This window comes from Eleutherodactylus coqui, chromosome 10, assembly GCF_035609145.1.
Source record: "Eleutherodactylus coqui strain aEleCoq1 chromosome 10, aEleCoq1.hap1, whole genome shotgun sequence".
Taxonomy (NCBI): Eukaryota; Metazoa; Chordata; class Amphibia; order Anura; family Eleutherodactylidae; genus Eleutherodactylus; species Eleutherodactylus coqui.
Window position 1 is genome coordinate 115,293,999 of NC_089846.1, and position 144,179 is coordinate 115,438,177.

At 43.9% G+C, this 144,179-nt stretch overlaps 1 protein-coding gene and 1 long non-coding RNA gene across 4 annotated transcripts; both read left to right on the forward strand.

Annotated features, from left to right (window-relative positions):
* Positions 1-1,775: 1,775 nt before the first annotated feature.
* KIAA1210 (KIAA1210 ortholog) lies at positions 1,776-116,960 on the forward strand. 3 transcript variants are annotated; one of them, XM_066581764.1, is made up of 13 exons: positions 1,776-1,815; positions 56,063-56,139; positions 65,905-66,073; positions 70,219-70,342; positions 70,686-70,844; positions 74,177-74,242; positions 89,144-89,353; positions 90,668-90,727; positions 92,370-92,460; positions 108,191-109,669; positions 110,000-110,100; positions 113,052-113,142; positions 115,338-116,960. In XM_066581764.1, exons 2-13 carry the CDS (start codon positions 56,073-56,075, stop codon positions 115,478-115,480), a joined length of 2,760 nt encoding a protein of 919 aa, XP_066437861.1. In that variant the 5' UTR covers positions 1,776-1,815; positions 56,063-56,072; the 3' UTR covers positions 115,481-116,960. The 3 variants fall into 3 exon arrangements, with proteins under 3 accessions (XP_066437861.1, XP_066437860.1, XP_066437862.1); XM_066581763.1 differs by lacking the exon at positions 1,776-1,815 and adding an exon at positions 29,458-29,656; XM_066581765.1 differs by lacking the exon at positions 1,776-1,815 and adding an exon at positions 29,458-29,649.
* A 12,373-nt stretch (positions 116,961-129,333) lies between these two features.
* On the forward strand, positions 129,334-132,548 carry LOC136579823 (uncharacterized). The gene is made up of 2 exons (XR_010786928.1): positions 129,334-129,547; positions 132,031-132,548. It is a non-coding gene; the product is annotated as an uncharacterized lncRNA (long non-coding RNA).
* Positions 132,549-144,179: the final 11,631 nt, after the last annotated feature.

Here is a 144,179-nt window from a genome sequence, read left to right on the forward strand (position 1 = left end):
GCGGACAAGTTGTGCACCATTGAAATGGCTAATTAGTCTAATGAGTTAAAGATGTGTTTTTTTCCCTCCTTAATTACGCAATGTATCACGTATCTCCTAGCATATTGCGTGCACATTTGCGCAACCCTGTTGACTTATATAGAGATTTTTGGTACGCAATCGCGCAGGAAAATAGATCATATTGTGTTTTGGGTTTTTTTGTGTAACCAAAATGCACAGAAAAAATCCCCGCACGCAAACAAACCCATTGAAATCAATGGGCTGCATTCACTGAGTATTGCCCGTGCAAATTTTGCATGCGTAAATACACCTGTGTGAAGCCAGCCTTAGGGTGCATTCCCACGAACGTATATCGGCTCGGTTTTCACGCCAAGCCGATATACGTTGTCCTTGTGTGCAGGGGGGGAGGATGGAAGAGCCAGGAGCAGGAACTGAGCTCCCGCCCCCGCTCTGCCTCCTCTCCGCCCCTCTGCACTATTTGCAATGGGGAGAGGCGGGGCGGGGCTAATTCGTGGAATTTAGCCCCGCCCCACCTCCTATCATTGCAAATAGTGCAGAGGGGTGGACAGGAGGCAGAGAGGGGGCAGGAGCTCAGTTCCTGCTCCTGGCTCTTCCATCCTCTCCCCCCTGCAGAGAGAGACAACGTATATCGGCTTGGAGTGAAAACCGAGCCGATATACGTTCCTGTTATTCCAGCCTTAGGCTTCATTCACACAAGCGTACATCACAGATGAGCGCGATATGGGGCCACAAATCCCATCCCCATATTGCGCTCCCCATCATGTGAATTCCCCAAGAATGCAAGGCGTATATCTTCCCGGCTGGAATATGGCGGCAGCTCACATAGACTCCTATGGGAGCCTATGACAATTGCTGGAGAAGGGAGGTTGGAGGAAGTTTAGCAGCGTGTCTACTAAACTCCCACCCCCCTTCCCGGCTGTTTGCAATAAAAGGGATGAGACGGGGCGGGAGCTAGTTGCTAAGCTCACTAGCTCCAGCACCGTCCTGCTCCTTTGCCGGTTCAGAAAGGGGGAGGCGGTTTGGCAGAGTTAAACCAGCCCTCCTGCAGCTAGAGTTCGGCATATATGCGCCGGACCCAGGCTGTCTGAATGGGCGCACAACAGCATATTTGTGCGCCCGTTCACACAATTTTCGGTCGTGCGGTGGCCGTGACACGGCTGACCGAAAATCACTACGCACGTGTTAAAGAGCGCCTATGGTGCTATTAGGGTACGTGACAGCCGATTGATGTATTTTTTTATACTCACCCGCTCCTGCGCTGTCACTGGGTGAAGTAGGTGCGTGATACGAAAATCTGACTCTTTTAGGAATCCTGCCCTCTCCCATAGACTTATAAAGAGTCAGCTTTTCATGCCGCGTAGTTTATGGTGTTGTGGGGACATGGCGGGTTCCCTTTAGCAAAAATGCTAAAAGAGTAAAATCAAGACAAAAAACCTTGTTTGTGTACAAAAAGAAAATACAATGTAAACATAAAACTAAAATGTATCAAAACACAGAAGTAACCACTAAAAGTAAACAAACACATAGGAAGTTAGTCAGGGAAGGGGTTAATGCTTATAAAATGTGGAATATGTACATTACAAAGAAGTGGATGTGAGTGCAGAGCAGAACTTCCACCCCCATCAGGCAGCACTTTATTGGATGATGCTAGTACTCTACTCCCTGGGCGGTGACACTGGATGGAGTTGACTGCAGGGTTTATTGGGCTGGAGAGGAAACTCTGTGGATGGAGTTACAGCACGTCAGCCGGAGGAGACAGGAAGAAAGAAAGTCAGGAGACCTGGGCTGCAGCCTGTAAGTAACCTCAGCCATCTTCCACTGTCTGGGGGTCAGTGCTGGAGGAAGGAAAGCACTCATTGATTTCTATTACAAGTCTTTGTGGGACTTTATGGTACACAGGGGGATCTGCTTCAGCTTGTTGTTACAATGGAATCATCATCAGCTTATGTGCAATCAAGTCATTAACTTTGTTCCAAGTTGTGAAGTTTGGTTAGAACTCGGCAAAATGGAATATATTAGTATGCTAGCCGGGCAGTTACACCCACTTGTGTCATTAGTAATGCTGTTTACTTTGCTCAGTTCACACTAGCGCTTTTTAAAAAATTTGATACAGTTTTATTAAAAATGGAAATCGGAAAACTTTTGTAAGCTTTCTACTTCCATTCATTATTTCTGCATTTAAAACGTGGTGGTGATGCCTGTTCGATGAATGTGGCTCAGGCCCAATGTCCACGGCCGGATTTGATTTGCAGAATCTGCGCACAGGGAAGCTTGGGCGTCTGCAAATTAATTAAAGCATGCAAATTTGTTTTGCGGACCTTTTGGTCTAGAAAACAAATCGCAGCATGCTGCATTTCTGTGTGGTCCCCGCACAGATGGCTTCCATTAAAGTCAAGGGAAGCTGGCCGATTCGCGGCCCCTCTGCAGTTGACATTGCGGACGGGCCGCAGATTCCACGGGAAAGCAGGAGATTTAAAAAAAAAATCTGTACTGCGCATGTCCGACGGCGAGCCTTGTGGACCATCTGCAGTACAGAAATCCCAGAAGTACAGAGGTTCGCGCGGATGCTGCTGCCTGCAGGGTCCTCAGCCGCGGGCAGGAAGAGATGCTGCTGCGGGTTCCCGCACATGGAATCCGTCCCACCGGTGGACATGAAGCCTCAGTTGTTAGCACTTTTGCCTTGTATTGCTGATGTTGGGAGCCTTGTAATGTGAGTGCCATGTGATGTCTTTTAAGGCCCCATTGAAAACAATCGGTGGCTCAGTTGTTCGTGCTGCTGCCTTGTAGTGCTAGAGTTGTAGGTTCAAATCTGACCAAAGGAGGTGATTGTATGAAGTTCTCCAAAGTTGATGTTGCTCTTTGAAGAGATTTGAAGCTAGCACCCCATAACTGCAAGGTAACAGTGCTAACCACTGAGCCACATTCATTGAATAGCCACAACCAACTGACCAATTTTACTGCGATCTTTCTGCGTGTACAATACAATTTTGCATTAAAAATGTGCAATTTACAGCAGATTACGGGTGGATTCAGACGAACGTATATCGGCTGGGTTTTCACGCCGAGCCGATATACGGTGTCCTCATCTGCAGGGGGGGGGGGGGGAGGATGGAAGAGCCAGGAGCAGGAACTGAGCTCCCGCCTCCTCTCCACCCCCTCTGCACTATTTGCAATTCAAGGAGGTGGGGCAGGGGCGGGGCTAAGTTCTGAGAACTAGCCCCAACCCCTGTACCACCTCTCCTCATTGCAAATAGTGCAGAGGGGCGGAGAGGAGGCAGAGAGGGGGCGGGAGCTCAGAGCACTACTCCTGGCTCTTCCAGCCTCCCCCCCTGCAGAGAGAGATGACGTATATCGGCTGGGTGTGAAAACCGAGCCAATATACGTTCGTCTGAATCCAGCCTACAGCTGGTTTTCACGTGTGTGAAAAAAAAACAGATTTCCATTGGTAAAATGCTTTAAAAACAAATAGCACTTGCGTGCAAATCACGTGGTATGTGAGCGCAGTTGTTTTTTTTTTTGTTTTAACGCTCCAGTAGAAAATGATAAGTGATTCTTGAATAGGAGTTACCTGAAAATAGGACGTGCAGCAATGGTTTTAAAGGTTTTTTTTTTAAAATTCTAATCTTGGACTATCGGTCCAAGTGAAGACTCACTCATTGGACAGAACTAAAAAAAAAAAAAAAAAAAAAAAGGGCTGAGCCCTTAAGGGGTTAAAACTGGCATAAGTTAATAAAGGGATGGTTAGCGCTTTGCACATAATGGTGTAACGTATTCATTATTATGGCGCTCACTATGGGTTATGGCCAGTCACACCTGTGTTAGGGCTTTCCGTCTCTGTTCTGATTTTGGAATGGAGAAATATTAAAAGGGAAACTTTCAGTTTTACAAGTATGAATGAGCCCTGACTGCCAGCATGCTACATGGTGCGACACATTGTTACATTCACCTCAATTCTTAAGGCTCCCTGTCCACGGCAGTGATTTCGCCGGGGAATCACGCCCCTGTCCACGAGCGGAGATTCATTGTGATTTTCCGCTCGCAGCGGGCAATTGGCAGCCTGCTATGAATTGCCCTTGATTCTCCGCGGCCAGCCTATCAGACAGGGCTGACCAGCAGAGATTCAGCGGCGGCGATCTGCCGCTGGACTTCGCAACGCCCGTGGACAGCCGGCCTTAGCAAAGTTTTTTTTTCTTCCCTCCATTTGCATATTTATCTATTTTTTTTTTTTGTTCAGAGACCGAAAGGGTAAATCTGTAATAGTATAAGTGGACGTCTTGGGTCTCGCTTCCCTTCTGACTGATTACAACAGCTTGGTCTTTTTCCTATTAGAATGTTTGTGTCATCAATTACCGGAGAAGTCAGTAAGGATACGTTTTCCTTATTCCTGCTGTGTCCACTAGGTGTCCCCTATGCTCATACATTGTAGGGACTTTAATGGAAATCTGTGATCTGGATTTACTTAGAGTAGCAGTCACATGGAATATGTTTTAGTGGAGCCCACACACATTTCGATGACTACCGCAGAGCTTTCCTAGGCTAATTGCACTTAATTGCATTAGTGGGTTGCTTGTAGTAAGTATAGCAGTTTTGCTAATTGCCAGAACCAGATTGTTTGCACTCAAAAAGGTATGAGATTGCAATAGCTGCATCCTTTTTTGAGCTGCTTTATGGCTTAGGCCTCTTTCACACGTCTGTAGGCGTTTTTACGTGCACCCGCTGGCGCAGTAAAAATGCGTGAACTGGTGCACAAATCTAACATTTGTGCACCCGTTCAGACGGCATGGAGACCGCTATGCCGTTGCCCCTTCCCTTCGCCGGCTCACTATCTCTCTCCTCCCCTCCGGCTGTTTGCAATAGGAGGGGGTGGGACGGGGACGGAGCTAAGCTGGAAACAACCATTGCAAACAGCTGGAGGAGAGAAGAGGGAGGGAGTTGAGCAGTCACGCTGCTGAACTCCCTCCCACCTCCCTTCTCTGGCCGCTATCATTGGCTATCATTGGCTCCTATAGGATGCGATCCCAGTTCAGGACTATCTTTTCGGCCCGACGTAAAAGCGCCCGGTGCTATATTGGCCCGGCCGGGCACTTTTACGCCGTGCAAATATGGCGATGTGATCTGATGCATTGGAATCCAATTAATCAGATTGTAGCGTATATTGGCTGGCCGTGAAAACGGCGGATGATATACGCTTGTGTGAAAGAGCCCTTATTCAGACAACCGCATTTATGCAGGTATTTTGGCACGTTAAAAAAAAATCAAAAAAAATCAAAAAAAAAAAATCACACGTTAAATTAGACCACGCAAAGCATTGGATTTCAATTGCTTCATTCAGAACGATTTTTATGTTGCATAAAATAATCACAAGAAAAAAAATAGAACATACGTGACCGTTTTCTATTTTTATATGGCACGTGAAAAAAAAAGGTCTTGCCTATCTTTTGCTATGATATGCAGCAAGCTCCCATAGACTTCTATGGAAGCTGGAAAAAAAGGGAGGGGGAGGGAGTTGGCCTGCGTCCAACGCTGGGAAAAGAAGACAGCTGGCTAATTAGGCATTATTGGTCATTCCAAACATTTTAGAGCGATTGTTGGTTTCCATCGCTTCTCTGTGTTTTTTAACATTCACGAAGAAGCCCTTAGGCACCAGCCTATACGTTGTGCTTTAAGGACTAAGCCATTTTCATAGTCGCATTGCAAGAGCCATGTTTTCACGGCATTCAACATTCCTTGAAAATGATCTGATGATTTTTATCTGGATCGGCACGATTTCTGTGATACCAAGTTTCTATAGATTTTTTTTCATTTTTTACTATTTTAGCGCCGAACACCCAAGTTTTTAAAGAAGAACTACTGAATCTGCATCGCATACTTATCTCACAAGGTGAGAACTATGAAAAGGATTTTAAAAAGTTATGCCAGAGTTGCTTTTTTCTTTTATTCGCCTTCCAAAAAATAAAGGCGATGCAAAGGTCACATGTCGCTGAAACTGGTCCGAATAAAAACAAGCCCTCACGTAGCTTCGTTGTTGGAAAAATGAAAATGTTATGGGTCTTTGAATATGGCGCATTTTCTGCCGCACCACGGAGTTGTTTCTTGTTTACAGGAAAATGGTGACACCACAGAAGAAATCATTTTGTGTGCTTGAGGGCTCTTTTTTTTACATGGCCATAGGCATTTTTAGGGAATGTATGCAAATAAGGAAGATGGAACAATACCTGTACAGCGCCACCTATTGGATGGAAGGGTATAATCTCTACTTAAAAACACCTCACTCACCTCCTAGGTGCTCTCCATAAGAGGAAACGATGCCCCTCCCCACCCACATCATAGGCCTCTCATTAACCAGAAACCCATGAAACAGCTGTCTGTGTATGGTTTTATGGCTTGTGCTCAATTCCCAATCTGTGTTATAAAGAATTATCTAAAGTGTCTGACATTGATTTGCAGGAATGCTGCCATCCAATAGGTGGCGCTGCAGAAGTATTGTTCCATCTTCCTTATTTGCATATATATCCCAGATGAGCATGGATGGCCTTATAAGTCTTCTCACACCTTCTAGGTGCTCTCCTTAAGGAGAGATGATACCCTTCCCAACCCACATAGGGACTGTGAACACTGAACGAGAAGTGAATGATCCTCAACCATGAATCTGCCTGTCTAAACAAGCTGCACGTACGTGAACGAGTTGGTGATGACGTCATCACTCGTGCTAACGAGAATCGTGCAGTGTAACATTACCCAAACTTATCACCCAGTTCTGTAAAAAATCTGGGTATTTTCCAAGCTTCATTTCTCTTATTGTATAGGAAACCTTACAAGCCTCGTATTTCTTCATTTGTGTGGCTCAGTATTAAATCTTGCATTTCCAGCCTTTTGCTTTGGGTGTTCTTGTTACATATCACTACAAAATACTTTGCTCATTCTCATGAAATTAATATTTTCTGCACCACTTGATCCTCCCAGAGGAGAAGGAATGCATTTAAATTGTAACCAATTGGGTTACAAAATCAGAACCTGTGAAATTACACAAAAAGGTCAGTTTTGGAAACTTCTGATAAGTAGAAAAGTTTGGGGGAAATGTGATCTAAATTTGCAGGCACAGTTACTATAGCATTGTGATTAATATTTCTTCTTCTGTATTGCCTGCAGTGTTGTGGTTTTGTGCATCCAGTTAGTTGAACAGCTCTTGTAGGGCGGACACATGTTTGCAACATAGTTTTCACTTGTCTTTTTCTTCTTCTCTCACACAAAAAAAGAAAAAAAAATGAAAACCACATGTGCTCGCATTGTATGGAGACTTTTACAGGACTGGATTTACACATGGTGGTTGTTTTTGTACGAGCCGAGGAATAATGATGGGTCAGAGCAAACATTTCTGTGGTTACATCAATACAAAATCTAATGGAAATCTGTTGTGTCTGAATTGCCTGCAATGTTTCATTACTTTACAGTTGTGGTGATCTTGGCATGTGCTTGTAGGACTGTAAATCCAGAACCCTGACAAACATTCCAGTGATGATGAAGAAGACCTCATTCTCAGGACAGATTCTCGCATGGATTCCACACCAGATCCGCTTATGATCCATCTTCCATTGGTTTCAAAATGAGAATCTGTACATATGCTACAGAATTGTTGTGGATTTGCAAAGTACATGCAGATTTGTCCGTTCTGTGAAATTGTCATGTATGACTCTATCCTCACGGAGACATTGGAGTGTGAGCATTGATTTGTAGAAGTCTCATTTAGGTTGGTGGTTCAGATATTTCTTTCTTTGTGTAATTGCTACATTTATTGTAGCGTATTTCTTTAAAAGGAATATGGCTCTTCTACTGTTAAGTCTTAGGTAATGTTTAAGGCTGACTGTGCTATATGTGGGCATAAGGACTGGAAGGTGCTAAGTGGAAATCGCCAACTGGACCCCGGGAGGTGGGCAGAGGGGGTTGTAGACTGAGAAGGAGGACGTGTTGTGAAGTGTTCCTTATGAGCTTTGGTATTGCTGTAACCTTTGTGCCTATGGGTGTGAGCACTCGGTCTTGGAAATTCTTCTACACCAGTTCTTGGGGGGATTGCCGTTCCCTCTTGCCGTCATGCAAGAGAGACAGACTGATAAGACCTGGTACCTGGGTAATAATGATAACATGCCCGACATCTGGGTTTGGAAACTAAAAACGTACTTGGTATACCCAATTAGGAGAAAAGAGACTAATTGCGAACTGGTACAGACTAGAGATAAGCGAGCACGCTCGGATAGGGCAGTTACTCGAGCGAGTATCGCTCTTCTCGAGTAGCTGCATTCTCCTCCGAGCAGACTCGGGGGCGCGACGGGGTGGGGGGGCTGAGTGGGTAGGAGCGACGAGGAGGGGAGCCCCCCCCCCACCCCGAGCCTGCTCAGACAAGAATGCAGTTACTCGAAAAAAGCGATGCTTGCTCGAGTAACTGCCTTATCCGAGCGTGCTCGCTCATCTCTAGTACAGACCTATTGCCCGGTCATTGGCCTACATAAGTTTTCTCTTGTTTGATGTTAAAGTTCTTTTTGTCAATATTGCAATGGCAACTCCTGATGCTTATGTGGCATACACGTGGACTATCTTAGTTACCACCAACATTCGGGCTTATTTCCATACTTGGCCTTCACCCAACCTGGTCAGGCTGGAACCTTGACATGAATCCCTACTGCTGCCCTTACCCGAGCATGCCAACTGGGCCATTATGCTGACTCCACAGGAGCTTTGTCTAGTTCCCCCGCCTATCCATCATAGAAGTTAAGTAGGCTTTTGTATCGGATGTAATCACATGGACTCCGATGTCACAAGGGGAAGACCCCGAGCTCGCTTTTGCAGCCCTCTCACATTCCTGAAACAAACTTCTCCCTTATTTAACATCATGCCATGTACATGTCATTGTGTCCCCTTGTGTCTGTATGTGTGTTTAACATCACAAAAGAATACCTTCAGTCACTCCAACTATGAAGTCATGGTGCCTCAAAGTACTGCATTTGCCCTCACAAACAATGGTTCTAAAGAAGAACACTTGGGTACCACAGCATGTGAGAGTTCATACCACAAATGTTCTATTGTATGAAGTCCTGAGAAAAGGGTCCATATCAATGTTAATGAAGAAGTCATGAAGAGTGCTTTCACATCGGCGGAAAATTTCCACAGGACGCTGCGGAATTTGCAGTCCCGCGGAAAATCGAGTGCTGAAATCCACATGGTTACTCTGCGGATATTGATGTGAAATTGCAGCAGAATTTTGGCATCTTCTATTCCACATCAAAATCTGCATTGAGTCTTGCGGGTGTCCGCATGCAAAATCCATTGTGTCCTGTGGAAGATTATGGGCTATGAGGAACATACCTCAGATCCTGTAGCGCAGATGCACAATACAGCCATAGGGCTTGTTCACATGAGCGTATATCGGCTGCCATTTTCATGGCCGGCTGATACATGCTACGATCTGATGCATTGGACTCCAATGCACCAGATCAGGCGGGCGTATTTCCGCGGCCTAAAAGCGCCTGCCAATATAGTGCCAGGCGTTTTTATGCTGGACGGAAAGATAGTCCTGGAACTATCTTTCCCGTCCGGAATACAGCCGCTGCCATAGACTTTTATGGGAGGCATTGAAAGCTGCCGGAAAGGGAGGTGGGAGGGAGTTTAGTAGCGTGACTGCAAAATTCCCTCCCCCTTCTCTCCTCCTCTCTGCCCCTTGCCGGCTGTTTGCAATAGGAGGGGGCGGAGCAAAGCTTTGTTCCCTCTCGCTGCTGACAAGGGGCAGAGAGGGGGTGGGAGTTTAGCACACTAGCTCCTGCCACGTTCCTCCCCTTGCAGAGAACCAGGTAGGGAAGGAGGAGAACAGCTTAGCAGAGCTAAACTGTCTCCCCCGCCCAACGACATTGCGAGCTCGGCATATATGCACCGGGCCATCTGAATGTGTGCACAAAATGTTAGATTTGTTTGCCCGTTTACGCGTTTTTACGGCGCCGGTTGGCCCACGTAAAAATGCCAATGGCTGTGTGAAAGAGCCTGTAACAAGATTCTGAGTGTCCTTATCAATAACTAGATGAAACACTGCTTTGGCTATTGATGTACTGTATGGACAACTGCTATATTTCTGGGGAATTTGTCAGCTACTTTGAGTCCTATAAATTCTGTATTTGCCTTCCCCTCTTTCCCTAGTACATTGAGCAGTCTGCATGGCTTGCGCTAAGTAGTCCTCCCATTCTAAGATTAGAATGGAAGGACTACTCAGCGAGGCATGAATACATTACAGTGGCAGGACGCTGACATTGGGGAAACGATGAGGGGAGGTAAGTATAGAACTTACATCCCTGGGCACAGCAGATCAGCTACTTACATGCCGTAACCTTGGCTTATAGGACTCAAAGTAGCTGAAAGTCTCTTTAAAATGGGATAAATTAGTATGTACTGTGTATTAGAACAACAGCATTGTGTGCAAAGGCAACAAAGCTGCAAATAACATGGCAGCAAAAAGCAGAAGCTTCCACTATTTCAGAAACAATTCTATTATTTTTTCTCACGGTGCAAAAGGAAAACCTCTGAGTTTGGGGTAAATGTTTCCCCTTAATGCTAGTCTATATAGAAACAAGCCTGATATTGAAAGCTGCTCGGTCCTACTAAGTGACCCTCAGGGTGGCCAATTATCTCATCATGTGAATGGAGTTTGTTCTTAGAGTAAAGTTTATTATATGGTTTTCAGTATGAACCTTTCCGCAAGGCTTTCCACTGGTTAAAAGGGCATAGATCTAGCTCTTGGCCCCATAAGTCACACCGCAAGACCATAACATCCATTTCCTGATTTCTGCAAAACTTTAACCTAGTGTAGAATACGAGAAAAAAGAAACTCTTGAGATCATATTGCAGTGTCAATAGGGGTGGCTAAATAAATGTCTGTAAATGGTTTATAGCAAGAGGTTGCACATTATGTCGCTCTCCATAACATTAATTATAGGACTTAAACTGTTTAACAGGGTTTTTCCTGGACTCTTAACCCTTTGCAATCCAACTTTGGATTCAGGGTTTCCTAGAGGGCTTTCTCTTTCTGCCATTATACAATGGTGCCATCTGCTGGCTAGAGCTAGTACTGCGGTATATGACATGCAGCCACATAGTGTCCTTCCATCCCTAACCTGTTTATCATAAATATGGCACTGGAACCAGTTTCATAACATAAATCTGGAACCAAGGTCTTAACATAAATCTGGGACCAAGCTCATAACATAAATACAAGACTAGAACCAAGAACATATTTTTTGTCTGTACGGACAGTTTCAGATAAGCGTATTATGGGGGCATTTTACAGACAAGTGTCTGAGCCCGACTGCAGGTTCAGTGACTTGAACTCACAGCATGATATTGATCTATGAAGTTAGTAGGCTGAAAGTAGAAGCAAGAGCATACGAAGAACCCATAGTGCCCCATATTAAAACTCAGAATTTGCCCCTCCCCTGCAACCCCTACAAAACTGGAGTATATATGTATACTGTATTTTATAAGGTGGCATGCTTAGATATTGTACAGCAGCTCAGCTTTAAAATTTCTCTAAATAATACAGTTGCTATATAATAGCTACCAGTTCTGTGGTGATAGTGATTACAGTGCAGTTACCTCCTGTGATTGCAGTCTGTCATCTCTATTGCAGTCATTTGTATTCAGTTTTCTTCTCTCTGGGTCACCCACTGAATTTTCTACCAGCCTCTGCACACACTCACTTTCCTGTTCCTGAATTCCCTAATTAAAAGGGGTATTTCAGGACTTTATTAACTTTTTCTATTGGTAACCAACAGGTCATCAATAGACGATCGGTGGGGACCCGTCTCTCAGATCCCCGTTGATCAGCTTATTCCTTCTATCGCTATGGTCATTGGAGGAAATAAAAAGCACTGATTGTAGCGCAGCGGCCTGGGTTGATATTGTGTAATTTAATGCAATACTAACCCGGGGCGCGGCGCTGTGGTCAGTGCTTTCTGCTTGCTTCACTGACTGTAGTCACAATGGCACTGGGAATCGACTGATAAGCAGGAATCTGATCAGCAGAGCCCTGCTGATCGTCTATTGATGATTTGTGAGCCATCGATAGAAAAAGTGTGCACATTATGTATGTACTTGCTGTGGTTTTAGAAGTGGCCGGTCCTAAACTATTACTACGACAGGTCAATATTTCACTGACCAAAACTGTGGCTGTTGGTCACTTTTTTTTTTTACATGTCTGGCTATTTGGGAAGTTTGTGACTTGCAAGGCCACCTGACACCAGGGGCGTAACTATAGGGGATGCAGGGGATGCGGTTGCACCCGGGCCCAGGAGCCTTAGGGGGCCCATAAGGCCTCTCTTCTACATATTGGGAGTCCAGTACTATGAAAAAAGCATTATAGTTGGGGGGCCCGTTACAGATTTTGCACCAGGGCCCAGAAGCTTCAAGTTACGCCCCTGCCTGAGACCTTATTTGCCATAGAGAACCAATAAGTTTACTTAAACTCTGCAACAACCAATTGTAACCATATAGCCCTTGCCTTCTCCCTACCAGGATTAAACATATGAAACCCAGTAATTAAAATGTGAAGGAGTTTAAACAGAGCAGTAAATGTTCTACTGCTGCTGTCTTTTTTTTCACACACCTTTAAAACTAATTTTCTAGCTGTGGTTTCTCTGGCATGTTGAATCACATCCCTCAAATTAAACGAAATTTGCAGTGCAGCTTTTGGATCTCTTCTTCGAACAGGTTACAGAGCCATATTCGCCACAAGAAGCTTATATCCATGATCTGCTACTCTGCTTCAATGGGAAACCGCAACGCTACTGTAAAGTAACAAATACATTGTGTGGTTGGGCTAAGATAAATAAATAATTATAAAAAGTGCATTAATAAAATTCTAGAATTCTATTTATCTACCCGCGGGTGGTCAATGCATCCCTATGGGATGCGGATCCGCGTGCGGGTGATCCGCTGCGAATTTTAATTATTATTTTGCCCGTGGACATGAGGCCTTAGTGTAATGTAAATACTGTAAAAACTAATCCCCCACCCTACACCAAATGGCATTTTTTTAAAACACTCCATACCTAAAAAATGTTTTCAGTGCTTTTTTTTTTCTTCCACACATTACATTGGTGGCATAAAAAAAAATGCAACTAGTCCCGCAAAAAAACAAGCTTTCATAGACCATATCAATGTAAAAATAAAAACGTTAAGCCTCTTGGAAGGCAGGTAACAGATAAAAAAAAAAAAGTAATCATCTCTCAGCTCTGAAGGGGTTAATATTCAAGGATATGCTCATACTGCTGGTCATATCTCTCTCAATTGGAGGCATAAAACAAGACAGCGTATTGTACAACATTCTTCTCTGTTGCTGTATTTGGCCATAAGCCTCCATTGAGAGAAAACTTTATTACCCTGTTTCCCTGAAAATAAGACATAGCATGATTTTCCAGAATTTTTGAGGATGCAAAATGATTTTTCAGGCTTTTTGAGGATGCTTGAAATATAAGCCCTACTCCAAAATTAAGCCCTGCTAACAGTTAATTAAAAAAGTCAATTTAAATAGTGTCCAGGCAGCTATACATGTAAAAAAGTTCAACCTTTTTGAATAAAAGTTAATATAAGACACTGTCTTATTTTTGGGGAAACACGGTAGTTTCTAGTCCTTTTTGTTGTTAAGGACATAAAATACAGAATATCTGAAAACCTTTATCCGACACACTGCGGAGCAGCGGGGATGGCGCTCATTTTATGTCCTTCCTTTATGTATTTATAACTCTGATTCCCATGTTACATGGGGTAAATGTGCGCTCCAGCATCCTACAGAAGACTTCCTTGGTTTTTCCCCATTAACCCATAATGTATTGCCGACTCCCGTAATGTTTACTAAGATTGCAAAAGCCAAAAATGCTGCTTTGCAGTAGAGAATATTCAGAACAAATAAAGTCTAGATTCCTTTTTCTGCATGGGGCCGTTCAGCTGGGTGACAGCTCCGTACTGCCGCTAGAATATCGTATGGTAGGAAACAACATGCTTATATTTAGAGATTCTTCGCTTAAATGTAAAAAAAATGAACAAATTGACTTCGTACCGCCGTCGCGGTGACCCTAGCCTCTCTGCTGCGGAGCCAGATTAGAAAAAGGCGGCGCAGCGCGAGCACAGCGAACAGCAGTGCATTGTTTTCCTTATTCTGTGAAGTCGGGGGCGGCACTAAAACAAACCCATCACTGATTAGCTGAGGCTTAGCCAACCATCTTAAGTTTAATTTCAGTGTAATTAAAGGCTTTGTTCCCATTTATTTCAGTGGGAGTGATGCCTTCTATTGCACTTCCGTTTTTAACTGCAATGAGGAGTCGGAAGCAGGGGCATAGCTAAAGGCTCATGGGCCCGGGTGCAAAAGTTTATCTTGGGACCCTCAACTTCTCTTAACCCTTACAGAGGCATAACTTGAAGCTTCTGGGCCCCAGTGCAAAACCTGCAACAGGATCCCCAACTATAATGCTGTATTCATAGTACTGGGTGCCCTATATGGAGAAGAGGGGTCTTATGGGCCCCTTAGGGCTCCTGGGCCCGGGTGCAACCGCACCCCCTATAGTTACGCCACTGGTCGGAAGTGTAATGGAAGGCATCACTTCTATTGATTTCTATGGAAGTAACCTAGCATGAAAGTACAACTGTTTGTGTATGGATTCTGGCTTGGTTTTCAATTCCCAATTATTGCTCTATTTGCCTGTATAAAGGGTCAGGCATTGATTTGATGGAATGCTGCCATCCAATAGGTGGCGCTGCAGAGGTATTGTTCCATCTTCTTATTTGTATACTATGAAAATAGACATATGTCCAGCCAGTTCAGCTCACTACTCCCCCAATGTTGATCCAGAGGAAGACAAAAAAAACAATGGGCTAATATTGCCCATTTAAGGAAAAAAATTCCTTCCTGACTCTAATCTGGCGATCAGAATAATCCCGGGATCACCGACCCTTCTGAAATTATTAATGGTTAGAACATGTAATATTATATCCCTCAAGAAAGGCGACCAGGTCCCTCTTGTACTCTAATCGAATTCACGATCACCACATCCTCGGGCAGAGAGTTCCATAGTCTCACTTCTTACAGCCGGCACTTGGCGGCACCAGTTCCGACGAGCCGCGCCGCTCGTCGGAACTGTTAACACTTTAAATGCCGCTGTCAGAATAGATTTAAAGCCATGTGTAAGTGGAAAAAACTTGTTGAAAATGTTTAGATGCCACAGTCAGCAATGAAAGGAAAGCGGAGCCCCTGAGGTTGGTGTGAAATCATCCTAACTCCAAATATCTCCTTCCTTTGGACCGGCGTAAGATATACCCTTAGTAAATATAGGCCACTGTCTGCTACCGTGTTTCCTCAAAAATAAGACAGTGTCTTATATTAATTTTTGTTCAAAAAGGTTTAACTTTTTTACATGTATAGCTGCCTGGACACTATTTAAATTGACTTCTTAAATTAACTGTTAGCAGGGCTTAATTTTGGAGTAGGGCTTATATTTCAAGCATCCTCAAAAAGCCTGAAAAATCATTTTGCATCCTCAAAAATTTAGGAAAATCATGCTATGTCTTATTTTCAGGGTATGTCTTATTTTCAGGGAAACAGGATAATACTCATCACTGCTGAGTGGCGTTCCCTTACAAGACTTGTAATAAGTCCTCCATAGCTTCTTGCTGCACCCCTATGATCGACAAACCTTTGTTTCCTATTTTCATAGACCACCCTCTGTTGTGTCTTCTGTATTCGGCTCTTCTTGTCCCAGATTTCAGTCTTTCAGGCAATAGGTAGTGTAGAAGTGAAGACCGAAACCAGGTTAGTTCCCCACGATGGAGACTGAACCCCATAACACTAGCTAAACATTCTGCTGGCGTTTAAAGTGGTTTTCCATGGAAATACTATTGATGACCAAATCTCTGGATAGGTCATCAATAGTTGATTGGCCGGGGTCCGTCGCTTGAGACCCCAACCGATGAGCGGTGTGTCAGCACCGCAATAACAGAGGTCGGAGCGCCAACCTCCTATGTAGTGGACGGTGCTTGAAAGTGCAGGCACGGCTCTCATTGAAATCAACACAAGCCATGCCTGCGGTTACAAGCGCCAGCCAGTACATGGGAGGTCGGCGCAGAAGCTTTCACTCCGACCTCTGTTATTGCGGCGCTGAGAGCATGCACCCACACTGCTGGTCGGTCAGGGTCCCCAGGGACGGACCTCGGCCAATCAACTATTGATAACCTATCTTGAGGATAGGTCATCAATAGGTACTTCCATGGAAAACCCCTATAAGTACGCCATATGTAGTAAGAGACCTCTTAATACATTTGAAGGGGGGGGGGGGGGGGGGGAGTGGGGGTGTTCTTGCATCTGCTCAGCCATGTTTATATATTCTGTGAGGAGCCCTTTGTAGTACTTTTATATGTTGATTACTGGTTATATACACACTCTTATCTCCTTTTACAGCCTGGTATATTGAGCATCACCCAGCATGGGTTGTATTGTACTTCAGGTTAATAGTTTGTCTTCAAGCCCTTAGTAAATCCTTTGATTTATTTTATGACCTTAAGAAGGATGTGGCTAACAGTCGAAAGCAGGGGCACTTTATTTTTATTTAACCATTTCCATTCTGCTTCCCGATTTCTAAAACTTTGGCGAAGACCTCTTAAAGTATATCGACAATGTATTTAGAATTTAAGAGAGTGTTGTAGCCCCCATAAAACCAGAACTTGTACAAGGTGATCCCAAAAGGTACAAAAGCAATGCGGATTTCTTCATACATGAACTGATCCATAACAGCCAGAATGACATGAAGGTAGAAGAACCCTTCAAGATTTAAGAACACCTTCCAGAGGTACAACGAGGACACCATTGGTGGCAGGATAGAGGTCAAGTTGGTAGTCCAGTTCTACTCAGACGCCCCCCCAGCATATCCTCTATTATCAATGCTTTCATCAGGTCATTCAAAGCTAATGGTGCCCACAGAGAACCTCTGTAAGGCGTATTAAAAACTTGAAGAGTTGTTCTATCTTTTCAAGTCATTTTGGTTGGTTTATGTCAATTCATGTATGAAGAAATAAGCTGTACTTCTGCAGCATTCTTTTTGACTCGCCCTATATTAACCCCTTCATACTCTAGGGTTTATGGTTACATCCTGCGTGCATGGGGGTTTGTATGAAGTGGCATTGGGGGGAGATCCCTATCCATACACGGTGGGTTCAGCATGAATACTGATCGGGGCTGTTAACCTTTTGAATGCCACTGTCAGACTTTTGACAGTGGCATTTAAATGTCCCGCTTGGTGTTTGAGTATACGGAACGGCCTCACTGCGATGAGATCACAAGGTGCTGTTTGGTTGCCATGGCAACATTGGGGTCTTCTGAAGGCCCCCAGCACTGATTTGCCTATCAAGACATGCCTGTCAACACACGGTATAGTGCAGTACTATGGTATTGCATTATACTGTATAAGCACTCAAAAAAAAAATTGCATTAATTATTTGAAAAATTAAAAAGGTATTACAAGTTAACCCCCCCTCCCCCGCTTTCCCCATATTTTATAATTAAGAAAATCAAAAGCACAACACATATTTGGTATTGCTGCATCTGTAAACGTCTGATCTATCAAAGTAACTCCTTATTTATCCCGCAAGTTGAATGTCGTCAGAAAAAAAAAGCACAGCACCAGAATTGCACGTTTTGGGTCAGTCCCTCTCCTAGAAAAAAAAAAAGGGGTTAATAAGTCATGTAAACTCCAAAATGGCGCCAATAGAAACTGCAAGTCGTCCTGCAGAAGAGAGCCCTCGCACAACTACATTAACAGAAAAATTAGGTTATGACAAGAGAAATTTTTTTTCTTTTTTTTAAAGATTTTATTTTCAAAATATATTAAAAAAAAAAACACAACTATATACATTTGGTATTGTCGTCATTGTACTGACCCATAGCATAAAGTTATGATGTCATTTTTGCTGCAGTATGTATGCTTTAAAAACAAGACCCCCAAAGATGGTGGAATTTCGTTTTTTTTTTTGTTCCTTTTCACTCTACTAAGGCCGCCTGCAGATGGGCGGGAATTCCGCGGCGGGATTTCCCGTGGAATTTCCAGTTCTGGAAGCTGCCATAGGATTGCGTCAACAAACGCAATCCTATGCAGACGGCCGCGGTTTGGCCGTGCGAAATCTCGCACGGCAAACAAGTCACGGCATGCGAGCCCCGCACAGAATTGTCACTCACCGTCCACCAGCTCCGCTCTGCGCATGCGCCGGCTGGCTGGCAGCCGGCACATGAAAGAGCCGGGGCCGCAGGAGCAGGTGAGTGTCACGCTGCTCTCTGGAGACGCTCGGGTCGGGTCCCGCTGCGAGAATTCTCGCAGCCGGATCCGACCCAGCCGTCTGCAGGTGGCCTAAGAAGTTTTAAAAGTTTTTTAGTATATTATATGGCACATTAAAAATTGTACCAATGAAAAATACAACTCCAACCGCAAAAAAACAAGCCCTCAGACAGCTACATTGATGGATAAATAAAAGTTATTTCTTTGAAAGATTGGGGGGGGGGGGGACAAAAAAAAATAAGGAGGGAGAAAAAGGATGCATCACTAACAGGTGGTCAGAAACACTATCTTTTCTCCTTAGGGAGAGCAACTATAAACTAAGTGAGGAGACTCAAATGGCCATGCACGCTCCTCCTGGGTAATATGCAAATAGGGGAGATAGAATAAATCCTCCACAGTGCCACCTATTGGAAGGCAGCATTCCTTCAAGCCAAAGTCAGACTTTTTATACAAGCCTTGCTACAATGACCAGGAAAGCCAGACTCCTACTGTACACTGATGAAGGGCAAAAACCCTGAAACAGCTGTCTGTACATGGAGTCTGGCTTTGCTTTTAATTCCCATTCATTGTAACAAGGCTTGTATAAAAAGTCTGACTTTGGCTTGAAGGAATGCTGCCTTCCAATAGGTGGCACTGTGGAGGATTTATTCCATCTCCCCTATTCACTACCAGGTTAATCACCTAGCAAAAAATCTTAAAGGGAGGATGCCTACTTCCCAAACAGTCTGCTTTAACCCCTTCCCGCCACAGGGCATAAGCTTACGTCCTGGGAGCAGGGTACTTCTCGCAACAGGGCGTAAAATTACGTCCTGGGGATAGCGCGAGATCACATATGATGCTGCACTATCCCGCAGTGGGAGCCAGCTGTCAGTCACAGCCGGTGTCCTGCTGCAATAGCGCGGGGGGGGGGGGGGGGCATCGGAGATGCGCCCCCCGCTGTTAACCCCTTCCCTGCCGCGATCTAACTAGATCGTGGCAGGGAAAGAGTTCACAGAGGGAGCGTGCTCCCTCTGTGTCTTCGTCCGGCTGTCACGATGTTATCATGAGAGCCCAGCCTATTGCCATGGCAACAGGACGGCAGACACTGGCGTCCTGTATTGCCAATGCCTATTATCGCTGTATAAGCGATAAGGCATGGCAGGGCAGTAGCCCTGCCATGCCTTATCACAGCGATGGGCAGTACTGTGGTCAAAGTCCCCCAGAGGGACACAAATGTTGTAAAAAAAAAAAAATTAACAAAACGAATTTAAAAAAAGTGTAAAAAAAAGTTGAAAAACCCCTTTTTTATGCTTTTTCTCAGATTAGCATAAAAAAAGGTAAAAAAATTAAAACCCCACATATTTGGTATTGTCGCGTCTGTAACGACGTGTACAATAAGCTGCACAAGCTTTTTACTGTGCACAGAGAAAAGCGTTAAAAAAATGCTAAAAAACTGAGGCAAAATGCAAATTTTTAGCATTTTGCCTCACTAAAAATGCAATAAAATTGATCAAAAAAGCTGTATGTACCCCAAAATGGTACCAATAAAAACTACAGCTCGTCTTGCAAAAAATAAGCCCACATAGAGCTCCGTATATCAAAAAATAAAAAAGTTACAGGACTTTGAATGCAGCGATTTAGAAAGAAAAAAGATTTCCAAGAAAAGGGTTTTTATTGCAGAAAAGTGGAAAAACCTAAAAAAAAGTAAGAATTTTGGTATCGTTGTAACCGTACCGACCCGCAGAAAAAAATGGATTGTCTTATTCATGCTGTATGATTAACGCTGTAAAAAAAAAATCTATGGCAGAATTGATGCGTTTTCTCTCCCTGCTATCATAAAAAAAAAAAAAAAGTTTTTTTTTACAATATAGTCAATGTACCCAAAAATGACGCCGTTAAAAACTACAGTTTGCCTCGCAAAAAAACAAGCCCTTATTTGGCCGCGTCGACGGAAAAATAAAAATATTATGACTTTTGATAAATGATGAAGAAAATCCGCCAAAAATCGTTGCGTCCTTAAGCCCAAAATAGGCCGTGTCATTAAGGGGTTAAAAAGAAAAGTCCTAATAATTTCATGCTCTATCATCAGGCAGCAGTTTTTTTTTTCTTTCCCATCTCCCATCCTGAACTCTTGGGACTAATAGCCTTCCTGCTTATTAATGGTGTTTTATTTGGTCTGCATGCCTAGGAGAGGAACATCTTGACAACCTATAGGATTACATGAGGAGAGGGCCATTTAAATATGTAGTGCCAAACGGGCAGAATTTATTCTCTAAATCCGAGGGGGAACTGTTTCTTCTCCAGTGATAAGTCTTCACACAAATAATAACTTTGTAGTACAGAATTTACTTGAAAGTTCTGAAAGTTAGTAAACTTCAGACGTCACATGTCATAACACTGAAGATTTCCTAGCCGGCATGAATGCTATCTTTATCTGAGTTCTAACAAGGGAGCCATAGTTTAATGATACATTTAATGTTTGGCCGCTGCTGCTGCTCCACAGGAAATACCAAACCTTACACTGTCCGATATTCATTTACATCCTACTTCAGCCCACAAAAATGTCCAGCGGCTCAGCATTAGGTTTGTACATTGAAGTATCCCTGACACCAACCATTGCAGTCTGTGCTTTCTCACTTGCCACATATTGTTACTATCTGCTGTTCTTTCTCCCTTTATCTGTAACACCAATGAGACAATATTGGCTTTACTCAACTATGGAACTAAATGGAATCTATATGACCCTTAAGGCCCTTCTACACTGAACGATTAGCGTTGGATTGCGGGAATCTGAGTGGAAAAGGCCCTTAGGCAATATTCACGCAGGGTAGATGGGCTGTAAATAATCTACAGCCATTATCCAGAGTATACTATTTAAAATTGGGATGCATTTTTCATTGTGGATCAGTTTTTGTAATGCAAAGGGCTTAGTCACACAGCCTCATTTTTTTTTTTTTTAGTCCATGTTGGGAACGGGCAGCACATGGGCAATGCATGGACCACTTGACTTTAATGGGCTTATTCACACATGCAATTTTTTTCATGGACCCGTGGTTCATTGCAACATGTCTTTATTTTCTATCTGTATGACGGACAAGAATGACAATTTTCCCACTCTTGGACAATACATAGGCATGTTTCCATGTGCGGTCTGATGCGAGTTACACGCCGGAATCTGGAGCGCAACTTTCATACAGAAGTGTGAATAAACCCTTAGAGCCCATTTAGACTGAAAGATGATCGCTCAAAATTCACTCAAACGACAATTTGAGTGACCGTTTTGAGCGATCATCTTTGCATAACTCTAAAGTAGCTAATTAGCTACTAAAGAGTTAATGCAGGCGGAGCAGGATACCTCTGCGATCCGTATGAGAGCAATGCAGCTGTTTTGTATATGCAAACAGCAGCATTGTTCTCCGTGCTTTCAGCTGGTGTTCCGCTGAGAGCTGCCAGTGGGATACCAGCTGAGAGTATCTTATGAGCGCTGCCGGCTGAGATATCAGCCTGCGCCGCTCATGAGAGTCATCGCTCATTTCTAGAAAACTAGAAGTGAGTGATGAACGAACAGTACACGATGGGCAGGCATTTAGACACAACGGTTATCGCTCAAAAGACGACTTTTGAGCAAATTTTGAGCGATAATCGTTGTCTATATGGGCCTTTATTCTTAAAGCTCAGTTTTCTATAAAAGAGAGAATGCTTTGAGTTTGCAAAGTTTTTAATCAAGGATGAAAATCTGAGTGTAATGTGGGTTGGCAGACTTGTAGACGGTCACTTAGAGTTAAACTCTGCCATTTTCCAAGCCAGAGACTCTTGGCAAATATTATTGGGACTGAGTTGAACTATCGTTATGCTGTAAGGGTGGTTTTACATCTGCGTCGGGGGTTCCGCTTTCCTGCTATGTTCTGGGAGCAGGAAAGGGAAATCCCCTGGCCGAATGGCTCCGTATTATTACAGAATTGAACAGCGCCGAATGGACCCCATTTAGGGGCGTAACTATAGAAGGTGCAGGGGATGCGATTGCACCCGGGCCCAGGAGCCTTAGGGGGCCCATAAGGCCTCTCTTCTCCATATAGGGAGCCCAGTACTATGAATAAAGCATTATAGTTGGGGGCCCTGTTACAGGTTTTGCATTGGGGCCCAGAAGCTTCATACTGCATGAAACCTCACTGGAGACCATCTTTACATCGGTGGCCACCTTCTCTTGCCAGATTTTATTATAACCAACGAATTTGGTTAGAAGCCATTTTTTCTACATTTTTTTGCTCTGTATATGAAGTTCTGGGTTTTCTTTCATTTTAGCATTCAGACTCTAAAAATTGGAAACCTAATTCAACTTACATCCGTGAACCCTTTTTTTTCCTCTACTGCATCATGATTAATATCTTGGCTTTTTACATGACAGAAATTAAATCTCTTCGGGCTTGGAAACTCCTCCAGCGTTCACTCATGGAAAGATGAAATCCAGGTCACTACGGCCATATGGATGTTGTCGTCCTAAAGACACTGCCTGCAGAATTTTATAATAGTTTAGAAGAGGAATCGCCTCCCAGCACATTTTATAATAAACACTCTGTTCTATGCGGCAGATTGAGTGTTCTTCTGAGACTCCACTTACTCCGCAGTGTTTTCGCCTCATCTTCTGAGAGCTGATGCTTCTCAAAAACAGTCAGTCTTCTGGAAACATGACATTTGTTCCTTTTATAACAATATATACTTAATATGAAACTGTGCTTAAGGCATCGGTCCACGATGGGCACAGCCTTCCCTGTTAGGGCGGTTGGCAGGGTGAGCTGGTGGTGGACCTCCATCATACATCTACGCCTTCACCAGAGACCATGAACTTCCCCTGCCATGGCATTTGCCACTTCTAGTTCAACGAGAGGGATAAAGCCATGTTTTTTAGTTTTTTTTTTATTTTCCAACAGAAATTGGAACAATTAGAACAATTTGTGAAGACCCGGGTGCGAGGCTTAATAACTCAGAAGTTTCCTTAAGGCACAACAGATGCAACAACCAATGCAGCAAGTTTGATGTAGAAGAGTTCAACTTCTGTCTTTTAGCACAGGCGGTTCATCAGTCTTTAACGTTCTTTGTTGCGAAGCGCCCAACTGCAGTCCACAGTTCATTTTACCAACCTCGGAAGGATAGAAGGCTGAGTCGACCTTGAGCCGGCTACCTGAACCAAGTGGGGATTGAACTTGCAACCTTCAGGTCTGCACCACACGAGTAAATCTAGTATGTCTAGGAAATGTTCTTCCAGCTTGATCTTCCAATTCTGATTTATCTCTAGCAATGTTTACATGCATATATTGGTGTCATATGTAAGTCTTTTATACAGTAACTTTTCTTGAAGTCTGTTTACACCAAACTATTTATTGTTTGAACAAGCGAATGACGTCGGAGTTCACTTATTTGTAGTGGCCCAGCACACCATCATTGCTATGGAAAGCGCAGCCCCCCTGTCCACGAGCGGAGAATCATAGCGATTCTCCGCTCGCGGCTGGCAAATTCCAGCATGCTGCGAATTGCCGTGATTCTCCACAGTGAGCTTATCTGTCAGATAGGCTCATGGCAGAGATTCGTCAGCTGGCTCCTGCTCCCCGGTGGCGGCGCGGGATATCGCAACGCCCGTGTACAGGCAACCTAAATAGGAGTGACTGAGAGATCCATCTTGCCTGCTACAGAGTGCTAACACAGAGCCACATGGAAGCACCTTCAGCTTCCATGTAGGTGAAAATGGAGGAAGAGGAGTGACATCCCGTAGCATTTGGAGTGTGGATGTGAGAGGAGTGCGTCCCACCATCATTAGAGAGAGAGCCCCCTACAAAAAGTTCTAAACAGGTACTAGTTCACACTACAGGCTTTTCCTGTGCGGCTGTCCATAGTTAGGATCACCGTGCGGGGTGTTGATTGGCTAAGCTGCCTTGAGTAATTGTCTGCGGAGTGATCCCTACCCCCTTTCCTCCTCTGGAGTGCTCCCAATCCAGGACCGGTGACATACAGATAACGTGGACTGTAGGACCGTATTCATCCTGTGTATCCTCCCTACCTCTGAGCTGTAGCCTGTTAACATTCTAGAGTGAATTGTACCTGCATCACCTGTTGTAAAAGTTTATTATTATTAAGTAAAAGTTATACTGGGGCCTAACCGTTCCTGGGGACCCGAGGTACCATACCCAAGTCTCTGTGTTCATTTCTCCATTGCGTAGCAAACTGGTGTGTGGGAACGGTGGCATCACGAGTGATAAGTACTACTACTCCCCCATCCCGTTTATTCGCATTCCCTATCCTAGGGGTGTCGAAGCTGGCCTGCGATCTTGCTCTGGCCTTGGCTGCGTGTCATCCCTCCGGGACCAGAGCCTGGTAAGTGCCACTGTGACAAGATAGCACTTGTCCCTCCCAGCTCTTTATGTTAGCCAGGTGCCCATGGTCACCCCTCTGGGGTGTTGCACATTTGGGGCAGCTTGTTTATATAGACAGATACATCGTTGGCTCATTCAAATGAGAAATTATTCAGTCATTCACATTTGCTGTATGAGAGGTAAATGAGAACAACTGAACAATTAGTGAACGAGCCAACGATGATTTTTATGTCAGCATAAAATGAACGACGAACCAAAAGTGAATGATTTATCGTCCGTCGTTTACTCATTGGCTGCATTTACACTGAACGATTATTGCTCATTTTCACTCATTTGAACGATAATCCTTCTGTGTAAAAGGATCTTTGGGCTCTCCTGCCGGATCTGTAGAGTTTCGTTAGTAATTTCTCTTCATATACCTCATCAGTTTTTCTGCCACCGAGAGCAGATCTCTAGGACTACAACTGCTACGACAGCACTGTTTTCTGTAAGTCTACCTAATCCATGTGCAAATAAGGAAGATGGAACAATACCTCTACAGCGCCACCTACTGGAAGGCAGCATTCCTGCAAATCAATGTCAGACTCATTATACAAGTCTTTATAACAATGATTGGGAATTGAAAACCAAATTCAATTTCCAATTATTGTTATAAAGGGTCTGGCATTGATTTGCAGGAATGTTGACATCCAATAGATGGCGCAGTAGAGGGACTGTTCCATCTTTCTTATTTGCATATTACCCAGAGGAGTATGAACGGCCTTATAAGTCTCCTCACTCACCTCCTTGGTGCTCTCTGAGAGATAATACCCTTACCTAGGCCATAGACATGGTATATGTACATAGAGCTCCGTACTTTCCTACCATGTACTAGATGCTTTACTTTCCTACTCAATCTGCCATTTACGCAGTAGACTGTCTAGAGATGAAGGTTGGTTGGAATGAAAGCTATTTCCTCAGAATCTCACGTCCTTATTATAGTGGTGGTATCTTGACAGCATTTCTAAAGTAAGCATTGGCGGGGTACGCCATCATCTGCCCATCAGTGAACACTCAGAGTTTGTGGAAAAAATGTCGAGGTGCTAGAATAAAGTATATACTGCCTTTCTCTCCGCTGGTCTCTACTCCAAGCTCATAAATGAATATTTTGGGAGGGCTGACATTTCTAGTGTCTTGCTTCATGTTGCTGGTTTGTTTAATATGAACATTGTAGTAAAATGGAAATTACACTTAAAGGGGTTGTCCAGTTACTAGACAACACACTTTTCAATAAGACCATCTGGTTCCCATGAGGTTTTTCTTCAAATTAGAAAATGTCTGAGGGTGCCAGATCAGGCGAACAAGGAGGATAATCCAGCACCTTAAAGCTCAGGACAGGCCAGTTTGTTCTGAGCAATGACCACTGTGTGGGACAAGGCATTGTCGTGTAGTAGTGGTGACACGAGCGGCGGTCCGCCGAGTGACGGGGACACGAGCGGCGGTCCGCCGAGTGACGGGGACACGAGCGGCGGTCCGCCGAGTGACGGGGACCTCCATAGTGCCACCAGTACCAACATTGGCCCTTGAAGTGGACTTCCAGGCAGCATCTCCACAAGCATTGCATTCACTCTCTGAAGCTCTGGTCAGATGGTCACCACGCCGTAATCCGTTTGTGACTCCTGACCTCTTTCCCCAGCATCTGTGCTGCATACAGGCCTGCTTCTACGTGCAGCAACACAAATGCAGGGAAGAGGTCAAGGGGCAGAGACTGATGGCAGAGCAATGGCCACCCAACTGGAGCTGTAGATAGAGTGAGCACAATGCTCGTGGGGTTGTTGTTGTTACCCTGGATGTTTCGCAGTTGGCAATTATTTTTTTCACTGGCCATTAATATAACTGGTAAAAAATGAATACCAGACGGGTAGCGTTGCCCTTCGAGGCCCTGCAGACTGCTGCCTAATGCGGGAGGCTCAGATCGTCTCATGGTAGGCGCACCCGTTTGCATTAGTTTTTTTTTTCATAAATATCAAAATGGATGCAATCTCTAGTGTCAACATATAAGAGCTACATCGAGCACTGAGTGCTCGATGTAGCGCTGAAGTGTAACGTCTTGGCCAAGCATGTATGTGTGCGGAATAGGGTTGGGGGAGTATGCCACTGCCAGACACATCTGGGTCTATCTTCCCGAGAGCAAGAACGGCAGGCAAGTTGAAGTCTAACCACCTGATCCTTATCTCTTGCCATTGGTAAAGAGTCAGATGGCCCTCATTCACATTAGAGGTCATTCAATCCTGCTGAGGTTGGCGGCTTTTCCTGATGTACATCTTATGTGTGGCCAGTTTGAGGTGGTTATACATCTAGATGACTATCGCTATTCTTCCTCCCCACCCCACTCCTCCCATGCATTTGGCTTAGCCGAGCATACTTTTGTTTTCAATGAAGAGAGGGGAATAATCTGCTACCGGACACCTCTGGGGATGCCTTATCTTCCATGAGAACAAACACAATCCAGGATGCAAGATCTGTCTTCCCCCTGACATCTGCCAACGAGAAAGTTGGTTTACACCCATACACATTAGATGGTTAGCCCATTCGGCAAAATTGGATTGTTTGTCTGACCTTCATATGGGCACCTTTAGACTGGCCATTACCAGAGCGTACAATATTGCACCATTTATAGTATGCTCTACATGATGGAAACCTACTAGATGTGAATTTACTGCAGTCCATTAAATCGGAACCCTATACTATTGAGTAGGGTTCAATTAGAAAGTGTTCTAAAAACAAGCTACTGTTAAATTTGTAGGGAACCATCATAGCCAAATGCCTCAATCTACATTGGTTGGTATACTTATTACCGTAACAAGATGGGGAAAACCAAAAATCTATAATGAGCTTTAGCTGTTCCATAGTATAACATAACATTCTCCACTGGGGTCCTGTGGTTGGATCTGAACAAGGGCAACATCTGGATGGAGTTTGTATGTTTTTCCCCATGCACACATGGATTTCCTCCTGGTACTCCAATTTCCACTCTGCAAACAAATACTGGTAGGTCAATTTCATAGCTAACCTTAGTGTGTGTTGGAGACGGGGAAGTTAAATTGTGAGCCCAACTGGGGACAGAAACTGATGTGAAAGCTGAAAATCATTGCAGAATATGGAAGCGCTATGTAAGCAATGGGAAAGACAGAAATGATCATTAAAGAGAATCTGTTATATTTATATCTGGTATGTCCTAGTTAGGGGCAGAACCAGAGACCCTCCTGGGTGCGACCCCAAAGAGGGGCTAATTTCACACAGATGAGTACAATATTGGGCTGTGAAACCAGGCCCGATATTGCGCTCATGGATGCGCGATGTCCCCATGGATGCGAGGCGGTTGTGTCAAAAACGCCTCCCATCTCTTCACGGAAGTAGCGAAAGCCACGCCAGAGGATCAGCAAGTGTCTCAGATTGTTTTCAATGGGTAACCTCGCATCGCACTCGTGTGCACCTAAGGAATGCCCAGAGATGGGACAGGCCGCAATTTTTTCCCGCCCCGTGATGCAATGCAGGGAGGGAAAAAATAAATAAAAATCGCTCCTATATATGACCCCATTCAATTTGTGCAAGATTTGTGTGTCTCGCAATGCACGAATCCCGCGAGACTTTCTCGGTCGTTTGAGAGCGGCGTAAATGACCTAGAATAAATGCGATTTCCGTTAATTGAGGTGGTTTGATGTTGCACTCACCCATAGCATTTTTTTGGGCTGTTTGAGAGCGGCGTAAGGCTGGATTCACACGAACGTATATTGGCTCGGTTTTCACGCCGAGCCGATGTACGTCGTCCTCATCTGCAGGGGTGGGTGGGTGGGGGGGAGGATGGAAGAGCCAGGAGCAGGAACTGAGCTCCCTCCCCCTCTCTGCCTCCTCTCCACCCCCTCTCCGCCCCTCTGCACTATTTGCAATGAAAGGAGGCGGGAGGGGCCGGGGCTAAGTTCTGATTATTAGCCTGCCCCCGTCTCCTCATTGCAAATAGTGCAGAGGGGTGGAAAGGAGGCAGAGAGGGGGCGGGAGCTCAGTTCCTGTTCCTGGCTCTTCCATCCTCCCCCCCCCCCCCGCAGATGAGGACAACGTATATCAGCTCGGCATGAAAACCCAGCCGATATACATTGGTGGGAATCCAGCCTTAATTACCTAAAATAAACGCGATTTCCGTTAATTGAGGTGGTTTGACATTGCACTCCCGCATAGCATTTTTTTTTGCGCTTTTAAATCGCGGTTCTTCCGAAATAAAAAAAAACGCAACACACAAAAAAAATGCATGCGGTTTAAAAAAAATAAAAATATTATTTTTTTTAATATGGCTTTTAATAGCAGAAGAACTGCAATTAAAAGCCGTAACAAAAACTCCATGTGTGAACGCAGCCCTAAACAAACTGCTTTTCCCATATCTCACATGCAGCTATAGAGTATTGCAGAATATTACAACAAAAGGTGCTTTTCCACAATCGCCCGTCGGTATTGCTGTGTAGATGTGGAATTAAATATCCTGTTCTTGCAATCCAGAAAAATCTTTATTAAAATCCATTCTGTCCCCAAACGCATTGTAGCAGAATTACCTTTCCTCCAGATCGCCTCCAGGATACTTGCCTTGAGGCGAAGCTGTCAAGCTGTTCCTGGTGTTGTGCACTTGGGATACTGTTTTCCCAGCAGAATGAGAATGGAAAAGGGGAGGCCACTCGGATTATCCATTTATGGCATAGGCACAACCTCCTCACTCCCAGCTGGATGGATCATGGTCTGCCTGCTAGCTAGGACTGGTGTCTGTGCACATACTAGGTGTTGTATGTGTGGGTATTTACAGATCCATTGGGTCGGGAGGACTTCTTTTCCAGCCGGCACTCAGGACACCGCCATGCAATAAGTGGATTGTAGCAGTCAGACAATGTCTGCATTGTATAGTTGTCTGAAAGGTAAAAAGTAAGTCATCCCTGCATTCTTTGTTCCTTTGTTGCTTCTGTCTTTAGATGCTGCCTTCCACAAAACTGAAGCTAGAAGAAGAAAAGCTGGTTTTGCTTCAGCTTGTCTCCCTTTAAACAATAAGCTCAAGTGGTATAAATTATAATCGCTCGCCTTTTTATATGAGACGTGTATGTATGTTGTGCAATGTATAGCTAAAAAGTGACGGCTCCACGTTCCGGTGGCTTTTTGTTAGTTACTTTGCATTTACCTGTATGCACCTCTATAGGATAATTAGTCATTTACGGTTTGTCCAGCAGCTCTTGCTCCGTGTCAAGTGTTGTGATTGATTGCATCGGAAAGACTTGCTCTACCAACATGCGCTAACTCATTTATTACCTCCCAAGTCTTTGAGAGAGAGGGTGAACTATTGGAACAATGTTAAACTCCGACTGCTAAATCTGTCTTGCTGTAAATGGGTGATAATGGGTTAACGGAACTTGATTTTTTTTCATTTACTTTAAAACATCCGTGTAAGGGTCTGTTCACACGTCGCAGGATTTGTAGAAATCTGCTGCAGATCATCACCAAAATCCACAGCCAATCGGCAACGTGTGAGTGCGATCGAAGTGCGTGTTCACACATAGCTGACAGATTTTGGACCAGATCAGCCACAGATTTCACCCCAACAATTTTAAATTCGATTTGATATCGTGAAATCTGCTGCAGATCCTCAACAAAATCCGCAGCAAATTGGCTACGTGAGAATGCAGCCTGAAGCCGTCTTTCACGGCCGATAGCGAGTTGGCGCCTGAGATTCTTGGGTGCGACTCGTATCGCACAGAACGTAGACACCGCGTCCGTGTTCCATGCGGGTCACCGCACATGTGGATGCACTAGTCCTGTGCGAGACTTGCAAACAATGGGGCCTATTGTGCGGATCGCAACGCACAAAACTCATGCGAGAATATCAGCCATATAAATGCAACCTACGGCTGGATTCACATGAACGTATAACGGCTGGGTTTTCACGCCGAGCCGATATATGGTGTCCTCATCTGCAGGAGGGGGGAGGATGGAAGAGCCAGGAGCAGGAACTGAGCTCCCGCCCCCTCTCTGCCTCCTCTCCGCCCCTCTGCACTATTTGCAATGAAAGGAGGCGAGAAGGGGGCAGGGCTAAATTCCAAGAATTAGCCCCGCCCCATCCCGCCTCTCCCCATTGCAAATAGTGCAGAGGGGCGGAGAGGAGGCAGAGACAGGGTGGGAGCTCATAGCACTGCTCCTGGCTCTTCCAGGCTCCCCCCCTGCAGAGAGAGACTATGTATATCGGCTGGGCGTGAAAACCCAGCAGATATACGTTCGTCTGAATCCAGCCTACAAGTGTGTTCATCATATATATTATTAACCCTTTGCAATCCAATTTTGGATTCAGGGTTTCCTAGGGGGCTTTCTCTTCCTGCCATTGTACAGTGGCCACATCTGCTGGCTAGAGCCAGTACTGCAGTATGGGACATGCTGGAGAGGCACCCCGACAACAGAGCGGCCAGTAATATACAGTAAGAATACCCTGCCGGATGTCTTCTGACATCGGAGCCGTACAGCCTTCAATCAGAATGTCTTGAGGCGTGAGACCCTGAAATGCTAATCGATATAGTTTATGGATGGAGCCATAAAGTTGGTGTTTTCCTGGCATATTCATATCAGCCCTTGATAGGAAAGTAATGGTTTCCATATAACTCTATGACCCAGGTCATGGGTTCTAAGTCTTTGTCTATTCACACTCCCTAGGTTAGTATCAGCTTAGGCATAATAGTAGTTTACAAAAGCATTTAGACTTCAGATGCTGAGAAGTACTCGCTCCAATAAAAGGTAATGTGTGTGGAAGGGTGGCTTCACACGCAGCATTTTTTTGGAAAGCGCACTTACAGTTTTTGATGCACTTTTTTTGGCTCAAAGCCAGAAGTGGGTTACAAAGGAATGAGAACTATACAGAAGGCTTTCTATTTCTTCTTCTTGCTGGATCGACTTCTGGCTTTGGCTTAAAAAAACTGCATCAAAAAAAGTGCGTTTTCCCAAAAAAATGCTGCGTGTGAAGTTGCCCCAAGAGGGTATATTCGAATGTGGTTCTGTCGAAGATTGATGGTTTCATGTTTGCAGCCTTTATTGTTGTGCAACTGATGTTCTACGGGTTCTGAGAATCTGTGACTTTGTAAGTTTGCAGTCTCCTCACTTGTGGAATTCTTGGCATGAATATAGAGTTGCAGATTGAAACAAGATAGAAAAAAGTTTTTCTGCACACCTTACCCTTATAGGCTGAATCTTAGTAACCAAAAAATGTTGGCAGGAAACATCTGCGGCCTGATAATTTGGAACAGATCCACTCCTGCTCTTCTGGGATTGGTTGGGGAGATTCATTTCTGCCCAAGTGAAAGTATGTAAACTTTGCTTCCAGAAGGGGAGGGCTCCTGTAGGTGTCTTTGTGAAATGTACCAACATGAAGGAAGTAGATGGTTAAAGGTAGATTTTCTAAAGTGGATACTGTGCTAATCACCGAGGTCTGCTGAGGTCTTCAGTATAGGACCATTTGTAGATAGTTGTGACTTGTCCTATGTACATGTGTTAGTGATGGGGTGGAAAGATACTTGAGTTTTTTGAGCCAAACTCCGAAGTGAATCCAGCAGGAGACGTAGAAGTCTTTACTTTATATTTCCTATATCTATCTACGTACTTCTGGCTTCGGCTCAAACATTTGCACCAAAAAGTATCATAAAAATTGCACAAGGTATTCCAGCCTTAAAGGGGGTATTCTCATCTCTGCAATCTTAATTCAATGTTTTGGAAATCGCAAAGCGATGCACTCATCTGTAAGATGTTGATTTCCAAAATGCTCCGTTCTTCTGATATTGCAGATATTGATTCCTCTGTTTCTTTGGTTGTTTACTGCTTGTTACCAGGGAAATGAACCACCTCTTCAATGGAAAGAGAACACTTGTCTTGCACACTTCGTTCATCTAAGGGCTCATGTCCTCGGCCGTATGCGTAAAATGCTATGAGACTCCCGGCAGCATTTTACACATTTAGGCTGCCTGTCCACGGGCGGGTTTGAATTGTGTTCCCCGCAGCAGCGCATCCCCCCCCCCCCCCGTCCACAAGCAGAGAATCACAGCGATTCTCCGCTCGCGGGCGGCAATTTGACGCATGCTGCGAATTACCACGATTTTCCGTGGTCAGCCTATCTGTCAGATCCGTCTGCCAGCTCCTGCGGCGGGGATCTGCCGTGGGATTCCGCAATGCCTGTGGACAGGCAGTCTTACCAGCCATATATACTGCTGTCAGAGTCCATGTATGGCTATTTATGGCAGCGAATTACACGCTAACGAACATGTGCAGTGTGACTTTTTTTTTCTTTACTTCTCCACCCTGTTCAGAGTGAGGGTTTATTCACACGTCTGTATATCGGCCGGGTTTTCACGCCCGGCCGATATACGGTGTCCCTTTTTGCAGGGGAAGCAGGCGGCCCAGGCTGGGAGCAGTGCACAGAGCTCCCGCCCTCTCTCTGCACCCACCACTATTTGCAATGGAAGGGGGCGGGACATGGCAGAACTTAGCTCCACCCCCACCCCTCCCATTGCAAACAGTTGCAAGAGCCAGAGAGGGCGGGAGCTCAGTGCACTGCTCCCGGCCCACCTCCTCCCCCTGCAGAAAGGGACACCGTATATCGGTCGGGCATGAAAACCCGGCCGATATACGGACGTGTGAATAAGCCCTTTGGCTGGGGATGAAAAGCTGCCCATTCTCAATGTATTATGTATGGACAGTGTATCATACGCCATTCATACAAGTGTTTAGGGCTCACACTGATTAATAGAGCATGCTGCAATTTACTTCTCTTGCGTAATGGATATGCAGTGTCCACACACTGGTGTGAATGGATCAGTGAAACTCCATTGACTCCATTCACCGCGTTTCACACTTCTGTGCAACGCATGCCTGGTAAGCGATGAAGACACGGTCATGGACATGAGCCCTAAATCTGATGGCAGGGATCTTAGGGCAACATGCTACCATTGTGCTCTGCTATTTCTTTCCGTAGAGGAAGCGTTTCGTTTTCCTGGCAATGAGCAGTAAACGACCAGAGGGTCAAGGAATCAATATCTGGAGAACGGAGCAGTTTGGAAATAAACCTCTTATGAGTTGAGTGCATTGTTTGTGATTTCCAACACCTTGAAATGAAATTCCCGAGATGGGGATACCTCTTAAAAACCTCTTTCCATGTTTTCACCCATCCACTAGATGGGTTGGAATGACAACTGGAATCTCCACTTCTCCCAAGAGTGGGGTTTTGGTTGGCCCCCAACCCAATGGAGCAGAGGCCGCACACCCTTGCTATTACTCCATTCATTTCAAAGAGAGAGATAGAAATTGCAGAGTTCAAGTGGGGAATACCCCTTTAAGTCTATGCTCACATCAATGTCTGAGTCCCTGGCAGAAATTCCATCTGCACACAGACTGTTTCCATCAAGAAAACAGACCCCTTGACAGAACCCGATGGACGACATTGTAAGTCAATGGGGTCCGTTGTGCAACAGATCTGGGACTGCGCATTGGGGTTTCTATTAAAAACAGAAATCCAGACACAGATGTGAACGGAGCCTAACCCATTGTTTTGTTATCACGATTCTTAGTATTAATTGAACTTCATGGCCGCATATCTTGCATCCATAAGTCTTAAGCTCCATTTACACGCAACGATTATCATTCAAAATTCATTCAAACAATGGCTTTTGAGCATAATCATTGTGTGTAAACGGTTCCATCTTTCACTCTTCAGCTGAATGATGATTTTTAGGTGAGCATAAAATCCATCATTCAGACAGAGAGAGATAGCAGGGACTGTACGTTGTGTTCTCCACAGGAGCAGCTGATTACATTGTGTTAAGCTGACAGCTCATGGCACCACATGCTGGGATTTGCAAACTGCTGCTAGAGGCTGATTTACATGCAAATGAAGTTGATAAAGTGCTAATGGGCATTAGTGCCCATTAGTACTTTATGCAAAATGATCACTAGAACTGTAAGCCTTTCAGTAGTTTGAAAGATTTCTCTCTAATCTTTGAATTACAATTCACCTTTGGTTATAGTTCTTCACATATGGAGCACCATCTCTATTCGCAACAGCAGTCAGCTTATAGGATATAAGCATTTGAATTATGGTTCCATTAGGCTGGTTTCGCACGGCTGAGGAAGCTGTTCAAGATTTGCGCTTTGCGAGATGCACAAATCTCGCGTGAATATAAACCCCATTTAATGTGCACGCAAGCCCGATGCAAAGTTTCCCATTGAAAACTATAGGAAATTTGCCGGAGGATTGCTACTTCACATTAGCGATGGGAGGTGCTTTTGGCAGAAATACGCCTTGCATCGGCATGAAAACGCACGCTGGTGAGCACAATATTTGGACTAGTTTCTTGGGCCGATATCGCGCTCGCCCATGTCTAGGTAGCCTTAGTACAGTTCTTATGAGATACGGAATTGTATTGGATCAGGCCAAGTGGCACATCATTTGGTAAGGGTCTAATTCAAGAACCACCAGTTATGTGACCATCACGAGAAGTTTCCATGATAAGAGATACTTATATGTGCACATACTCTGAACTGCCCTCCCAGCCTCTTTTGTCCATGTCCTGCATCCCCATCAGGCTGGAACCTAAATTAGTTTATGACCCCTATTTAGTTTTATGACACTTACTATTCTAATCTGTGTACCAACGGAATACAGATAACGAGGCAAATGGAGGGGATTGTAATTCTACAGCTGCTAATCAAAGGATATTTCTCCATCTATGCCTCATGCCCGCGGCTGGACCGGCAAACAATGTATGGACGGTGTTTGCATACGCTGCCTATACAAATGTATAGAGCTCGCGCTGCATGGTATGTCGAGAAATGGAGCATACCGCTATCTACTTCTCGTTCGTATTGACATGCAGTGTCTACACACACGTCCATTGACTTTCATTGACTCCATTCATCGCGTACCACGCACGCATAATATGCGGTAAAAATCCGCCCATAATATAATCTGTGTACCAACTGAATACAGACGATAAGGCAAATGGAGGGGATTTTGCAAGAAACTTTGCAATTCTACAGCGGCTAACCAAGGGATACTGCTCTATGTAAGAAAAAACACCTAAAGTTCATAAACTGTTTTTGACTTGTGACGGCAAGTTCTGCTTAGCTTTAAGTTTTTAGAAAACACAAGGTACAGTGATGTTTCTATTTTTTATTTATCATTGCTTTTTGGCCACTAGTGGGCAGTGTTATAGATTGACAAACAAAACCTAGCAAAGCAACGAAAGTTTTTTTTGTTTTTTTTTTAATTTGTTTTTTTTTAAAGGGACATTTTTGCAGAACATGTAACAGGTTTGACTTTTCATCTCATTATTTTAGTTTATCGTTGTACACACGGGAGATCTCAGTGATTTATGTGAATCAACCTGTAAGAAGAAGATTCTAATAGCAAATAATAAGCTCCAAATGGGGGTTGCCTTCTACTTAAAAAGAGAATGGGGGACCCGTGTCCCTGCAGGGTCGCTCCCCCCTGCCCATCCACAGTGATGTCAGGATAAATGGAGCGCTGACTAAGCATGTGCAGCCGCTGCTCTATTCATTTCAATGGGGTGACAGAAATGGCCAAATGCTTCTATGTCTGGCAGTCCCATTGAAAATTAATGGAGCTGCAGTGCACTTCCATGACTGGCACTCATTTCAGTCTCCTCACTACAGGGGGTGCAGCAAGCACTGAAGTGAGGGAAACACAGGACCCCTGTTCTGAGGATCGGTGGGGGTCTCAGCGGTCAGACCACCACTGGTCAGCAAGTTATCCCCTATCCTGTGAATAGAGGATAACTTATGATTCTGATATAACTCCTTTAACTTTTGAGGGCTGGTTATATTATCAGCCCATCACTAAGCTGGGCCCACTAGAAGATCCTCTAGTACTCTGGGAAGCCAATCAGAGCTTGAGTCTGAGGAACTGTGGTGCAGCTCATTTTTTCATGTGGGTAATGCTAACGCCCGATTCTAGGGAGATGCCCTCTTAGGTCACGCAAGTGTATGGCCACATGAGGTGGCATTGGCGCAGCTGGAAGTCACGATGGCCTGCGGCTGCTGTGGTTTTTGAGTTGATTGTTAAATGGTTCCATCATTTTGCAAGTATAGCTGCTGTTTACCGTGCAGCCATTTAACAGTCGGTTTAAGAAACGCAGTGTCCACATTTCTCTGTGGTTTGCATTTATATATTGGTCACATCAGTGCTGCCCTATGTGGCCTTACCCCAAGGCTGCCTTCCACAGGCGTTTTTGCATTGCGTTCCCCGCGTCGATAATCCCGCCGCGGGGAACGCAGTGCATGCTTTCCATAGCGTGCTGTGGAAAACGCAGCCCCCCCCCCCTGTCCACAAGCGGAGTATCATAGCGATTCTCCGCTCGCTGCCAGCAAATTGCAGCATGCTGTGAATTGCTGCGATTCTCCACGGTGAGCCTATCTGTCAGACAGGCCTACTGCAGAGATCCGTCAGCTGGCTCCTGCTCCCCGCCCGTGGACAGGCAGTCAGATGAGATAATGTTAGGTGCGCACCTAACAAAGATAGGACATGCGAGTGCAGGTAGCTCCTATCTTTGGTGCGAGCTGCGTGGGAGTTTCCATTGACTCCTATGGGAGCTGGAGTCTATGGAAACTCCTGTGCAGGAAAAGAAGATATCTACCAACTGGGGGTATACCCCGCTGCTTATAGCAGGACATTTAAAACATGCTGCCTAGAAGCACATTTTTAATGTCTCACTGTAAACTCCAGTTAGTCCCCTCAAGTTCCCTTAATCCCTTTTGGGACTAACAGGAATTTACTACGGGATATTTAAAATGTGCTTCCAGGCAGCATGTTTTAAATGCCCTGCTGTAAGCAGTGGAGAATTTATCCTGGCATTTCCCCAGCAGCGGGGGTCAGTAGAAGATTCCCTCAACCTCTCTACCCAAGGGATTTCCCTAGAGCGGGGAGAGAGAGGAGAACAGGATTACAGGGCTTTCACCCCAAGGGCTTCACCAAGAGCGTGGGAGGAGGGGCAGGGCCAGAGGGATCCACCCTCTAGCAATGCCCCTCTAGCCCCCACCCCCGCTATATTTGCAATGGGAAATCTCTAAGAAGCTCTTTAGCCCTGCCTACTCTTTGCGCTATGGGAATATCCCTTAGGGATCCCCAAAGCAGGGAGAGAAATAACGTGGCTATGGATTAATACCCCATAGCAGGGAGAGAGAGTGCGGCTATGGGAGATTAACCCACAGCTTCGCTCTCCCTCCCTGCTATGGGTTAATTTCCCAGTCCCCCGCTCTGTATCCCTGCTATGGGTTAATCCCCCATAGCTCCGCTCTCTCCCTGCTATGGGGAAATCCAGAAGCCCGTTGGGGCTTCTTCTCTCTCTCTTCTATGAGTGGGTGATTTTTCATGCGCATGAAGCTCGGGTCTTCTGCGCATGAAATATTGCTGCTCACGTGTGAACAGGCAATCTTTAGATCTTTCATTGTAAATGAATGAATGTACTGTGACTATCTTGGTCCATTATTCATTTTCTCCATTTTTTTATTGTACTAACCTTTATAGTGTTACTTACATACTAATTTGCAAACTTTAAGGCAGACCCCTTCCTTTATACAAAGTATTGGCTTATGGTGTTTTGGGTTCTGAATATTGCATAGGGATTCCTTCATCTTGGACTTCCCCCATCATTAAATGGGATGTGTTTGTCTGTGTACCTATATGTTTAAGTATATGTCTTGCAGTCTACGGCCCTACACGTTCTAAACCCTGTTTTTAGGTATCATGTAGCTTCTGTGTGTGTGTTTCCAGCCTAAATTTTTAATAGTTTGAATAAAAAATAGTTTTAATTACATCTTTTCTTTGAAGGGCTTATAATTTAACTACCGTGTTTCCCCAAAAATAAGCCAGTGTCTTATATTAATTTTTGTTCAAAAAAGTTAAACTTTTTTACATGTATAGCTGCCGGGACACTATTTAAATTGACTTTTTTAATTAACTGTTAGCAGGGCTTAATTTTGGAGTAGGGCTTATATTTCAAGCATCCTCAAAAAGCCTGAAAAATCATTTTGCATCCTCAAAAATTCTGGAAAATCATGCTATGTCTTATTTTCAGGGAAACGGGGTAATAGACTTCTCCCTCAGTGAAAGTTTGCTATCCATGGGACAACATCTGTGTGTGGATTTGCCAATATGTTTCCATGTCAATTCATATGAAGAAGTGACATGTAGGAAATTCCACACATGGATAGCCATAGATTTCCGCCGTGGTTTTAGGGGCAGAAAATAGGTTCCATCACCCGAACCTACCCTAATAACCGTATATACTCGAGTATTAGTCGACCCAAATACAAGCCGAGTCAATATATTTTACCACAAAAAATTGGTAAAACTTATTGACTCGAGTATAAGCCTACTATACTCGAGTATATAGTAGGTAAAAAGAAAAAAAGCAATATTCGCCTATCAGTGTATCTCAGCGCGATGCTCTCCCCAGTGGTGCGGCCAGCTGCTGCAGTCTTCTCCCTCGCTTGCTTTTGAAATCCCCGCCGTCAGTGCTGTGACTGTATCGAGCGCCGGTCAATCACAGCTGGTGCTCGATAAACCAATCACAGCTCTTCAGAATGACAGAATGACTGTGATTGGTTTATCGAGCGCCGGCTGTGATTGGTCAGCGCTCGATCCAATCACAGCCCTGGCGGCGGGGATTTCAAAAGCAAGCCTGGGAGAAAACGGCAGCAGCTGGCTGCGCCCCTGGAGACAGCATCGCATCGGGGACACAGATGCCGGCTCATAGGTGAGTATTGAGGGCTTTTTCAGCACTTTTTTTTTTTTTGCGCTGAAAAACTCGGCTTATACTCGAGTATATACGGTAATTAATTTTGTAACCTATTTCATAATACCGATTTAAATAAGTCTTTTTTTATAGATAATATACGGCTAATATATGTACGTGGATAGAGCACACCATAGATGCGGACCTTGGGTGCAGTGCACATTTTTAATTTCCTCTGCAAATAGTGCAATGGATTGGTTAACGCTGTTCTTTGTTACTGTGTTGTTGAGTGGTATGCTTCATTCCAGAAAAGGGAGCTTGATCCAGGAAATCTGGCCAGCTTTACTTGTCCTGGAAATGACTGCTTGTTTATAAAGCTACCAGGGGGCACATTTAACACTGACAAGAAGTCTAGCCGGGGGCCACTCTGGATATGTGAGCTTTTATCACTTGTATCCTCATTACTAATGTTTGTGTACTGGTTGTTTGCATGAACAATGGTCTAGAACAGCACATTTTAGGAAATTTATAGTCCTCTGTACATTTGATTTTCCACTCCATTTATTTTTTTCTCTACTTTCTCTATTTCAGTAGTTTTACACAGATGTCCAATCTTATATGTAAATCGATAATTAGAAGGCGTATCTAAAGTGTATCAGCACAGTTCAGTTCGTGTTTTCATAAACTGCCCTGGTTTCCACCATAGTCTGACTTTTTAAAACTTTTCTTGTAAGCCAATTCATGGTAAAGGGGTGGTCTGAGTTGTAGCATTTCTGTAACCGCAGCCCCCCCCCATGCAGTAATATAACAAATCGGCGCATGCTCGCCTCTCTCCGCTCGTGCTGTGTCCCCTGCTGGCTGCAGTCTCACCCAGTTTTCTGGATGTCATAGTTGTTGCTGTTGTTGATGGAGCTCAGCGATCGATCGCTGAGCACGATCATTGGTTGCAGAGCTTGTGATGTTCCATCAACAGGCTGGGGAAGCCTGTAAACATGACGTCAAAGATGAGACTCAGAACATAGTCAAAAAGACCGATCCAGCGCTATATTACAATACTGTGACCTCTATTGAAATAACAATAGCATACTTGGATGGATGCGCTACACAATGGTATGGTGTACAGGTTCGGGAGATGAGTTTTAATTTTGTGTTGTGGTCCTAGTAAGAGAGAGTAAAACCCAATGGCAAAGTTGAACAGTAGCATGTGAAAAGCAGAAATCTGCTTTCCTTAAAAAAAACAAAAACATCTCCTTATCACAGAGGCCTTATCTATGCTCAACCTCGCATAATCCAGAGACTCCACCTTCATCAGGTCTTCTAAGATGTTTCTATTTACCTCATCCATGGGGAGGATTTTCTGCTTCGTCCACACTAAACATCATGCGTTCCAAACGTGAAACCTGTCCACTAAGCTGACTAGGAATAAAGTACATCGGTCCCTACTACCAAAGTCCCTGAATGCCCCAGAGGCGCATTCCACATAGGAAAGGCCTGCCAGCCTAGGCCAACCAATGAACGCTAGTTCTGAATACGGCTTGAATCTCTACCCTTTGACAGAATGATAAAGGCTGACCTCCTCATGGACTTCGGCAGAGTGCCCAAGGAAAGACACTCATTGAATACCTCCAGTCAAGAGAGGACAAAAATGTCCTTGAAGGTCTCATAATACTGGGATGTTACGCTATCCAGACCTGGTAACTTTTTGAGCCGCAGCCCATCAATCACCAGTTTTAACTTCCTCTTTCTTTATCTCTTTCATCAAAACATTGAGGGACATCCTTCACTGTCTCAAGGACCGTTTCAGCCAGGAAAACTGACATCTCATCCCGATCAAGATCCTCCTTTCTCCAAAGGTGCAAGTAAAAGGACCTGATGACCTCCAGAATCCCTGATCTGGACCCATTCAGGGATCCCATACTGTCAATCAGTCCTACAACTTACTGACATCTTACAGTTCCTGTAGGAGTCATACAAGTAGTACTTCCCGAAATCCCTCTAAAAAACCAAAGATGTGTGCCTATTATACGTGCACCTTTAATGCAAAGATTTCACCCTGGAGATAACCTTGCCGCTACCTCCAGTTGAGACAAGATGTGTAAGTTTCCTCCTCAGGCCCTGATACAGACGGTACCTGCTCAGGCTTCTAAGGCTAGAGAGCTGGCAGAACGTTGCCGTCCTGATCTTGAACATTCCCACCACTCTTGACTTCCTGTTTTAAAGGTCCGGTAATGACACCTGGCTCTGCAGAAAAACCTCAAAGGACAGTCTTATCTCCTCTTCCTCCCGGAGTGACAAATTCAGCCTCCGTAAGCCTCTGCCCATCGAGGAAGTGGTTTCTCTGCAACATTCAGATATTGGTCAGAGTATTCCACCACAACAACAGGCACTGGTGAAGAGATGGCTTCCTCCTACAAAAAAACATGGTCTATCCTAGACCTACATCTACCTTTTTATAATGGGTTAAACTTGCTTGGCCTGGGGTGTGCCAGACGTGGACATCCACCAGTCAAGCTTCACTAGCTATGCTATCAAGCGCAATGCTATCGTAAGCCAGCTTATATAGGGAGTCTCCCCAAACACAGGTCCTCGTGACTGTGTTAATGTCACCCCCAAAGATCACCTAACTGCTGCTAAAGTATTACTTGATCCTCATAAAGAGAACTCTGTGATCCTACTTGGTTTGGGGACTGGAGATGTTAACTACTCAAAGCTTTTTTCCCTGCATGGGGACACCCATGTTCAGGCTCCTCCCTATTTGTAACTTAATAATCTGTCGGCATTCAACGACTGTGGTAAAAGGACCACCAATCCACTATATGGCTGGGCTGGAAGTAGAATGGACTGAACCTTCACTCCCTCTTTGATTTGTATACAGCTGCCAAATTTGTCAGTCTGGGCTTCAATGCAGCCAATAAAATGCTGGCAACATTAATTAATGCCAGAGTCAACCATTATTGGTGATTGAGTTAGATGGCTTTCTTCTTACCACCCGTCTCAGGGTCTGATGATGACCCCCTTGACAAGGAGCTTCTCAATGTTGTCCTCTAGGCTTGGAGGTCACCAAACCCTCCAAGGGGAAGGCTGAGTTCATTGTGGGCAGTATGCAGCTCCCTGCAGTATTTATCCAGCTGCCTTCTCATTTTACCGACCTCGTAAGGAAGGCTGAGTCCACTACCTGAACAATGCAGTGATTGAACTCGCAACCTTCAGGTTGTGAGCGGGATCAATGCCCGCATAGTTCATGTAGCGAGATAGGACTGCATTTCTGCTGCCTTAGCACTCTGCGCCACACGGGACAGGAGGGTCAGGGTGGCATTTCTGTCAACCCCAACCATATTTTTGATTGAAGCTATGATAAAAAAAAAATAACACTATTGTCATTACACTATTTACTCGCTGGTTTAGTATGTCCTCACAGTGCTATCAATGATGTAGTCAACTGCGACTTGCATGTGTAACCTGTATATTGACCATGCGCATTGGGTTCCCTGTATTAAAGACTGGGTTAGAGTTTTTGTTTTATTTTTCCATATTTTTGTGGTATTACTACTTAAGCAATACTGTAATGTAATCTGAAAATCTCAACCTAGATTCCTGGTTTTGAACCTTTTGTGACTTGGTAGGTGTAATGTCTGGATGGGATGGCTCACTCCGGCCAACAGACAAAAGCAAAATCTTGCAGGAAGTTTTTATAGGCCCGGGAAAGGAAGTGTTGAAGTTCTGCATTCCTTTCAGTCTTTTGATGTTGGATCCACAAGGTTGAATGCTGCCTGCTGAGTTAGAAACGTACTCGCTGTTTCGTCTATTTGGCAGCTTTTCTTTTGTTGTTGTTTTGTTCTCTCTGATATTTAACATCTTTATTGCAATGTATTTTCATGTTTCTTTTCCTGTTCTTCAAAGGCCATAACATCGACTGGCTTGCTTGAATTTTAAGCATTTACATATCAAGTGTGATACTGCCGGTCGCTGGGATTCTTCACACATGAAATTTCTCTAATTGTGTGTTACAATGCTGGAAGGGTGCAGAGTTGAGGCTCGTTCACATCAGTGTCGGACATAGTATGAGATGCTGTGTGAACTGCCCATTGGAAGGTACTACCGTGTTTCCCTGGAAATAAGACACTGTCTTATATAAATTGTTGCCCCAAAAGAGGCGCTAGGTCTTATTTTTGGGGAATGTATTATTTTACTTATCTAGTAGGCTCGATCCAGGTTCCTCCCGCTGCTCTCCAGAGCCCCAGAGTGGTTGCTGCAGTCCTCGGCCGCCCACACAAGATCACTTCCTGGTTACGGGATTCCTAAATCTCACCTCCACGAAGTGATGGGGCATCTAGTGGAAGAAATGCGTGGCCTGTTATTTTTCTGAGGAATCCAAAAGGTAGAAGATTACGGTATTGGTGTATCTTGACGCCACCTGAACAACAGGTGGAGCCAAGATAGAAGGTGTTTGACAGGGGGTTGATGCCCCCTGTTCATGATTGGCTGGACGTCATTGTCCCCTTTTCTGGCCCTCACAGGTCCTGCTTCTGCCACCGGCCTGACTGTAGGCAGCGTCCCAGCAGACCCGCTGTCACTCTCCCTGGTGCACCTTTCTATGCTTCACAGCTCTTGCTGGTTGGGCCCGCTGTCACCTCCGCTGCCTTGTAGTATGGCGCTGTGACTCTTCCTGGCAAACCCTTCCTCCCCGTCAGACGTCGTGCTCTTGGCCACGCTGCTGAGACCTCCTGTCAAAGTCATTATCCTGGAGCCACCACCCCGCCACTCTGCAGTGCTCAGCGATGCATGGATGTGACGCGGCGACCGGCGGCACTCTGCACTCAGTGCCACAACACCGCAGCCGAGTGCCGACCGGCAACGCTGACCACTGTGGGCCACAGCAGCGCCGACCGTGGTGGCTCAGCGCTAGGGACCAAATGAGCGCTGTTAAGTTCGGCCGAGTGACGGTCACAGGCGACGTTTACCGCTCCTTGCCCCAGCCGCCCTGTGAAATGCAGACTGGCAGCTCTCATCTTCCTGCACAGCGTTTTCCGCTGGGCAGTACCGCTCATAACTGCCGAGCGCCGCCTCTCATCCTTCCTCTGCCGTGGCCGGCGAGTGCCTACAGTACAGGACCTGTGAGGGGAGACAGCTGGACAGCCAATCAGCAACAAGGGCCGGCAAACCCCTGTCAAACACCTTCTATCTTGGCTCCACCACTACTTCCGGTTGCATCAAGATACACTAATACCAAAGATTACTTCCATTCCATACTGGATCTTTCAACACCTTGATGAAGCCCTTGGTTGTGGTTGTTTATACTTTATCTGTAGGGCGTGGACAAAAATATAGAAACGCTGTACGAAATGCATGCTTTAAAATCGGTCTCTACATGTTTTATTGAAAAATGATTTCTAATCTCATGTAATTTAAATGGAGGTAATATGACACAGATGCTGCAAGGCAAAAGTGAACATCTGCCTGAGCAACAAGGTCCCGTTGGTAAGAGGTTTGAGCTGCTCAGCTGCTGTTACCAGCTGCCTCCCAAAACCCCCGGAGCATGGCAAGAGGTGAAGTAAACACAAATTTGGCGGGTAAACGCTCAGACAAGCAGGAATCAAAAGGGCAGATTAGTGCTAACTGTTAAAATCCCATGCATTTCTTAGAGTGTTTTCCATATTTTTGTCCACCCCCTGTATATCTGTCCATCAGGTTCCCAAGCGCCGGTCCAGTTTCCCTACATGTCATAATGGGGCATAATAATTATTAGTCGTGACAAGGGCTGCACCATTTTCTGCTTTTTCCTTTTGGCAATATTGATACGCCCGTTTTATAACTGGGGTGTACTCTGGACTGGCAGCACCTTAGAACACCTTTAAATTACCACTTTACATCATGTATAATCACACCAATTTGGACTCTTAAGCTCGGTGGAGTAGCTCCACTTTTTTCTGAACTTTCTTTAGGTTTCCTTTTAAACTTTTTTGTCTTGGACTGGGGTAGAAATAGTTGTCTTGTAAGTATGTTTTTTCTTCTCCTTTCTGTGTAATTACGGACTAAACGTGACCCTTTGCACCAAAGGCATTTCCTCTTGTTACATTTTCGAAAAACAATTCCTCCAAGCCAGCTGCTCTACATTACAACCAGACAGAGGAGCTTGAGAAACTCTTGTAGCTTTTTAATACTTTCTGGCAAACGTAACTTACAGAACTGAAACTTCTGAATTTAGTGAGAAGTGAAGATCTGTCCCTGGGATGTCCGTGCTTTTAGGAAGATATTTCTATAAAAAAAGGAAGGCTTATTATAAGTTGATCTTGAAAAGGAAGCTTTGATTAAAAAAATGTCTGCACTATAATTCTGTAATTCATCAGGAAGTGTTCAATAAATGGTATGGCAGTGCCAGATCTCCCTGATCGTGTTGAAATCCAACCTTATCGGTCACATTTAGTACAAGGGCTTGTGGTGATGCCATCACTTCTGGCAAGGGCATAGCAGATAAAAACCCGAGGTGGTTGGGGATTTCCTGTAGTAGTAGATGTTTGTAAAGCTGGGCTCACATGACCGTAGGCTCGCTGCGTGTTACTTGTGCACGTAATACGCAGTATCAAAATCCAATAGACTTTAATTATGTTTTTCACACAAGCAGCGTGAAATACGCTGACAGAAATCATTCAGTGTAAATGAATAGTATGCAGATATACATTTTACTATCTTTCTTACAATGGAAACCAATGGCAACAGAATACAGCTATACAGAGCCTCGTGTGTCGCAGAGTGTAAGCTCTCGCTCGTGACCTGAAGGTTGCAAGTTCGATCCCCGCATGGTTCAGGTAACTGGCTGCGGAATAAGTCGGTGCTATACAAATAACAAGATTTATACGGGCATCTACTAATATTATTGGCCCTTCTTTTCATTCTGTTTCTTTGCAGTATACTTCTGCTGTATGGAAAGACATGATGTGAGCTTTAGAAACACATTTAAGCAAATAAGTCTGTGATTTTTATGTTTGGCATATATTAGGAAACTCTAGCACATGGTGAAAACCCGTGTATTTATTCAAGCAAAGTCGGAGATCTTACAAATTCCATGAACATCCTCTTCCTACAATCTCAAGAATCAAGGTGTTCCCATGCAAATTGTAAAGCTGGCATATATGCATTGTCCTCTATATCCTTCGGTTAGCTACATAATGAATGGAAAACAAAGTCACCCTTAGTATATATGTTACTTAGTGTTAGGGCGCCTTCAGACGACGGTATATCAGCCGCGTTTTCACGTCCGGACGATATACGGTGTCCCTCTTTGCAGGGGGAGGAAGCTGGAAGAGCCGGGAGCAGTGCACTGAGCTCCCACCCCCTCTCTGCCCCTTGCCACTATTTGCAATGGGAGGGGCGTGGAGTGAAGTTCCGGAACTTGGCTCCGCCCCCTCCATTACAAATATTGGATAGGGGCGGGAGCTCAGTGCACTGCTCCCGACTCTTCCAGCCTCCTCCCCCTGCAGAGAGGGACACCATATATCGGCCGGACGTGAAAACCTGACCCATATATGGTCGTTTGAATAAGCCCTTAACTTGTTTAGTTGTTCCTTTCCATCTGAAACTCCTGGAGTCCTTCTCTTTAGGCGGGTCATATGTTCTAATTTGCTGAGATTTACTTGGCTTTATGTGCTTTCAAAAAGTCAGTTTTTTAGCCAGCATAATTCCTGTGTGATGGACCCTACCACACAAGCTCTTTAGAGGGGACACAAACTCATGTCACAGTTGCTGCTGATGATTAGGGGGCTCCTGTGAAATAGTTTTAATGAAGGAGATGACCATTCAGTATAATTATGGCCTGTGGCTTATTTAACAGAATATAGAATACAGATGGTAATGGCAGTGTCCTTCCAGCAGGCAGAGATGGTACTCGCTGTAGTTACCCAGGTGATGTGCTGATTCATCATGGGATTGATAGCACAGACAAGTGAAGGAGGAAATCTGGGAGAAATCTCAGAGTTGCGGTAGGGGCAGACGACACAGGAACCAGAATATGGTGTGGAGACCAGGTAAACAAAAAATGATATATTCTAACAAACTTGGCGAATACGTTGACAATAGAAGCTTCTGTTAATAGATAAGCGGTATGAAGTCATTACAGAAACATTGGATAACCCTAACTATAACCCTCATGCACACGGCAGGTCCAGATTCCGGCTGCGGAATCCTGCATGGAATCTGTCCCTGACCGCGGCGGGTGACCCTGCGTACCTGTCTTCTTCGCTGTCGTCCGTGTGGACCTGTCTTCTTCCAGCTTCTCTGTACTGCAGATGGTCTGCATTGCTCGCCTTCGGACATGTGCGGTTTTTTTTTTTTTTTTTTTTTTTACACACCTGCTTTTCCCATGAAACTTATGGCCCGTTCACAATGTCAATTGCGGACGAGCCGCGAGTCAGACCGCTTCCATGGACTTCAAAAGAATCCGTGTGGGAACCGCAGGAAAATGGATCACGCTGTGATTTTTCATTCGCAAGCGGAAAATGGAATTGCTTTCCGCTCGGGTGCATGAAGAATCCTTTTTCAATAGCATGCTATGGAGGGTTATTGCTGTGGAACCCGGAGGCGGACGCCAGCCCCAGAGCAAAAAATACGCCTGCGTTCATGAAGCCTAAGGCCTCATGTCCACGGGGAAAATCAGGCCCGCCGCGGATTCTCCATGGAGAATCCATTGCGGGTCCCTCCTGCCCCGCAGACATGAGGCTAAAAATTAAGAATAAACTCACCTGTTGCGGCCCGTGCATGTCTTCCCTTCTTCGCGGCCGGATCTTCTTGCTTCGGTCCTGCGGATGTGCTCAGCACGCCGGCCGCGCACATGTGCCGAGCACATCCGCCGGGTCGAAGAAAGAAGATCAGGCTGCGAAGAAGGGAAGACCTGTACTGTCCGGAGCAGGTGAGTTTAATTCAGGCGCAGGTCTCCTGTGGATCTGGACGGCTTCAATAGAAGTCTGCGGGAGCCGTCCCCGCGGGAGACCCGCACTAAAATGGAGCATGTCCGGATTTTTTCCTGCACGCGGGACCCGCGCCTGCAGGGAAAAATGACATCCGCAGGTATTTAACGACATGCGGGTCTAATGCGTCCCTATGGGGTGCGAATCCGCGTGCGGGAAAAACGTTGAAGATTTTAATTCTTAATTTCCCCGTGGGAATGAGCCCTTAGGATATAAATGTTTGATATCCTGTCCACAACTGACGGATGAATATGTATTCTCTGGCATTGGCTCAAGCTCGCCTATCTTTACCTGGCAAGCCTGCGCTTAAGTCACCAGCTGTTTGCACTTGTTGTTTTTTCTGGGGACCTACCTTGTGTGATAAAGTATGCTACAGTTTCTGGATCTGCTTGCATTTTCCACTTGTACAAAAGCAGGTCCATTGATTTCATGCATATCTACACAGGCCCATTGACTTCAATGGCGTATTTTGGTCCAAAATGGGACATGCTGCAATTTTAATTTTTTTAATGCAAATATAAATATTATATCTCCTGTTTCCCTAAAAATAAGACCTACCCTGAAAATAAGACCTGTACTGTCCAGAGCAGGTGAGTTTAATTCAGGCGCAGGTCTCCTGCGGATCCGGACGGCTTCCATAGAAGCCTGCGGGAGCCATCCCCGCGGGATACCCGCATTAAAATGGAGCATGTCCGAATTTTTTCCTGCACGCGGGACCCGCGCCTGCAGGGAAAAATGACATCCGCAGGTATTTAACTACATGCGGGTCTAATGCGTCCCTATGGGCGCGCGGATCCGCGTGCGGGAAAAACGTTGCAGATTTTAATTCTTAATTTCCCCGTGGGAATGAGCCCTTAGGATATAAATGTTGTCTGATATCCTGTCCACAACTGACGGATGAATATGTATTTCTCTGGCATTGGCTCAAGCTTGCCTATCTTTACCTGGCAAGCCTGCGCTTAAGTCACCAGCTGTTTGTAGCCGTTGTTTTTTCTGGGGACCTACCTTGTGTGATAAAGTATGCTACATTTTTTTTTTCACAATTGCAAGGGTGTTTTTTTGTTAAATTACATGGCAATACAGTGGCGCCCCCTAGTAGGCGAATATCCCTTTGGCAGTGCTGAGGTATCCTATTTTCTTGTGGATTTTTTTCAGGCTGGTTTCCTAAGGTTCTCCATAGCTGAGTTGATGACACCGCCCCGGTGGTCTCTCTGTTTGGGGACAACAGAAATGAGTTGATATTTTATTGGACATACTTGACTTTATTGTCTGAATATTCGAACCGCCTAAAATGACCCACATGAAGCGATGCAGAAGTTCAGTGTTGGATAAATAGTGTTATTATTTCAATTAGGGAAATTAGCATGTCCCTGCCAGTCTTCAAACCATAAAATAATTGAGGCCTCATTCACACGGGTGGATGTATGCAACATATTAGCCGAGTAATACGGAATACTGACACCTCTCTTGTATTTGGGTATTCAGACCTGCAGTTTTCACCCTGGTATTTACCCATGTAAAAAAAAAAAAAAGTTGAAATCAATGGGAATGTGTAAATACGCAGTGAATATGCATGATACATGTGTTGAATATACGCATGAAATCAATGGACCTGCTTGCATTTTCCACTTGTACAAAAGCAGGTCCATTGATTTCATGCATATCTACACAGGCCCATTGACTTCAATGGCGTATTTTGGTCCAAAATGGGACATGCTGCAATTTAAATTTTTTTAATGCAAATATAAATATTATATCTCCTGTTTCCCTAAAAATAAGACCTACCCTGAAAATAAGACCTAGCATGATTTTTCAGAATTTTTAAGGGTGCAGAATGCTTTTTCAGGATTTTTGAGGACTCAAACGATTAGTCCTACTGCAAAATTAGGCCCTAGCTACCTTTTTAATTTAAAAAAATCAATGTAAATAGTGTCCAGGCAGCTATACGTGTAAAAAAAGTGAAGTCTTTTGGAGCAAAAATGAATATAAGACCCTGTCTTATTTTCGGGGAAACAGGGTGTGTGTGTATGTATATATATATATATATATATATATATATATATAAATAATTTGTGTGAATATCCCAATGCAAATCAATGGGGTATTTAGTACTCTATATTATGAGCTTGAAAAATACTTGCGTAATATCGAAGGTGTGTATATACGTCCGTGTGAATGAGCCCTTTCATACACATGCAAGACTACTCAGCAGATCCCGCAATATTTTTGGAACGTGCCATCCGCGTAGATTATCTCCAAAACTGGCCTATAGCTGCAGATTTTCTACTTTTTTAAGCACAGAACAGATGTGACAAATCAGCTGCGGTGACAGTTCCATAACTGCCCACATGCCATCAGGACTGCTGACTTTAAAGATGTGCTGGTGCAGCATTCCCTGATGTAACAGCTGGTGGTCATATACTGGATGTAGGGTGGGGAGTGGGACAGAGGGCTACTTACATCAACTTATGTTCCTGGCTACTCCAAGTGATTCTGTCCCCTTCCCATACAATAAACAGAAAAATGTTTAGTTCAGTAGTTTCTCATAATTAGCGAATTACATGAATGCTTTCCCGCTATATACACACGTACGCCACTGTAAATAGTTTAATAACCAGCACCTATAGCAGTCCCCCTTAATCATGCACTCTCGTACGCCCTGGGATGCTGCAGCCAATGTAAAGTTCTCTCCTGCACTTGCAGATCTGCCAGAAGACGCACTGATTTACTGCAGTTTGTGTCCATTGATGGCTGTAAATTGCAGTCTATAATCTGTTGATGCGGAGTAGGAGAGTGGAATCAAATATCTCCTTAGCTGTTTTATATGCTGCTGCTGAAATTATTTTGCAACTAGAGGGAATTCCAGAATTCTATTGTGGTTACCTTTTTATTAGAGAATTGAAACTTGAAGCCTGTGATTGGCTGAGTGATCCCATGCATAGTGAGCAATACGTGACCGGCCACCACTACTTCTGGGTTCTGCGCAGTGGCATCGGGGCTTCAGCTCTGGACGGGGAGCCATCGGGATAGGTGAGTATCCAATTGTTATTGATTTTAGGCCTTTAAACTTTTTATTTTTAGGCCCCGGAAAACTTTTATAACTTTTCCCGCAATGTATGCTCATCTGATAGCTTTTGTGTATAGCATCCGTTTTTTGTAATATACTTGCACTAAAACTTTTTGTTTTACCACGGAAAATCAAGTTTGAAGTGCCTGCCACTAGGGGTCCCTCCCAGCATCTTTACAATACACTGCCTGTTGTTAGTCATTTGGTTTCTCTTGAAACAGGGACATGGGGACACTGCTAGTTACTACATGAAAAAGAGGGGTGGGCATTTAGATGCTGCCTTGCAGAGATTTGGCGCAGGGCTATACAAGTAGTGGTGTAGTTAAGGTTTCATGGGCCTGGTTGCAAAAATTCAGCTTGGACCCCCTTGGCGTAGCGCCATTCCACAACTAAATAATATCACTGTACTCAGACTGGATAATAATAACAAACAACAATTCCAAAATTATAAGCATACTGTAAGGAATATTACCAATATACTGAGACTATAACACCCCCCCCCGTACCAATAATATATATGACCCCCCCCCCATATGACCCTCTTATATACTATAATCTTTTTCTGTCCTATCCTATATACTATGCACTCCTAATTTTATTCCTATAGGCTAAGAAGCCCCTGTGTCACGTCTTTATATACTATGACCCCCTGTACCCACGCTCCTATATCCTATGGCCCTACCTGTGGTCCCACTCTTAATACGAAGAGCTCTCAATGTCGCACTTCTATGTATTATGGTTTGACCCCACTTTGCCCTCCTTTCTATATACTATGACACTTCTGTATATCTCCATGTGTCCCATAGTCTATATACTATGACTCTTAGTATATAGAAGTGGGATGCACAGCAGGTCATAGTTTATAGGATTGGATGCATAGGGGGCCAGGAGGTGGTCATACTGTGATATATAGGAGTAGGACACAGGGAGGGGCCACAGAGTCATAATATGTCTATATAGTTTAGAGCAGTGTCTTTGGTGCTCACCTGTAGATATCCCCAATCGGTCTCCTCCACCTCTCCTGGTCCCTACGATCAGTTCTGGGTGGTCCTCCTGGTGTCAGGCAGGTGGGCTCTGCTGGTTGCACTTGGGGTGGTCATGAAGCTGCAGCTAGGTCCTGATAATCGGCAGCTTTACTCTGCTGCACAAGAGGCAGTGAAGGGGGAAGTTGGGCGACGTCTGCTCGGTAAATAGAGCTCAGCCTCTCCCCGACTGCCATCCTGCTTCTGTACAGGAAGTATGGGAGCTGGGTGGGGGGGCTGAACTATCTATCTATCTATCTATCTATCTATCTATCTATCTATCTATCTATCTATCTATCTATCTATCTATCTATCTATCTATCTATCTATCTATCTATCTATCTATCTATCTATCTATCTATCTATCTATCTATCTATCTATCTATCTATCTATCTATCTATCTATCTATCTATCTATCTATCTATCTATCTATCTATCTATCTATCTATCTATCTATCTATCTATCTATCTATCTATCTATCTATCTATCTATCTATCTATCTATCTATCTATCTATCTATCTATCTATCTATCTATCTATCTATCTATCTATCTATCTATCTATCTATCTATCTATCTATCTATCTATCATTTTATAGTAAGTGCGGGGGTCCCGTACAACTGCCTATGTGTGTAGAAATAAAAGTAACTTCTGCGTTAGAGATTGGGAACTGGAGCTGTGGGAAAAGTTGTGATAACTGTCATTGTGGTGCGGAGGAACCTATAGCTACATCACTGTATACTAGGTAGCATGGAAAGTGTGAGAGAAGCCATCCTGGCCAGTACAGGACTGGCAGAACGTCCCCCACCTCTTCTTTTTTTTTTGTGGCCTATAGGTCTACTTTTTAATACTTTTTTTTTGTTTTTTTTGTTAAGAGAAATATTTTGTATTCAAATATACAAATTCACAATTACGGTATCACTACTATTTTAACAAAAAAAAAGTGTATATGAATAAATTCGTGTGTAGATGTAATATATATATATAATTTAAGAACTGCAATTTCAGTGACCAGAAGACCCTGTCTTGATATTAGTCACTGATAGGGCTGCTCAGGGTCTGCTAAGACCCACCAGCTATGTCCTATCTGGGAGGTTGGCATCTAGTGACAGACCAATGATTCAATGAATGGCTGTGATTGGCTGAGCCGCACACTTGGGGACCAATCTGAAAATCCCTGCTTCCAGGAAGCTCTGCCTCTACGTCCGACCAGGAAGCTCTGCAGAAGAACTTCAAGCAACTGCCCGGGAGCTTTAGGGGACAGCGCCGGAGAGGTGATGTATTCTTTACTTTTATTTTTTTATGCAGCTATAGCTTATTTTAGGGTTTTAACAGTAGGATGTCCTTCTGTAAAAGTTGCATCACACGAAATTGCATTTTCATGCGATGCAACACATAGGAAGGCTCCATAGGGAAACGTGGGCTACAAAAAAAAAATCACAAATCGTGGCTGTATAGAGCATGCTGCGATCTTGTATTCTTGCAATGTAGCAGCCTACAAATATCACTCGTGTGGAAGAATCCATTGGAAAGCATTAGCTCTACATACATGCGATTTGCAGCACTGTCACATTGTAACAAAATCGCCCGTGTGGAAACAGCCTAATGCATAGCACTGGTCTCATATGAAACAGATGAACCCTAGGGTCACATGTGGCTACCAACTGCCTGTCCCCTATAGTTGTGTTTCTGTATCACCACACCCACTGTTTTAGGAATTATTTTTTTTTTCCAGGGTTCAGTGCCTTTATGTCTCTAGGGAAATGTTTCCTTGTGGGGGTCCCACAAACAGGTAGTGTAGAGATGATGCACTCAATGATGTAAATTAATAAGTCTTTACTTAGCAGCAGGATCAGCGACACAGTCTTTCTTAGGACCCCTGTCAATGGCCAAATATTGCGCCACGAAGGAGGTGGGGGAGCACTGACGGGTCTCTGTGATGAGATGATCTACTAAATAGCCTCACTACGGAGAACCGTGGCATGCTGCGATTTGAATCTAGCGAGTGGAGAATCGCTATGATTCTCCGCTCGTGGATGTCGGGCTGCGCTTCCCATAGTTTAGCGTATGGAAAGCTTGTCATGCGAGGTCTGTGGGCGATTTATCGCCGCGGATCTCGCAATGACCACTTTCTCGTGGACAGCCAGCCTAACTTGGCACTCAGTTACAAAATGTTGCAGCGTAGATTCAGAACTTGGCTACACTGTCTCAGGATCTTGGTTCTTGCAGAATCTGCTTATTGCCTCCTTAAATATAGACCTGGCTTGACTTCGGTGAAACACTTGCGAGTCACAAGGGATTGAACTCGGTGTCTGTGGTGAAAGGCTTCCAAACTCTTAGTAATACAGCTGGTCAACCACCAGAGTAGCTTCAACTTTATGGTTTGCAGACTCTAGCGCTTTCACACAGCTCACATCTTCAGGTTGCACCCAACCTCCGAGGCTCCAGGGTTGTCTCACAGCTCACACTTCTTCAGGCTGCACCCAATCTCTCATCAGGCTCCAAGGCTTACTCGTAGCTTACGGCTTGAGGTTGCACCCAGTCTGCTTCAGACCTTTCACACTTGCTTTAGCACTCCACCACAGCTGCAACATCATCATCTTGTGTGCCACACTCTTCCATTTGTACCCCATACTGGCACTACCCTGCGGGAAAAGATATGTCCTAGCACTTGTCAGACTCACAAGGCCTGCCCAGCATGGTGATTGGTTATGCAAACCTTAGAATGGTCACTAGATTTAAAACTAGACCAAACACCCATTGTCCTCGGGGGCTATGACAGTGTCTATACAGCAATCATTAAATGGTTGCATGATAAACTTTAATGGCTATAGCATTTACCTGACTACGTAAAGCTATCTTTTTTATGCCCTTTGCATATTACTCTTGTCTTAAGTTATAACTAAGCAAACAGTAAAGACCCATTTACTACTAGTATCACTGGGGACTAGTATCGCTGGCTCACAGCAGGGCAGCAGGAGGAAAGTTCTCTCCTTGCACTCCTCCACCCGTCTCCATTTAATTAACATAGCAGCTGTTCAGTACTGAATGGCTGCTATTTACACTTAACTATGAGCGATCAGCTCCTCGTCCATCATTTATGCTGCATAAACGATGGACGATGAGCTGATTGCTGATTGTTCAGTGTACATAGCAGCCGTTCAGTACTGAATGGCCACTATGTTAAGTCAATGGAGAGGGGCGGAGGAGCGAGAGAAGAGAAATCTCCTGCAGCGTTCCCGCCCCCCTCTGTGAGTGAGCCAACGCTTCTAGCTCCCATGCAACAGCACGGGAGTGAGGACACACAGGGATGAGTGATGGGCATAGTCTGCCCGAAGTTCGTCCCGTGTAAATTGCCCTTAGGAGTTTTCAGGACTGCAGGTTGTAAAGTAATGATACAGGATATAGTGTTTTAAAGCTATAAACGCTGCTCTGAGCTTCTGAGGAAGAATATTCCAAAAAATGTTCAAAAATGCTAACTTCACGGCCTTTTCTTTTTCTCAATAGTGATGCAATTATGGCTGCAAATACTTCCGAATCAACACGGACTGTAGAACCCGAAGAGACCCATGAAGAATGTCCTGGTAAGTTTTTAAGAAACTTCTATTCTTGTGACAAGTATGGCTGTGTTTTCAGTGCCTCTGTTTGAGGCAGGGGTTACCATCTGTAGGTTTGGCCCAATGGGAAGACGCAAAAAACGCCAGTCCTGCTAGTGGCAGCAATGCAGAACAAGGTGTACTTTTAGGTCTGGCATCGGGTCGTGGTATCTCGGCCTGAAGCAACTGCATTTTTCCTCCCTGTTCATCCATTACTCTGGTCTGGGGAGGACTGATACACAGTCACACCTCATCTTTTGCTGCACAAATGTAATTTTACTTGAACTTGCACGGAGGAACAATTCAACACCGTTCAAGGGATTTTGCAAACAGATGGCTTCTTTAATAGGTATCACACCCGTGAGCTAGATAGACCAGCGGTTGAGAAGGCTTTCTCTATTTTTTTAGTGTGACCCAAATGGAGTATCCACAGGCTTGCAGACTTTGATGTACACTTGAAAACCAATCAGGGCAGGCCCATTCTTTCTGCCCGTAGGGCTATTTTTTGTACCACTCACTAGGAGAGAGCTGTAGACCAGCGCACAAGACCCTCTCTCCTTCTCACAAGCATCACATTTCCTTGTGCATCAAACACACGTCTCGGCTCTTATCACTACAACATCTGACCCTCAAAGGGGCATTCACCTATACATGTACCTAACAAGAACAGAGGGACAACCTAAGAATAAAGCGGCAGGAGGACGCTCCCCCTTACACTCCCAACCAAATCACATTTTATTTTTCAGTTGAACATCAGACAAGGTATATCCTCCCACCCTCTCCAAAAACACCTATGGGTATTGTATAACGGTAACACTAGTTTAACCAGGGATTTTATATTTGCCTTTAATTTCAGCGGAGGGTGGACAGTGTAGACAAGACCAGCTGGTGGACCAAAATTACATTGAGTTTTGAAACCTCCGAGACATAGAAAACTTTTGAGACACTTGTCGACGTTATCTGTACATTGAAAACTGGAACAAATTATATGAAAGTTTAGGAAGGGTTTTGGTCTTTTTTTCTAACTTGCCATTTTCATTTTATGGCTTTACCACATGTAGAGTGTCGGTATTAAAAAGGCGTACTAATTAATGAGCAGCAGAACCTCAGTTCCATTATTTGACAATAACAATAGAGAAGAAACAGATACAGCCTGTTACAACTGTTATAGAATTACTGCCCCTCGGTGCTTCAAAAACTGGTCCATCCTTGTGTATAAACGTACCGGGTCATCTCTGCACCATTACAGGTGCTTTTCCACAACTTCATCACTGTCTTCCAGAGCACTAGAGCATCTGTAGAGTGCATACCATTGCCTCCAACTATGTGTGTATGTCGGGTGATTTTGTTTTTCAAGAGAATGTATACCCCAAATCGTCTTTTGCCAGTGTAGTGGCCCTGAACACCATCCTGGTCCTCTCCATAAATGTCATACATGTTTGTCCTATGTAGATGCACTGTCCAAAGCTTTTCCTTTCATACGCAGTGTGTGGGTTGCACAGCTGCGGCGCTTGAGAGGTTAACTTTAATAAAATCATTGCCTGCATGTAGATGTATCAGTTTGTCTTGTCATGTGGTGTGTCAGAAGGTATAAATATGAGTGCCTGAGAGTGGGAAGAGGTCTGTCTTCCATCTTGTCTACTGAGAAAGTGCTAACACAGAGCCACAAAGAAAGCACCTTCAGCTTCCATGTAGGTGAAGATGGAGGAAGAGGAGCGACATCCCGTAGCGTGTGGAGTTTGAATGTGAATGGAGTGAGAAGATCTTAGAGCGAGAGCAAGTTCTAATAATTCTGTATAGAGGAAACCACTGTACAGGTACCAATTCACACTACAGACTTTTTTTGTGCGGCCGTCCAAAGTCAGGATCACCGCACAGAGGTACGTTACTGTGTCACACCCACGCACCTGCCATTTAAATAATTGTCTGCCGGAGTGTCTGTGGAGTGAACCCCTACCCCCATTCCTCCTCAGGAGTTCTCCCAGTCCAGAATCAGTGACATACAAATAGCGTGGACTGCAGGACCGGTTTTCATCCTGTGTATCCTCCCTACCTCTGAGCTCTAGCTTTCTGTCACTAAAAGAGAATTGTACCTGCATTGCTCTGAATACCTGTGTTGTAAAAGTTCATGCTTTTAAGTAAAAGTTATACTGGGCCCAAACCATTCCTGGGGACCCGAGGTAGTATACACAAGTCTGTGTTCTTTCCCCACCGTGTAGCAATACCGGTGTGTGGGAACGGTGGCGTCACGAGTGATAACTACTACTTTTCCCCATCAACCCATTTATTGGCTTTCCCTATCCTAGGGGTGTCGAAGGTGGCCTGTGATCCAGCTCTGGCCTTGGCTACGTGATATCCCTCAGGGACCAGAGCCTGGTAAGTGCCACTGTGACAAGCCAACACTTATCCCTCCCAGCTCTGAACAGTAGTCAAGTGTCTGGGGCCACCCCTCTGGGGTATTGCAGCAGTGCAGCATTATTGGTTGTCTCCAATAAACTTTTCAGAAACTAATAAGCAATTTTTCATAGTTTGAGCATGCTGACAAATTTAAAAGTGGCATATTAAAGAGAAGCGAATTCAAAGAGGAGACCTAATATGGCTGCACCTCCTGGTGATATTTTTTCAAAAATAGTCAACACTACAGAATTTAGAAAATGGCAGTGTCTCCATAAATAAAATAAACTTTTGCCAAACTTTGGCTATTCTACCACCCGGGTTGCTTGTATATGGTCATTTTTACATTTTTGATTGAATGTTTTTGTGAATCCTAAAATTTATGAATCAGTTAAAATGATGGTTCATATTGTGAGATAGAAATGGTTTGTCTTTAAGGCTATGTTCACATCTGTGTCGGGGGGTCCTTTAAGAGTCTCTGGCGCAGATCCGGTATAGAATCCTGAGTAGCGCAGCATCTTTTATCTGAGAAAACCTCTGCCTGCCTGCTGTAAGCCGTAAAGACCCCATTATAGTAGAAGGGGTTTGCTTAGCGCTATCCAGATGTGGCACTTCCAGTTTTTCTATAGTTTGACTCAGAGGATGAAGGAGAACAACAGAAACACAGAGTGCAAGGGTGATCTGAGCCTAAACTGCGCCAGCACTAACTCGGGCATAATCAACATGACTTGATCAACATTTGCTTCATTATAGGAAGAGTTGGGCCACAATAGTTCCCCCCCAATATTGTAATTTTCCTCTTTTGTAGTGACAGCTGGTTTATAAAAGCCATTTTCTAATAGTCTTTTAAAAGCTTTTGAATTGAAAAAAGGGGCTGTCCAGTTTCAGACTCTCACCTATTAGCCTGTGCAGAGAATGGAGAAACTGGCATGTCTGTGCATTACATGGATAAACCTTTGATTTCTATGGGCGCTATGCAACATTTCATTTTTTTCTGTGCTTCTGCTAGGTTCCACCATAAATTACAGCTTCTCAGTATTACAGCCGGGGCCACTTTGTGATCTTTTTATCTTTTGAGGGACCATTCTATTCCAAAGGAATTGACCAGAGTGGACAACCACTTTTGCGTTAAACCAGAAACGGCGCAAATAGAAATTGTGGCCAAGTTTTGGAACGGACACAAATTTAGATTTTCACAAAGTTTGCTGCTTTCGTTTTTATAGTGGTAGTTTGCATTGACTCTAGATTGCAATTACTTCAGTTCATCTGATTACTCTTTATAACCAAGTCATTACTTGCCATGAAAACTAACCTAAACACAAAAACCTGATTTCCACTTAATTTGTAAAGAAGGCTTCAGGGTGCTAAAAAATCCAGCAAGTGCCAGGAAAGTCTCCAAAAGAGGATTGAGCTATGAGATTGGTTCAATACCAGTGCAGAGCTTGCTGCAGCAGGCAGGTGTCCGTGCATCTACACGCACAGTGAGGTGAAGGCTTTGCAGGTCAGCCTAGTATCAAGATGGGCAGCCTATCTCTTCTCGCCAAGAAAAACATCAAGGACTGGCAGACATTCTGCAGGAAGTACAGAGGACTTGGGTAAAGTTATTTTCTCTGATGAAACCCTCGTTCAGACTGTTTATGGACATCTGGAAGAATGATTGTCCGGAGAAAAAAAGCTGAGTTCTACCATGAGTCCCGTGTCATGCCAACAGTAAAGCATCCTGAGACCCTTCATGTGTGAGCATGCTTTTCATCCAGGGGAGCGGGATTACTCACTATTCTGCCTAAGAACACTGCCATAAACAAAGAATCGTATCAAAACATCCTTCAAGAGCAACTTCTCCCAACCATCCAGGAGCAATTTGGTGACGAACAATGCTTTTTCCAATATGATGGAGCACCATGTCACAAGCTAGAGTTTTAGGAAAGGCTAGTTGTTGCATTCTTATCTAGGACGTAGGATTCTAGCTGCTCAACAGTCCCAGGTCGTCTTTGCTGGATTTTTAATTTTTTATAATTTGCCAGATGTTTTCTATTGGTGGAAGGTCTGGACTGCCGATGGACAGTTCAGCCCCCGGACTCTTCTTCTACGATTCCATGCTGTTGTGATGGATGCAGTATGTGGTTTAGCATTGTCTTGCTGAAATATACAAGGCCTTCCCTGAAAGAAGCGTCATCTGGATGGAGCATATGTTATTCTAAAACATCTATATACTGCTCAGCATTGATCGTGCCTCTCAAGATTCGTAAGCTGCCCGTGGCATAGGCACTAATGCAACCCCATACCATCAGAGAGGCAGGCTTTTAAACTGTGTGCTGATAACAAGCTTGGATGGTCCCTCTCTCCTTGAGTCTGCAGGACACGGGGTCTGTGGTTTCCAAAAAGAATTTTACATTTTGATGTATCTGACCACATAATAGTTTTCCATTTTGCTTCAGACCATGTTAAATTGGCTTTGGCCCAGAGAGGATGCTGAGTTTTCTAGATTGTATTGATATATGGCTGCTTCTTTGCATGATGAGTTTTAACTTGCATTTGTGGATTGCAGGGTGGACTGTGTTCACAGATAATGATTTCTGGAAGTATTCCTGAGCCCATCCACTGATTTACATTACAGAATCATGCCTGTTTTTAATGCAATGATGCCTGAGGGTCCGTAGATCTCGAGCATCCAATATCGACCGTCTGCCTTGTCCCTAGTGCACACGAATTTTATCCAGTTTCTCTGAATCTTTGACTATCCCACCATCTACAGTACATAATATGAAAAGTCTTCGTAATTTTACGTTGATGAACAATTTTCTGAAATTGATTGACAGTTTTTTGTCACAGTTTTTTCCCAGATTGCCGAACCTCTAACCATGTCTGCTCCCGAGAGACTCTGCCTCTCTAACATGCTCTTTTTCTATACAATCATGTGACTTAGTAGGAAATTGACCCTAGAGCTGTTTTACATTAGTACAACTTACTTTTCCAGCCTTTTGTTACCTATGTAACAAATGAAAGTGAGATATTTTTCCATTTTAATTTCCAACTTCTGATATGATCTATGTTCTATTGTGAATAAAATATGGTTGAGATTTCCAAATCTTTGTCCCAACTTTTTTAGAATTTGAGTTGCTTAAAAAAAACATAATTGTTGATAAGTTTTATATCCCTCTGCTGGTAAACTTTTCCAGTACTCCACTGCATTGGGTTAAGTTGAGAATTTTATATTGCTCTAATGTAATGTGAAAATGGAGTCTGTACAAAGTTATGACAGTAAAACTTAAGACTTGGATATTTGCTCCATGCGAAGTTAAATGTTTTTACGGCCTTCTGTAAATAGTTGTTGAGTCTGCTACCTTTTTTAGTGTGGAGTGTTCTGACGCAGAAGATAAATGCCAGAACAGCACAGACCCTGAAGATGGTCCAACATGACATGAGGACTGCTCTGCTGTCATTTGTCAGCTATGTTATTTACTTCTTCTTGTTTATGTCAAGTTCCTGTACTTTAGAAGAATGCAGTATATAAACTCACATCGAATGCTGCAGCTGCCTTGTGAATGTCAGTGTGTTACTCCCCCAGTATATTCCTATATTTCATTCTCCTATGTTACCCTGCCAGAAGCATAAAAACTACTCTGTAATGTGTCTGCCGTACAGATTGTGGTAGATGCAAGACAGGACCAAGCTGAGCACTCAATACTGGATAATGCCGAGCTCAAATGATGGCTCTTCATAAACTGACAAGGCAAATAAAAGGCCTAAGGAATACGATTATACATAAAGCTTGTGAGTGAATCCTATTCCGATGTCTTCATGCAATAAAGTACTACAGAACTACCTCCTCCCTATTAGAGTGTGCCTATAGTATAGTTCATGAGCACCCATGTGATGTAACTGCCAGAAACATGGATATTTATCTGTTAATCAACGGTTAGACGCAGTCCTAGACGGAATAGACAAGAGTTACATCCATTGACTCATAAGTGATGTCTTCTCTGCTTGAAGAAATTCTGTACCCTTTGCATCTCCATACAGCCCAGGCCACCATGACTACTTCTGACGAAGGGGAAAACTATGTTACGAAAAAGCAGGGTCAAAGGACCATTTGAAATCACTCCCTGAAAATGAGTTAAAAATGAGTTTTTAAAAGTTAAAAAAAAAGTTCCAGACACATTAAGATATAGGAATTATAAAGGAGTCCTTTTAGAGACCTTTACCTCAAGGATCTAATTATGACTATGACATGTTGTGGAGGAAGCAGCAGAAATAGGAAAGAGATTGTAGTTGCCCTACAGGAAGAAAATGAAAAATGGAGAAATAACAGGGACCCTTGTATAAGTACAGAGCAGCACTACAGGTGCAGTAGCATCTAACCCAACACCAACTTGTCTGGATAAGATCCCTGTCCAAACTTGTAGTGTCAGGGACAGATGGCTTATTGTAGGCAAGTGTGAAGTTAAATAAAAGCAGTCTCTACCGTTGGGAAGAATAAATGTGTAATAAATATGCTCACCTGAGAGCGCTACAAAAATGGCGCTATGCAGAACATCAAATGGGATGGTTGAAGCCCCCCCTTCTCCAGTTGAACCCAACTACACCTGCATGTCAGAAACCTCTCTACTCCTAACAAGGTTCTGTAAAGTCATCTTTTGTGTTTTCGATTTATGATGTTGCTGTTCCAAATATCTGAAAGGAAACCTTCCATTGTAGCCAGAGATGGTCTTTGTCTCCGATACTGTTCATTATGTATAAAAGGTTTTTATAGTGTGAGATAGAACCACATCACTAGGATACATTGTTACACCCAGCTATTAGGTCTACATGTACAAGAGTTGTAGACGACATTTCACATCTTAGTCATGCACTTTTACAGTTGACTAATATGCAATTGCCAGATAATGTAGCGTTTTTTTATAGGTCTCAAATATGTAAAAAAAAAAATTCAAGGCGCCATATACATCGGGACTGCTGGAGAAATGCTTTATGAAGCTAATGTGCTATTCCTATTTACTAATGTTGTGTTATAGTTTGGAAGCCATTCGACAGATGTCTGTAGAGCATAACATGGGAATAGAAAGGGTCTCAACGATTTAATAGTGTGATTTTAGTTTTTTGTTTCCATGCTTTGTATTATATTATGCTTTTTTGTTTTACCGGGCAAGTTTGAGGAAAATTGTTAGCTTTTAATCTATATATTCCTTTTATTTACCCATGTTGTGCAATAGGGACCTTATGCTGTGGTGGTATATTGTGCAGTGGCTCTTAGGGGTTTTGTAAGACCATGCCCTAACTAGGTAAAGTCCCCACATACCATGACTGATAGGGCATTTTACTGGTGGCTAGCACAGACTAGTTAAGAGTATGCACATCTGGGTTTGCCTCTGGCCTATATAAACGGGTGGTTTCTGCCAAGAGTGTTGTTGACTGCTAGTAGTGTATAGACCAGAGAGCTTGCAGTTGACCAGATTGGAGTGACGCAGTTACCTGGAGGGATAGTTGATATGCCATCGTTGTATGCTTATACTACTAGCATCTTGGACAATTCGTGAGGAGCAAAGTGAGAGGTCAGGCAGAGACTGCGACCAAGTGAGGTCTGAGACCGTTGAAAGGCTGAACATTGTTGGGACAGTGACCAAAGCTGTGGGCAACCAAACAAAAGGGCACAACTGACTGGGCACTTGGGTGTAGCTGAATAGAAAGAGTTTATTGAAATGATCAGCCTGAAGACCACTGAACCGTGTAAGAAGTTGTGCCCCTCCTGCTGGAGATAAGGGAGATGGAATAAATCCTCCACAGTGCCACCTATTGAAAGGCAGCATTCCTTCGAGTCAAAGTGGGACTTTGACTCGAAGGAATGCTGCCTTTCAATAGGTGGCACTGTGGAGGATTTATTCCATCTCCCTTATTTGCATATTACCCAGAGGAGCGTGCGTGGCCATTTGAGTCTCCTCACTTAGTTTATAGTATATAGTTGCTCTCCCTAAGGAGAAAAGAGCGTTTCTGACTCCTGCTGGAGAAGAATGTCAATTTGTTTCATCGAACTTTGCACTAAGTGACTGTTCTCAAGTGGCTGAGTATTACTGGCATTGAGAGACTATCCCTAAGGGGGTCTGAAACGGGTTTTGGACTCTTCCCGTTGTTGGATGATTTATGTTGCTATCAAGTTCCATCAATAAAGTTAACAAGAAAGTAGTCCCACTGTGCCTCACCTCTTACCCTCTCTGCAACTATCTGAAGAGGGGGCCAGCAACTTTATGCATTACAGTGGTTGTGCAGGGGGCTATATATGTGATATTCCCATGTCCACAATATTTCAGTGAACAGGATACATAGAATATGGTAAAAGCCCCCCCCAAATCCTTTCTTTACAGATGTTGGTTATGGTGATTTGTTGAGTAAAGAATTCCCCTGTAGTCTATAGATTCTCTGACACATGATGACACATTAGCATCTTGGGAAATCTTGTTTATGGGAACCTTTCAACCTTCTTTTTCCCGGTTGTGAACATAATTTATTCAGCTGTGCGAGAGTAAGTAACACAGGGCCTATCTGATTTTTGGTCAGTGGATATCCACTGTTAGGGCTGTCTTTGGTAGACAGAGGTCATAGGATTGTTTGCAGGTCGGCCCTCTTTTCCTTTTACATTTTTAAATGTGAAGGGAAAGACGATAGAGTAGCACAAGAAATATCAATAGTTGTAGATGATTCCAGAATAATAATGCCATACTGTGCCACCCATCTGCAAAATCTGTTTGTAAGTGCCCCCCCCCACCACCACCACTCCCCATGACATCTGTAGGAGTTAAAGAAAGCCAAGCATTGTTGGCTCAACTTTTTCCCTAACTGTCATGGACTTTAGCAGAGAGGGCCATATGCAGGTACTGCTCTTCTCCATTGTCTGCCATGGAGGCAGCTAGAGCTCCGAATCCATGAATGGGAGCCCTAAAGTCCTAGATACCCACTCCCCCAAGGTGAACACTCCAGTGAATATCCCTCTGTATATGCATGAATGTATATGATAGGAACAGACTTTCAAGTTCAATGTAGTAAGTTGTACACAAAATTTGCCTATCTCCCATTGAAATGAAAGTGCACAGCTGAGCTGCGTCATAACAAAGTTGCAGTAAGCTACAGTTTTGGTTAGTATGCTGTCTGGGTATATGGTCAATTCCATTTTTTTTTTAAAGCATTGTACTACTTATTCAGATATAATAAACTATTGACTTTTTGGGGCCTCCTGTGAAGAAGGTTTTTACAGATTGAGGATGGGAAAAATGTCCAGGAATTATCATTTTCTTTATTCTAGGGAAATTCTAACTAGAAATGATGACTTTTTAGGACTATTATCATCTTAATATTTTTCTCAAACAGGAAAAAAGAAATCGAAATTTCAGGCCTTCAAGAAATTCTTTGTCAAAAAGAAAAGAAAGGCATCTACAGCCGTTATCGGAGAAAACAACCTAAAGCCCAGTCAGTCCAGCAGTGATGTCAGTGCCTCTGGAGCCAACACAATTGCCTGCCATAGCGACCATGAACCAGTGTAAGAGAATATTTTGTATGGTTTTGTGGACATTTTTGTCATTGTCTTGTTACACATACCGGTTTTGATTACAAACCAAAGTAGAGTGGGCAATCTTGGCAAGAACGTCAGTGTGTGAAAGGGCAACATGATGAGTTTGTACAGCAACTTGTTCCTGTTATAATAAATCTGTAAAACCATACTAAAGGCTTATTTAGATACAACGATTATCGCTCAAAAGCCGTCTTTTGAGAAATAATCATTGCGTGTAAATGTGCCCATCTTTCAATTTTCTGCCGAATGACGACATTTAGTTCAGCTTGAAATCCATCATTCAGCAGAACAGCTGATAAGATGCACCACACGCTGTGCTCTGCCCGGGGAGAGCTGATAACAGCTGATTGCATTGTCTCAGCTGTTCTCAGCTGTCAGCCCCGCCGGCAGAACAAAAGGAATTTATTCAGAGAACAGCCGGCAGTCCTCTGAATAAATACAGCTGCTGGCGGCTCACACACTACTAATTGGTACTAATGGGCATTAGTACCAATTAGTAGTTTATGCAAAATGATCACTCAAAAGCCATCTTTTGAGCGTTCATCTTTTGTGTCTAAATGGGCCTTAACAAAATTGGCTAATTCAGACAATTGTCTCTTTGATATTGGAACACGTGTGTAAAGATATTGTCATTGTGTAAATCTAACAAACCACATAAGACATGAAAGGGAAAAGATATTTTCAAATAAGGAAGCTGGGAGTGTGCTAAGTTCCGAGATGAGAGACTAATGGCCCCTTTAGACAGAACGAGAATCTCACGATTCTCGTTTGCCCAAGTGAATGGGTTGGTCATGTCCTCACCATCTTGTTTGTGCTTTGACTGCGTGTTTAGACTGCATGATTCTCATTAAGAATTGTGCAGTTCTCGTTACTTATCGTTTAGTATTTCATATTCCTATGTGGGTCAGGAAGGGTATCGTTTCTCCTTAAGGAGAGCACTTAGGAGACTTATAAGGCCATCCATGGTCCTCTGCAGCACCACCTATTGGAAGGCAGCATTCCTGCAAGTCAATGTCAGACTTTTTAAACAAGAACTGTGAATTGTAAGCCTTCCAATAGGTGGCACTGCAGAGATATTATTCCAGCTTTCCATTTGCACATTCCTTTGTGAAACACTGAACTATTAGTGCTATTCAGCCTGACAAGTGAGCACTGATTTTTATGCCGGCCAGGGATGTAACTATAGGGGATGTGGTTGCATCCGGGCCAGGAGCCTTAGGGGGCCCATAAGTCCTCCCTTCTCCATATATGGAGCCCAGTACTATGAATAAAGCCATTATAGTTGGGGGCCCTGTTACAGATTCTGCACTGGGGCCCAGGAGCTTCAAGTTGTGCCTCTGATGCCGGCTGCAACTGAAATGAAGAACGAGAACCTAACGAACCTAACGATTCTAGTTCAGTCATTGGCTCGTGTTTAAACTGAACAATTTTTTGAACAATAATCGTTCCGTCTAAACGCACCATAAGAACTTGTACGTATATTAAACATGAAGGTTCAAAATGACGTTACTCCTTGCCGCATGCTCAGAGGCGTAACTTGAAGCTTCTGGGCCCGATACAAAATCTGTACCGGACCCCCAAGTATAATGCTTTATGCATAGTACTGGGCTCCCTAAATGGAGAAGACAGATCTTATGGGCCCCCTAAGGCTTCTGGGACCGGGTGCAACTGCATCCCCTGCATCCCCTATAGTTACGCCCCTGCGCATGCTCTATATTTATCAATAGGACACATGCCCAGTTTAATAACATTGTCCAGGCGCAAAGGGATTGTTTCAAGGCAGTACAATCCCCCATTGTTGACAACTGATTACCAGGGTTGAGGGAAGCCTGATGTTGCTTTACCCTTTCGTTTCTACCTTCTGTGTATATATAAAAAGGGAATCCAGGCAGCATCAATTGGTACATTTAAAGCTCATCCATATAGGGTGAGGTCTTTATTACACAACCCAGTAAGCGGCAACGTTTCGACTCAAATAAATCAGGGTCTTTCTCAAGCCTACATGCATTATATAGAAACAATTACCCAATAAGCAAACCTAATTAAAAGAGCTCCGCCCATATCTGGTGTAAATATTCCTGATGATGAAAGTGATAGTGGTAGCAGCATTGGCCATGGTAGCGGCGTGTATAAGGGGCAGTCCCAGAGAACTGGCGTCCACATCGCTTACTGCGCATGTGCGGGAAATCCATGATAACTCCGGTCATGGCTGGCCCTCAAACACTGCGCAAGTGCGTGAACAAACAGGTTGTTTTGTGTGTATACATACACAGCTTAATTATCGATGCGCCATGCAGCTACTCTACCTTAGTGGCACATCTCATTGTATAGCGTTCACTGGTAAAAAGATTGGGCTGGCACTTTGTCAACACTACCCTAATGAAGTGACGGAGCAGAAATTGGTGGCAGATTATGGGAACCATGGACCCGGGGCTATTCATACAATTTAGGCCCCCACCCCAGTAGAATATTCTGTAGTAAAATATTAAATAACCAACCACAAGAAGAACCACTTGGTGTGGATCTGCCCCATATTTAACCTCTTCAATTGTGTAGATCCTCTCATTCTTCATACTGTTTATTACACTGAAGTGTTTTACTTTGTAACTTATTGGAACCTGAGATCAAAAAGTAACAAAAGTCATTGTTTTATGGATTTTTCATATAACATATTAATGACTGATCAGTATGTGGTCCCCCTGTTGAAGTACAGATCACACTCATTGCTACTAGAGCAGTTGGGTTATGACCATTGGGTCCCTACGTACTCATAGAATCGTAGAGCTGGCAGGGACCTCCAAGGTCATCGGGTCCAACCCCCTGCTCAGTGCAGGATCGCTAAATCATCCCAGACAGATATTTGTCCAGCCTTTGTTTGATCACTTCCATTGAAGGAGAACTCACCACCTCCCGTGGTAACCTGTTCCACTCATTGATCCCCCTCACTGTCTAATATCTAATCTATATCTCCTCCCTTTCAGTTTCATCCCATTGCTTCTAGTCTTTCCTTGTGCAAATGAGAATAGGGCTGATCCCTCTGCACTGTGACAGTCCTTCAGATATTTGTAGACAGCTATTAAGTCTCCTCTCAGACTTCTTTTTTGCAAGCTAAACATTCCCAGATCCTTTAACCGTTCCTCATAGGACATGATTTTCAGACTGCTCACCATCTTGGTAATTCTTCTCTGAACTTGATCAAGTTTGTCAAGGTCTTTTTTAAATTGGGGTGCCCAGAACTGGACACAGTATTCCAGATGAGGTCTGACTAAGGAAGAGTAGAGGGGGATAATGACCTCACGGGATCCAGACTCTATGCTTCTCTTCATATATGCCAGAATTGTGTTTGCCTGTTTTGCTGCTGCATCACACTGTTGACTCATGTCCAGTCTGTGATCTATTAGTAAATCCGAGTCTTTTTCACATGTGCTGGTTAGGCCAATTCCTACAATTCTGTATGTGCTTTCTCCCCCCCACCCCTTCCAGATATAAGACTTTGCATTTCTCCCTGTTAAATGCCATTCTGTTAGTCATCATCTTTTTGAATTCTCTCCCTTTCTTCTCCAGTGTTGGCTATTTCTTGTAACTTTGTTATCAGCGCGTTTGATCAGTTGCGCCTCAATTCCCTCATCTAGACCATTAATAAAATTATTTAACACTACAGGACCCAGGACAGAGCCTTGTGGTACCCCAGTTGATACATTCTTCCAATTTGATGTGCAGCCATTTATGACCACTATTTGAGTATGATCACTCAGCCAGTTATGAATTCACCTAACAGTTGCCTTGCCCCATATTTGGCCATTTTTTTAATAAGGATGGTATGAGATACTTTGTCAAATTCTGTACTAAAGTCAAGATGCTCCGACCTTTCTTCCTTTTTTATAGGCCCAAAAACAACAATGCCACTTCTAGAAGGTGTTGGGAGCATTTCAGGCCATGAGACAGTGGGTGAACCCTGAATCCCAACTGGTCTACACTGGGCTGTATTATTCATAGGGCATTGTAGCCTATTTTTTATTTTCATGACAGTGCAACATATGTGATGCAGTCTATAGGCACAGGCCTTTTGGGTTCAAAAATAGTAATTTTACTTTTTTCTGTTTTCTTTAAAGGGCCAAAGGAAATATGGGTAACAAGGCAGTATCTCATGATAGCGTGTTTGTCTCTGAAATGGAGAGTTCTGTGAAGGAAGATGTCTCTCAGGAATGCACTCCCGGGAAAGTGAAAGCATTACAGGTATAAGCAGAAAGAATTCCAATGTGCCTTTTAAACGCCTTCTTTTATGTGAAGGATACATTTCCCATTGGTAGCATAGCAGTACATTTTCACCATCTCTTTACACATTGCATCTTCATAGCGTTCCCGAAGCATGGTCGTGCCCATTGATGCTTTTGAGAAATAATGGTAGTTGCTAAATAAATCATTACGACTTTCATCAAATGTGCAGGTCAATTATTTACAAATTATCTAGTGTCGCTAAGCTTCTCTTCTATATCTTCCTTTCACCCTGACAGCAGACGCTAATGATCTGTCTGTTACATCGGAGCGGAAACTAACAATGTGCTGTGTTATTCATTAGCTGCAGCTCCAGCAAAACATACGGATAGGGTCTCCACCACAGGGTATTGTCCCCAAGAAACTCGAGGATTCCGGGACACTTTCAGAAGATGATGGCCTGCCAAGGAGTCCTCCAGAGATAACTTCACTGCATGAGATTCTTGCCCAGTCATCAGGGAATGTAAGTTTCTGGGAATTTATTAGATATTTTCTTTTGTATCAGTTGAATGGTATTATACATGACTGTTCATAAACTTTGTGAAAACTTTACTATATTAAGCAATGGCGCACAATGGAACCCAACTGAATTGCAAATAGAAGGCAACACTATCCCATTTGCTGGATGTGCAAGGGTGGTAAGGGGCAATATTGCCCATATACCTTCAGGGAATAAAGGATTCCATTTGCTAAACCTTGGATGCTGTTGTCTTCTAATAGAAATTGGATTTAAGTGCATTATGGTGATTTTATTATTATGCTCACTATGCATTCAGTTTTATGAGGAGATACCCAAAAGAATCAGGAATCTTCATCTGACGGGCATGACATTACTAGTACAGGCTTCTGTTGCTAGATGAAGGTCTGCGGAACCTTTGAGGTGGTATGCCTGCTGATGTCATTTGGGAAGGTTGTGTTTGGCTCCAGTGATTTTTCTTATTTTTTTTTTTAACCTTTTTTAAAAAGTTGTTCAGTTTTTGCCAAATTTTTTGATGGCTGATTTATATGAACAACGTGCAGCTGGGAAATTTTGTTCCATTTTTCCACTGCCCTAAGCACTCGTAAAAAAAGAAAAGTGGCATGAAGGGTGAGGCTAGGGTGTCATGGTGTTTTTTTTGTCAAAAATTGTTTGACCCTCAACACTGTGTAGACAAGTGCGTTGTCGTGAAAGAAGAAACAGTCACCTGTTTGCCCACAAAGCGCTGAGTGTTAATCAATTTGTGATGAAAAACTGCAAGACACCTTCATTTCACTCTCCATATTCATCCGATATCCCCCCGTTTTTTTTTGTTGTTTTTTTTTGGTTTTCGGGTGCTTTGAGCAGTGGAAATAGACACAATTTCACAGCTGCACGTTGTTCATATAAATCAGCCATCGTAAAATAGACGGAAAACTGAACAACTTGTTAAAAAAATAAATCACTGGAGCCGAATGCAAGGCTTGTCCTAGGTGCTGGCTGCCAACAAGCCAGTTTGCATTTAGATACAGAGATGGCTCACCTATTCTAGGTGAGTGAAAGTATAGCTACTAGAGATGAGCGAACCCACTCGGCCACGCCCCTTTTTCGCCCGAGCGCCGCGATTTTCGAGTACTTCCGTACTCGGGCGAAAAGATTCAGGGGGCGCCGTGGGTGAGTGGGGGGTTGCAGCGGGAAGTGGGGGGGAGAGGGAGAGAGAGAGGGCTCCCCCCTGTTCCCCGCTGCTACCCCCCGCTCCGCCACGCCTCCCCCCGCCCCCCGGCGCCCCCCGAATCTTTTTACCCGAGTACGGAAGTACTCGAAAATCGCGGTGCTGGATCGAGTAATTACTCGAAACGAGTACGTTCGCTTATCTCTAATAGCTACAACTTTGCTCTGAACAAAGACTTCTCACTTCTACAAATATCCATTAAAAAACATGATTCCTATCTTTTAATCCTTGGTTTTCCTTCTACTTATCTCTTAAGGCCCTTTTACATGCAACGATTATTGCTAAAACTGACAACATTTTTGCAGAAAATTACACACAGTCGTTTGGCAATTTGTTCACAGATAATGACTTGAAATCCTCTCTTTTTTTCCTCATTAGCTAAGTAAGCTAAGTATGAGTTGCTTGCTCAGGTGGGCGTGTGTTTAGTAGAGGGATTATCTGGCCGGCAGGATTCCATTGTCTTCTCCAACTTGGTGAGCGGCTCAAAAGACTGCTGTTACGGTATCCTACCCGATGATATGCCAAGCTGGGTTGCCATAGAACTTACTGGCAACCCCTGTCCCTGCCTACTTGCCTCCACTCCTGGCTAACCCAAGGCGGGCAACTTGGCGGCGGTCCCTGGTCTCACTAGGGACCGAGAGGGGGGACTGGCGTACCAAGATGGAACAGGGTAGGATACCGACAGGTAGGGCAGATGAACAAAACCAACAGAAGATGCACGCAGACCGAGGCAGATGGGATAACGTGGCAGATATAGCAAATAAGCTGACAACAGGAGACTGACGGAGGCAGAATGCAAGCGCACTGACAGAAACCAATAACTGGCAGTGAATGCACCTCACTGCCAGCCTTATAAACAGAAGCCTCCGCCCAGGGACGGAGAGAGGGAGGCAACTACCTCCCAGCAGAATCCAATAAACAGGAGCTCATGCACGCAGCTGCATTCACAGGTGCGCACGGCGCTGCCCGGACCCACGAGCGCACGGACCGCGCCGACCAGCCTCCCGCGCCCCCGGCAGCCGGACAACAAGCTGGGGGGAACCGCCCCGACCGCGGGGCCCTGCGCCCCGACCGCGGGGCCCTGCGCCCCGCCGCCCCGGGAGGACCTGCAGCCGCCGCATGGTAACAACTGCACAAATTCCATTCAAGTGGAACATCTTTTGAGCAGCCTGACTACTATTTTTATGTGAGCTAAAACCAGCAGTAAATGACAACTGAATAGTGCATGACTGCCCGTGTCTATGCGTAACAATTATCATTCACTTTCGCTCATTTTAATGAATTTTAAGCAATAATCATTGCATGTAAAAGGGCCTTTACTGTTCCACCTTTGTTGTGATTTTATTAAAGATTGGCTTGACAGTAGGTCACTGCGGGTGGTGTAACATGTAACCATGGGGTCCCATAGCAGAACTTCAAATTGTGTGTGTGTGTGTGTGCATATATAATATAAACTGTATTTGTATGTGTGATATATATATTACACACACACACACACATCATTTGAAGTTCTGCTCTGGCACCTTAATGCAGAAAAGAAATTAATGTCATATCACTTGTGTATACCCCCTGAGCTTAGTTTTATAGATGTTCTTAAAGGAATTGTCCTGGACTTTACTATAGATGACCTAGCCTCAGGATAGGTCATTAACAGTTGAATGGTGAGAGTCTGCCACTAGGGACCTTCCTAATTAGTTATTTGCCAGGCCTGCTGTCATAGCCGACAGCTCTGCCAGTAGTGCAATGGTCCAGATTGGTAGTGCATTGAATTCAATGGGAGCTGCATCTGCAATACCCATCCAGGTTGCTTCCGGCTCTGTCCACATTGACAGTGGGCCAGCTGAATAGCTGATCAGTGGGTATGTCGAGTGGTGGACCCCCACCGATTACCATTTCTAACCTATCTTCAGAATAGATCATTAATAGTTGATATCTCGGAAACCCCTCTTTAGGTATGTATGGTAGGTCAGGCTCTCATCTTGTGTCGCTTGATCATTGTGTTGAATATTAGTTAACGTTGTTGAGATTTCCGTATCTACTTGAATCAAGGTAATTGGTCTAGAAACTGAGTAAGAATACCAGTCCTAATTATTTTTACCCTTCTCAGTCTTTCGTCAGTGCCCAGAGACGCAGTTCTATAAGTTTAGGAGGCACAGACAGTGAAGACGAACCGGTATGTATGCTTCTATATAATGGTTTAAAAAGGTATAAAATGTGATGTACAGTATATAATACATTGACTTGGAATTTCATAGTTACACTCCTGTGATGGGTTTTTGGAACTCAAGGAATTGGTTGGATTATAGGGTTAAGTTGGTTATACACATGAGATGGCCATCAACAAAGCATTGAAGTGGTTATACCACAATTGCAAGTTATCCACCATTACACAGAATAGAAGATAACTTGCTGATCGGTGGGGGTCTCACTACTCAATCTCAAAAAACGCTGGCCCTGTGTGTCTCCTGTACTGCTCACTGCTGGGTTACTGCAATCCCTGAAGGGACGAGGAGACTGAATGGGAGCGTTGGTTGCGCTAGCATCGCTTAACTACTGCCTTTTGAAATTAATGGAAAGCTGATCGCACATGCTCGGCTAGTGTTCCATTCATAGTGACGTTGCTGCGGGGAAAGAAGCGACCCCCACAATGACGTGAGACTGGGACATGAGAGTCAAGATCATGGGGGATAGGGGATAACTTGCAATTGTGGTTGAAGTCTTTTAATTCAGCTGCCAGCTATCTCTTCCGACATTCCCAAAATATACAGTAAGACTACAAATCATATCCTTAAAGCAACTTGACACTTCTGGATCCCAATGTATAATCTGTAACCGGACCCCCACCTACTAGTGTCTGCTTATGTGACAGAAGCATTTGGGCCACCTCCCAGGCATCTGGGTCTTATTGCAACTGCTACTTCTGCAGCTCCTTATAGTTATATTCCTGGTTCTTCTAGTCCGAGTTTAGGGTATTTTGATCAAATAAGGTTTCTCCTCTCTGCCAGCTATAGGAGAGTTAAAATATCGCTCATCGGTCCTCACCCTTTCCAATCCACTGTCTGACTTTTTCAGACATTCTGATTGAAGTCTGTACAGCTTTGATGTTGGAAGACGTCTGTCAGGGTATTCTTATGGTATATTACTGGCCGCTCTGTTGTCGCAGGCCTTTCCAGCATGTTCCATACTGCAGTACTGGCTCTAGCCAGCAGATGGTGCCATTGTATAATAGCAGAAAGAGAAAACCCCTAGGAAACACTGAATCCAACATTGGATTGCAAAGGGTTAAGATCTGTGGTATCGAATTAAATCAAGGGATTTCAGCCTGTGTCATGTTCCCGTCATTGGCGTTCTACTGTAGGTGAATTAGCATTTGCTCTTTTCCTCCCACCCTCGCCGCTGAGAATGGAGAGAGGGCTTCTGGCAGCTACTGTGGACAGGATAGCAGCCTTTTCATGTGATATATCAATTTACCGCACATCCTTTTCTGTTTATGTAGAATTTGTTATTAATTAATTATGCATGTGTTCTGTTTCCTTTGGTCATGGAATGTAACAAACCATTTCCTGTTGCATGTTAATTCTCTTAAGAGTCTTGTTTTCTTAAAGGGACTGTGAAAATTACAGAAAAACAAAACTAAAATTCTTCAAAAATAGGACAGTCACAATCTATATATTTTTTTAAAAAAATCCTAAAATCCTGCATTTTTCACACTGATGAAGGAGCCTAATATTAGTCTGTCACTTCCTGATCTCTGCAGTCATCTCACTAACATCACAGGCAGGATTATGAGAGGTGACACCTATATGTAGATAACAGGATCCACCATTCACAATAGGTATAAGCTGTGGCTATCTACTCCCCTCCCTGCAGAATGACCCCTGCCCACATGTCTAGAACAGCCTTCTGTCCATTGTGTGAATGGCCCACGAAGCTGCTGTAAATCATCTTTTTAAATGGTATTAAACATAGCTCAAGAAAGACGGACATCCATATAGTCCTGTACAGACAAGAAAATTCTACTCAGAAAATTAAAAAAATGATTAGAAAATGGAAAATGTATCTCTTTCTGGTTTTAATGAATACCCAAAAAATTGTTGCTATAGTTCCTTTAAATTTACGGAATTTAAGTTCCTTAGCAAAATGTTATGTGGCTGTTGTATTATGTAGATGGATGTTTGGGAAATGTACAACGTATGTAAAAAAATGGAATTGACAACTTATGTAAAAATTGGAATTGATGAAGGCCGGTGATATAATTTATTTTTGTAATGGAAACATTTCTTAGTGAGTCTTTTTAAAACAATCATTTTATTAAAGGCATCATGTCAGCAATAGAGTTGAGCGAACGTACTCTGGCGAGCTTGATAGTCGTTCGAGTATTAGCATACTCAATGGTGCTCGTTACTCGAACGAGCATCAAATCGCGTTCGACCCCGCCCCAGCTTTTGGCTCCTCCCCGCTGTGACGTGCCTGTTTTGGCCCCTCCCTGGCACGACGCAGCGCGCGTCATTGGCAAATTTTTCGTCGGGAGGGGGAGAGAGAACACACGAACCAAGAAAAAAAGAAAAAAAAAGCTTGTGACCCTGTGTTCCACATACAAAAATGCTCGAGTCTCCTATTGCAGTCAATGGGGTTCGTTACTCGAGTAGAGCTCTCGAATTTTACGAAAAGCTTGACTCGAATAACGTGGACCCGAGCATTTGGGTGCTCGCTCATCTCTAGTCAGCAACTATAAGCACCATGAACTAAGTTATGGTGCTTCTAGTATAGATGACAGGGAGTCTGAGGAGTTGTCTTGTGCTCACACGGTCCCCTGTTCCTGCAGTGTCCACTGACAGTCAGCGTAATCCCTTCCATTATCTTTATGGGAGTGTACGCACACAGCCTTCTGAAAAGAGTCGCGCTGTTATACTGGCATTGACTTTGCCGGGAAGCACCGCAGAATCGGAATTGGCCAAGTATACATTATAGCTCCCTAGACTCCCCGTCACCTGAACTATGAGCGCCGTAACTTAGTTTATGGTGCTTATAGTTATTGCCAGGTTCCCTTTAATGGGAAGTATTACAACAGATTGCGCAACTTAATTCCTCGAGGGCTGTTGACTGGCCAAGTATTTGGTCATTTGTATGGATGTTAACTGATTCATTGCCAATTCATGTTTAAAATTGTTCTAATAATGAGAGGATTTTGCAGAATGATCAAGAAACTTAAAACCATGAGAATAACAACAACATTTCCAAAGTATAGGCTCATACAGAGTCGAATCACGTTATTATGACCACCAGCTAACATCAAGAGTAACAGCCGTGTGCCGTACGGACAGTGGCTAGACGGGCTGGGAGTGGCTCAGTAAGTAGCTGGTAGGTTGTCTCCGGTATCTGGCACCATACTGACTACAGTGAATCCCTCGGTTAGGGAAGGATCCATAGAGCAAACTCAACGATTGAGGTGGTCCCATAGATGCTCAATTGGGAAGTATGTAGAAGTCTTGGTCATGCTCCTAGAAGACAACACTTTTTCTTTTAGTCGTAGTCCAATCCTGATACTGCTTTTTTTTCAGATGCAACTTTGTTGGCATAGGTACGGTGACCATCCATCTGTTTCAGAGCCCCATACGCATTAGAGTTCACTTAACTGTTGTTTTAGGCACACTTCTGGTAGCCCCCTGGTTCATTTTTATGGTGAGCTGTTGCACTGTAACAAATCAGTCGGTCCTTGCTCACCTTCATATCTGCAGCAGGGCCAGACGTTCTTGTGGCAGATGGAGCAGGGGGTCTCAGAGGAAGCTTTATTCCCATTGAAATCTTAGCAAAGGCGCCCATTACACTTTCAGCTCCACATTGGGGTTGGAGCAGGAAGTCTGAGTTGGTTTCACTCCCATTGAAATCGGTGGTGCCTATTACATGTCTGACTCCGCATCGGGGTCAGAGCTGGAAGTCTCAGAGGTGGCCTCATTCCCATTGATTTTAATGACCATAAAGCCGGTTCTGAGACTTCCTGCACCGACCTGGATGATGACGTCTGCCCCTGTTGCACCAACAGTGAGTCAGAAGGATCACCTTTTTACCAGGGATCTTGAGCAGCAGATCCTGGTGATCAGCTATTGATGACCTATCCAGAGACACATTTTAATCATGTCATGTCCAGTAAATGTTTAGAGAGTACCTACACTTTCACTTCAGAAGACCATTTCGGCTCCTTCCGGCAGCTGATGATAACCCTGCATAGCGCTATATGCGGCAATCTTCGGCTGGTGGAAGGAGTAGAAAATGGGCGATGGAGCAGGAGCGCTCCAAAGTGAAAGTGTAGGTACTCTTTTTAAATTAGTTTATTCTTCTGTCAGGCAGAGGAATGAGCAGAAGGCCGGCTGCACACGACTGGGTAAGTTTCCGGGTCCTGCAGCAGAATCTGACCCTTTACCCGTCCGGTGACCTCGCGTACCTCTCAGTTGTTTCTTTTCTTCTGTACTGCGGATGGTCCAAACGACTCACTGTCAGACATGCGCAGTTCAGATTTTACCGTGCCGTCACCTAGCGATGACGCGGAATCCACGACCTGTCTGCAATGTTAAATACGGATGGACCGCGGTCAGACAGCTTCCATTGACTTCAATGGAAGCCGTCCGTGCGGACATCACACTAAAATAGAGCATGCTGCGATTTTATTCCTCCATGAGCGGAAAATAGCAATTGATTTCTGCTCACGTGCCGGAAATGTGCTTTTCCATAGTATGCCATGGATGGTGTTTGCAGCAGAACCTGTGTGTGTCATTGCACAGTTGAGCAATGGAAGAATGCTCTATGGAGTGACGAATCGCGGTACTCTCGCTTCAAATCCGATAGATGTACCTGGGTGTAAAGGAGCCAGGGGAACGTCCTCTGCCTGAGTGTATCGTGCCAGCCACGGGCGTAACTATAGAGGGTGCAGGGGATGCGGTTGCACCTGGGCCCAGGAGCCTTAGGGGGCCCATAAGGCCTCTCTTCTCCATATAGGGAGCCCAGTACTATGAATAAAGCATTATAGTTGGGGGCCCTGTTACAGGTTTTGCATTGGGGCCCAGGAGCTTCAAATTATGCCTCTGTGCAGCATGGTTTAGGTATGGGTACGGGTACAGATACAGATAGGGGGGGGGGGGCTGCTCACCTTTTGCATCAGGGCCCTTGAGCCTTTAGTTACGCCCCTGGTGCCAGCAGTTAAGTATGGCAGAAGCTCAGTTATAGTCTGGGGATGTGTTACATGGCATTATCTCGGTCTGTTGGTTGTAGTAACAAGAACCATAAACACAGAGGTGTACCTTGATATTCTAGACAACAATAGGCTGTCGATAATGTGAAAGTACTGTCTTGTCGGAAGTATTGCTGACCATTTCCAATGTGCATTGTCACAAATCCAACGCTGTTTTACGTCAATTTGAGGGTATGGATGTTTCACAATTGGACTGCCTGCACAGAGTCCTGACCCGAACCCTACTGAACATCTTTGGGATGAACTAAAAAGTCGGGTCGGGAAATATGAACAGCATCCATCTTCTTTGAGAGAACTCGCCAAATGTTTGCAGGAAGAATGGGGGGAAATACCAGCTGAAGTGTAACGGACATTAGTAGAAAGTATGCCATGGACAGTATTCTATGTCATTAGCGCCAAAGGAACCCCATTAACATATGGAAATAAATACTACTTTCCATTCTTGCTCAGGTGTCCAGACGTCAGACAGTGGATTGGAAATGGTTAATTGAAGACGTTCTGATTGAAGGCTGTACAGCTCTGACGTCGGAAGATGTCCGGCAGGGTATTCTTGCTGTTGTCAGGGGCCTCTCCAGCATGTCCCATACCACACTACTGGCTCTAGCCAGCAGATGGCGCCATTGTATAATAGCAGAAAGAGAAAGCCCCCTAGGAAACCTGAATCCAAAATTGGATTGCAAAGGGTTAATTTTGGTGGTATAGAGAAGTTTTGCACTTTGTCCAACAAAAGACATTAGTTTGTTTTATTGGGAGTTTATTTTCAACGTTTGGCCTCTTGCGATGGTTGTGCTGAGCAGAGAAATCAGAGTGGTTTTCAGCTGGATCCATGGAATCCACAGGCCAGGCATTGTTCGGCCACAGTGTATATTACAGATCTATTTCAGTCCTATGGTTTAGAAAGCGTATACTAAAGTCGCCATTTACAATTTTGGTCGGCCTACAAAACATATTTATAATTATAGACAGGAAAAAAATATATAGCGCGCTGAATAATAAAACAACTCTGCTCCGTAATTGTGGGTTAGGCTGGATTTTTATATATGTCTCTTGGCCCGGCCTCGGAGTTCCAGTTTTATGAAGTTAAACATAATAAGTGGATTCCCAGCTTGTGATTAAGCACCATTTAGCCGCTATTATCAGGCAGATGGTGCACGCTGAGTTTGTCTAGTGGATGATTTTGGAAGGAGGGAAGATTAATGGCATGTAATAACTCAGCACAAATGTTAAACATCGGTTCCAGATGTTCTTTGCAGATTATGTCGATTCTTACAAAACTTAAAACACTAATAATCACTTTTCTGTTCTGTTCACTTCTTGACAAGTAATTAAATGCCCTTGTTTCTGGCTGGATTGTCGCATGAGTTTGTCCTAAAATAGTGTTATTTTGTCTTGGCACAGAGAGTTTAAACCATTATACACAGCATTTAGAAAGTCTTCAGACCCTTTAACTTTTTTGAAAAATTTTGTTTTAATTGTGCAAATTAAGAAAAAATCATGTTTTCTCTATCATTCTGCACTCAATACCCCATAATGACCAAGTTAAGACCGAATTTTCAACATTTTTGTAACTTTTTTTTAAATTTTTTTAATGAAAAACTAACTTTTTGCATTGACCTAAGTATTCACACCCTGTACTCAGTACTTTGTTGAAGCACCTATGGCAGTGATTACAGCCTCCAGTCTTCTTGGGTATGATGCCACAAGGTTTGTACACCTGGATTTGGGAGTTTTCTGCCATTCTTCTCTGCAGATCCTCTCAAGCTCTGTTGGGTTGGATGGGGTCTTCTGTGGACAGCCATTTTCAGGTCTCTCCAGAGATATGGATATTGATAGTTGTCCCTAAGTCACTCCTGTGTTGGTTGTGTGCTTAGGGTTATTGTCTTGTTGGAAGTTGAACAAGTCTGAGGTCTCTTAGGCTCTGTTTCAGGTTTTGATTAAGAAGATCTCTACTTTGCTCCATGGAGCTTTCTATCAACCCTAACCAGTCTCCTTGTCCCAGCTGCTGAAATACACCCCCACATGTTGCCACCACCATGCCTCACTGTAGGGATAATATTTAGGCAGATAATGAGCGCCGCCTGGTTTCCTACAGACATAGCACTTGGAGTTGAAGCCAAAAAGTTTACTCTTGGTTTTATCAGATCAGAGAATCTGTTTTCCCGCCATTTAAGAATCCTTTAGGTGCTTTTTGGCAAACTCCAGGTGGGCTTTCATGTGTCTCTTACTGAGGAGAGGTTTCTTTCCGGCCACTCTGCCATAAAGCCCAGATTGGTGGAGTTACCCAGTGATGGTTGACTTTTTAAAAGTTCCTCCGATCTGCCTACACTATCTTTGGAGCTCAGCCAGAACAACCATTGGGTTCTTGGTCACCTCTCTTACCCAGGCCCTTCTCCCCCCGTTTTACTTAGTTTTGTGGGTTGGCTAGCTCTAGGAAGAGATCTGATTGTTCCAAACTACTTCCATTTAAGAAGAGACAACTGTACTCTTGGGAAGTTTCAGTGCAGCAGAAAATTTTTGCAGCCTTCTTCAGATCAGTGCCTCCACACAATCCTATCTCTCAGCTCTACAGGCAGTTCTTAGCCCTCATGGCCTGGTTTTGGCTCTGATGTCCATCGGAGTTCTGCGCTATTATTGCTTTAAAAAAATGCTCAGATGGAAACCTAGAAAATATCAATATGATCAGTGCCTAAGTATATTACTTTGAGCCCAATTTGACCAGGCTTCTAATATAGTTAAAGGAGCATACACTAGTGATTTATGGAGAGGTCTTCCAAACAAGCCTCCAATCAGGTTAAAGCTGATCAAAGAACAAATTGTCAGTAAGGACTGGTAATGATTGTTGAAGCTGCATATTTGGTCCTATGGTCAATGGTATTCATTAAGTTTACTTTAAGTCCGCTTTCTTGTTCATCTTTCTTCTCCATGGACATTGTCAGGATTTAAAGAGCACTCATTCATTTTGTTAGCTTGACAAGATGCATTACAATTATTTGTGTTTTTGGAATGTTTACCACTAGAGATGAGCGAGCATACTCGCTAAGGGCAATTGCTCAAGCGAGCATTGCCCTTAGCGAGTACCTGCCCGCTTGAGAGAAAAGGTTCGGCTGCCATCGCAGGTGACAGGTGAGTTGCAGCAGTGAGCAGGGAGAGCGGGGGGGGGGGGGGGGGGGGGGGGAGGGAAGGGGGAGAGAGAGATCTCCCCGCTCTACCCCGCTGCTCCCTGCCCACCGCCGGCAGCCGAACCTTTTCTCTCGAGCGGGCAGGTACTCTCTAAGGGCAATGCTCGCTCGAGTAATTGCCCTTAGCGAGTATGCTCGCTCATCACTATTTACCACTTTCTAAGTGTATTTGAATAAAAAAAACCTGCTTATTGCAAGGTTAGCGCTCGTTCACATTCATTTCAGAGGTTCTGTTTGGAGCTTCTATTACAAATTTCCATTAATATCCAGGATGAATTAGTGTTGCATGCAGTGCTCTTTCACCTAGGAAATGCTGGAAAACATAATGGAAGTCTATGAAGTCCATTCGGCACCGTTGGGTTTTGTCCTAAGACAAATCTGTTCTGGCCATGGATTCCGTTTTTTTCTGCAGGCAAATTAAATCCCAAATGGTGAAGTCTCCTGGAAATTTAAGCCCAAATCTTAGGAAAACAAGGTCTTTTTATTCAGGCCGATGATTGACATGGATGTTTCCCCAATCATCGGCCATTGTGAAAGGGTCAGCAATCATCCAATGGAGCAAACACTTGTTCATCGGCTGATTGCGTCTTCAGTGTGAGCATAAAAATGCTTGCTAGGTAGCAGCACATCTATGTAAACAGGAACACAAGTGTACACAGAAGGAATGCGCATTGACTGACATGCTCATTGCCAACACTCCTTACCACAGATGGATTTGCCTGTGTAAATCTACCCCTTTACTTTCCAGCTTTTGAGGACTGCTTTGAGCAATGAAAAATTCTGGACAGTTATTCGTCCTTTACTCAAACTTTTTCAATCTTAGACTCCAAGTATTTTGAAAACGCACTCTCTTTTTTTATTGTCCATTGATTTAGAGTGTTATTATTGGCCTCTGCTTCTAGCTGCAAGTGCCCATGTAGGTAGTTTAGGTAGTCCATGCATGTCATTTTTATACTACTGGAGGACTATTGAACAGTGTCTGTCAACATTTCTTTTCTTTTGATCATTCAGATAACATAACATAGTTCGTAAAGCCAAATGAAGACAATGTCCATCTAGTCCAGCCTGTCTCTCCTGTGTTGTTGATCCAGAGGAAGGCAAAAAACCCCAAGAGCAGAAGCCAATTAGCCCTTTTGGGGAAAAACTTCCTTCTCGACTCCCTAATGGCAATCAGGCTGTTCCCTGGATCAACCCCTACTAGTCCCTACCTGCCTGTAAACCCGGATTACAGACATCAAGCCCCCTTTTAAACTCCTCTATGGATTTTGCCATCACTACTTCCTCAGTCAGAGAGTTCCACAGTCTCACTGCTCTTACAGTAAAGAACCCTTTTCTATGTTGGTGATGAAACCTGCTTTCCTCTAAGCATAGCGGATGCCCTCTCGTTACCGTCACAGTCCTGGATATAAACAGATCCTGGGAGAGATCCTTGTATTGTCCCCTCATGTATTTATACACAGTTATTTGGTCACCCCTTATGTCTTTTTACTCTTCCTAACTCTGTGTTGCCCACACTGAGGTCATATAGCTACTACATCATCCAAAGACTCAGAATTTGTTTGCGTAGTATTTCAGTTTTACAGAGTTGAATGTCCTATAATTTACATTTTTATACAATTGTATGCATCAGTTCAGATCTTTTTTTAGATGTTTCTCTGTTCCTGCAGTAGTTGTTTAATTGGACCATGGATCACAATATTTTAGGAAACTTCTTTTGATTTGTAGACTCAGCTCAGCAAGGCAACAGCGATAATGACTATGCCACCATAGGTTTTTCTTTCTTCCTCTTCCTTGCCCTCCTTTACAGGAGAAGGAGAAGAAGAAAGTGAAGGAGCAAGTAAATGGGGAAGAGAAGATCTTCCCTCTTCTTCTTCACCATCTCCTCCTCCAGTGAAGGAAGAAGAGGAAGAAGAAATATAAATATATTATATGGATGGATGATGATGGCTAGAAGCTGCTTCAGCTGACAGTCCTAAAACAGGAAGGTAGATTATGATGGCAAGCCTAACTACACTATACTAGGTCCATAGCTCTACCTAGTCTACCAATGTAACTGGACCACTACTCTCCCTATGGGCCAGCGGGCACCTAATCTGTCGCTATCCTTATACTGAATACCAGTCCCTGTTTAACATACTAACTAATACACTAATCACACTATGGGTATGATCAACCAGAACTGCTTCCGACTTAGGGGTTACCAATGGGTCATATTAGTAACCAATAGAGCATACTCGCTAAGGACAATTGCTCGATCGAGCATTGTCCTTAGCGAGTATCTCCCCGCTCGGCAGAGAAGCTTCGGGTGCCGGCTCAGGTGACAGGTGAGTAGCGGCAGCCAGCAGTGGGGAGCGGGGGGCAGAGAGGGAGAGAGAGATCTCCCCTCCGTTCCTCCCCGCTCTCCTCCACAGCTCCCCGCCCGCCGCCGGCAGCCGAACCTTTTCTCTCGAGCGGGCAGGTACTCGCTAAGGGCAATGCTCGATGCTCGCTCATCACTAGTAACCAACATAAAAGAGCTAATCAACAACACTAGATGTAGCAGAGTTGATATCACTAGCTCTGCGCAGAGAACCTGAAAGTGAGTGGAGAGCAAAGTATCTGTTGCTCTACTATAGTTTACAGTTACACACAGCACCAAATATATATATGTGATACTGATGACAATTATTAATTGGTCACCTGCTAGTATGAAGCAGTTCTCTTGCCAGGAGAATATCTGCCCAACTGACAGGGGCAGCTCCCCTTAGATCCCCATGTGCTGCAGACTTTCTGTGCTGAATTGCAACCCCACCCCCCTTTATATCAACCTTTCAACTCCATCTCTGGGGTTTCCTTACCAGTGTCCAGGGGTTAGGGCTGAACCAACTCATTCACACCAGGGGGGTGTTGGGCAGGTCTATTATAACACATTACTAAACCTGCAAACAGCAGTTAACCTACACTAGCATTGTTGACTTGCAGTGCTGGAGTTTTAGGTTCACGTCAGACCAAGAGTGATGTCTGGATTGAGTTTTTCAAAGTTGATGTCCTTGTTGAGATTTGAACCTAGGACTCCAGCATTACAGCGGCAACAGTGCTAACCAATAAGCCACATTCATTAACCCTTTCCAATCCACTGTCTGACCTGTGAAGACATTATGATTTAAGGCTGTACAGTTCTGATGTTGGAAGACGTCCGTCGGGGTTCTCTTACTGTATATTGCCAGCCTCTCTGCTGTCGGAGCCTATCCAATGTGTCACCTCATGCAGTACTGGCTTTAGCCAGCAGATAGCGCTGTTGTATAACGGCAGAAAAAGAGTAAGCCCCCTAGGAAAACCAGGATACAAATTGGATTGGAAAGGGTTAGAGGCACCATGACCAAACAAATTGTCTTCAAATTCCATTCGCCTCCCATTGAGTATAATGCAATTAAAAAATAATCCATCTGCTTTCCGTTTCCAGAACTGGAAACAAAAGTGCGGCAGTCTGCACTTCTGATCCAGTGTAAAAAACAGAGCGGAAAAAACAAACTGGATTGAAACTGCAACCTTTCCACTTCAATGCATTTCTACGGGCTTCCATGACGGAACAGCAAAACGGAATGAAAACCGTAGTGTGAAAAGGCCCTAAGCCGTGCACAAAAATAAGAAGAGCCTCCGTTTTCTGACCCATTTCTTTGTTTACTGTTTGTTTTAATTTTACTTTCTATTTCTAACATGAAGTCTGTTTTTACATGGCCGAGTAATTTGCGGAAAAAAAAATTTTTACGGGAAAAAATCGCTCCATAGCCTATCTTTGGGAGTTCCCTTGGAACACATCGTATTGTCAATTGTTTTTAATGGGGCCGGCGCACCATTGCACGGCGTATGAGGTGCACGCGAGTGCGATGTGAGGCTTACCCATTGAAATCAATGGAAAACACTCCGCGATCCTGTCCTGCAGCGATGCAATGCGGTTTTAACACACAGTCCTTGCATCCACGGGGACATCGCATGTTGAGCCCAATATCGGTCCTAGTTTCACGGCCCAATATCGCACTCCCATGTGAAATTAGCCTAACTAGTGTTTTATAAATAGGCAGCAAAGAAGAACAGTTGACCACAGTGTCTTATTTTCGTGCGTGCGCGCGCGGGGGGGGGGGGGGGGGATTGTACTTACCTGGTCCGCAGCATCCCGATGGTGTCCTGGTGTCCCGCGGCGGCGCGGCATCCTTCTCGTCTCACAGATGCCTTCTGCTTGCAACGGGGCTTTGAATCCCCCGCCTCCAGCAGAAGTAAGCGCTGTGATTGGCTAATCGAGCGCTGGCAGCCAATCACAGCCGGCACTCTATGAGCCAATCACAGCCATTCAGTGATGTCATTCACTGAATGGCTGTAATTGGCTTATCGGGCGCTGGCTGTGATTCGCTGCCAGCGCTCGATTAGCTAATCATAGCGCTCGCTTCTGCTGGAGGCGGGGGATTCAAAGCCCCGTCGCCAGCAGAAGACATCTGTGAGACGGAGGAGGACGCTGCACCGCCAGAGAGCATGGGGATGCTGCAGAGCAGGTGAGTATTAATTGGGGGGGGGGGCATCCGAAATAGGTCCTATTTTTGGGGGGAGGCCTTATATTTCAAGCCTCCCCTGAAAACCCGATAGGTCCTACCCCGATAGTAAGACCTATTTTTGGGGAAACGCGGTAGTAACCCCCCTCAAAAAAACAAAACAACTTTTATGTCCCCACAGCAACCCTTCCCCCTTTGTGCTCCATCTATCCAGTATTGGAAAAGTGCGGCATATTATAGAATCCCATAAGAATCGGCTTTCATTTTTCTAGTTTTAACAAAATGAAGTTAAAAAAATGTGACTCGCTGCTGTGATAACGCTGAGCTGTCAGAATATACAGGTGAAAGAGTTATGATGAGATCATCATAGACCGAGTGCAATAACAGGAACTAGTAATTCTGCACATTTTCTTAAAAACCCAATAAAGGAGCTTTTACATAGAACTTGTGGGAGTTCTGTAACAAACAAATGCAGGTTGGAGGAAACAATGTCTGAATCGTCTTCATTCGTACTTGAAGTTGTTGGCTTTGTAGCAATATAAAGACCTTTTCCAGATTTATAGTAAGTTTTGGCTATTCTGGGAAAACATTACAACACTCGCTCATATAATATACTAGCTGATATACCCGACTTCGCCCGAGTTAATTTGGTACTGGTGTTTATCTGGTGTTCACATGGAAAATCTTATGAAGTCGTGGTTACGTTAGAGATACTGAGGAAAAAGATATGTTCACCATTTTGCATAGTTCTCTGCGTTACCCAGAAAACACCACATGGAGGCAACCATGCGACGTTTCCTTTATATAAAATGACATCAGGAAGTGAGAGAATTAGATAACATACATAAAATTTGGACACATTCTTTTGCGCTTAGAATTGAATAATCGAGTCGGGACCCATTAACTTTTCATATTTATGACACAATCAATGCTTGTGCCAAATTTCCCATTTCTATGACACCGGAAAGTGAAGAAATTACATTCCGCACGTAAAATTTGGACGCTAATTCTTTTGCGCATAGAATTGAATAATGGAGTTGGGACCCATTAGCTTTTCCTATTTATGACATAATCAATGCTCGTGCCAAATTTCACGTTTCTATGACACCGGAAAGTGAAAAAATTACATTCCGCACGTAAAATTTCGATGCCAATTCTTTTGCGCTAGAATTGAATAATCGAGTTGGGACCTATGAACTTTTCCTATTTATGACATAATCAATGCTCGTGCCAAATTTCCTCTTTCTATGACACCGGAAAGTGAAGAAATTACATTCCGCATGTAAAATTTTGACGCCAATTCTTTTCCGCATAGAATTGAATAATCGAGTTGGGACCCATTAGCTTTTCTTATTTATGACATAATCAATGCTAGTGCCAAATTTCACGTTTCTATGACACCGGAAAGTGAGAAAATTACATTCCGCACGTAAAATTTGGACGCTAATTCTTTTGCGCATAGAATTGAATAATGGAGTTGGGACCCATTAGCTTTTCTTATTTATGACATAATCAATGCTAGTGCCAAATTTCACGTTTCTATGACACCGGAAAGTGAAAAAATTAGATTCCGTACGTAAAATTTGGATGCTAATTCTTTTGCGCATAGAATTGAATAATCTTGTTGGGACCCAGTAGCTTTTCTTATTTATGACATATTCAATGCCCGTGCCAAATTTAAAGTTTTTATGACATTGGGAACTGAGTGATTTAGATTATGCACGTTAAATTTCGACGCCAATTCTTTTGCGCTAGAATTGAATAATCGAGTTGGGACCCAATTACTTTTCCTATTTTGGAGATAATCTATGCTTGCGCCAAAATTCATGTTTCTACGACATCGGGAAGTTGGAGAACTTTTGGCGAGTCAGTGAGTCAGTCAGTGAGGGCTTTCGTCTTTTTATATATATATATATATATATATATATATATATATATATATGTCTCACTTTAAGCTTTGTTAACATTTGTGTAAATAACTTCATCACAGCGGCAGAACGACGTAAATGACAGAACGCCAGTTCCATTATATGATGGATACGAATGGCACCTAGCAGACCTCATTGACTATAAATGGGTCCGTTATGTGTATGAACATTAAATAGCTTTTTCTATCCCAAATGTAGGAATCCTCTGAATTGTCTTCACGTCCCACCAGTCCATCGCACTCCAGTGTCCTTTTGTGTCCTACCTCTCCAGCCAACCATTTCCTTCTAGCAGATTTTACGTCTCCAGCAAGTTCTGTGACCTGTCTGGATAATTCTGCAGCAAAGCACAAGATTTCAGTTAAGCCAAAGAAACAGAGAGCACCAACCATGAATGTGAAGAAAACACAGGTACATGCTGATAACATTACTTTTGCTGCATCCAATGACTCTCTAACTAGTCAATGGGCTTTCTTTTTAGCGGTAGGAGCTCCATTTTTCTGATGCAGATCTCCACATGCCCTGTTTCTCTCCCCACAGATAAAGTTGAACGGACTGCATAAGTGTATCAAAAAATTGGTTGCTTTCTTTCACAAACCAGGACTATGTGGTCAATGGGGTGTATCTGTTTTTGCATTTCAGTGTAATTCACTTCAGAGCTACTGTAGTGATTTCGGGCAGTGGGTGGGAGCCTCAGGTTTAATAGTTGCAGGTCTGGAGAGTAGTCAAGAAAGATCCAGGGGTCAGCAACAGGAGGTCTCGGTTTGTGGTACAGATGGATGAGGAGAGTAGTGTAGTCGGAAGGGAAGCCAGATGTCAGTAAAAGGAGGGCTCTTTGCAGCAAAGATAGATGAGGCGAGTAGTGTATTCAGAAAGGAAGCCAGATGTCAGTAACGGGAGGGCTCGGTTTGCAGCACAGATAGATGAGGCGAGTAGTGTATTCAGAAAGGAAGCCAGATGTCAGCAACGGGAGGGCTCGGTTTGCAGCACAGATAGATGAGGCGAGTAGTGTATTCAGAAAGGAAGCCAAATGCCAGTAACGGGAGGGCTCGGTATGCAGCACACATGGATGAGGTGAGTAGCAAAGTTGGAAGGGAAGCCTGAAGTCAGTAATGGGAGGTTACGGATTGCAGCACAGATGGATGAGGTGGTTAGCGTAGTCGGAAAGGAAGGCAGAAGTCAGAATCAGGAGGTCTTGCAGAAACTGCAGAGGAACAGGCAAGTGAAGCTTGATCAAACTGCTGTGGAGCAGAATAATCACTCAGGGAAGGAGGGATCAGGGCCAGGTTTATACAGCAAGTCTAATCAGAGACAGAGGCGGGGTCAGAACCATGTGGCAGGAAGTGGATGACCAGGTTCATGGAATAAGGCTGAGAGTCATGAAGGGAAACAGTCCACAGGCTGGATAGCTCAACAGGGAGAGCAGCCAGCTGGGAGTACAGGAGGGCTTGGTTTTGATTCCTGACAGCTCCAATGTGAGGCCATTGACAAGTGAAGCGCTGTTTCTGGAAAGAAAACCACTTTACTTGTGTTTCTGGAAAGAACCAGCCATGTTTCTGATGCATCCTCGTTAAATGATAAATTCTTGCTATCTGCAGCCACCAGTATTTAGTATACATCTAACTACATGGTCTATGATAAAAATGTTGTGCTCAAAATGTACAAGTTGCAAGCTGATATACAGGAATTGAAGTGTAAGAAGTTATGTCCCTATTCTTTTTCCAGGGTATCAATGGAACAAACAAGCCAATACAAATGAAAAAGGGAGAAGAACATTCTAACATGGTAAAGAACTATGACGCATGGTCAACCAAAAAAGCATTTATACCTGATCATTGCCTAATATAGACTTGCCCAATGACTGAACAACAAGCAGTAAAAAGGCTAGTTTGTTTCCCATCGCCTCTCCATGCAGACATACAAATTATCGTTTGTCAGTGGCACATCTCTTCATGTAAACTGGTTATGTGTCCTCCACAAGAATTGTGGTGTGTAAGTGTAAAACTTAAGAGCGCTGATCAACTTGCTTGTTTATCTGGCAATGATCTGTTTGTGTACAACACGTGTCAAACGCAAGGCCCGTGGGCCGAATCCGGCCCGCTGCCTCATGTTATGTGGCCTGTGGCGTGCTGACGCCGCTCACCACTGGAGCGATTACCAGCTGGGGTGCCGCACCTCCCCGCTGGTAATCGCGCTATTACCGCTGTTCCCGGCGCACACTGACGTCAGTGTGCAACCGGGATCCTCCTCCTCTGAGTCCCCTGCTCTTCAGTTCCGCAGGAGAGGACTCAGGGAGGAAGCGTGCCCAGCGCACACACTGACGTCAGTGTGCATCGGGGATCATCGTGAGCAGAGGGGGAGCGGCACTGACTGCAAGGAGGAGGTAAGTATAAGGGTTAGGGGGGTTAATATTTTTGCTGGGGGGGGTGTTACTATTTCTGCTGGGGGGGTGTTAATATTTCTGCTGGGGGGGTTAACATTGGTGCTGGAGGGGGCTAATATTACTGCTGTTGGGGGGGTGTTAATATTACTGCTGCTGGGGGGGGGGGGGTTAATATTACTGCTGCCATAGGGGGGGGGGTGTTAATATTACTGCTGCTGTGGATGATGTTGCTAAGGGGTTATTACTAGTGAGGGGGCATGTAATACTGTGGGGGTCACTATTACTACTGGGGCCACTCTGGGGGGTTACTATTACTACTGGAGCCATTGTGGGATACCCTGTTACTACTGGGGCCACTGTGGGATACCCTGTTACTACTGGGGCCACTGTGGGGGTCAATATTTTTACTGGGGCCACTATAAGGGTTACTATTAGGTCTCGTTCACTCGGGTGTAATCCTATTTTGGTCGCACAAATACGCTGCGTATTTGCGCAATCGAAAATCGCTTATGCCTGCATATTTGGCCACGCAAAAAAGAACGCAGATGGGCCCACTGAAATGGTGCGCAAATATGCAGTGAATACGGAGGTTTCTTGCGCATTCACCACATATTTGCACAACCCAATCACTTCAATGGCCTATTGGGGTGCGTAGTACTTAACAAAATGGGTCCTGCTGTGTGAAAATATACATCATGTGAATGAACTCATTGAAATCAATGGCTTCTATTCACTGCATATTATGTACGCAAATACGCCTGTGTGAACGAGCCCTTACTAGACTGCCTTACAATCGGCCCTTTGACGGTCACCATAAGCCCGATGTGGCCCTCGGTGAAAATGAGCTTGACACCCCTGATGTACAAGAATCTTTTACTTTGGAAATATAGCATGCAAAAAATAGTTGGCCCACTATAGCCCAGATCCAAAAATATTCATCATGGCACTTAAAACTGCGTTCTCTAAATGTGGCACCCAAGTGCTCCGTTTTTTATTAATGTAATTAAACTGCTTATTTCAATCAATCTATCTTTCTTCTTGAAGATTGAAGAGCAGCAGTCAGTCAAGATCCCGGACTCGGAAAACATTTCTTTAGAGCATAAAGCACCAAGTGAAGAAATCGAAAACACAGAAGGTATTTGGCCATAACCCTAGGAACAGCATGCATTTTTAGCTCTTAATTATTTTGTTAATTGGCTTTAGAATAAAATGACTGTTTATGGTACACAGTGATCCATCATCCATGGAAGTTAGCAGAGTAATCTTGGTAGATTGGGTTTTTGCATTTGTAGAGGAAATGGAAACCAAGTAGTGAATTGTGCAGGTGAAAGCTTCAGGGACAATGGTGCATCTGTTAACTTTCTGAAACCTGAATGATTAAAGGTGTTGTCCATTTAGAATAGGCCATCAATAGATTGGTGGGGGTCTGACTCCTACGGTAGTACCAAAAGAAATCCAGCAGCACTTAAGACGTTATAGCTAGAGTTGAGCGAACATACTCTGCCGAGCTTGATGCTCGTTCAAGTATTAGCGTACTCGATGGTGCTCGTTACTCGAACGAGCATCAAGCCGTGTTCGACCCCCACCCCAGTTTTTGGCTCCTCCCCGCTGTGACATGCCTGTTTTGGCTCCTCCCCGCCGCGATGCAGTGCGCGTCATTGGCAAACATTTTGGCAGGCAGGAGAGTGGGGGGGGGGGGGGGGGAGAAAGAGAGAGACATGAACCTAGGGGAAAAAAAAGCTCGGCGCCCGGCGTCCCACATACAAAAATGCTTGAGTCTCCCATTGTAGTCACTGGGGTTCGTTACTCGAGTAGAGCTCTCGAATTTTACGAAAAGCTCGACTGGAATAACGCGGACCCAAGCATTTGGGTGCTCGTTCATTTCTAGTTATAGCCCAATTAAGGGGGAGATGAAAGAATGCAAAGCCACCAAAAGAGTTGATGAACCATCAACTCAAGAGGTACAAACATAGAAAAAATAGACCGTGGCAGCATCAATGGGGAAAAAATTATAATAAATTTTATTGTTCCGTAATCCCACAATAGGCAACATTTCGACCATATAGGTCTTTTTCAAGCCAGATTGGATGTCACGGACCAGCTGTTCTGACATCCAATTTGGCTTGAAAAAGACCTATATGGTCGAAATGTTGCCTATTGTGGGATTACGGACCAATAAAATTTATTATAATTTTTTCAGCATTGACGCTGCCACTGTCTATTTTTTTTACATTCCTACGGTAGTACCCTCACCAACTAGCTCAGGTAAGTGCTGTGAGGACTTCATTGTTTACATTGTTCGATACTGTGTAATAGCGGCTGTGTTGGATATTCCAGCCTTAGGCCTTGTTCACATGAGTGCGGTTTTAGTGCAGTATAGGCACGTGAAAAGATTGCGTCCAATAGAACCAATAGTTTCCTATGGAAACGTTCACATGCAGGAATTTTAGATGCACAAACAGCTTTCACCTAACTAAGATAGAATGTGTGTGCAAAGCTCACATCTAAAGTCCGCGCTGCGTGAAAAGATGGGACCTGGCCTATATTTGGTGCATGATGCACAGGGGGTTTCCATAGACTCCTATGGAAGCTGGATAATATGCACCATGCACCTCCTGATCACATAAGGCTGGGTTCACACACACCGGAATCCTGGCGGAAATCTCGTGGTTTGGCCGCAGCGAAAAACCGCAAGATTTCCACCGGGAGAAGCGCTGCTTCAAAACCCGCGCCACTTAGCCGCAGGTTTTGAAGTGGCCCGGCCGCTTGCTGTTCCGCTGCGGCCAACGCTCCCATAGAGGAGAGCGTGGCCGCAGGGAAGAAGAAAAAAAATAGGAACATGCTGCGGCTGGGGAATCCGCGCCGCAGCGCTGGCTTTGCCGTGGCGGATTCGCCGTCCCGTGTGGACAAGATTTCTGAGAAATCTCGTCCACAAGGCTGGCTAATCCCAGGATTAGCGTCCGCAGGCGGATTTGTCGGGGTGAAATTCCGGCTGGAATTTCCGCGGCAAATCTGCCCCGTGTGAACCCAGCCTAAATGGGCAATTTCACTGCTAATTAAGCTCAAGACTGAATAGCTGTAAATTGCCTGTTCTTGCTAATTTTAGTGCAGTATTGCCGCAATCTTTTCCCATTTTTTTTTGTATTGCACTAAAACCACGCTCTTGTGAAAGAGGCCATAAAGAATAGCAGTAAGGAGAAGGTCTGGAACAATACCCCGAAAGAATAGAGTCTAGAAAGGCGAGGTTTTGTGATTTGTTTGTCTTCCTTTTTTTAAAAAAAATGCTAGCCTTCATAGAATAAAGTTTTTAATCTGTGCAGTCACATCCTGTTAGGAGGACGTATGTACGGGGTAAACCAAGGGAAGAAAATAGGTATAGGTGCGACCTCCTTAAAGACAAGCACACACGTTATTTTTAGCTCCTCTGATTTTATTTCGGACCAGGACACAAATGGGTTTTAGGGCCGTGGCCCCACTTCCTCAGTATGCTGTGAATACACCTATGCCTAAATGCGTATTGCAGTATCAAGGATGGGATGAGGGGAGTGGTTATGGCACATTGTGAGATAATTGCATGAAAATTAAACTAATGTCAAACGAGAAAAATACAAGAGAATGAATATAAAGGACAATTAAGGAATAAAGCAAAAACTAAGAAATACAAAGTTTATTCGGTAAATTAATGAATGATGCATCATGATAACACATCATAAATCGGCGTAGAAATACGTTTATTTGGCTAAAACACATAAAAATAATCCATATGATCTAGCCTAAAAAGTGCATATTCTGTGTTGTTTTGTTTAGCATTGGAATTTGCTAAAATTCCATAAAAATAATGTAAAAAGGAAAAGAAATCTAAACAAATACACATAAAACATCAATTAATTAGTTAATGAAATGAAAATATAATAGAAATGTTGCAAGGCTGTAAGTTGGACAACGGCTGTCAAAACATTGATTCGTTTTTGATTGATAAGGCCGCCTGCACACGGCCAGGTTGGACCTCGCAGCGAGACCCGACCCATGGCCCTGCAGGGACTGGTGCGGGTCTCACCTGCTCCCGCGGCTCCGGGTCTTTGATGTGCCAGCTGCTGTCCAGATGGCTCATGCGCAGAGCAGAGCGGGTGCCGGGAGAGTCATTTCTGTGCCGGCCTCTACGAGACCCGCACAGAAATAGAACATGCCGCGATTTGTTTTCCACGTGTATTTTCTCGTGGACAAATCACGGCCGTCTGCCTAGGATTGAGTTTTGCAATGCAATGCTATGCAGGCAGGCACGGGTGGAAATTCCGCGGGAAGTCCCGCCGCAAAATTTCTGCCCATGTGCAGGGGGCCTAATGATCAAGAACTTGTTATAATGTCTTGGGTGTAAATTAGTGGTGTTTTGACGGTGGATACAGGTTTGAAAGGTAGAATAGGCTTATACAACATAATAGACTCATCAGTGTCAATGAAAAACTTGATACAATAATAAAAATTCTTACAAATATTAAGTCAATATTAAATGGAAATTCTAAAATGGTAATGATGATGCAAGGGATGGGAGAGACGTGTTTAGGAATAGATGGGTGTATAGGAGTATATTAAAATTATATTTTATATATACCATATATATAATTTTTTTTTTCCCCCATGTATAATAATGAAGTGATGTTGATAACTGTGTCGGATTCCTCATGACGGTAATTACATATTGTGGATGTATATTTCTCTAATTAAATATTTTCCCAGGCTTCATTCAAACCCATTGGGACGAGGGTATTAAGTTTATAGATCCAGTACATCTCCCTTTTTTTGATCGCACACTGAATCTCCCTGGGACAGGAATTTGTTTGCTTGCTACCCTTGAAAAAGCATCGGCATTGCCATTCTGTTTCAGTGTTGCGTGTCTTGAGACACTATGGTTTAAAAAGCTATTTGTAATGTTGGATCTACGCTACAATGCCCATGCCACCTTCAATATGTAGGTCAGACAACGAGGAGGATCAAGAAGCATAAATCCAATGCTACAAATAGCTTTTTAAAACCCAGCGTCTCCAGACACACAAGACTGAAACATAATAGCAATTTTGATACTTTTTCAAAAGTAGCAATAGAGCAAATCCAGTCGGAGTCCCAGGGAGATTGTATGCTCAAAAAAAGGAAGATCTACTGGATCTATAAACTTAATACCCTCGTCCCAATGGGTTTGAACGAAGTCTGGGAAAATAATTAATTCGAGAAATATACATCCATAATATGTAATTAATTATCGTAATGAGGAATCCTACGCCATTATCAATCTCACTTCATTATAATACATAGGCTATATAATTTCAATATTTTTACATACTTTTATATATACACAGATATTCCTGTATACGTCTCTCACATGCCTTGCATCATTATTACCATTTTAGCATTTCTATTTAGTATTGATTTTAGCATTTTAAAAAATTATCTTAATTATTCTATCAAGTTTCTATTAACGCTGATCATTCTGTTATGTTGCATAAGCCTTTTATACCTTTCAACCCTGTATCCACCGCCAAACAATCACTAACTTACATATGAGTAGAGATGAGCGAGTATACTCGCTAAGGCTAACTACTCGAGTGACTACTGCCTTAGCCGAGTATCTCCCCGCTCGTCTCTAAAGATTCGGGGGCCGGGGAGCGGCGGGGGAGAGCGGGGAGGAACGGAGGGGAGGGGGGGGGGGGGGGGAGAGGGAGAGAGAGATCTCCCCTCTGTTCCTCCCCGCTCTCCCCCGCCGCTCCCCGCCCGCCACCGCCGGCCCCTGAATCCTTAGAGACGAGCAGGGAGATACTCGGCTAAGGCACTACTCGCTCAAGTAATGTGCCTTAGCGAGTATACTCGCTCATCTCTACATATGAGACATTTTAACAATAGGTTCTATTTTCCATTATCCTACTTGTATTTTTATTATTCATCCATCAAAAATGAATCTCCAAATTCGGCCCCCATCTATTTATGCCCTAAAGTCCTGTTGTGTTTTGGTAGCCTTTGTCCAATGTTCCCAAACATAGATCCACTTACAGCTTTGATACAAAGTTATCTAGATGTGATATAAATGTAACAAACTCTTAATGGCGCAAAAATTAAATTCTTTCCGGATTTTTTGGCAGAGGTCCAGAAAAAACTCGCAACCTTTCAAGAAATAAAAAGACGCCTGCGTACTCTACATATTTCAGTTATACCCTGCCAGATTACTAGGAGAAACACATTTTTTTGATGATCCAAAAGCTGCTGCTAATTGGTTGGATCATAATGAAAATCACCTGTGAAATGAAGCTCGGCCATCCCAGAGACATGCTAACTCGGGCGGTAACTGATGATCTAAGAAATGTAATCAGGATACTACACCTGGGATACCTGGCGGAGCAGTAAAGAACTGCGAATGATTAACGATTATTTTGAAGTTAAACTGTTCTCCACTTCTCGACTTACGGAGGACTGGCACCCAGACCTGTTAGGGCTTGTACAGGTTTATAGGTTCTACTTTAGGGGTTGTTTTTGTTTGTTTTGCTTTCTCTCGTGTATACTAGCCAAATTTGATCAGCTAACCTTCTCAGTGCCCTGGGGATCGCCTGCCTAGGAGGTCGTCTGGAATGTAACTATTTACTCCAATATATATATATATTTTATAAATGGCTGAGAAATATACAGTCATCCTCAGCACATATCGCGCGAGGGGGCGTGGCCTGGCTATAGAGTAGTGAAGTTGCACAAGTCCTCTTCTCCCAACTCTACTAAGGGACATCAAGACAAGCATCAGCAAAGCCAAGGCATTTCTAGCCCAACTAATGGGCAGCCGCACGAAGAAGGCTTCTCTACTCACCCCCTCTCCGGCAAGAACACCAACCTTGTGGGGAATGGAGCACTTCCTCTCCAGTCAGCAGCAATTTTAAGGGAGCAGCAGCCCCTCACAAAGATGGCAGCCAAGCACCCACTGGAATAAACTTTCCCAGAGGGAGACACTAGGGATTCCCTTGCAGCAGAGAGGATGAAGCCTGCGGACACAGCGCAGTCAGCTGAGCAGGGTAATGAGCACTGTGCTCAGCGGCAGCATGAACAAGCTGCAGTCCCACCGGAGGAGATGAGAAGGAGGGGAAGAGAGTACCCAGCACTGTCCAGTGGCTGGAGAGTGCAGAAGGCTGAGGGGCAGATGGGGGAGTGAGATCCCTGGCAGCTGTCTACAGCTCACTAATATGGAGCTACAGGTATCTGGCACCTCTGCACAGGTGTTCTTCTGCACTCAGCAATAAAACTCTCCCAGCCCCACTACTCTCCCAATATCCTCTGCAGGTGGAAAGCAGACGCATAGCACCAACAGTAGTGCACTTCTCTTGATTTCTACAACAGAGCTAAACAGCCCAGCACTATATGAGGCACCTTTAGCCGCGGGTTTTGTAGTGATTTCGCCGTCAGCATTGCGTTACGGCTTTCTCTCCCGCCTCCACCCCCATCTTTTTCTCTCTTTAAATCAGTTCTCTTCTATATTTTCTTCCTTCTTTCTGTTCACTACAACTATAAATGGAAGACTTGAGTCTCCCTTTTAAATCGTATCAATGGGATAGTTCTTCATCCCATTCCCAATTGCCTGTGGATTACTAGCTACTTTCTTCTCTATTACTCTACTTCGTGATAGTGGGGGTAAGCTATCTGCAGGTTATGGCCCGCAGACCTTTACGAATGTATATACTACATGTTATATTCTATATTTGTGTTTTGTTAATATGGTCCTGTGTGACCCTCTTGATGATGAATATTTTATGTGAAAATTCAATAAAAATGGATTAAACATACATAATGCAGCAGTCAATCCTTTGATGCATAACTGTGTGTTGACCGTCACATATTTGTCCAGATTGCTTTCAGATCACTCGCCTATACTGATGGACATAGGGCAGGGGCGTAACTATAGAGGGGGTAGGGCATGCGGTTGCACCCGGGCCCAGGAGCCTTAGGGGGCCCATAAGGCCTCTCTTCTCCATATAGGGAACCCAGTACTATGAGTAAAGCATTATAGTTGGGGGCCCTGTTACAAGTTTTGCATCGGGGCCCAGAAGCTTCAAGTTACACCTCTGACATGGGCATGCAAATAGATGCAGAATTGGACGGCCACTATGGAAGCTGAATACATTCTGGTTAAATGTTACACTGCTCAAACATATTGGGATTAATAGACAAATATTTCATACTGAACTGTGGGACGACAAATGTGTTTACAAGATGGGAAACCATGAAGGCCTATCTTAGAGGCATTCTTATTCAAAATATAACACAAGTCAAACAGAGACGCAGTGTTTTGGGACGGGAATTTCAAAAGCGATTGACACTGAGTCTATATTTGTGGATAATGGCACACCCGAAACACTAACCAATTGGAAAGAGGCTCAGGAAATGCTGACTCAGTAGCCTTAGAAACTGCAAACAACAAAAGTGTTTTTAACCAGTTTAGGACCAGCCACAGTAAATTTACGGCCGCTGGTCCTGGGCTTAGAGCACCGCTGATAGTAAAATTACGGTGGTGCTCTAAGTCTCCTGCCTCTGCAATCAGTCAGAGGGCAGGAACGGGTTATAAGCTGTTAGTGACAGCTGATAACCCGGAGCAGAAGGCAGGAGGGGTTTTTAACCCTTCCTGCCTTCTGCTCCCCCGATATACAGTTCTCAATGAGCACTGTATGGGAAAGTGAAAGTAACATGTACTTTCACTACGGTCATGTGACCTCCTGGGATTCCCTGCTACAGCAGAGCTGGAGGGTCAGACTAGACCCTGGCAGCTCTGCAGGTGACTAATGTCACCACAGGGGTTGCTTTCCCCTGTAACTAGGGCTCCTATGGACGCCCCAGCTACAGTGGGAAAGTGTCAAATAAAGAAAAAAAATATATGTGAATGTCCCTCAGAGGTCTTATATGACGTCATGGTGGACATAGATAGTAAAAAACACAATTACATAAATAAGTAAAACAAAATAACAGAATAAAACAACAATACATACAAAAGAAAGAGAATAACACAAAGCAGACGCCAACAAAAACAGTCGCCATATGCGCCCTGTAAACCAAAACCATACATACTATATATCAAAACGTCCAAAACAAATAGAGGAACCCGTTCCCATACTTTATTTTAGTGTAAATACAAAAATAATTTAAAAAAAATTATAAATGTTAAATGATTTTTTTTTAGCTTTTTACCTCCAATAAAACTTAAAAAATGGAAGAAAGTGTCAATGAAAAAGATATAAAAAAATAGTCCTATATGTCACAGAAAAAAAAAAACGCAGCAAAAATAATTTTGGTAGCTAAAGGAAAAGAAATTGAGCAGTAAAACCGCCACATGGGTAAAATCCCTAAAAAGTGTCTGGTCCTTAAGGTACAAAACAGCTTGGTCCTTAAGGGGTTAAAAAACACTTCTTTTGAAGAGTGGGAGAAAACTGGGCATATGTTGGCTGTTATACCTCAAGTGCAGACAGGCTGCACATACATTACAGATCTGAGAAGTGGTCAGGCCATTGACACAGATACATCTGCAATCAGTGCGAGGGTGTGGGAGGAGGTTTTATTGCCCCGTGTGCCCATCCCAACTAGGCCTACCCCTCTTTTAAGACCTACCAGACAGTTTTTTTACATTATTACTTCTATCTAAAATTTAGGAAATGCCAAAAGAGCGGGAGGAGGGAGATTATTTTTAGGAAGTCGATTTTACTTTTTCTGCATAAGTGAGCAATGGGGCCAGGAATTTATTCAGATGTGCCTTGAAATCCATTGGATGTTCCCTCCATTATAGGCCTAGCCATGTCTCTTTTATAAGTGCATTGGGGCTACAAGGGGGGGGGGGTATTGATGAACACAGAACTAGTGCTATAAAATTTGGGATGTGTCTCCCCAGTTTTCCCTACTTGAAACAAAGCAAACTGTCATGAAAATGACATTTATGAAATAAATGTAATTTTATTTATTCTTCACATGCTAAATGATAAAGACAATCGATCACCTAGAAAGTGCTTATGATTTACCGCACACAGTTTTATAGGTACTTGCAGTTTAGATATGCATACCAGACGGCGGCAAGCTCTAGGGAAATGAAGACTGCAAATTTTATATGGACTGACATTATAGGTATGGCATTTGTGATCTACAGACTGGTGGGTCATCAGCCATTTTTTTGTGTGTGTGTGTGTCAGGCCTAGCTATATCTTCGTCCATTTTGTATGTAGTTAGATAGCACTGGTAGGTTCAGTTGACCCTTCAACCACTTCCTCACACCTTTCTGTTGACATTCTCATTTAAAATAGCCATCGTCTCACCTTTCTCTGGACAAAAGCTGTGATGTGAGTAAATGACTCCCTTCATTCCCCTCCCACCTGCATCTGTTGGTGTAGAATTAGCATAAGTAAACCACATGTGTGTCCATGTGATTGTTAATGAAGTCTATGGAAAGTCATCCACCCATGAGTTGGATTCTGGCAGGCATTGTGGAGTCGAAATTCCAATTATGGAAAAATCCTTTAATAAGGATTATTGGTTGTGTGAAGGTCCTAGCCCGATATAAAATTATATTTTCAGAATCGGGCGGGCCAGCTGAACAAAGCGCACCTAAACACAATGCACATCAACACATTGGGGTCGCGTGGCCCAGAACACTCCCAAATGACATATCTGCTTACCTGGTTATAATTTGCCGGTCATGTTTGATATCATTGAATAGATAAAATCATGACCGGAAATATGACAGGCATATATTTTAGATCGGAAGATCTTCTGTGAAGATATGGCCAAAATGGGAAATTATGGTTTTCCACAGGTCCATATGCATTTACCCCACTCTTCTCTGAATGACCTCAGAGGGGGCGGGGGGAGGGGTGGGAGTGTTTTCTGTGAAAAAAAAATGTTTTCATAAATTCTTTATTTGTAACTTTTCATTTAACAGAGACATTTGAAATTCGGTATCCGTGGAGGGGCACGCATGTCTAGACAATTAGCACTATGAAATCCGAACTTATCAGGTCACAACATTCGAGTAAAATAAGCAGTATATCCATGAATGAATATGAAAACACTATTTGCAAGCATGCCAGTGTTTTTGTTTATAGATATTATTTTAAAAGTAAACTAAATCAGGAATCATGAGGGAAGGGGGGGGGGGGATAGGGGAGGAGAAAAAGTGAATTGAGGTAAAGTGGATAAGGGAAGCCGTTCTGTGGAAATTTTAAAACTAAGTGTCTCAGAGATACGCCTCGGCGCAAGGTTGTTCCCATTTGTTTCAGTGACTCTGCATGAATCAGAACTTTGGGCCAGATATCCCAAATCTGGTATCTTTCTTTTATGTTCTTTCCTGTTATTTTAAAATACTGTTTTTGTATGTATGCCTGCATATGCTTATACTCCTTGTGTAACACCCTTTTTGTATATTCTTTGTATATGTGTGTATGTATACATATATTTGCACTGCTAGTGTTTTTTAGAATAAATCTGCAATTTATTAGTCAAGCCTTGTCCGTTTTTAAAACTTATCATAAACTCCGAAGATAGTGTTCATAATTCAGTCCTGATTCCAGCTTACCTGTGATATAAAAGTTGGTTGTGGCAGCGTGTATGTGAACGACATTGTAGAGTGCTGGAGTGCATTAGGTTGGATCAGGGGGTGATTTGTGCTTTCGGTCTGCATGTGGCAGGACCCTGTGAAAGCTGGTTACAAATCCACCTGTAGTCTGGCGACTGCATGCTCACGATCTTGATAGGGCGATCGCACTTTGTGTGACAAATTGGACGCAACGGTTAGAGCGATCATCTCTCCCCTTCCTTTCAATGACAGCATCCACTACAGCAGGGAAGATATCACAGTTATACAATTATACACAAGGAAATTTAAACTTACAGAATCAATCCTCAATTAAGAATAAGTGGGAGGCTGATGCTGCGATTTTACTTTAATTTTCAGAGTAGCGTTCCTGCCTCCAAAAGCAGTTTTAGCACACCCGATCATTGGTGAGGTGCACTAAATGCAAAAAATAGAACAGACGGCACTCGAAAATCATGCTGCCTGAAAGTGCAGAGTTCGAGGACGTCTGTGAGGCTCCATTGAAATCAATGGTAACGTTATACCACGTTTACAATGACGTTCAAAATGCCGTGGTAATTGCGGAAAAAATACATCTGTGTCAGAGTGACCTGAGTCACAAGAGAGAGCAAAGTAGTAACCCATGTAATAATCAGAAGGCATGTATCTAAATGTATCTGGCTGACTGTTTATAATCTTTGCTATTGTATTTCTACATTATATTGTGATATAAAGTTGTTGTACATGTATGGGGGGGTAAAGTACAGTATTCACAGAAGTGTGGATTGAGCTCATTCAAAGTACAGTACAACTGACTGTTCACAAAGATACAAAGTTAAAGGGGTTGTCCCGCGCCGAAACGTTTTTTTGTTTTTTTTTCAACCCCCCCCCCCCCCCCCCCGTTCGGCGTGAGACAACCCCGATGCAGGGGTTAAAAAAGAACACCGCACAGCGCTTACCTGAATCCCCACACTCCGGTGACTTCTTACTTACTTGCTGAAGATGGCCGTCGGGATCTTCTCCCTCGGTGGACCGCAGGGCTTCTGTGCGGTCCATTGCCGATTCCTGCCTCCTGATTGGCTGGAATCGGCACGTGACGGGGCGGAGCTACACGGAGCCCCATTGAAAAAGGAGAAGACCCGGACTGCGCAAGCGCGTCTAATTTGGCCATTAGACGCTGAAAATTAGACGGGCACCATGGAGACGAGGACGCTAGCAACGGAACAGGTAAGTGAATAACTTTTGATAACTTCTGTATGGCTCATAATTAATGAACAATGTACATTACAAAGTGCATTAATATGGCCATACAGAAGTGTATAGACCCACTTTGTTTCGCGGGACAACCCCTTTAAAGAGAAAAATACAGATCAGGACTGCAAAGTTTGTCATTTATAGTTCCATCTGAAAAGATGGAAAATTACATGGACTACTTTACCTGCTGTTTACTTAGGATGATGGATGATCTATACATTGGAAACACTAGAGACTCAATGTTGTTTGGGAATTTTTGAGACATTTTTTGTTAAAGGGGTTTTGTCATAAAAAAAATTATCTAAACTTACCTATCCCTTCCCTGTCTGTCTCCTTATCACATCTTCTCCTGGTTGAGCTTCTCCAGTGCCCCAGGTCAGCTCACTGCAGGCTGGGCCCAGCTTGTTATGAAGGCTGCTCATCACAAACTCCTTCCTGCTGGGTCAGCGAAGGTCGCATCCCTGTGCTGTAGCTTCACTGCCTAGGAAGGAATTGTAATCTATTTCAGAGACAGCTCGCATGAGCAATCTCTGAGGAAGATAGGCAGTCCTCCTGCTGGCCTGTGGCAGACTGCAAACCTAATGTAACCTCACAGGAAGGAGCAGAATCAGGCAGCTGGAGGTGAAGTGAAACCCCAGACTGCAGGAGACAGGAAAAGATAAGGGAGGTGAAGATCTGGTAAGTAGACTGATGGGGGAGGAATAGATAAGTAGAGCAGTTTTCTTTTTTAGTGACAGAACCTCTTTAAATAAGAAAAGTGCTGAACATCTAAATGAAAAATATTTATTACAGAAAAAGTGTAACAAACTTTATTAAGAACGCTCTCCCCTATAGATCAGCACTACATAGGAGTGCTGTGAACTGCTCAGAGCGCCCTGTCTGCTCTTCCCTGCATATCCGCATCGGGAACAGCGCTGTCAGATCACTCTCTCCAGCGCACAAGCCTGCCATTTCTAGCGTTTTAAATGTTAAACTTGAAGAGGGAAAGCTCTCTGATATTTCAGCCGTGTCCAACTCAAATTAAAATGGTCCAATAGCATGAATTCAACGGACGCTGCATCTGCCATACCAACTCAGGGTGCTGCGCTATGGTCAGCACTTTCTTCTTCCTGCTTTCAGGCCCATTTACATGTATTGATTATCGCTCAAAATTCGTTCAAACGATCAGATTTGAGCAATAATCGTTCAGTGTGAAGCAATAAAATCAGCGGCTGTTCAAGCTGAATTTTCAACTTGCTTAAAAAAACCTCGTTCGCTCGCTGGCTTGTCGTTCCGTGAGAATGCTTCAAGCTCAGCACATCCCATAGGAGGGGAAGCGCTAAGTGAGAAGCCAACAAGAAGTCAGCTAGTCTTTCAGTTTGAATGCTCTACACGAGCGCTGATGACCTTCGCGGTGACGTCAGCACTCCTGCAGTCGTCCAAATGACTGTCGACCCGTGTAAAAGGGCCTCAATTTGTTGTCACAGCAGCCTTGGGAATTGGCTCACCTGTTGATCATCAATAGAAACATTATTTTAGAAGTCCCTATACACCCCTTTAAATGTTCATGCATAAGCCCAAATTTGTCAGTGTTTTTGTGTCTATTCTTGGGCAGAGTTTACTCCAAAATAGTGTCTCATCTGCTGCAGGACACATAAATATTAACCATTTGTGTTCTACACGTCCACATTGTTAATTGGAATTAAAGTGGGCATGGCTTGCTGCTTAGGCCAGGATTTAGACACATTTATGAATTAGGATTTTGTGACATGTCGCCATATTTTTGCACAATCTCTCATTCCAGTAAATTGGTGGCAAAAAAATTGAGGAAGCTAAACATAGCTAATGCAAAGAATGGCAACATTGTCTCCAGCAAATCTGACATAAAAATACCACACACAATAAATTTCCCCCATATTTAACAGGAATTGTTTAGTTTTTAATTTCGCTTTTGTTAACATTTGAGGGGTGGAAGCAGAGGCGTAACTTGAAGCTCCTGGGCCCCAATGCAAAACCTGTAGCAGGGCCCCCAACTATAATGCTTTATTCATAGTACTGGGCTCCCTATATGGAGAAGAGAGGCCTTATGGGCCCCCCAAGGCTCCTGGGCCTGGGTGCAACCGCATCCCCTGCATCCCCTATAGTTACGCCCCTGGGTGGAAGGGTTTGTGTTTCCAGTAATGTTGCCTAATTAAAACAGTCATCAAATTTCCAGAGTCTCGAGTGTTTATTTCTGCTATAATTTAGTCTTCTCTTTTTTGCAACCTTTTTTGGGTGGCTTTTGTGTGTGTGTGTGTGTGTGTGTGTATGTGTATATATATGTGTGTGTGTGTGTGTGTGTGTGTGTGTGTGTGTGTGTGTGTATAATATATATAATATATATAAAGGAAATTCACTTTTTGCTGTGGTCTTTAGAGAAGTCAGTGGGAAAATGCATGGAAAAATGCCATATGCTAAGTTTTGATAATGCTGTGGACTCAAAAAACCCACAGAAATTGGGGGAAAATAAAATTTACTGTGCCTAGTACATTTCATGACTCTGTTGACCAACCGCTAACAACTGTTTTAATTGTGTTTTGTGGGGTAGTAGGTAGTCACTGCAATTGACCTGTCTCTTAAAAGGGAACTTGCCACCTGCCTTAAGTGCCATAAACTAACTTATGGTTGGGTGACAGAGAGCCAGGTAGCAGGTTCCCTTTTAAGGTTTTCCCATTTAGAGTTTTATATAGAACACTAGCTTACCAGTTGCGCGTTGCTGCGAAGACAGACATACATACATTCGTTTTTATATATCTAGATAACAACCAATCGCAGCGCAGCTTTCATGTTACCTCACCGGTATAAGAAATAGCAACCAATCACAGCACAGCTTTCATGTTATCTCAGCATTCTCAATATCCAGCAATTGTCTTGCGAAACGTTCGGCGGATGCATCATTTTCTGGTTGAACACTCATCCTGTTGCTCGTAATGCCTTTTGCTTTCGTGTTTGAGATGGAAATCAAACGATCTTTGTCTGGGGGGCATAACTGTTGACGATGCTCGCACGTGCGCCACCTATCGTAGGATAGTTGTACTATGCCAGTAATCTTCCCAGGAGTGTACTTAACAACTTCCCAAAGTCTCATGATGATTGGATGAATGGTGTAGTAATGCATAAAGGACAGACAGACATTCATTTTTATATATAGATGACATCAGGAAGCAAGAGAATTAGATTCCGTATGTAAAATTTGGACGCTAATTCTTTGGCGCTTAGAATTGAAAAATGGAATTGGGACCCATTAACTTTTCCTATTTATGACATAATTAATGCTCGTGCCAAATTTCAAGTTTCTATGACATTGGGAAGTGAGGGAAATAGATTCCGTACGTAAAATTTGGATGCTAATTCTTTGGTGCTTAGAAATAAATAATCGAGTTGGGACCCATTAACTTTTTCTATTTATGACATTATCAATGCTCGTGCTAAATTTCAAGTTTCTATGACATTGGGAAGTGAGGGAAATAGATTCCGTACGTAAAATTTGGATGCTAATTCTTTGGCGCTTAGAATTGAATAATCGGGTTGGGACTCATTAAATTTTCCTATTTATGATATAATCAACGCCCGTGCCAAATTACATTGGGAAGTGAGAGAATTAGATTCCGTACGTAAAATTTGGACGCTAATTCTTTTGCGCTTAGAATTGAAAAATGGAGTTTGGACCCATTAGTTTTCCTATTTATGACAATCAATACTCGTGCCAAATTTCATGTTTTTACGACATTGGGAAGTGAGAGAATTAGTGGCAATGATGGAAATCGAATGATCTACGTGGGGGGCGTAACTGTCGACGACGCTCGCACGCGCGCCATTTATCATAGGATAGTTGTACTATGCCTATAATCTTCCCAGGAGTGTACTCTACAACTTCCCAAAGTTTCATGGCGATCGGATGAATGGTGTAGTAGCGCATAAAGGACAAACAGACACGCATACAGACAGACACGCATACATTCAATTTTATATATATAGATGATCCAAAACTTGGCTAACCTTTTCCTAATTTTCTTTGTTTTAGATGTCCTGCACAAACCAAAGGAAGATAAGATTTTGTCTGTCTGTGAACCACAAATCGATGTATTCGACTTGAATTCCAAAAATTCCAATACACCTTTGCTTTTGGAATCCTCTCTGCTTGAAAACCAGATGTCATTTCAGAATGAAGCTGTATGCAGTGAATCTGATGTGGATTTCCATGAAAATTTGGTATCCAAAGGAGATCAGATGGACACAGCTGAGGAGGACTCGGAAAAGGTTGAAATTACTACATCACCACAAACCTGTGGTTTTCCATCTAATCAGGAAAATATTACAATTATGTTTAAACTTTCCAAAATTGATAGTGTTGAACCTCCTGAAAGTGAGACTGTTCTAATAGAAGATGCTAATAAAAGCAAGAGCCAAGACCTGGTTTGTGGTCCATTAGGAAATGACAAGCCAAATCTGGAAGAAACAGAAGTAACTTCAGTGGATGAAATCGAAGATGGAGAAGACAATGACATCTTAGCAGATATACAAAATGATGTATTAAATGAGACCGAAAGTGACTTAGTTGCAAGTGAGGGCTTACAAAGCAGCATGTTAATAGAGCCGGCCACTGTCATGATAAAAGATGATGACGTTCAAGAGGTTGAGGTTGTTCCTGAAAATGTTAGCTTATATGAAAGTAGTAATGAAGAACATCTGGATACAGTAGAGCTAATAGGAAACACAGACGTCATTCAAGTAGTGTCCGATCAACTGATTGCAAATGATGAGGGTGCGAATGAGCTCTCTGTTTCTGAACGATTTACAGACACCTTGGATCAGAGTATTACTGAGGGTAATGATAAGCAAACTGATGTTGATAATATAACTGATGGCAAGGTACCGGCTGTAGTAAGAAATGCTAAGGACTCTAGCTACACAAATGTGACCACCAGTTCCCATCATTTTGGTATTCTTGCAAATAGTGAAACCTCCACAGAAATGGGCAAAGAAATTAAAGCGGCAGTGTCAAATCCTGATGGCATCGTCAAAGGATCTAACAAACCTGTAAAGTTTACTGTAGCCCCAGCATGGCAAAGAGTGCTGTCCAGTGGAACGAATGTCAAAGACAGTCCCTTCATCAAGAATGAGGTAGATAGTTTTGTTAGGTCTGAATCTTTCGATGGTACAGATGAGTCTGTAGTAAAAAGTAGTAGTAAGAAGAATAATGGTGTCCAAGAAAACAAAGAAGAATCTTGTGGTCATTTTGGTGTCAGACTACGGCGGACTTCATCTTCCATAAAATATAGTGAAGAACATCAAGAAGAGTCTTCCAGACAAGGCTTATCTCCTGTGGATGCCTCAACTTCTCTTCCAGGGAGAAACCTGCAAACTCCTAAAAGGACACAGGTTAACATAGACTGCGTAAAAGCATCAAAAATGTGTTCCGCTAATGAGGAAAAACCTACTCAAGAAATTAAAAGTCAACCGAAACTAAGAGCAGAAGAACATTCGGCACAAGAAAGCTCAGGTAACTTTTTGTAAATGGTCTTATCTATTTTATTTATTATTCACGTGTAACATACATAGTAACATAGAATGTTAGGAGCAAGAAAGACCTATGTCCATCCAGTTCAGCCAATGTTGATCCAGAGCAAGGCAAAGAAAAACCCAATGAAGTCGAAGCCAATTTTCCCCATTTATGGTCAGAAATTCCTTCCTGACTCCAATCTGGCAATCCGAATAATCCCTGTATATAAAATGTGTTAAGTGTTTCCATGTGAAAACAGACAAATATATATACACCGCTCTCTACAGCTAGCATAACAATTTGTCTGATTTTTATCATTTTTCTTTTCAGAACCTGCATGGATTACGATGGCAAAATTGAAACAAAAAGGGTTTCAGGGGCATCCACTGTCGAAAGAGCAGAGTAGCACAACTGAAAATGAGAAAGTTGAGGTATTGAACACTATGGGTACTGTAATAACGCAATGTCATTGAACTATTTGGGTGTCATCCTCTGCAGAATCCATTGTATATTGCAACCTGTCTGAAGGGCAAAAATAATAGAGTTAGGCTACTTGCACACACATGACATTTCCATCCAGTTTTCAGTCCGAAAAATTGGAAATCGAACCCAATCCTTTGAATGTGTTTATGCACATGGGCTTCTTTTTACTTGGACGAATATTCCAAGTAAAGAAAATCCCTATTCTTGTCTGATTTTTGAAAAAGAATGTAAATTAGCTGTGTCCCACACATCAGACAGCGCATGAACGGGTGTCCGTGTACTGTCCGATGTGAGTCGCGCCTCAGAATCTCGAAGGCCACTTTTTACGCGTCCATGTGCGTATAGCCTTACTGTGATTTATTATGAATCAGAATTGCCATTCATATCTTTAAAATGCTAAATCACCTATACGGCTTCATCTACTTCTGATTAGGTGTAAAATGTGCCCTAAAAGAGACATACTTGCCTGTGTCCCTGATAGTTTCCTCGCCGTGACCTCATCAGGGGTGACATCATCAAGGCAATAATGTTGACCTCTGTTTAAATACCACCTTCCTGATCACTTAAGAGAGATGTCTTTCCTTAGCTTGTCTCTATACCCAACATACCATCAGCTGTAAATGCATAAAAGAAGAAAAAAATAATAATAAACATCCAACGTATGCATTGAACCCTTCCCAACTACAAAACATAAATTTACGTCATGCGGTCGCAGAAGGTATATGAAGTGGACTCGGTAGCAGAGTTCATTCCATACCTGACAGGTGTCGCCTCCTTTCAACAGGTGTCAGCAATAGAGATGAGCGAGCACGCTCGGTAAAGGCAGTTACTCGAGCGAGCATCACTCTTCTCGAGTAACTGAATACTCGTCCGAGCAAATGCAGGGGGTGAGAGAGAGATCTCTCTCACCCCCCCCCCCACCCACCGCGCCCACGCATTTGCTCGAATGAATATGCAGTTACTCGAAAAGAGTGATGCTCGCTCGAGTAACTGCCTTTACTGAGCGTGCTCGCTCTTCTTAGTCAGCAATCATTGACCATGGTGTCTACGCAGCTAGCCACAGTGGCGAAAAGGCCCATTCCAGTGCCCGATCAGCCTCTGCCACAATTGCAGGGTGCCAATAGTTTGGAGTGGCATCCTGGGACCTAGTGAAAGCTCTCAGAGCTGCCATGCTTAGATGTCTGTTAAGAGCATTATACACAGTGTTGTAGTAATAATAATATAAATTCTTAATTTGTCAATTTCACCCCACTTAAAAATCAAGTTTTTCAGTACACTATACATTAAATGGCACTATTACCAACTCGTCGTACCGAAAATAATAAGAAAATGGAAAACCCTTGGCCTTCAAAAAGGGGTTAACCCTTTCCAATCCACTGTCTGACCTCTGAAGACATTATGATTTAAGATTGTACAGCTTCGATGTTGGAAGACATCCGTTGGGGTTCTCTTACTGTATATTGTCAGCCTCTCTGCTGTCGGAGCCTATCCAATGTGTCACCTCATGCAGTACTGGCTTTAGCCAGCAGATAATTCCATTATATAATGTCAGAAAAAGAGTAAGCCCCCTAGGAAAGCCAGGATACAAATTGGATTGGAAAGGGTTAATGGTCACAGTACATCAGCCATCAGTTACCCATCGGCTTCCATGCTTAAAAAAAAAAATTAAAAAGTATGTGTTCTATTTTTTTCCCGAATGCTGTGATTAGATGCCTGCGATAGATGTCATCTGTCACCCATATGAAAAATGGATAATTTCTTTTTTTGTTCCTTTTAGACAAATGTTCTTATAAAGCTTTTATTTTAATACAGAGGAAAATTTTACAATTAACTGTAGTGCAAGGAAATGCATAAAGTTAGAACTCCGTTACAATGTAATATGCAAGAATAATTATAGCATTTGCTCAAGGGAACAGGAGAGTAGGGAACTGTAAGGGTACACAGAGTAATGCATGGGAACACTTGAAACGTTCCTTCTAGGTTATGAGTGCATACCACTTATATATGGGAAAGAAATGAGGCCAGTTGGTCGAAAGCTATGAAAAACATGGGGTGGAGGGGGACGAAGAGTGGAGATGGCAAGGTTGAGGTTTATGTCTTTCTGTATAATAGAATAGTGAAATTAGTGTAGAGTATATCATAATTTTGGTTACGAATGGGAATTGCATTAACTAAGAAGACCAGGCGCGAGTATATTTTTCCATTTGAACATTCTTGTAAGGCAAGCATTTCTTTACGAAGACAGTTGTGAAGCACTGCTTAACTTATTTCTATTATGAAGGAATTACTGGATGGCATGACATTATATTGACTTGGTATCATGGAAAGATGTACAACTTAAAACAATTTGAGAAAAGTTAAAAGTGGACACGGCTGTATTGAGTTGGTACCATTTTCTGTGGTCACCGCCTGCCATGCCCCTACCTATGGTGATACCACCCATTCTGGGGCCAGGACTTACAGGAGACATGAGCAGCTGTTAGTCTAGTACTTCAGTTTATGGCTTTGGAAACCCTTGCAAGTCATCACTCGCTAGACCCTGACTTATGAAGTCATCGACTATGATATAACCACTGTGAAAGTAGAGACGTCAGGAAGGGTCACTGATGGTGCCTATTATGATGTCCCCACAAGTCATACATATGGCAGAGTATTTACTATATTCACACAAGAAAACTGGTGTAAATGCATTGATCTGCTCCAAAGGTTTTACAGGTCTGATCCCACCGAGTGCTCACTGCTTACTCCATCTCTGGTATCACAGTTTGATTATTACGGTACAAACATCTTTAGATTTGTCTATCCTAACATTTATATTTTACAATATCCTATAATTCTATTCTATTATTACTTCCTCGCTTCTAATATTAAGTTATCACAACTTTGTGGTCCTTTCCAGGAAATAGAATGTATCCAGAAAAAAAATATCGTTGCCTTTCCACAAAAAGTAGAAGAAAAGCAATCTGAGCAAGCAGCTGCGGACATTCCAGGTACTGCATTAAATTTACCATATAGTGTTTTTTTTTTGTTTAGAACTAAATACTCAAGTAGCACTAAATATTAAAAACCTATTAAAGGTTTAAAATAATAATACAAACCTGATAAAAGAATATTTAGCATAAAGAATTTCCATAAAGAAATCTAATTTCAATCTTGTGTCAAATTCATTAGTTGTATCTAGAGATGAGCGAGTATACTCGCTAAGGCACATTACTCGAGCGAGTAGTGCCTTAGCCGAGTATCTCCCCGCTCGTCTCTAAAGATTCGAGGGCCGGCGCGGGTGACAGGTGAGGAGCGGGGGGGAGTGGGCGGGAGAGAGGGAGAGAGAGATCTCCCCTCCGTTCCTCCTCGCTCTCCCCGCCCCCCCGCCGGCCACCGAATCTTCGATCGAGTAATGTGCCTTAGTGAGTATACTCGTTTATCTCTAGTTGTAGCCATTACTTTTACCTGAGTAGGGTTAGTTGGACACGCCAATTTACCATTCATAGTATATAGAGATGAGCGAGCATACTGGCTAAGGCAAACTACTCGAGTGAGTAGTGCCTTATTCGAGTACCTGCCCGCTCGTCTCTAAAGATTCGGCTGCCGGCAGGGGGCAGGGAGCAGTGGGGGAGAGCGGGAGGAACGGAGGGGAGATCTCTCTCTCACTCTCTCCCCCCCCCCCCCCGCTCACTCCCGCAACTCATCGCTCACCCGCGCCGGCAGCCGAATCTTTAGAGACAAGCGGGCAGGTACTCGAATGAGGCACTACTCGCTCGAGTAGTTTGCTTAGCGAGTATGCTCGCTCATCTCTAATAGTATATCATTACATATCAGATATGTAATCTTTTTATAGAAATATTTTTTAAATTTTTTTTGCTTTGGGACTTTTCTTTACTGCCTTTTTTCCTCAACACAATAAAAGAAGCATTATACCCCCAGCTTCGTCAGTAGGCAACTCCTCATGAAGTTAGGCGAAACGTGCATTGGGGTGCGAGGATCTGGGTTAATACACAGTATACTTGAACCCATAACTATATGTAAACAATCGAACATTTAACGACTTATTGTACCCTGAGTGCTTGAGGTGAAAGTTGATCAGTGGATATATAGCAATAGCATGGACTTATGCACTTCATAGGGATTATATGTGATCTTATATTTGTTACATGTTCTTAGGACAAGTATTGCGTACTTTCCTGTATCTCCTGTATATGGTATGATTTATTGCCTTACAGTTTTTATAGTATTTAATAAAGTTTGAGTTTTTAATACTCCTTTTATTGTGTTGGTATTATATCTGTTTTGAACATGCTCATGCCTTTTAGAAATGCAAATCCATAAAGTACGAAGCTTATAACAAGAGCTGCCTTGATAATTTCTGAAAGCTCTACAATCTGCAGAACAAGTGGGCAGCTGTGGTCCCTTCACTGTAGTACCTGACACAATGACATCCATTCATGGAGGTTATGACTGTCTGGTAGTTCATCGACCCGTTTAAGTGAGCAGGACTGAACTGCAGTACTGCAAAGCTACATGAATATGCTCATCACTGGGTCTGGTATTGCAGTGAAGGTTTGCATCACCTTAGTAAATACTACTGCCCATTCATTCTGCTGATCGGTAGGCGATCGAATGTTGATCATCTATCCAGAACCATAGCGGAAAAAAAGAGGACGGTCCAGTTGTTCCTCTTTTTCCTCCATGGTTTTCCTGTGTATGGCCCATGTCGTTTCCTTGAAGTGAGGATCAGTCTGGTGGACTAGCTTTTTGTTTTCCCTTTGTTTCAATAATCCTGAAAAACCCTTCAAAATATACAAGACCATAATGTTTTGTTGTTTGTTTGGCATAGTGTTTTTTTTAGGATAATTAAAATATGAAACCTTTTAACCCTTTGCAATCCAATTTTGGATTCAGACTTTCCTAGGGAGCTTTCTCTTTCTGCCATTATACAATGGCACCATCTGCTGGCTAGAGCCAGTACTGCAGTATGGGACATACTTGAGAGGCCCCCGACAACAGATCGGCCAGTAATATGCAGTAAAAATAACGTGCCAGACGTCTTCCGACATCGAAGCTGTACACCCTTCAATCAGAATGTCTGAAGACGTCAGACAGTGGATTGCAAAGGGTTAATTTAAAAAATGATATATATTTTTATTATATATATATCTCATTTGCATATCAAACTCTTGTTTCCTTACAGCTGCATTGGAGGAGGCGCGATCAGATTCTGAGAAGAGTACTCACTCTACTCCACCACAAAACCCAGATGAACCGCCATGGTTTTCACTTGCCAAGAAGAAGGCGAAAGCATGGAGCGAGATGCCCCAGATTGTGCAGCAGTAATAAATATGTCTCATGTCTACATTTTTTTAATGTCTTTGTTTATTAACTGTGAGCAAATGTCACCAATGATCATATGCTGTTCCCTATGTATTCTCGTCCTTTGCCTTCCAGTATTTATCTTCTAAATGTCTTAATGGAAACTCAGATTTTTTTTTTACTTCAAAAGGGCTTTGTGGAAGATATATTTTCATACTAGGAAAATGCACAATGAAAAAAAATGTTCTAGAATGTACGATGATTTTTCTTTGCCTTCAATGTAATATTTTCTAGAATTTGGGAATGAAAACAATGTGCACAATTTTGTGGGTTACGTCCTCTTATGACATCTTTGTGTAGATACGTTTATCAGGTGCGGTGCGAGCTCTCAATACTTTCACCGCCGTGTACCATTGTAGGATCTAGAAATGCTTTGTTAAAGGCCGTGCTCACAAATAATAATTTCTAGAATGAGGGTTATGGGGAATTGGTCAACTGCATTATATTTGTTTTTGGCAGTGCAGAGGCAGCGGAGGTGGCGAGGTCATTCGTCAGGGACACTGGACAGTTTACTGCATTTAAAACTCATTTTACGTTTTTGGTAAAATCTTAAAAAGAGTCTCCAACTGAAATAATTTTCTAATAGGTCATATTGATAAGTCAGAAGTTAGAACTGCTAGGGGAGTCTTGTTTAAACGCTCTGCAAGACCTTGATCTTTTTCTCTGGAAACCATATAATGTTTTAGATATGTTGAAAGAGAAAAATACATGAACTGCGGTGCACTGAACAGAAGATACGACCACAGGAGTAGAGGAAACGCATTTCGGTGTGGTACTAGTGCCTTCATCTCGCCTGGGATAAAGGCCAGATGAAGGCACTGAAACGCGTTGCTTCAACACGTGGTCCTGTGTCTTCTGTCCAGTCCACCGTGATTCCTGTGTGTTTTCTCCTTTTTTCTTACGGAGGCTTTGCCATTCTGCTGGGAAGGTTGCTGCTCTAAGGACCAGTTTTATCTGCTTCTAGTACCATCACCTTGGGTATTAATATTCCTATCCTCGGTATCCGTTGTATCATGCAGTTTTACACTATGGAGCACTTTGTCTCATGTTTTAGATAGACCAACATAAAGGTTGACATCCGCAAAAGACAATTTTCGGCGGCCACTGGGCTTGGAGGGTTGACGGTGATTTGGATAGCCATCAGGCTGATGTTGGAGTAGCGTAGCCTGTTGTGCCTCTGTCACCAAGGGCTCTCCTACATCTGGACTCCTCCCTGAGCACTATTCATTTAATTGATTTTCTGCAGAGTAACACCATACCTTCACTATGTCTCGCGAGTTGCCATGAGCTCAATCCTTCATGGATAATGTCAATTTCTGACATATCAGTTTGACATGTAGGAAGATAGTTCCCAGTACCATTCAATGAACCAGTATTGATATTGTGTTAATAAATAGAGATGAGTGAACCTACTCAGTTCGGGTGTTTTTGAACTCGAGCACCGCTTTTTACAAGTAACTGACTACTCAGACGAAAAGATTCGGGGGCCGCCGGGGGGCGGCGTGGTGGAGCGGGGGGTAGCAGTGGGAAACAGGGTGGAGCGCTCTCCCCCACCCCCTCCCCTCTGCAAACCCCCCGCTCACCCCCGGCGCCCCCTGAATCTTTTCATCCGAGTAGTCAGTTACTCAGAAAAAGCGGTACCCGAGTTCAAAAACACCCGAACCGAGTAGATTCGCTCATCTCTATTAATAAATAATATCAGTATGCCAAAATCGTAAGGCCTTAATTGGTTAGACCACAAAAGTATGCTGTGTAAACAAAATGATGTTTAGAAGAACTTTTTTTGTAATAGGCAAGAATATACATAAATTACTTGGGCCGAACCATTTGTTTATTGTAGTGTGAAGTGCCACAGATTACAGATTTATTATTGGGCTTTGTTCACAATGGTGGAAAGGCTTTTGCTTAAGGCAAATTTAGTTTTGGTGGATGAACTAAAAATCTAACTAATCCGTTTGCCTTTAATTGGATTCAGTAGATTTCATTTTTTATTTTCTTCTTACTGGGTAAAATCTATAGTGGACTGTGGTATTCTACCAATCAAAAGCATTGGAGTCCTGATGATAAGATGTAACGGATGGCACAAAAAATTCTATCGAAGTCAATTTGAATGTTAAAGAGAACATTTTTCTATAGTGTTTTTTTTTTATGTTTTGTGCTTTTTTTTTTTGTCTTAATTTTTTTTTATTCAGTTTTTATGAAGTTGGATAATTTAATGAAAAAATTAGAGAAAAAAGTGCCAGTGTAAGCAAGGCTTTCGATTTACGTTTGCAGATCACCTAAATGAGGGATGCTTGAGTAAATTGATTCAATGATTTTTTTTAGCCAATATGGCCAATAATTTTCTTATAAAATTGGTCAGCCACCTTGACTTAATGGTTTTAATTTCTTGATTTGTTAAAAGTAAATAAAAGCTGTTACAAAATAAAGTCTTTTATTATGTTCAAATAGAAAATTGTGGAAAAAGAGAGGAGTACGTTTTGTTTTTTGGATACATTACATTCATGACAAACTCTCACATAGTTAGTTGAACCCTACAACGAGTTTGATGCATTTCACTAAAGTATTCATAGAATCCTTATGAAATGTTTGCAGTCATAATAAGAATCACATTATATTTCTGAGGCTGGATTCAGACGAACGTATATCGGCTCGGTTTTCACGCCCAGCCGATATATGTAGTCTCTCTCTGCAGGGGGGGAGGCTGGAAGAGCCAGGAGCAGTGCTCTGAGCTGCCGCCCCCTCTCTGCCTCCTCTCCGCCCCTCTGCACTATTTTCAATGGGGAGAGGTGAGACAGGGCGGGGCTAATTCACAGAACTTAGCCCCGCCCCATCCTGCCTCCTTTCATTGCAAATAGTGCAGAGGGGCAGAGAGGGGGTGGAGAGGAGGCAGAGAGGGTGCGGGAGCTCAGTTCCTGCTCCTGGCTCTTCCATCCCCCCCGCCTTGCAGATAAGGACACTGTATATCGGCTCGGCGTGAAAACCAAGCCGATATACGGTCGTCTGAATCCAGCTTGAACTTGTGCTGAGTATTATAATTGTTGTAGCGTTATATTGGATGTTGAAACTGTATTCTTCATCCTTTCTTAAAGTGGAAGTTCACCAATTAAACTGTGAGCATAAAGTGTTTTATAATCTCTTACGGTAAGTCCTTTCAATCGGGCAGACCAATTGCCTGTACGAGCTCCGATTAACAAGGCTATCGGTGCTTAAAGGACATACACATAGGATGAGGATCACACCAATGAATGGCCACTTGAGCAGTCATTGGGTTCGTTCATGCGGCCATTCGTTTTCATGTTCCCTGTTGACCCAAAGATGTCCTGCTTACAAATGGGTATTTTTTTATGCCTGCATAAAAGATCCAGTCAGCCAACAAATGAGAATTTGCTCATTTGTCGGCTGATCGTGGACATGTTTACACTAGGCAGTGATCATGAATGAGCATTCAAACAATCACTGACCCATGTAGAAGGGCCTTATAGTCCTCTGAAAGCACCTTAAATGGACCTGGCTGATAAAAGAATTATATGACTTTAAAAAAAAAAAAAAGATGACATTTCGTCCATGGATAGAATACTGGACAAGAACAAGAGTATCGCTGTCTCTTGAACCTTTTTTCCATACTCGTACAACCAGGTTAAATGTTAATCTTGCCCTTTTTAAAAAAAAGTTTTTAAGAATCCATTTCAAAATGCTCAGTAACTAATCTGCACTGTCGAACAAATCAGTCATACCTGTCATGTATATCTAGAAGTGTTCACAGAAACTATGCACTTTTACAAGACCTATGATGCAGTACATTGTTTTATGGAATATTGCTCTTGTATATACGATATGTAAACATGTCTTTTATCTTGTGATATCTACTTCCTTTATTATATAATATTTTTCCTGCATGTTTTGTATATATGTACCAAGCTTGCACTGTGACCTCTTCCATGTATTTGTTGTCTCATATAGTATTTTTGTAGTCCTTCTTCAGAAATACATTGTTTATATCAGCTTGTTCACAAGTGTTTATTAAATATCCAATTTATTATTTCTGTTGCCCATTTATTTTTCATAAATCTATATATGTGGGGTCCTTTATGCAGTCCTTATAGTGCCCATGAAAACCAACATGTAAGAAAATAGAGAATTGCATAAATGTTATTCAATAGGACATGTAAAAACATTAAACAGACTATTTGCCCCTTAAGTGGGTTTTGGCAAGCTTGATAGCAGATAACCTTCTGAGCTGCAGGGGTCTGACTACTGGGAACCCCACTGATCACAATAATTTGGTTCCCATGCAACCCTGGAGAAATGCAATGTTGGTCGAACTGATGCTTCATGTACTGCAATAGAACTATCAGAGATAGACGAAGGCTTGTACTTGCCTATCTCCAACAGTCCCACTGAAATGAATGGAGCTACAGCACACATGCTCAATCGCAGCTCCATTCATTTGTAAGGTACATGGGATTCCCATTTTCATGATCAGTGGGGGTCCCAGCATTTAGATCCCCACCAAAGCTATGCTTTAGGTACAGGTAATTGTACAGGGGGGGTTGTAATTTTAATTCCCTCTGCTCCTGGGTAGCATGTGTAACTGGGAGCAGAGAGCTGTGACCAGGGACCGCTGTATGTGGTTCCCGGTCACATGATCACTGTTATACAATGGATATCAGTGATCATGTAAAGTAAAAAAAAAAAAAAGTTTAAAAAGACATAAGTTTCATCTCCCCTCATGGATCATATAATTGAGGGAGGATGAAATTACGTACCTAAGGCCCCCGGATTTTCCCATGGATCTTACCCCAGCTTCTGCGCACATGCCCGTCGCCAAAGTGGCGGACGCATGTGCAGAAGTCGCAGATTGCCCGGGTAATCAAAAATCTTTGTACTCCTGAATATCAAACCTAGCAGGGAGCCTGGGGATTTAGCAGCGTACCACGATCGATAATGGCGATCATGTAGAAGTAAAAAGAAGTTACAATTTTACCTCTCATCACGGATGCGATCCATGAGGGGAGATGAAATTACTTGCTTAAGGCCTCCTGCACACGGGCGTATTTGCATTCCGGAGTTCGTATTTGCACAGTGTTCAATGGCAAAATGCCATTTCATCTCCATGAGCGGAAATCGATTGCGATTTTCCGCTCGTGGAGAATAAATTGCTGCATGCTGCGAATTTGTGCAGGTTACGGCCGGCCGGCTTCCATTAAAGTCCTAAGGCCTCCGGCGATGTCCCCCGACGGGATTCTTATCTGTTGACCTTTTACCCAACTTCGACACATGCACACATTGGCAAAATGGTGGACGCAGGCGCAGAAGAAAAGAAATGTCTTTAAAATGACATATTTGCAAAAAAATATCAAATTTTATTTTTTCCCCCTAAATTGCATTAATTCCTGAAAAAACAAAATGTGGGGTCAAAATACTCATGATACGCCTCAGTTACTATATAAAGGGGTGTTGTTTTTAAAATGGGGTCATCTGTTAATTTTGTAGTCTCCAAAATGGTTAACAAAAAAAAAAGTTTTTCAAATGTGCACCAGAATAAAGTAAACAGGTGGAAATATATATATATTAGCAAACATTTTTATAGTATGTTTGCACATATTTGAGAGATTGCAGTTGAAAATGTGAAAAATAAAATTTAAAAAAAAAAATGTTCCCAATTTTGGCACTTTTAATAAATATTCACACATTCTATCGGTCAATTTCTACCACCTAAATGAAGTACAACATGTGGTAAAAAAAAAAAAGTGTCCAATTTACTTGGATATACAAAACCTTTACGGAGTTATTCTATGTTAAAGTGACACATGTCAGATTTCCAAACTTTGCCTCCGTCACGAAGATGCAAACAGGCTTCGTCACTAAGGGGTTAACATTGCTTCTGGGCGCAGCTTTACTCGCAACTTGCTAGGAGACCAGATACAAAGAAACTGAATTTTGGTAGAGAGGGAGAGCGCGACAGAGAGAATGAATTATGCTCTGGGTGGTCGTCTGTTTGATGTTCAGCTACTTTCTGATGTTTTTTCCTGCTTGCTTCCTTCCGCCCAGACATTGCGCTGTCCATACCCATACATCCGTAGGCAAAACCGCACGCATACACGACCTGTCACAATTCCTTTTTTTTAAAGTGCTCCTTCCCATGAACATATTGTTACAGCGTATTCCGCCGATCATACATATTGTGCAAAATGCATATTACGTGCGCATACACGCCAAGGTAGTGCATGTCCATCAGTGGCCTGCAGCAAGTACGTATAGTCAGACTACTAACGAGCACTCGACCATGAGTATGTATGTTTGTATGTGGGTGCTTCTCACGCTCCGCCCCTGGTGATGTCATCACAGGTCCCACAACATATATAAAACACAGAACCTGAGTGACAGTGGAACAACACAATTAGGGCTCTTGGAAGGGGAGGATAAAAATAACAAAATGAGAATACAACTAAGCCATTATTATCTCAGACATAACTCAGCAGTCCTGACAGAAAACCCACCACCAACACAGAGATCCGATGGGATGAAGGACCTGCGGTGACATCACTGCTGTGGGAGGAGCCATTGTGCAGTTTGGTAGAAAGTACTGGATAAGCCAACAGCAGCCACCAGGGCCTGTGATGACATCACCGTCATGTGATCACTGGTGTGGGTGAAGTCAGGGATCACATGGCCAGGGGCTCAGCACTGTATCCAGGAGTCTGCTGAGCTGGTGATGCCTGGAAATCAGCATGGATGTACCACAGCTATGTATGTGTGTGAATCAGGATGGACGTAGCAGAGCTGTGTATGTGATGTGTGGGGATCATAATAGATGTACCATGTAACACAGCTGTGTCGCACATTGCACCACCAGAAACACTGGTACTATAATTTCCTAATAATTACTAGTCATTGCATACCTACTGCATGTCATGTGACTGTCCCATAAGGCGGCACACAGTGAATTACGCCCATGTGTAGCCTCCCTAAATAATGCTGCAATCTATAGTTTTAGACAGAAAGCTCAAAATGTGATATCCTTGTGCACAGCAAACCCTCCGCGTATTCTCCAGGTGCTGCCAAAAGAATGTTACTCAGAAACTTTAAAGCAGGATCATAAGACGTCGTGGAACGAAGCCAAATCTATACAAATATTTAAGTCTTGGGGAAAAAAACTTACTGTTTCCTGGAGAAGCCTGAACTTGCTGACTGCAGGCATTTTTTGATGTAATCTAAAACAGATTTCCTTTTTCAGAAATATCTATAAAAACTTTCACAAATATGCCAAAAAAAAGTTTTTCATTTGACTGTCGGAAATTGTAATTTTTTTTTTACATGTACAATCTGATCCCAGAATGATCGGTCCAGGTATGAGTTTCCGAAAACAAAAGGATTTATCTTTAGGTCATTTTAAAGGTTTTTTAGACTAGTAATATTGAAATGTGACAGATCTCACAGAATAACGCAGCAGCTATGGATTTTATAAGCTAGAGGCTTCTTTCACATGAGCCCATATTGGCCGGCTGTTTTTACGGCCGGCGGATATGCGCTACGTTGGGGAAGAAAAAGCTGGTGAAGGGGCGCACAAATCAAATGTTTGTGCACCCGTTCATATGGTCTAGTAAGGCCGGCGCAAATGTGCCGACCTCACCAGGCCATCTCCCATCTCCCCTCTCTTCCTCCCCACTTGTTCTGTGCAATGGGAGGGGGCGGGGCGGAGCTAAGTCGCGGTCCACCACGCCTCCCCACATTGATGGCTATGGACATTGGGCGGGGAGAGGGCAGACACTTAGCTCCACCCCCTGTCCATAGCCTGGATGGGAGGAGGCGGAGTGGATCGGGGCTTGGCTACGCCACCCGTCCTGCCCCCTCCCATTGCACAAAACAAGCGGGGAGGAAGAGAGGTGAGCCTGCACAGGGGGAGGAGAACAGAGGGAGGGAGTTTAGCAGCCACGCTGCTAAACTCAATCCCACCTACGGCCGCTCCCATGGGCTCCCGTAGGAGCCCATGCAGCTACCAACGTATTCCAGCCCAAAACATAGTTCCAGAACTATGTTTTGGGTCCGACGTAAAACCGACCGGTTCTATATTGGGCTGGCCAGGTGCTTTTACGCCTCGCAAATACGTCCATGTGATCTGATGCATTGGAATCCAATGCATCAGATCACAGCGCATATCAGCTGGCCGTGAAATGGCCGGCCGATATGCGCTCATGTGAAAGAAGCCATATCCTGCATCTATCAGGATTTGCCAAAAAAGTAATTCACGGACACGGTGCATTGTACGACTGAAACAGACTGACGTGGGCTTCACTAGTGAAGCGGGATGAAATGTGTTACAATTGTGATGTCAAACCAGAAGTCCAGGACTTTGTAAAAGTTTTAGGCAGGTGTGGAAAAATGCTGTAAAGTAAGAATGTTTTCAAAAATAGAAGCGTTCATAGTTTTTTTGGTCGATTTAACAAAATGCAAAGTGAATGAACAGAAGAGAAATCTAAATCACATCAATCGGTGGCCTTCAAAATGGCATCAATTCTTCTAGGGACGCTTGCACCCAGTTTTTGAAGGAACTCAGTAGGGGGGTTGTTCTTGGAGAACTAAGCACAGATGATCTGTGGATGTAGTCATGATGAGATCAGGGCTCTGTGGGGTCATATCAGCACTTCTAAGACTCCTTGTTGTTGCTTATGCTGAAGACAGTTCTTAATGACATTAGCCGGATGTCTGGGGTTGTTGTCCTGCTAAATAAACTTAGAGTCAATCAGACTCAAGTTTTTGAAAAAGAATCTTACTTTGCAGCATTTTTTCCACACCTGCCCAAAACTTTTACAAAGCACTGTATAACATCCAGACTAATGTCAGAATTTCTCATCTGGAAACGTTCTCTGCTATGAAAACTTAAAGGGGTTGTCCCGCGAAAGCAAGTGGGGTTGTACACTTCTGTATGGCCATATTAATGCACTTTGTAATGTACATTGTGCATTAATTATGAGCCATACAGAAGTTATCAGAAGTTATTCACTTACCTGCTCCGTTGCTAGCGTCCTTGTTTCCATGGAGCCGTCTAATCTTCAGCGTCTAATCGCCCGATTAGACGCGCTTGCGCAGTCCGGTCTTCTTCTTTTCTGAATGGGGCCGCTCGTGCCGGAGAGCGGCTCCTTGTAGCTCCGCCCCGTCACGTGCCGATTCCAGCCAATCAGGAGGCTGGAATCGGCAATGGACCGCACAGAAGCCCTGCGGTCCACCGAGGGTGAAGATCCCAGTGGCCATCTTCACCAGGTAAGTAAGAAGTCACCGGAGCGCGGGGATTCAGGTAAGCACTATCTGGTTTTCTTTTTTAACCCCTGCATCGGGTTTGTCTCGCGCCGAACGGGGGGGCTATTGAAAAAATAAAACCCCGTTTCGGCGCGGGACAACCCCTTTAAGGAAAACTACAACTTCCTCCACAGCCTAAAGGTTTGTACCTATCGGAGAATCAAATAAAAACTGATATTGCTTATGGCAAGCATAAGTATGAGCATGTCCATTTCAGGGTTACACCTGATTCCCAGTTTTTTTTTTACTTCAGTGCCATCAAGACCAGGGGAACAACATATTCTCTATTTATCAAACCTTTTCATCAGTGCAAGATTTAGGGCTCCCACCCACTGGCGATATTTTCTTTCTTGCGCTGCAAGAGCACGAGAAAACTCTCACATCGCAGCGCAAGAAAGAGGCCGGTATAGAACCGGCATATCGCAAGTGGTTTCAATGGGGCCAGCGACAGCAGCGCTAGCCCCATTGAAAGCATAGGGAGAATGCCGCGGACTTCTGCCACAGCTGTGACAGCTGTGGCAGAAGTCCACAGCATTCTTGACCATTGCTTTCAATGGGATCGACACTGCTGCCGATCCCATTAAAATCAATGGTTTCAGCCAAGCCCCGCAGAATGATTATCGGGGAAGGGCTTGAAATATAAGCCCTTCCCCAATAATCATCAATAAGTGGTGAAAAAATATAAAAATTTATTACTCAACTCTCCTGCGCTCAGCCACGTCCTCCTGGTGGCTCCCCGGCACTGCTATGAAGCTCTTTCAGCAGTCGGGGATTAAAAATACCCGCCTCCTGAAAGGGCTGTGCAGATTGGCTGAGGGGTCAGCCAATAGCAGCTACTGCTTAGCTATTGGCTGAACGCTTAGCCAATCACACATAGCCCTTAGCCATCCATTTATGCTGGCCCCATTGGAAAGACTGGCGATATGTCGGCATGATGCCGATATCCCAGTGTCATGCCGATATCCCGGCGTCATGCCGATTTTTTTCTCACACTGCGATGTGAGACTTTAACTTTAGAATCGCATCGCAGTGGAGAAAATATCGCCAGTGGGTGGGAGCCCTTACTGCTACACAAGTGCCGTCCAGGTACTGAACACGTGGGGGAGGCACCCCACTCTCACACCCAACACAGTCATACATAGGACTGGTACACTATATTGACCAAGGTATTGGCCTTTTACCAATCCTGTGCTGTCTGGTGAAGGGAAAATACACATCGGATGTGTGAGCATTAAGCCCAATGTCCACAAGTGGATCTGATTTGCGGAAGATCCTCAAATCAAGCCGCCCATAGGGATACATTGGCGTCCACAAATACATTAAAGCATGCAGATTTGATTTGTAGACCTTTCGGTCCGGAAAACAAATCGCAACATGCCCCATTTTTCTGCGGATCCCACATGGACGGCTTCTATTGAAGTCAAGGGACTGACACTGCTGACACTGCGGACATGCTGTGAATCCGCCGGAAAGCAGGAGATTTAAAAAAATAAAAAAGTACTGCGCATGCACGCTGCGCGCCCGCCGTGCAGAAGAAAGAAGATCTGGCTGGGATGGAGAAGACCCGCACCACGTCCGGACAGGTGAGAAAATGTCCTTGGCTGTGGGCAGGGTCGGATCCCGCTGCAGGCTCCCACGGGCGGAATCCAACCCGCCCGTGGACATGCGGCCTTAGGTGTAAAGGAGAGTATCACACAGGTATATCCCAGTACAGAGACCACCAGGACGCCACGAGGTGTAGAGCTGACAACGGGGTCTGGTGGTGGGATGTCACCGGAGCAACCAATCAGTATGGGACATGGCAACACTTTTGAAGCTTCCAAACTCCATTGTTGGCAATGTTATTCGGAAATGGAAACCATCCGGTGTGTGCGGTGCACCACATGGAGACCTTATAAACCAACAGAACATGGACCATGAAGCCTTCTACAAGCTGTGAACCTCGTCTGCTGAAACAGTCGCTCAGGAGGTCTCACAGGCCATTGTAACATGCATTAGCACCAGAACCATCCATAGGTAACGGCAGCATGTAAAGGGTTACCACGGACGAGCGTCTGCACACAAAATCACAGCAGTGAGTGCACAGCGGCGCCTGTGATGGTACTTGGAGTGTTGTCCTTGGACTGGAAATTAGTGGAAAGAAATGTTGTGGACAGATGAATCACAGCACACCATCTCCTATTTGTATGGCTGCACTTGTGTGGTTGCCTGTAGAGCGGTTTCTACGTGACTGCATCTTCCCAACAGTGAACTTTGGAGGAGGTTCTGCTATGGTGTAGGGTGTTTTTTTTTACTGGGGAGCACTAGAGCCATTGGTTATAGTGAAGTCCAACCTCAACACCAATGGGCACAGAGATATTCTGGAAAATGTGGCATCACCTACCCTGTGGCAATATTTTGGTACCGCTCCGTGTCTCCTCACATAGCTTACTTGGTATTATAGTACCACATTTTGGTAATTTCTGGTGCATATGGCAATTTGGAGCAATTTTCTGGTTCAACTTACACTCTGTCGCCATAACAACCATTTAACCCTTCAAGGGAGTCATTCACACCAGATTTTTGACAAATCAAGACTTGTGGGAGAATCCCTTTAGGCAGGAGAGAGACCTCTTCCCCAATGACTCAAATCTACACCCAATGATATCACATAAAAAGCCACCTTCACCCCAGGAAAGAAGGCCACAGGTACAACGTACATTTGATTCATAGGCTGGTGAGAGTCACTGCTTGGGACTCAGGACAGTATGAAGGACTGAGGAAGGCTCACTGTTGGTTCAGTTGGTTGACTGGAGTGAAACTGTTCCCCTGTACATCAGTCCAAGCATGATGGGGGCCATGTAGGTACTGCTATATGAGGCGTTGTCACTTCATTTACACCCTTGAGCTGGAATTGCTAAAGGAGTTGACTAGTTTAGAACCCATTTTTGTAAACCCTATAAGGGCTCCTTTTCACTGGCGAGAAAATCGTGCGTTTTTTGAGTGATGCAAGAGTGAGTGAAAATACAGAATTATGAAACCAATGATTTTCAATAGTTTCCTTCACATTTGCAATGTTTTCACTCCTGCAAAGTTGCGAGAAAGAAAAAAATTGCGGCATGCCCTTTCTTTCTGCGTTTTCCGTTTTTATTTTTTTTATCTCCCATGTTTTCCTATGGAGCCTCCTTTTTATCGCATCGCAAAGCACAAACTTGCTTATTTTAGTGCAATGCGATGTGTTTTTAACATTAGAAAGTCCTATTGACTTTCGTGCTAAAAATCATGCAAGAAAATCGCAAGCGGCAGCGATATTTTTGCGAGAAAAAGCAGCGTTGATGCTCAAAATTGCAGAAAAAAAGCCGTGATTTTCTCGATGTGATACCGCGGTCGCCAGTGAGAATGAGCCCTAAAGGAATTTTGAGTTACTGGGAGGGCTTCCTACTTCAGGACCCTCCGGCATTGCTTATTTTCCCCAGAAGTGGTGCAGCAGGAAAGTTGCACTCTTATTGCAGGTTTCCCTTTAAATTACAGTTTATCACTGGGGGTCCAAGCGGGGAGATACTTTGTGATCAGCCTATTGTCAAGGGACAGTGTTAATCATAACTATCAAGCTTCTCTCTTTTGGAAGGACAGTCCCTACTTTTGACCCAGGTCCATATGTCCCTTTTTTACCCTTAATGTCCCTCTTTTTGATCTGGGAAATAGGTTTGCTTTAAAGGAAACTCTCATCAGTTTTTAGCAATATAAACCAAGGCCAGTGCTATGATAATGAGATTTGTATACTTGCAAATTTTGGCGCAGAAATTTCATCGTCTTTCAGCACATTTTGTGTAAATATTCTGCTTGTCTGAAATTACCCTTGCATCCATTAAAAGGTTTTTCATGGCATAGATATTATTGATGACCTAGGTCATCAATAGTTGACTGGCTGGGGTCCGCCACTTAGGAACCTGGTCAATCAGCTGAGTGAACACATGCTGTCAGCACCGCTGTACACAGGGTCGGAATGGAAGCTGCTGCTCTGACCCCGGTGTAGTGGCCAGCGCTTGTAACTGCAGGCTGGGGGCTCACTAAAATCAAGGGGAGTTGCACCAGACACTACACAGTGGAGCGGCTTTTCTCTGACCCCTTTGTATAGCGGTGCTGACAGCATGTGCCCGCTAAGCTCATAGGCTGGGTACCCAAGTCTCGGACCATGGCCGATCAACTATTGAAGACCTATACTGAGGACAGGTCATCAATAGTATTTTTTACCTGGAAAACCCCTGTAACTTCTTTACCAGCCATGACTTGTTGGATATCGGTGGCATTCAACTGCACCTCTTTATAGGTGGGGGGCATTCTACGCCCCGGATGCATGCATTAGTACTCAACTAATTCTGTACCAAACTTGTATTTTCTGCCAAATTAGAGTCTTTGAATCTTATACTCACTGATACAAAATAATACTGAATCTCTCATTTCCTTGCAATGGATTTTACTAACCACTAGAGGTCAATATAACTCCTGGAAAATTTCGTCTGAAATGGTGGCGCAGATTCGTCATTGTTTGCCGTAAACTATACGTATCAATTAGGATTTTTCGGTGGAAAAGAAAACAAAAACACAACTAATTTTTTTCCGTTATTATTTAACAGGAAAAACCCAGACGTGGAGAATGATGAAAGTGCAGGAGCTCATTGCATTTTGTTGTTGCAGCTGTGGCCTTGGTGCAGGAAGAGTCTGAACAGCAGAGCAGAAGTAGCAGTGTTGGTGAGTGACTAACGGCAGCATTATTGGGAGGACAGATTAATAGTAAGTCTGTTGTAAACATATTTTTATTATTGGCTTGTAGCAAATTTCTTGACCTTTTTTGGTTGGTGATCTGGATGGGCTCTGTGGAGGCCAATATTTGTAAAGAGATTGAGCAACTACAATGTTCATGTATAAATGTGCACTATTTAACCCCTTCGCGACTACCCACGATAAATTTACATTGCTGCTGCCTGGGCTCTGTGCAGCAGCAATGTAAATTTATATTGTGTTACCAGCGAAAGTTCGCAGCCCCCCCATAACAAATAAAACGCCTGAAATAGGCTGTTCCTAACAACTTGTTCAGGTGCCATCATCAGGACACAATTGAATCAGGTCCCTGTGATGTCATCAGTGCCAACCAATTACAGTCCTGATCAGGAAAGTTTGACTTGGTAACAAACTTTCCTGGAATGTCAGCACTGTATCATTGTGTCTCTTCTCTTTTCCCCTGTTCTCCTTTCAGAGGAGGTCTCAGAGTAGGAAAGCATAAAGTACAACCCATTAACCCCTTCCACACATTGAAAGTTAACCCCTTCTATTACAATTACATATGCTATTTTTTAGTATAGGTAATTGTATAGTGTAGCATTTATTTTTAATAATCCCCACCCCCACCCCCCGAGTCCAACACCACCACTCTGGGTCTGCACCATGACATGTTGTTTGCCAATGACAGACCTCAGTGAACTCTGTCAGTAGCTGCAGCGGACAGTACTGTCTTGTAGACATGCTGCTGCAGCCTGTAAACATTACGTCACAGAGCAGACCCCGCATGGTGCTGGACAGGTGAATATGAGCTGTTTAATTATTTTTTCACATGGGCAGCCTCTTTAGGAAAAAGTTTAACAAGTGAGGCAACTCCTTTATCCGGTATGTGAAATATTGTTGTCCTATTTTCAGGGCAGGTCATCAATAGTATCGTAGATCAGGACCCCCACTGATAAACTATTGGCTCGGCCAATGCGCTCGTCCAATCAGCTGATTTCCGAAGGAAGCAGGCGGCTCTGTTCTTACTGTAGTTGCCCGGCTTTGTATTGTAATGTGTTTTGCTATTACAATTTATTTAAATTGGAAATTATTGATATGAAACATTTTTTCAATTCTTTTTCTGCGAGACGGACAGTCTTGTGTTATAACAGAGATCATAAGTATAAGGGTGGCTTCACACGAGCGTGTGTGTACATAGGTGTGCACCCACGTACGTGCACAAACACACGTGAATACAGGTCTGTGCATTGCCTTTAATGGAGCAGCGGCTGCTGCCGGCGGCTCCATTGACGGCAATAGTCTGCTGGCCCCCCTGAATTGTTTTTCAGAGAAGAGCTTTACATATAAGCTCTTCCTTGAAAAACAAGAATTTTAGTGTAAAAAAAATTTCGTACCTGTCCGCCGCTGCCGTGTCCCCGCCAGGATGAAGAACACATCTGCCGCATGTGGCAGATGTTTCCTTCATCCCCGCGAGGAAAAAGAATTCCCTGCTGCTACATCTGCCACATCTGTGACAGATGCAGCAAAGGAATTCTTCATCCTGCAGTAAATAAAGAATTCCCTACCACTGCTGTCACAGATGACAGCTGCGGTAGGGGATCCAGCTGCCGGCACCCTGTAATTGTTAGTCAGGGAAGGGCTTTAAATATAAGCCCTTGCCTGAAAAACAAGAATTTTAGTTTAAAAAGTGGTGTTAAAAATTTAAAAAAAATCGTACTCACCTTCCTTCAGCTGCCGGGGCTCAGCTGCATCCTCTTTGCTGTCTCCGGCTCTGCAATGCAGTTCTTTCATCCCTGCCTGCTGAAATAGCTGCTTCTGATTTATTGGGTTGCTCAGCCATTACAGACAGCTGCTTCTGGTTGGCTGACAGCCGAGAGCTGCCTGTGATTGGCTGAGCTCTCAGCCAATCAGAAGCAGCTCTTTCAGCAGGTGGGGATTTTAAATCCCCACCTGCTGAAAGAACTGCTTTGAAGAGCCAGGTAGAGCGCAGAGAAAATGCGGCTGAGCCACTGCAGCTGAAGGAAGGTATCTTTTTTTTTTTAACACCACTTTTCCTTGTTTTTCAGGGAAGGGTTATATTTAAAGCCCTTCCCTGAAAAACAATCACAGGATGCCGGCAGCTAGATTCCCTACTGCAGCTGTCATGTGTGACAGCTGTGGTAGGGAATTCTTTATTCCCTGCAGGGATGAAGAATTCCTTTGCTGCATCTGTCACAGATGTGGCAGGCGCAGCAGGGAATTCTTTTTCCTCATGGGGATATCTGCATGTGGCAGATATGTTCTTCATCCCTGCGGGGGACATGGCAGCGGTGGACAGGTAAGTTTTTTTTCCCCAGAGAAGAGCTTATAAGTTGATTCTAACCAGACAACCCCTTTAAATAGCCAAACGACTAATGTAATATTTCGATGCCTGAATGACTTACCCAGCACTCACCATTTCTCTTTGCACACAGCTCCTAGGAATGCCAACCAAAACACGGACTTCACCATAAATTCCACGGAACGGTTGTTCACAAAGCAATGGAGGGAGCGAATCTTCAGAACGGCCCTGAAGAATCAGATTGCTATTTTATAATAAAATTAAAAAATAGACATGGAAGATCTGAGCTGAAAGTACCAAAAAGTGAAAGTGGGGAAGAAAGCTTCCTGTTCCTGTGCCACCATCTAAGGATTCCTCCAGAGAAGATAAGATTGGTTTGTAGAGGAAAGATAGTGACGAAGGACAATATATCCACTTTCATGACCAACGGAACAGTTTTTCAAGCATTTGGGGAAGAAGCTGAAGATGAAACTGGTCTGGATGTCAGAGACATTGAGGTGCTGATGGATCAGTTATCAGTGGAGAGGAACGTGGCTGTAAAAGCCTTGAGGAAGACTGGAGATCTCATTGACGCCATCTTATATGTTTCTGATAACTTGTAGAACTTTGTTCATGTTACAGGTTGTAATTAAACAATCATTTTATCTGTTACCTCCCACTTCTGGCATTATCACACTTACTGGTATTCATGGGTATATGGTTTATAGATCAATGTGGTCAGGTGTTCCCAAATCATTGGCTCAAGTTTCTATAGGACCCTCTGCATTCGACCCCCTTAGTCTTGACAGCTTTAGTCTTGTATGTATTACTGAGAACTGGCTGGTCCACACCTCCTGGTTGAGGAGCAATTGCTGCACATTACCAAAATATGAACACGTCACTTAAAGGGGTTTTCCGACAACCCCTAACATTGGCGGTAGTGGGAGGACAAATTGTATGTATAAAAAACAAACCCAAAATACCTCCCACTACACAAGGACGTCATCCGTAACATCCTGGAAACCTGCCTTGGGGCTTCTACATTAGAAGCCTATGTGACAGGTCTACGAGACATTACCAGGCCTTCTAGTTGGATGATGTCACCTGTCAGATGCCGTGGTGCCAGATCACTGAAGCGGTGGTCCGGCACCATGGTGAATATATTAATTTATATAGTTTTGGGCTCTCCATAACTTGAAAAGCCTCTTTAAAGTAGTAGCAGCAGTTAAAGAAGCCCTGCACTTTCCCAGTAGTCACAAAAGCCCTCCCACCTGACTAGTCCCAACACACCGCCTACTTGCGGCCCCCTTCCTTTACGCAATAGTCACAGCAGGACAAACTTCTCAAGTCCCTTTCCATTCATGCAGTAGTAACCACAAGACTACCTCCCCTTCTCAGTGGGAACAGCAAGGTCTCCCCACCCCTACACCACAAATGGCGCCCCTGCGAATACTCTTTTTGCCTATTACCGTCTGTTCTTTGCTACGTCCTCCACCCTCTGAACAGACTGATTCTGGAGGGGCACAAAGCACTATCACTATAAGTATGTATAAGTGTAATCTCTGACTGGCCAGAGGGATGTTTGACTCAGCAGCCAAACGTATAAGAGACGGAAGGTCAAACTGTTTTATCAGGGCCGAATACATGGTCACTATGATGACCAGGATTTGTTCTGCTATGCACTTCAGCGCAGAGGTGTAACTTGAAGCTCCTGGGCCCCAGTGCAAAACCTGGAACGGGGCCCCCAACTATAATGCTTTATTCATAGTACTGGGCTTTCTATATGGAGAAGAGAGGCCTTATGGGCCCCCCAAGGCTCCTGGGCCCGGGTGCAACCGCATCCCCTGCATCCTCTATAGTTACGCCCCTACTTCAGCGGTTACATAGCTGGCAGCACTGCAACTTGGCCTCAACATTGCATATGTACTTAGCAACAAAGTATCAAGTAGAACTGCAGTTTGCATCAGTACGGTATCACTGCCAATTGGAATTATTGACATTTTCTGCTAGTTTGTTTAGATCAATGATGAGGATCTCGGCTGCGGTTCTGTTGCTTTAGCAAAATAAAGCCTGGTTCACATCTGCACTGGATCCTCTGCTCGGAGGTTCCAACATAGATTCGGCAAAAAGTAACGGAAGAAATAGCGTTTCATGAAACGCTTTTTCTTTAAGTAAAATGCCGGACATCTCAGTGGAAACCAAACGGACCACATTTTACTTAATGGGATCTGTCTGGTGCTGTTTGGTTTCATCATAAGATGGATTGGTTCAGCTAGGGGGTTCCCCTTTCCTGCTCTCCAAATGGTGCAGGAAAACGGGACCCCCAATGCAGATATAAAAACAGCCTGAAGCCCGATTGACATGCAATGATTATTGCTCAAAATTTGTTCAAGCGATGGCTTTTGAGCGATAATCGTTGCATATAAACACTTCCATCTTTCACCCTTTGGCTGAACAATGATTTTTAGGTGAGTATAAAATCCATCATTTAGCCAGAGAGAGATAGCAAGGACAACACGCTGCTTTCTCCATGGGAGCAGCTGATTGCATTGTATTCAGCTGACAGCCTATGGCAGCCCTTGCTAAGACAATGCAATGCAAAGTAAAGGACCTTTCACACAGGCGGAATTGTCCCACAACGTGCAGCAGAATCTGCTGTCGTGCAGAAAATTTTGCACCAAAATTTGCATGGCTAATGTGCGGATTTTGATGCAGAATTGAAAATGCTTTGATTCTGTCAGCAGTTCTGCATCAAAAGCAGCATTTAGACATGTGAGATTTGGTGCTAATTCCTCTGCGTATTGTGGAACAATTCCGTTTTGGGTGAAATGTCCCTAGGTAATCCCAGCTATCTATGGCATCAGATACTCATTATTTACTCCCGATGCCATTGTGTTACATTTTGTACTATTATATGAAAACTTGTTGAAGCCAAACGGCAGAAACATGAATCTTTTTTGTTTTTAGGACCTTCATTGTTCTCACTTTTATTGGTTTTCTTGGAAGAGCAAACAATGTATTCCTGTGCGAACCTGGCCTAACACTGGCTGTTTTTATGTGTGGTTTATTAACCTTTTCACGCCGCAGGGTGTATATTTATATCCTGGGCATGCGGGGATTGTATAGAAGGGGATCAGTAGCCAATCCCGCTCCATACACTGAGGTTACTGGCAGCTGATACCCAGCTGTGATCAGCGTGAACACTGATTGCATCTGTTAACCCTTTAAGTGCTGCTGTCAATTCAGATAGCGTTTTTTAAATGCCCAATCGGTGTTCAGTGGTCCCGATCGGGCCCATAGTGATGCTAAGCTGACGTTCAGTTGCCATAGCAACTTGAAGTCTTTTGGAGACCCCCAAGCTTGCCATGACAGATTGCTTGATTGCCTGTCAGTATCTGGTTTAATGCAATAGTATGGTATTGATTATACTGTATGAGCGATCGATCGCAGGTTTTGACCCATAGTCCCCTATGGCAACTAAAAATAAAGGTAAAAAAAGTTTTATTTAGGCTGCTTTCATAACTGCATTAGGCTCAGTTCAGGGTTTCCGTCTTTCTGCTCCATTTTTGGATGGGAGAAACTGAAATAAAACAGAAAATGAATTGCTCCATTCTTTTCCCTATTGATTTCAATAGGGTTTCAAAAAACAGAAAAGCTTCAGTTTGCTTCCTTCAAGTTTGTTTTTTTGGGGGCTGGAAAAATAGCGCAGTCTGCAAGGTGGTGGAATTGCATTCATCCTGCAAAAAAACAAGCTTAGATAGCTATGTTGATGGATAAATAAAATAGGTATTATTTCTTGAAAGTGGGAAGGAAAAGTAAAAATGAAGAAAAAAAAACAGTCAGTGTCATTAAAGAGTTATCTCATCTCCTTAGGGAGACTTTGCTCTTAATTTCCAGTCATTGTTACAAGGCTTGTATAAAGAGTCTAACTTTGGCTTGAAGGAATCCTGCCTTCCAATAGGTGGCGCTGAGGAGGTATTATTCCATCTGCCTTATTTGCATATTACCCAGAGGAGCATGAATAGCCTTTAGAGTCTCCCCACTCACCGTCTTGATGCTCTCCCTAAAGAGAAAAGATAGCATTTCTGACCCCCCGTCCCAGGCATCTCACTAGCAAAGCCAGACTCCTACCATACACTGATGAAGGGTCAAACGCATTGAAACAGCTGTCTGTGTATAGAGTCTGCTTTGCTTTTAATTCCCAGTCAGTGTTACAAGGTTTGTATAAAGAGTCTAACTTTGGCTTGAAGGAATGCTGCCTTCCAATAGGTGGTACAGTGAAGGTACTATTCCATCTCCCTTATTTGCATTAAAGAGTTAAACCCAATTGTTTGCTAACACTCTATATCTATGGAACCAATGACCAAGGAGTCAATCATTGTGTCACATACTGGAGATGTGGATTCTCTAAGATGCATTCTGTTTGTCGCTGGCTAAACTGGGCTGCAGAGACCAACCAAATTTTCGGCCCAACCTGATGAGCACTCAAGTCAATTGACGTTCAAATTTCTCTTCCACGGGTTGAGAACTGGCTTATAGGGATGAATGATTGCTAGTACAATAGTTGTTTCTTATTGTTGGGAGCCCGCCAGTCAGGATCCCTGTTGATCAGCTGATTAAGGAGGCCACGGTCCTCCTGCAACCACCACAACCTCTTTGAAGTTTACATCTGAACATGATCACGCTCGAACTGCAGAATGCCCTATTATTAATAGTGGCCATTCTGAATACTACAGACTTGTCCCATTCACTTCACTGGTATCAATATTATAGCATTCTGCAACACGAACACAGTTGTGCCCAGAGGTAAACATTGAAGAGGGCGTGATGCTTGCAGGAGGACCGTGGCCTCTTCAATCTGTTAATCAGCAGGGATCCTGAGTGACGGACCCCTAATGATTAGATATCGATGGCCCATCCTGAGGGTAGATCTTCAATATTATATAACACTTTTAATTTCTATTGACACCAACCAACCACCAAAACTTATATGAGTAATTTATTATATGGTTTATTACCTCTACGAATATCCATAATATCTATGGAGACAACTTACTGTCATGTGATGTATATTTAAGGCATACTTGTCCTTTTTAGTTGACATTTCAGAATAAGCTGTGGGCACATATGAGACTGAATACCTGGAAACCTAGAGAGAGCGCTGTTCTTCCAAGTGCAGTAGGAGGAGTTTGCTGATGTACTCAAGAGGAGCGATTACAAGCCCAGTGGGTGCTTGGAAGATTAGCCCAGTGATGAGTAAAGCCTCATTCACACAGGTGTATTTAGTCCATAAAATGCGTAGTATTTTTACTGTGAGTGTCTATAAATTTTGGTGCGTATTTGATACATGTTGCATCAGCGTTCACTGCATTTTTGACGTTCGCAAAAAAATGTGGCACAGCAGGACGAGTCAGACCGATCGTTACACTGGGCGAAACTTAACCCTGGTGGACTGGATTGGTATATCTCACCGTGCTTTTCTCTGATCAAGGAACAGTCAGAAAGGTGTTGTGCTGCTGTTTGAGGAAAACAAGGTTAAAGTGGTATTTTGGGACAAATTTTAATTTTTTTTCTATTGATGACTGATATTTTTTATTGCTAACCGATATATCATCAATAGATGATCAGCGGAGACCCACCATTCAGATCCCACCATTTAGCTGTTTCTTATCAGTACAGGAAACATAGGGCAATACAGCGCTGTCCATAGTGCAGTGGCCAAGGTTGGTATTGCAGGTGCAGCTCTCAATGGGCCCCAGTAATCAGCTGACTGGTGGGGATCCAAGCGGCAGGTCCCCACTGATCATCTATTAATGATCTATTGGTCATCAATAGAAAAAACTGTGGAATATGTCTGTAATTGTTCAGTTGCAATGGCCTGCATCATTCCATGTGGAATCCCCTTTTATGGTCATTTCTGTATAATTACCGCTGCTTCTTAACTTCAGAATATGCAGATTCTAGAAATATGATTCATAGACGTGTCAATGAAAACCTACCAACCCTATTAATAGAGCAATGAGTGGTTTTATATGCGTCATTGTTCTACCAAGAACCTCCAATTATGCATTCTGAGTAGGTATATGAGAGTTTGGATGAGCATCAGACTGGGGTTCCTCAGGCTGACCCTAAGTAGTATATGTACATGTCTACTTGTAACTGCACGTTAAGCTCTGCTCTGATCACTGTACGCATGGGTCACGTCAGCGTAGTAAGACAGATCCTAGTGACTATTAACTCTTTCCAATCCAATTTGTATCCTTGTTTTCCTAGGGGGCTTACTCTTTTTCTGCCATTATACAATGGCGCTATCTGCTGGCTGAAGCCAGTACTGCATGAGGTGACACATTGGATAGGCTCCAACAGCAGAGAGGCTGGCAATATACAGTAAGAGAACCCCAACGGACGTCTTCCAACATCGGAGCTGTACAGTCTTAAATCATAATGTCTTTAGACGTCGGACAGTGGATTGGAAAGGGTTAATCTGCTCCAAACTCCACTTTATACCTCATTCCGATTGCAGTATGTTGGTGAGTATTATGCTTCAGTATCTGAAAGCCACACCCAAGAGTGGAACCTTCAGAGAAAAACACAATCAGTCCAGGTTCGCATGAGTGTATGCACAATTGCACATGCCTTAGCGCAACTTTTATGCGCTATGAGCACGTTTTTTATGTGTGCTTATCGGCATACTCTACAGCACTTTTTTCTGCCCGCAGGGCATGTGCACCTGGCACGTGGCAGGCAAACACCCCCCCGCAGCATGCTGTATTTTTCTTCGCAGCTGCGCACCAAAGCTCCCCATAGAAGTCAATTGCGGTTGTAAGCTCATTTGCATGCAATACGCAAGATGTATGATATATTGCCTAATTCCACTGAAAAAAAACACATCTGGAACTAATTAGACTAATTAGCCATTTCAATCGGTGAATCTTTGTTTGCCGCACGCAAACAAATATGCATTGCGAGGGCAATAAGTACAGTAAAATATGCCAATACATGCGCAAAAAGCTTTCCGCAAAAATGCACGCACAAACACAAACACCTGAGAGGGACCTGAGGCTGGATTCAGACGAACGTATATCGGCTGGGTTTTCACGCCCAGCCGATATACGTCGTCTTTCTCTGCAGGGGGGGAGCCTGGAAGAGCCAGGAGCAGTGCTATGAGCTCCCGCCCCCTCTCTGCCCCTCTGCACTATTTGCAATGGGGAGAGGCGGGATGGGGGCGGGGCTAATTTGCAAAACTTAGCCCCACCCCATCCTGCCTCCTTTCATTGCAAATAGTGCAGAGGGGCAGAGAGGGGGTGGAGAGGGGGCAGAGAGGAGGCAGGAGCTCAGTTCCTGCTCCTGGCTTTTCTATCCTCCCCCCCTGCAGATGAGGACACCGTATATCGGCTCGGCGTGAAAACCGAGCCTATATACGGTCGTCTGAATCCACCCTAAGGCTGCATTCCCATGGGCGAGTGCAATACCAGTCTGAGAAATTCAGACCCATATCACATTTGTTAAGCCATGATTTTTATGCGAGTGTGATGTATTCTGTGATACAATTGCATCATACTCGCATCGCTGCACTTACAATTGTTTACAGGCTCATAAAAAAAAATCCAGTGTGATTCCTGTGCATCTAGCAATGCGGAAAAAACACTAGTGTAAAGGCACCTGTCACATCCACTGGGCACACCACGCCTCATCACGGACGCAAGCATCCAAACAGGACGTGCTGGAGCAGGTTGTAGACTTAAGATACTATACCAATGAACACCAAAGGGAAGAACTGCATACTGGACTCACAGGCAGACATAACATAAGGACTGAACTGACAACCAAAACATGCACCAGGCATACCTGTACACATAACCAGATGGAATAGCAATAAACGTACAAGGTATTGGTTCGTGAATTGGCCAAGACACTCAAGCCCATGAGCCCACTGACAAGGGTCCTCATTGTCTCGTGGGTTCCTATTTTTACAAGACAACTACCACATCAAACCTGCCTGTATGCAGGGCAATCGTCTCGACAGGGTTGGCCCCACGCTGGAACCTAGGGAACTGCTTTGCCCTTGATGGCAGATGATTCACAGCAGGACAGTACGCAGCTCACATCAACACGGCAGGAATTTGCATGCAAGACAGAACAGGACTGTTCATTTACCTAGTCTGGCCACAGACCCAATGAACACATAACTGTTCACACAACACAGAACAAACATGCAAGCAAAACCCTAGAGTGAATGGAAACCCAGCATCCTCTAGCCAGAGGGGCTGGTATATATGAGCAGCAGACCAGGGGAACTAGCTGCCTTGAAAAGTCCATACGCAGCCAGCACAATTAACCCCCACCAGTGAAACTTTGCTGGAAACCCATATAGAACAACAGATCCCAGCAGCACAACCTGACAGCTAGAGATGAGCGAGCACCAAAATGCTCGGGTGCTTGTTACTCGAGACGAAATATTCGCGATGCTCGATGGTTCGTTTCGAGTAACGAACCCCATTGAAGTCAATGGGCGACTCGAGCATTTTTGTATATCGCCGATGCTCGCTAAGGTTTTCATTTGTGAAAATCTGGGCAATTCAAGAAAGTGATGGGAACGACACAGAAACGGATAGGGCAGGCGAGGGGCTACATGTTGGGCTGCATCTCAAGTTCCCAGGTCCCACTATTAAGCCACAATAGCGGCAAGAGTGCCCCCCCCCTCCCAACAATTTTTACTTCTGAAAAACCCTCATTAGCAAGGCATACCTTAGCTAAGCACCACACTACCTCCAACAAAGCACAATCACTGCCTGCATGACACTCCGCTGCCACTTCTCCTGGGTTACATGCTGCCCAACCCCCCCGCACGACCCAGTGTCCACAGCGCACACCAAAGTGTCCCTGCGCAGCCTTCAGCTGCTTTCATGCCACACGCTGGCCTCATAGCCACAACACCCTCATGTCTATTTATAAGTGCGTCTGCCATGAGGAGGAACCACAGGCACACACTGCAGAGGGTTGGCACGGCTAGGCAGCGACCCTCTTTAAAAGGGGCGGGGCGATAGCCCATAATGCTGTACAGAAGCAATGAGAAATCCAATCCTGTGCCACCTCCATCAGGAGCTGCAAACGTGGGCATAGCAATAGGGAACCCATGTACCACACACTATTCATTCTGTCAAGGTGTCTGCATGCCCCAGTCAGACCGGGTTTTTTTTATAAATAGTCACAGGCAGGTACAACTCCGCAATAGGAATTCCGTGTGCACCCACAGCATGGGTGGCTCCCTGGAACCCACCGGCAGTACATAACTATATCCCATTGCAGTGCCCAGCACAGCTGAGGTAACGTCAGGTTTAATGCAGGCGGTCTTCGGCCCACACTGCATGCCCCAGTCAGACTGGGGTTCTGTAGAAGTGGACACATGGAGTTACGACTCTGTGTGGACCGACAGCATGGGTGGGTCCCAGGAAGCCACCGGCGGTACATAAATATATCCCATTGCATTGCCCATCACAGCTGAGGTAACGTCCGATTAAATGCAGCTGGTCTTCGGCCCACACTGCATGCCCCAGTCTGACCGGGGTTTTTAATACATAGACAATGGCAGGTACAAATCCCTAATGAGAAGTCCCTGTGGACCCACAGTATGGGTGGCTCCCTGGAACCCACCGGCGGTACATAAATATATCCCATTGCAGTGCCCAGCACAGCTGAGGTAATGTCAGCTTTAATGCAGGTGGGCTAAAAATTACTAGGATTACAATGTAGGCGAGGGCCCCAAAAAATTGGTGTACCAACAGTACAAATGTACTTCAGAAAAATTGCCCATGCCCAACCAAGAGGGCAGGTGAAACCCATTAATCGCTTTGGTTAATGTGGCTTAATTGGTAACTAGGTTCAGGTGCAAGTTTCAACGCTTTAATGAGCATTGAAACGTATAAAAATTGTTTACAAAAATTATATGACTGAGGCTTGTGGGCCTAAGAAAAATTGACCGTTCGGCGTGATTACGTGAGGTTTCAGGAGGAGGAGCAGGAGGAGGAGGATGAATATAATACACAGATTGATGAAGCTAAAAGGTCCCCGTTTTTTATGGTTATAGAGAACAATGCTTCCATCCGCGGGTGCAGCCTACGTATTGTTTAGGTATCGCTGCTGTCCGCTGGTGGAGAAGAGAAGTCTGGGGAAATCCAGGCTTTGTTCATCTTGATGAGTGTAAGCCTGTCGGCACTGTCGGTTGACAGGCGGGTACGCTTATCCATGATGATTCCCCCAGCCGCACTAAACACCCTCTCTGACAAGACGCTAGCCGCAGGACAAGCAAGCACCTCCAGGGCATACAGCGCGTGTTCAGGCCACGTGTCCAGCTTCGACACCCAGTAGTTGTAGGGGGCAGAGGCGTCACGGAGGACGGTCGTGCGATCGGCTACGTACTCCCTCACGATCCTTTTACAGTGCTCCCGCCGACTCAGCCTTGACTGTGGAGCAGTGACACAGTCTTGCTGGGGAGCCATAAAGCTGTCAAAGGCCTTGGATAGTGTTCCCCTGCCTGTGCTGTACATGCTGCCTGATCTCCGCGCCTCCCCTGCTACCTGGCCCTCGGAACTGTGCCTTCTGCCACTAGCGCTGTCGGATGGGAATTTTACCATTGCTGCCCATTCTGGGCAGGGGCCCGAGAACAGTTCCTGGGAGTCTGCCTGCTCCTCAGAATGTGTCATTGTAATGGAGTGAGGAGGCTGGGAGGAAGGAGGAGCAGCAGCCAGAGGATTCAGAGTTGCAGCAGTGGACGGCGTAGAACTCTGGGTGGTCGATAGATTGCTGGATGCACTTTCTGCCATCCACGACAGGACCTGCTCACACTGCTCATTTTCTAATAAAGGTCTACCGCGTGGACCCATTAATTGTGAGATTAATCTGGGGACTCCAGAAACGTGCCTCTCTCCTAATCCCGCAGCAGTCAGCTGCGATACACCTGGATCAGGAGCTCGGCCTGTGCCCACACCCTGACTTGGGCCTCCGCGTCCTCGCCCGCGTCCACGTCCTCTAGGCCTACCCCTACCCCTCAGCATGGTGTATTACCAGTAGTGCAGAAACAGAACGCTGTAATTAAATGTGCCGCTTATTGGCCTGTGGTTGGAGGCTGACTTCACTTACGGAATGCACAGCAGAGCCAGGAAAGAATTTTGCGCAAGCCTGTAGTGAGACGTAGGTGCGTATGACTGAGCTAGTGGAATTCACAGCGCAGAAGCAGTCAAGTGTCCAAAGGCCACTAGTAGGCCTTAAGTATTTTGCTTCTATTTTTTTAAAGGCTGAGCTGATACAGCAGACAGATACTGTAGGCAGCGTATATATGTATACGGTTTCCCTCTGGGCGGGATGACGGCGGTGATGTAATGGGCAACGCAGAGCCAGGAAACAATTTTGCGCAAGCCTGCTGTAACACTTAGCTGCGTATTAATTAGGACTACTACCCCCAGCAGACACGCAGTACACTCAAGACGGTCACAGGCAGCCCAAAGATAGTATTTTTCCCAAATTTGTTTGAAAAAGCCCACTGCCTATATAGACAGTATATCTCTTTCACCTTTCCCACTGTCCTTGCCTCACCAGTACTGGCCGTATACTATGTAAAATTACTGCAGACTGTTTCCATCTGGACGGGATGACGGCGGTGATGTAACGGGCAACGCAGAGCCAGGAAACAATTTTGCGCAAGCCTGCTGTAACACTTAACTGCATATTAATTAGGACTACTACCCCCAGCAGACACGCAGTACACTCAAGACGGTCACAGGCAGCCCAAAGATAGTATTTTTCCCAAATTTGTTTGAAAAAGCCCACTGCCTATATAGACAGTATATCTCTTTCACCTTTCCCACTGTCCCTGCCTCACCAGTACTGGCCCTATACTATGTACAATGACTGCAGACTGAGGACGCAATGCTCTGCACGCCCGATATACAAAAAAAAATTGTGCAACACTGCAAAAAGCAGCCTCCACACTACTGCACACGGCCAGATGTGGCCCTAAGAAGGACTGTTGGGGTTCTTCAAGCCTAAAATAACTCCTAACGCTCTCCCTATAGCAGCAGCATCAGTAGCACTTTCCCTGATCTCTGTCACCATGCATCTGTGGTGAGCCGCGGGCGGGGCAGATTTTAATACTCGGGTGACACCTGATCTCGCCAGCCACTCACTGCAGGGGGGTGGTATAGGGCTTGAACGTCGCAGGGGGAAGTTGTAATGCCTTCCATGTCTTTCTATTGGCCAGAAAAGCGCGCTAACGTCTCAGGGAAGGAAGTGAAAGTAACTTGAACA

Coding starts and splice junctions, on each gene's coding strand:
- KIAA1210 (XM_066581763.1), top strand. CDS start 29,622: ATGTCTGCATTGTATAGTTGTCTGAAAGGTAAAAA. Junction 56,140..65,904: donor GACCCATGAAGAATGTCCTG/GTAAGTTTTTAA, acceptor TTTCTCAAACAG/GAAAAAAGAAATCGAAATTT. Junction 90,728..92,369: donor GAGAAGAACATTCTAACATG/GTAAAGAACTAT, acceptor TTCTTCTTGAAG/ATTGAAGAGCAGCAGTCAGT.